Source organism: Peromyscus leucopus, chromosome 19, assembly GCF_004664715.2.
Source record: "Peromyscus leucopus breed LL Stock chromosome 19, UCI_PerLeu_2.1, whole genome shotgun sequence".
Classification (NCBI taxonomy): Eukaryota; Metazoa; Chordata; class Mammalia; order Rodentia; family Cricetidae; genus Peromyscus; species Peromyscus leucopus.
This window is the reverse complement of record NC_051079.1, coordinates 33955122-34099300: the sequence shown is the minus strand read 5'-3', so window position 1 is coordinate 34099300 and position 144179 is coordinate 33955122. Positions and strand designations below refer to the sequence as shown.

Sequence of the window (144179 nt, the reverse complement as noted above, 5' to 3'; positions counted from 1 at the left end):
GTTCTTCTGGCTCTAGTCAAGTGACGGGAAAACTCGGTCTCATTGCAGCACCAGGGTAGCCACCAACACGGCCACAGCAGAATTGCTCGGCTCAGGGGACCTTTAATGGACACAATACTGTTAACCTAGTTCGCACTGACCACATCCAAACTCTCCCACTTCTTCTAATTAAAGCCTTTAGAGCTGGCATTTTGCTCAAGATCCAAACAAGAATAGGTTATATGTTGGGTTTTTTTTCTACATTGTGTCTCACTCTAAGCATTCCTTTCTTTTTGTCTTTACCTGAAAATCTTGGTTGTTTTGCATATCAGCTTTGACTAAGGCTTGCTGTCTCACAACCAAATCTATCTATTCACATTGTTTTCATCCAATGTATTTTGATCATACTCTTTCCCCTCCGCTCCCCCCAGATCATCCCCATCTCCCTACCCACCCATCTTCATGATTTTGATCTCTTTCCTTCTCAAAAAACAAAATAAAACCCCATAGGTAAAACAGCAACGACAAAATTAAAATTAAAACAAACAAACACAAAACCATGATCATTGGTAAGCCAAAAAAAAAAAAAAAAAAAAAAAAAAAAAAAAAAAAAAAAAAAAACCCTGAAACAAAACAAAAATCACATGAAATAAAACATGTTTTGTGTTGGCGAAGTACTCCTGGGCATGGTACCTGCTCTGAAGTGTGGATGATATACCCAGTGACACTCCATTGGAGAGAACTGATTTTTTCTCTTCCAGCAAACAGCTTCTTAGTTAGGCATGGAACTTTATGTCCATGTCCCCTTCTCAGGGCTGGGATTTTTTTTTAAATATTTATTTATTTATTTATTTATTTATTTATTTATTTATTTATTTATTTATTATGTTGTTTATTTATTATGTTTACAGTGTTCTGCTTGCATGTATTCCTGCAAGCCAGAAGAGGACACCAGACCTCATTACAGATGGTTGTGAGCCACCATGTGGTTGCTGGGAATTGAACTCAGGACCTCTGGAAGAACAGTCAGTGCTCTTAACCTCTGAGCCATCTCTCCAGCCCATTCAGATTGAGAAATTTAGCCAGGACACTGTGCATGAGCATCTTGGCAGGGGACATATAATGACAGGCCCCACATCAATGATACTACGTTTGCTCATTGGCTAGGTGGATGGTACTGTAGCCATGGGTGTGTGGGCAACATTAATTGGACTCAGAGGCTTATGGGAGGAAAAGTAGAAAAAGAGGAGGAGAAGGAAGAGAAGGGGATGAGAAAGGAGAGAAAGAGGAGGAGGAGATGAAGGTGAGAGGGGAAAGTATTAAAGGAAGTGGGAGGAATGATTTGGATTGGATATGGTCAAGATACATTGTATGCATGTATGAAATTGTCAAAGAACAAAAAGGTATTGTAAAAAACCACCCCCTTTATGAGTCCCCCCACCCCCGCCTTGGTTTTGGCTTTCGTATTACCATGAAATACACCCTGTTTTTTCTCTTCAACACAATCATATCCTTTTACCCTAGTCCTTCCTTGTTTTACTCTCCAGTGCTGGGAATGCCTTTCTGTATGCTGTGAATGTGTTGCTTTGATTGATTGATAAATAAAATGTGGATTGGCCCGTAGCCAGGCAAGAAGTATAGTGTAGGTGGGATAAGCAGAAAGGAGAATTCTGGGAAGTGGAAGGCTGAGTCAGAAGATGCTGCCAGCCGCCACCACCATGAGAAGTAAGATGTAAGTACTGGTAAGTCATGAGCCACATGGCAAGGTAGAGATTTATAGAAATGGGTTAATTTAAGATATGAGAACTAGATAGCAAGAAGCCTGCCACGGCCATATCGTTTATAAGTAATCTAAGTCTGTGTGTTTACTTGGGTCAGAGTTGCTGCAGGCCTCAGTAGGACTGGAGATAACTCCAGCTACACTCCATTACCTCGTAGCCATGCTAAGATAAGCTGAGAGCTAAGTGGAAGTGTTAGCCCTTGTAAATTCAATGTCATCCTCTTTTAAAAGTCAGAACAGCCTACAACTATGTTAGAACTTTTTTTCTTGAGAAAAGTGAATCTAGGTATCCTAAACATATGAGGCACAGGATGATAACAGCTGTCGTTGGCCAGGGCTCTCTCTCTTCTTTTTGTTCTATGCAGCACTCCAGCCTGCAGAGGCTCATGTAGGGGCGGATTGAAAGCCACATGTGTGTGATGGTTGGTGCCAAGCAGTGCTGTAGAGAATGCTGAGGTCTTTTATCTCCCTGGGGCACTAGGACAAAGAACTTAGTCACCTGGAAATATTTTTGGTATTTCTAGATAGGCTTATATAACAACTGGCAGGAAAAAAAAAATGAGGAAAAAAATATCAAGCCAACTTTGTCATGGAAGTAAGCCCATTTCTCCAGTGAGAAGGGTACTGGTGAAGCCACTGATAACTGCCGGGCTGCAGCCTCTGTGAGAAGCCAGATGCCCCCATGCACCTCTGAATGCAGGATCAACAGGCTTTTGAGTGTCAGCTGAAATCCAGTAGGTCACACAGCTCAAGGCCCAGCCGGGTCCCAAGGAAGTCACTCAGTACTTGGTAGTTTTGACACTTGTCCCTCAAGGGTGATACCTAACGTTGAGGAGGTCTGGGAACACTGAAGCTACCATTTGTTACCACTACCATAAACACCACCACACCCCCCTGGACTTTTGTTTTTTTTTTTCATGGGAGCCAAAAAAGGCAAAAAAAAATTTATCAAAGACAGTTGTCCAGATAGAAAAACAGGAAGAAGTTGGGGTCTAGAGTCTTGCATGGGAATCAGTCCCTCCACTCCTCAAGAGTGGTCCCTAGACCTGCCAGCAGGCAGAGTAGGCTCAGGGCAGGGAGTTACACTGCCTGCAGCCTGACCCTACCCTTCCACTGCCTTCTGTAGAGCCTTGGGCTCCTGTGCTCCAGCCTCTTCCAAGGGTAAAATGGCTCCTTAGGCATTGAATACATGGAGAGCTGCTGTCAATGAGGGAACCAAAGAAAAACCAAAGCAACCTGGATTTCCAAGGGCTCAGAGGAGAAGGGAGCCCCCCTATGAGGGATGAAGGGGAAGGGGAAGCCTTTAACATTCTTAGGACCAGCCTGATTCTTTCCCAAACTGTAAGAGCAAAGCTGCAGTTGAGGAGAAAAGTCAGACCTCCAACCTCAGGGAAGAGGTCAAGGATGTGGCCCAAAGTCTTGAGACTCAAGTGTTCCTTCTGCTCCAGTCCTCAGCCCTATCCTCTTTCCCATCATCACAGCAGGCTAAGGCCATCTCTGATGAATGGGAATGTGAAGCCTTTGGGAGAAAAAAACTACATGGTGAGGCCATACGCTGGGAAAGAAATCTCGGAGATTACGCCCAGATCCCAGAGGCGAAAATCTCCTTTGTTCCATCCAAAATGTCGAGGCTTCCCTTTCTTTCTTTCTATACTTGGAGATCCTCTGCTGTCCTGCAAGATAGTAGTTCTCTCCTTGAGACCAGCCTCCTACACATCGTTCTCATCCAGGCAGCCATCACCCACTCATCTGGAGGAGGCTATTTTTGTGCCGAATTTGCTTGCTAGAAACTGCTATGCTTTAGTGTGTAGAGTTCAGCTGGAAAGAAACACAAAACAAAACAAAGCACTCAGTCCCCTGACTCGGTGATAAGGATAGAGAAATGACCGTAGGATATATACAGCTAACAAGCATCCATGATGAGATACAAGGAGGAGGAGAGGACAGACTTGATGCCCCCAAAGCTACGATGTGTTCCTCCAATGCAGAATTTGGTCTTATCGTGTTCCCACATATTTCATCCTATCTTCTAGAAATAACTGGTGGCCAGCGTTTGAAAAGTAGAATAAACAAATGGGGTATCTCTTTAATGAGCCATAAATGTTGCCTTTGTGGTCAATTATAGTCAGGGTAATCTTTGGAGAAGGCTTTACAAAAACAAAGTAAAGGAGATGGTGTTAAAAGGCCAATTTTCATTGACAAGGAAATTGCAGTGCTTCCAATATATGACGGGAAATAGGCAATGTTATCTCTAACTGTAAGGCCATGTGGCCCTAAGATTCTCTGTACATTCATGGCATGGATAAAGTAGAAATTATCCTGAGGATGAATGGCAGACAGCTATTAATTACCACTGTTGTAGTGAGCACTGTGAGCTTACCCATTCTCCTCTCAGTAATACTGCCCATCATCTTGGAACATTCAAAGCAATACCGAGGGTAAGTTCAGAATGAGCTAGAAAGCTACCTTCCAAAAGAGGCGCTCTCCATCCTCAAACACTCCCACTGCCCTGAGATGATTGACACCAACTCCCTCACATTTCACTTAGCTACTAAGGCAGGAAAAGGAAAAGAGGCTGACAGGGGTGAGGAAATCGTATCTGATTCAGCCTGTACTAGCTGTCTAGGATGCAACAGCCCAGCCCGAGATATCACCAGTGATGAACACAGGAGACAAAGGTTGAGGGGAAATTGTACAAGTGGGATCACAACAGTCACCAGATCTGGCTCTTATCATTCAACCACACCCCCACTCCCTCCCGTGGGGACTCTAGGGCAGGTGCCTGAACTCACCCAGGGAACTCAACACTCCCAAGATCAGAACAACCAGCAATGGAGCTCTTGGTATGGTGCAGTGCCAGCTATCAGGTATTCTTGCAAAAAACCCTGCTCAACTTTAGTTTAGTTGATCCCAAGGTCCAGCCGGCAGCTCACGGGAAATACACTGGCAAGGCACAAACTTTAATTCCTCCGGGAAGCAAGCAGTCAAAACCAGATCTTAGCACCTTTAACAAGGTGGAGGGCTTTGGCTTTGCAACACTGCATTGAGATTTTTTAATCACAATTTTTAATTAAAAAAATTTTAATTCATTTTACATACCAATCACAGATCCCTCTCTCATCCCTCCTCCTATTCCCCTTAGCCTCCCCTCTGACCCAACCCTCATCCCTTCCTCCAAAAGGGTAAGGCCCCCTATGGGGAGTCAGCAAAGCCTGGTACATTCAGTTGAGGAAGACCAGGCCCCTCCCCGCTGTATCAAGGCTGAGCAAGGCGTCCCACCATCGGTAATGGGCTCCAAAAAGCCAACCTATGCACCAGATCCTGATCCCACTGTCAGGGGCCCCTCAAACAGACCCAGCCACACAACTGTCTCACATATGCAAGGGCCCAGTCTGGTCCCATGCGGGTTCCATGGCTGTTGGTCTAAAGTTTGTGAGTTCCTACAAGCTTGGTTCAGTTGTCTCTGTAGGTTTCCCTATCATGATTTTGATCCCCCTTGCTCATATAAACCCTCTTCCTTCTCTTCGACTGGACTCCCAGAGCTCAGCTTGGTTGAGGATCCCTGCTAGGATTTTTTCTTTTAATGAAAGAGAAGATAGAAGAGGAAGAAGGAGGAGGAGGCAGAGGAGGCGGAGGAGAATCTACTCTAATTGAAAGACAGTATTAACACAAACCACAAATGATCAATGTGCAGAGAATAAGTGACTTCCAAATGCTCATCCCTAAATAGGACATCTATATTACTTCCCTTTAAGGCCCAGAAGTCTGCATAGAAGAAGCCACAGAAAGATTGTAGGAGCCAGAGGTGGTGGATGACTTCAAGGAAACTGTTTTCTGGCCATAGCATGGCAAGCACATATATGAACTCACAGTGATTATCATAGTATGCAAAAAAAAAAAAAAAATGTGTAGGCGCAAACCCGACAAATCTTCAGCACGGAGTAGTGGAGATGGACAGGAAGTCCCCCCACCAACCACCCCTGCCCACCTCCCGGGCTGAGGGCTGTGGGGAGAGGAAAAGTCAGTTTTCTTTAATGTTGTGACATCTGATGTGCTGATCACACCCCAGGGCGGGCCCCACACCCAGAGGTAGCCGAACACAAACTGGACTCAATGAGTGAGAGAGAAAGGTGGGGGAGAATCAGAGAGACAGAGAAATTGAAGTTGGGTGGCTAGAGAGGAAGAAATAGGTGAGGATCTGGAAGGGGAATGGGAGGGAAAGAGTATCATTAAAATGCATTGTAAAAATTCTCAAAGAATTAATAAAAAGCACTATTTAAAGAAAACAACACCAAAAGAAATAAATGCTTTGACCATATGTGGAGACTGCTTGTTACAAAAAGACGGGGATGAGATTGAGTCAGTGAGAAACATGGGCAGAGTTTACTATTAATGTGTAGTGATGTTGTGCTCCCCAATATATTGTGCACCTTAATAAACTTATCTGGGGTCAGAGAACAGAACAGCCACTACATAGACATAGAGGCCAGAAAATGGTGGCACACACACCTTTAATCCTAGCATTCCGGAGGCAGAGATCCATCCAGATCTCTGTGAGTTCAAAGCCACACTGGAAACAACCAGGCATGCTTACACACGCCTTTAATCTCAGGAAGTGATGGCAGGAAGCAGAAAGGTATATAAGGCCTGAGGACCAGGAACTAGATCCTGGTTAAGCTTTTAGGCTTTTGAGCAGCAGTTCAGCTGAGATCCATTCGAATGAAGACACAAAGGCATCCAGTTTGATGAAACGAGATCAGCTGAGGAATTGGTGAGGTGAGGTTAGCTGTGTTCTGCTTCTTTGATTTTTCAGCATTCACCCCATTCACCCCAATACCTGGCTCCAGGTTTGTTTTTATTAATAAGACCTTTTAAGATTCATGCTACATTAATGACACCATGGAAGTGGTCAGCATTGTTGGTTATGAGACTGGCGTGGTCATGATAGAAAAACTGGAGAGGAAGAAACAGAGGTGGGGGGAGGTGGAAAATTTAAAATAGGAAAGAAAAAGTTCTTTTTTAAAAAGAGCACATGCTGAGGTTTGCAGGGGTGAGGTAAGATACCTGAGATTCGCTTCAAAAACATTGTGGAAAAACATGGCAGATAAAGCAAGAATTCTGTCCAGAAGTTTTGCAAGTAGTTGTTGTTTTGTTTTATGTTGTGGGCCCTGGGGATCGAACCTAACACTTTGCAAATACTAGGATGGGCTCTATCAGGAAATAACATCCCTACCCTTATTAAAAGTTGTTACTGGTAATTTTAGACACATGAATAGTACATTGAGAACCAATAAACAAATGCGCTCTGAGAAACACACACGCACATACACACAGACATGCACATATGCACACTCACACACACATGCACACTCACACACACATGCTCGCATGCAGATAGAAACAAAGAGGTCAGCCTATTAGCATTCACTTAAGGCAAGCAGAGTGTTTCTCTGAGCAACTGAGAATAGCTGTTTTCCCTCTATACTTCAAAATAATCTAACCTAAAGAACTTTAGGACAGGCAGTTCACACAGGGTTTTTGAAAAACATCATTTCTTTGAAAATCCACTGATTTTGATGAGGGTTGAGGACTGTTGGCCTTGGATTTGCCACATAGGACAAGTGGGGCTGCCTTCTCTCAGGTAATGTGGGGACCCCAGCAGAGCATGTGCAGAAATGCAAATTCCTCACATCTACCCTAGACTTGTAGAATCAAGAGACTCCTGGCCCAGCAATCGTGTTCCAGGAAGCTCGGCCACCGAGTCTGTGTGCACACGGTGAGAGCCACTCTTTAGTGTCCAGGCAAGTTCAGTTCAGAGGATGTAGCAACTCTGCAGGTCCCTGGGTGGGCCATTTAGTGCCATGCTGAAGGAATACATGGGTTTGTCCAGTGGTGATGCCTCCCTCTGATCATGTTTCATGACTTGGTTGGGAAAGTATGGTTAGCAATTATCCTTTACTACAGACCTGGGCAGGACTTAATGTTCTCAAGGGGTTTAAATCTGGTTGCCAACCTGTGTGCGTTTAACGTGGAGCTCATTCATGCAACCAAATGCAGTCCCTGCCTTGACTGGCTGAGTGGGGAACACCATCCCCTGGGTGTTACGTGTTTAAGCGTTAGCTATAGAGTACGTGGCAGAGTCTCCTGGTCTCAAGAGATTGGATTTCATCCATTCCTTGGCAGGCCCCCACCCAGGCATTTTTGTTTGTTTGACTAATTGGTCTATGCATAATTTGAGATCACAGGCAATGAAATTAGCAGAAGTCTGTACTTCAAAGGGAAAATTGTTCTCTCCTGGTCTCAGTGAGAAGTGGGAAGTTTTGCTCTGCAAGAAAAATACCATATTCTCTAAAGAAATCAGAAACTCCCTTTGGAAATAAAATTCGCCTAATATAATTAATTGATCACTAACTGCCAAGTGAACAAGAAAAGAAGAAAGTCACACCTGACCATTTCATAGATTTAGGAAGGCAGCTCTGACTGGGCTGAGCTGGGCCACTGGAGGTCCATGGAATCAAGTCTCTGCTTTGGAGAAAAACCAGACCAGACCAGCCTTTACCCCTAGAGACATGGCCAACTGCTTAAGCCTACATTTGTGTCTGCTTACCAAGATGGAGTTGGGGTTCTAACATTTTCCATGTGGAAGTTGGTTTCTTAGTGAATAACATTTCATTAGAAAGGGTGAAGAGCGTTGTTCTGGTAGCCTGACAGTACTAGTCGAACCCCAACTTTTTTTTCCTCTGTTTGACCTTTTTTAGCATTCTTTTAGTTTCCATGTCCTCATTTCCAAAACAAGACTAACATCCAGATTGCAGAGGCTGCATGAAGTTACACACATAGACAGATGAAACTCTGCTCATGTAAACATTGCCTGGCATATATTGAATACCTGGAAAATATCAAAATAATGCTAACATAACATGGAAATCCTGTTTGACTTCACTAGCCTGCTAATGTGCGAACTCCATGATCACAGTAGGCCTTCCCAAGGGCAACCCCATTTTCAGTATCAACTTCTGTATTCATTACTTTGTTCTGTAATAAACACCATAACCAAAGGCAGATTAAGGAATAATGAGTTTATTTGGACTTACGGTTCCAGTGGGAAAGTCCATAATAGTGGCAAAGGCCATGACAGCAAGTGGCAGGCCAGGGGACAGGAGACGGAAGCTAAGAGGCCACATCTCAGGCTGCATATACAGGAAACAGAGAGAGCAAGGGGGTGAAGCTAAAAACTCTGAATGCCTCCCACCTCGGTGATATACTTCCTCCACTGAGGTTCCACATCACCAGAGTTCCATGTCCTCTCCCACATGGGACCACAAACTGGTGATCAAGTGTTCAAACACATGAGCCTTTGGGAGACATTGTTCTTTCAAAACACCACAACCTTCATGGATGGTCATGATGAACACAGAATTAGGACACTGTCGAGGAGGCCACCCATCATCCACTGTTGCAGTTTTTTTTTTCAAGACAGGGTTTCTCTGTGTAGTTTTGGTGCCTGTCCTGGATCTTGGTCTGTAGACCAGGCTGGCCTCAAACTCACAAAGATCCACCTGGTTCTGCCTCCCGAGTGCTGGGATTAAAGGCAAGCGCCACCACTGCCCGGCTGCAGAATATTATTTTAAAGTGTGTTATGTTTGTTTATGTTGCATTTGTTTAACTCTATGAAGCTGTTTACTTTGCCTGTCTAAAACACCGATGGTCTAATAAAGAACTGGCTGATAAAGGCAGGAGAAAGGATAGGTGAGGTTGGCAGGCAGAGAGAATATATAGAAGGAGAAATCTGGAAGGAAGAAGGAACAAGAGAACAAGGAGAGGAGGACTTCAGGGGTCAGCCACCCAGTCACCCAGCCAGCCATGGAGTAAGAGCAAAAGTAAGATATACAGAAGTAAGAAAAGGGAAAGGCCCAGAGGCATAAGGAAGATGGGATAATTTAAAGTTAAGAAAAGCTGGCAAGAAACAAGCCAAGCTGAGGCCAGGCATATATAATTAAGAATAAGCCTTTCATGTGTGATTTATTTGGGAGCTGGATGGTGGGTCCCCCAAAAGAGCAAAAACAACCAACAACAATCCTCCACATATTTTTATTCTCAGCTCACTGTGACTCACTTCTTTGTCCTGAAAGTGTTTACCATGTGGTTCCCCCAAACATTACATCACTTACTCTTACCACCCTCACTCACCACCTTCTGTATTCCTTTCCTCCCTGTCCATCAAGGTGCATTCACTTTGTTTAAAAAAAAGGTTTATTTTAGTATTTCTTTCCATTACAAATTTAACTTGCCTTTGCAGTGCTAATATTTTCACTGTGACTATTAATATTTGTGTTATGTCCTACTTATAAATCTGCAGAGATTTTTATGAAGATACAGCACTTCATATCTTGCCTGTAAGCCCTATTAATTTGAATATGGATGACAAATTTAATGTTATTTTTTTTAGAATGCTGTATTCATTGCAAAGGGGTTGCAATAATATAGAAATGGCCCGATATGAAATAAATACCCTTTTCTTGATATGCATGTGGTTGCATAAGCTTATAGTAAGGCTTCACTTCCTAGTGGCAGTGATATACATTTTGGCTTCTGACTTTAATGTTCTGTCTTTGGAGGAATCACTCTTATTCCTTATGGAGTTGATAAGTACAACAAATATTCCTGAAGGCAAAATCCAAAATATTGACAACTTATTTCTCCAGCCTCCCTCATAGCCAGGATGGAAGCCTATGCCACCCAGCTATGCCTATCAGAGGTATGAATAGACTATTGATGCCAAAACAAAGGGACTTGGAGTGCCCTGTCATCCCTATGACAGTGGGTCAGTGCCTTCTTCTCCAGAAGGATTTGGGGGCCATAGCTTTGAGTGTTTCTTCTTGCTTATCCACAGATCAATTTTCAGGCCTTATTATGATTCATGAACTATTCTCTATCCTTCCAAAAGCTTTTCTCCACTCAGCCACAAATGGCCTCAACTGGTTGTGTGTGTGTGTGTGTGAAGAACCCTGATGAATATGGTACATGCTATTATATGAAATTCAATATTTTAAAAACAGCTACCACATCCACTAAATTTTAAGGGGCAGTTAGATTGGTAAATTATCTGTCTGTTCCAAGTGGCCATTACTGCTTCTAACAAAACCTCCCTAGGTCTTAGTGGCTTTAAACAATAATTGATTATATTTCATTGTCTTGAGGTGGGTCCAGCCATATGGCTTCCTCTTTGGATTTCACAGAGGTGTAGACAGGTAGTGTTTGTTTCTGGAATCACCTGGAACCTGGCCCGGGCATATCATCCAAGGAGATTCCTTGAGTTCTGTGCCCAGTTCTTTGTCCTCTCTCTTCCCACAGAATGTCTCATCTCTTCTCATCTCTTGAGGCTTCTCACAGTAGTCACACAGGACACCTGGATTTCAACAGACACAATATACCCGGGCCTGACACAGCATTCCTTCCGCATTCTTTTGGTCAAAGCAGCCATGAAACATGCCTGGGTTCCAAGGGGGTGAGCTAGAAAAACAAACTTTAGTTCTTGAAATGGGAGTGTCATGGTCACACAGCCACTGCCGGAGAGAGTTCTGTAGCCATCTTCTGGAAACACAGTCTTACTCTCTGAATGAATGGGTGGCATTCGGGGATTTATAGAGAAAACATTCAGTGACATGAGTTTTTAACAGCGCAGTGACCATCCTTTGGCATCCACAGGACGTTATATGCTGAAGTGTTCAGTGGCCTGGCTGGTAAAGGTAGGCCCTAGAGTCTCAAGGGAGCCACCCCCTCTGCCTACACATTGAGTCCCAATCTCACTTTTCAGCTGTCTGGGGACCCAAAGAGTTTTGGAGCCTGAGAGCACAGTCATTCTCTCTCTCTCTCTCTCTCTCTCTCTCTCTCTCTCTCTCTCTCTCTCTCTGTCTGTCTGTCTCTCTGTGTGTGTGTGTGTGTGTGTGTATCATTGGTTTTGGTTTTGGTTTTTCCTGACTTTGAAAAATCAACCAAGGAAAGGAAGTCGGCAGTCAGTCCCCTAGCCAGCCACACTTCAGGAGCTGGGCATGGTGGTGCACGCTTTTAATCTCAGCCCTCTGGATGCAGAGGCAAGCAGATCTCCGTGAATTTGAGGCCAGACCGATCTACACAGTGAGTTTCAGGACAGTCAGAGCTACATAGTGAGACCATGTCTCAAAAATAAATGAACAAACTAAGGAAATAAAGAGGGTGATCACTAGACTGTTGAACTTCAGCAGGTTCCCCAGTGATGTATACACTGGGGGGGGGCTGTCTAGGAAAACGATAGCCTCTCATTTTGGTTAGAGAACAAGAGTATGTCTAACACAGCTTGACTGAGCACAGAGGCTGCTCAGGTAAATGTTCTATTTACTTCCCACCAGGCAGTCCTTTCTTCGGCTCTACTTTAGGGATGCGGCACATGTAACTATGCATCTGGCAGCTAATATCTGAGGACTGGAGACTGTCTTTTGCTTTTGTTAAGATTTATTTTTTGGGGGGGGTGGACGGGAGGGAGGGGGGAGAACAAGGGAACCCGTGGCTGATAAGTAAAATTAAATTAAATTATAAAATAAAAAAGATTTATTTTTGCTTTTGTTGATGTCCACGTGTGTGTGAGTACATGTGTGTGTGTGAGTACATGTGCTCGTGTGTGAGGGTGCCAGTGGAGGTCAGAGGAGGGTGTCGGATGCCCTGGAGCTGGAGTTACAGGTGTTTGGGAGTCTCTTGTTGTGAGCACAGGGAACTGCACGCCCGTCATCTTTCCACTGCTGAATCATCTCTCCAGCCTCCAGACCGTCTTGCTTGTTTTGTTATTTTGACTCGTTGCTTTAAGGCACTGTGGACTCCCCTAGAGCAGGTACCCGACTGCGATGCTGTACCAGCTAATCTGGATAGAGCTCCTATCAGTCTGTTCTCCCTGGTGTCTCTCCAAGTTGGAGCAGAAATGTGTCCTATCCTAAAGCCAGAGGGGCTGAGAGGTTTAATGTCTCATGCGGGTTTTGTCTGGTGGGCCCCCCTGCCAAAAAGGTAACTGGTTTCGGTTGATAGAGTAAGTTGAGTTAGTAGAGGGTGCTCCATAGTCTTGGTTCAGTTGTTACAGCCTGCATCTTGTCAAGGCAGGGCTCCTATGAAATCTTTATGGTCTTTGTACCTAATAGCAGTTCCCTCCTCACAAAAGCCCATTGTCTTAATGCAACACACAGGCATTGATTAGTTCTTCCATAGCTTTCAATGGTTAAAAAACCCAAATCAGATCAGCTTATGGCAAACAGCAAATTTATGGGCTCAGAAAGCTGAAAGGCCCGGGGCTGGGCTGGCTTCCAGCTTGGATAGATTTAGCAGCTTAGACTGTTGTTAGCAATCAATTGCCTCCTCCATTTGCTGCAGACTGCTTGGGTTCTAGCCTTAGGCACCCCCAGGCTGGCCCTTCTCCGAGGCTGTAGTTGAGCTCAAGAGGGAGAAGTATTGTCAACTGTCTGATTGGATCTCTGAACCACTCACTATGGACAGAGGAATACACAGCACCTTTAATAGCTCAGGCCTGAATCCTGCCTTCTTCCAGGACCAGGGAAAGACTCCAGTAGGCAGAGGGGTCCTGAGGGACAGGAGCTGCCACTGGGGTCGGGGGAGAGGCTGTGTGATGGCAAGAACAACCATCCACGCTATTGTTATCACCGTCAGAGTTATTTTTAAACTACCACATTATATGTGCTTCCGTTTAATCCCTGGTTATACCTGGCACGTGGAAACTGTGTGATACACGTGGAGGCAGTGGGGTTTTTCTTAATGACAAACATTAGTTCAGTCTTGTAAACTGCCAGCCAGCCAGGGTTGCCAAGAGTCAAGTGCTTAAGAGAAAGGAAGCATTACTCCCTCGAAGCATAAATAATGCATCCTATCTTTGCGCAGTTCCTCAAGCCTTTATTATTACATTGTTTTGATCACCTAGGCAGTGTTTGCACATGCTATGAAGTGGAGTACATTTTATATCGCTATACACGTGACGAGTCTCTCCCTAGGAGAACAAACCAGTCTCACGTCACTCCCAGCCGAGTTGGAATGCATCCAAAGTGCCCTTTCAGACGCCGTGGATCCACCTCCATGCTGGTTCCTCATGTCTAAGGAGGAGGCTCTCCTGCCCTCTGGGGGTGAGGGCAGAGGGGAGAGGTTGGAGGGGAAAGGCGAGAAGAAGCTGGCAGTTGTGCAGAGGTGATGTGTTTTCTCCTTAGTGTCTTTCCATCCCTGACTTACCTTTTCTAACTTCTAAATAAGGGGAGATGTCCAAGGCCATTTACAGAAGACAAGAAGACATGCAGAGAGAATTATGCAAGTGGACATTTTGTCCAGAGATAGTGCTGAAAATGGCAGGTAGCTGGGACCATTCTGGGCACTCAGACCCAAGTTAATTCATAACCAGTATCGTTGTGGATGCATAGACCAGAGAACTCATTACATGCATTCTTGGGAAATAATTCTCACACAGCCTCAGCTGAGAAAGGCTGAGTTGGACATCTGTGCACTGGGACTTGTCTGCTGCAGAAAAAAAGTTAGTGATTTATCTGGAAATGTACACACACAAATGTATACACTATGCTCAATGTATATAGAATACATAGCATCTGGGTATATGTCAGTATATAAAAATACGTGTTCTATATCTTTCAGTGTATGTGTGTGTGTACATGATACATGTATAGGGCTATCCACACATATGGGCAGTATTTTAACTTTGGGAAGAATGAGCAGTGGCAGCCTCCCTAACATGAAGGAAAGAAGGGAACCCTTTTCTCGGTATTCTGGCTTCTCCCTTGCTGCTGAAAGAGTACCACAAGAGCCCAGTGTGAGCAGAGAATGGCCGTGTGATCAGCTTCGGCCTCCAGCCTCTCTCCTCTTGGGCTCTCCTCACAGTCAAGGGCAGGTGCTTTCTCTTCAGACGCATCTTTGGGTGCCTCTGCCCTGCAGCTGTGACTGAGTCTCCAAGCTTTGTGGAGGTAAGCCAGTAAATCTGTGGAGAAGGCACCGTCCCTGTCACCTCCTCCCTGCCCAAGATGGCAGCCCCTCTGGCTGGGGAGAGGCACCCATGTTCTGTGAGAGGTTGAATATGAACAATTACTTCCTTATTGCTACTCTCTTTCTCGTTGACCATGGGTCACTGGAAGAATTCTTTGTATGCAATATCTGCGATGCCTGGGGATGAGATCTCTGGAAGCCAGGATAGAGCCAGTGGGGCCTCTGACCCTTCCAAGAGGTGCGAGAGCCTCTAACGGTGCCTGGTCTGCACTGGACCGTGGCCGCCCGCAGCAGAGGATGTAGACTATGCCCAAGTTACATATCCCATTACGTCACAGTCAGATATACAGGTGAGGTGGGGTTAGAAGGCTCCTCTTCTCAGTTCCATGCATCTATAGCCTAATCCTTCTGTTCCCCTATGCATAGGCCAGAGATGAGTTGGACACTTTGACTTAACAGTGTTCCCTTGGGGCTGGAGAGATGGTTCAGCATTTAAGAGTGCATCCTGCTCTTGCAGAGGACCCAAGTTTGGCTCCCAGCATCCACATCTGGCAGCTCTCACCAGCTCCTATAACTCCAGCTACACTGATACCCTCTTCTTGCCTACACACACACACACACACACACACACACACACACACACACACACACACACACACACACACAGATGCACATAATTTTAAAACAAAACAAAATACATCTTAAATAAAACAAAACCATAATGCTTTCTCTCTAGATACATCAAAATACTCTCCTGAAGACAATTTCTTAAAAGAAGAGTCAGAGAGAAGACTAGCAAGATGGCTCAGTGGCAGAGACTCTGCCTAGTATGTAGAAGGCCCTGGGTTCAAACCCTAGCAACACACACACACAGACACACAGAGATACATACACACATGCACTCGAGCACGCGCACGCATATACGCATGCCCTTGCGCACATCGGTCACAGAGCTGGGAAGCCATCCAAAGCTTGATTTTATAATGCGCCGAGAAGAAGTGATCTATTGCGCCAGTTAATATCCGTGAGCATTTTTCCTTCCTCTCTCTGCTGCCTGCTTCCTAGAGGTCATTTAGCAAAATCCAGCTCTGAGAAAATGTAATCATCAGGGCTACACTGTGAGATGTTTCTCTGAGATGGCAGTATGGCGAGCAAGTTTTCAAAGATGATTTTTATTTTCATTAGAAAGAAGATGGGATTTGGGAATCAAGTGGGAACACACGGACTGACAAGGAGATATATCAACACTGCTAGAGCAGACAATGAGTCGCTGGGTCTCCACCGCCCGCCGCCCTCCCCCGAGGAAGCTGCTCCTGGACCTTGCAACATTTTGTGTTTGTGAACAGCAGATAGGTTTAGAAATATTATTTCAATAAACAGTGGATTTGCTTTATTCCTGTTTCGAGTCCTAAGGTCTGGCCTCCAGGCTCGGCTTGGGAATGGATTTTATTAATAAAAGCTGTCCAAATAGTCTACAGTTAAAATATTTGCTCAATTCTTCTCTTTCCTTTTAAATTAAAAGTGAAGTGGTCTATTTCATCACACAGGCCTGCCTGACCAAGGAGAAGATAAAATTTACCTTCTGCTCTTTGGTTCTAGCGAGAAATATTTGCTTTCTCATGAAATGAACTCAGATGGCTATTTAAAATCAGAGCAAATAACATCACCATTCAGATGGGAAAGAGTTCCTTCCCCTACCCTTAGATCTTTCTTCTCTATCCCTAGTTTTTTTTTTTTAATTGAAAAAAAAATCAGCAAAAAAGCAAAAGAAGAAAATATAAGAAAAAAGAACAACATGAAAATATGTCCAGTTTTTTTTGACTGGAAACTTGCTGCTGGTGAGAAACGTATGTGTGCGACCCCGAACCCCGATTCCTTTCCTGATTCAGTTGGCATTTGTTAAGTACACACGGTAGTGGCTACATGACAGGCAGAGGAAGGTTCAGGGAGCCATGGTGGATCCAAAGTTCAAAGGACTGCAGGACCCAAGCGAGTGTCATGAGTATGTCCACATGACCAAAACAACCCAGTGACCGTGGTCGGCTGACAACTGCCTGCCCTGTCTAAAGCCTCCACCTGCGATTTTGAGAACTAGCAAAGCCTGCTGCGGGTTTCGACTTCCCTTTCTGAAGCAGGGAAGAGAAAGTCAGCTCTTAGGGAAGAGGAAGCCTGGAAGACTGAGCAGGAGGAATTCAATACCAAGGGAAAAGATGGTGTAAACTGAGGAAGTGTCGGGGATACAAGCAGGATGAGGTGTGGGGACCACTGTGCAGAGGCAAATCTTCCCAGATGTGTGTAGCTCTTCATGAAGCTTCATGCTTCCCTAGGGTGTCATGGCCCTGAAATGGCCCTGCCTGTCCCGGTGCTGCTCTGGCCCAAACCTAGAAAGCATTATTCCGGACTTCCTTTTTCTCTTTGATCTCAGGGAAAGATTCAGATTTTGTGGCAACTGAGTCATGTACAGAGATGGGAATGCGGGGCTTCTTTTGAAAGGGAGGTGGGCTGCAAAATTGGGTTGAAAAATGTATTTCTTTTGGATGAGCAAGTACAAGTGGCATTCCCTCCAGAGTAAGATTGTTATATGCTGCTCTGTAGACCACACTTCAGAACTACTGTTGTGCTACATTTAAAAATGTCCCCCAAGCCAACCGTTCCTCCCGGCCGTCACCACTACCCCTCTGGATGGGAAGGACAGTGTGATCTGATTTTAGATCTGCTTGTAGCAGATCACAGCGTGAGAGAGTGTCAGAACCCAGGACTCCATGTAAGCAAGTCTGAAAGGCATTTTCTTGATTGACAATTGATATGGGAGGGCCCAGCTCACTGTGGGCAGTGCCACCCCTGGGCACGAGGTCCTGGATAGTATCAGAAGAAAGACTAATCAAGCCCAGGGGAGAAAATCATTAAGTGACATTCCTCCCTGGTCTCTGCATCAGTCGTGACTCCAGGTTCTTGCCTGGAGTTCCTGTCCCGACTTCCCTGGATGATGGATTATAGAACGAAAAAAACCCATTCCTCCCCAAGTTGCTTTCGATCATGGTGTTTTTATCACATCTATAGAAATCCCAACTGAGACGTTGTTGTTGTTGTTGTTGTTGTTGTGTTAGCATGGCAGCTCAGGGAGGATGTGGAGATCTCAACAAAGAACAACCCCTTGCAGAACACGCCTATCTGCAGAGGGCAGATAACCAACAAGGCCGGGCCAGAAATGGTGGGTCTTGAAGCAGGACCTGTGTCTCTGGTCCTTCAGAGTTAGAGCAATGGGAGCCCACGCAGCTTCCCCTGCCCGTGGCAAGGTCTGTCTCTGGAATAGTCTTCCCTTCCTAGCAAGTGTCTAAGACCCATCCCCTGGCCAGAGCTGGATCTGACTGAGTCTTTAAGCTTCTTCCTCTCAAGAGAGTGGGAGCATCTGGGAGTCCGGCCCCAGGTTAGTGCTGAAGCCTCAGAGAGCCAGACTCCCATCAGGAATCTCTGCAGGGAGCGACCTTTTCCTTCTCTGGCACCAACTAGCAACCTGATACTCCTGTCTCTCCAGGGCCTGGAGAACCTGGGGCCTCTGATTGGATGCATGTGCAGCCAAATGAGGTGTGAAATGGGACCAACCAGGAGAGAGCTGTCACACCAAAAGAAGAAAGAGCCCAATCAGGTCCTCAGCTCTATCCCTTTCCCCCAGTCCCTGGGAGGGGACTCCTGAAGCTTTGGCCAGTGCCATGCTAGCCAGGTATTTGTTTTTGGCTGTTGGCTATCAAGGACTTCATCTCAGGTTACCCTGACTAAAGCTCTAATTTCCACCCAGAGCTGTCCCAACTTTTACTATAGGCTTTCAAACACAGTGTGCTGTATTGGAAGTTCTTACATGCGTCTGCAAAACCTGGTGTGTGTGTGTGTGTGTGTGTGTGTGTGTGTGGTGTGTGTGTGTGTGTGTGTCATTCCCTTGATTCCAGGATGCCTGGCTTTCAGAAGGCTGTCAACTCTGGTATCACTGCCTGTCCAGTCAATTGTGCTCATGGGCTGTCAAACTGGTTACAGAAGCTGTGTGTTATGTGGTTTCTGCTTGAAGATCTGACAGCCTTTGTACCCAGGGGTCTCAGTCATGGCTGCTGCTGCAGATCTCAGACCGATATTGGGAGCCTTCCTAGTGCTCTGGTCTGCTAGGATCACTACTGGGGGCCTCTCGTGACCACTACAGTTAGGAGGCAGGACCTTCTGTGGTGACTAGGTCATAAAGACAAAATCCTTACGATTGGAAAAATTCCCCTATTACCCCTCCACCCTGGCATGGGGTTAGAAAGATGGCTCAGCAGTTAAGATCACTGACTGCTCTTCCAAAGGACCTCGGGGTTGATCACTAGCACCCACATGGTGGCTAACAGTTAATAACTCATGTCGCCCTCTTCTGGCCTATGTGGGTACTGCATCCAAGTGGTGCAGGCAAAATATCCATACACATAAAATAAAAATTACTCTCAAAACAGATTTTTAAAAACCACTCCCAAAGCTCCTTCCCTGCTTCTGTAAAGGTATTGTGAAACAGCATGTGTGTAGGAAGTAGCTCCTGCCAGACAACAAGTTGCCAGTACCTTCAGTTTTAGACTTCCCAGACCCAAGAGCTATGAAAATCATTTTCTGTTGTTTGTCCACACATTTTGCTATTAAGAACCCGTGTGAAATTCGGTTGCAGGTGGGTTTATGTTTCTCCCTTGGAGCATTTGGCTAATACCTGTGTTGCTGTATGACTTACCGTCTGTTTGATGTGGGGTTACATCCTGGGCCCCCATCTATCTGTAGTCACGATGAGTAGTCATTTCCCAGGCTCCGCCCACACTGAGGTGCTCCTGATAACTGGGCAGTGCTGATTGGAACACCAGAGGAGTGTGGTTCCCAGAACCTCTCTCTCTCTTCTCGGCGGCAACAGGTTGCCTTCTCATTCAATGTGCATTTGAAGCTTAAAAGAATAAAGAGAAATGTGGGTCGGGGGACCCGTGCAGGAAGAAAGAGAATATATAACAGCCACCTCTGGAAGGTTTTTTGTAGTTGTGTAACTGCACCGACTTTCTGTAATGCTCAGGTATTAGCATCGGTGCTTTACCTCATCGAACCCAGCGTGTGGGCCTCAGGGGTTTTAGAGTGAGCAACCTCAGCTGCTCACTGCCCCTGCTGCATGTGGAAGTTTCATGGTACGTTCTTCCTTAAAACAGATACTGACACCTCCCACTCAGGGTCTATGTGAAGAGAAAATGCTAAAAGGGAGCTCCCAGGATGTCCGATGAGGATTGCAATAGGAGGTAGCTGATAGACTAGTTTAGAGAGCTGTGATAGTCTTGGTGATTAGCATGTGACCAGCTTACTGCTCGCCAGAATGCTGGAGGGTTCTAGCCACCAAGTGCCACGACGAGGTCTCTCTGAATAATGTGTCTGTCTGTCTGTCTATCCCCTGGACTCTGCAGAGCTGGGCGTTCCCAGCTGGGGGAGATGCTTCCTGGCGCAATTATCTGATTATAGAGATGGAATACTCACCCTGGTTCTTTTTATAACCTTAACTCTCCATCTCATTAACATCTCAACAAAGAGATGTAATATTTAAGTAAGATTCCCAGTTATCCCTGTACTCAGCACATGCCACACACCTATTAACTCTGCCTCCTTCCCATCTCTTCTGTATTTATTAATGGAGAACTCAGGTTTGGTCCAAGTGATTGTTAAAGTTGTCACTTGGGAGGAGGAGGCTGAAGAGGAACAACTGTTTCAACAGAGTTTACTCTCTTTAAGTTTCCTTGAACATAAGAACCAGGCAGGAAGCTTGTCCCTAGGGTCCCCAAGGTCAGCAAGATGGTTCAGCAAGAAAAGGCACCTGCCCTCCGGCCCACAGGTTGTCTTCTGAGTTCCCCATGCCCAATGTGGTGTGTACTTCTCTCCAGCCCCTCCCTTCACACATTCACACACACACACACACACACACACACAGTAAAACCATAACAAACATTTTTAAAGGAAACGTAGGGTTTCCAAGCTCGTGCCACAAAATCTCTGAGTGACTTAACCTGGGGCGGTGCCTGGTAATCTCCCTTGTTAAAGAACTCTCCATGAAGCTTCCTGACAGAGGACACAGTGACAACATTTTGAGGAGTGCCGTTTTAATGTACCAGAGTCTTTGGGTGCCAATGATCTAACATCACTTATTTCTATTTCTTGTTTATCTTTTCACATGCCAAAATTTTTCTTTTCAAAATGAGATGGAGGACAATGGCCAAAGGATCACAGCTCTGTGTGTGTGTGTGTGTGTGTGTGTGTGTGTGTTGTGTGTGTGTGTGTGTGTGTGTGTGTGTGGTGTGTGTGTGTGGTGTGTGTGTGTGGTGTGTGTGTGGTGTGGTGTGTGTGGGGGGGGGGGGGGGGGGGGGGGGGGGGGGGGGGGGGGGGGGGGGGGGGGGGGGGGGGGGGGGGGGGGGGGGGGGGGGGGGGGGGGGGGGGGGGGGGGGGGGGGGGGGGGGGGGGGGGGGGGGTGTGGGTGTGTGTGTGTGTGGTGTGTGTGTGTGTGGTTTTTTTTGTTGTGTGTGTGTGTGTTTGTGTGGTTGTGTGTGTGTGTGTGTGTGGTGTGTGTGTGTGTATGTGTGTGTGTGTGTGTGTGTGGTGTGTGTGGTGTGTGTGGTGTGTGTGGTGTGTGTGTGGTGTGTGTGTGTGTATGTGTGTGTGTGTGTGTATGTGGTGTGTGGTGTGTGTGTGTGGGGGGGTGAGGAGAGCAGCAACTCTCCTTAAATATCAGAATTCTTACTTAGGAACCAGGTATGTGCAGAACAGACACAGCCAGTTAAAGATGCTCCCCCAGCGATTAAGAGTTTCTAGCTTGGTTTGAGAGAAGGCGGGGGGGGGGGGGGGGGGATTTTTCTGACTCAAAGTTTCCAGGAAAAAGAAAATCAAAAGCTTGCCAAAAATAATGATTAAGACTTTTTTTTTTTTTTTACCAAATCACAACAACTACAATAAAAAAACCAACAAAAAACCTAAAACAAACAATAACAACACTCATCTATGATGTTGTCTATGAGATTTTACTTATCAGAAGTGGTTCTTAATCTGAACGAAAATTGACATTCTGGTTCTAATTATGGTAACTAATCAGTATTTTTGAATCCACAGTGTTAGGTTTCTCCACCAAGGCAATAAGCCAAATTAAACCGAACTAAGAGTCCAGTTTTAACGAGCAAAGCATTCCTGGGTGATCTTGGGGGAAGGAGAAATCACATGTCAGGTCTATGGAGCAGAGCTTAAATACCCTGTAGGGTGGTCTTGAGCAGCTCCAGGGGAGGGGCCATCACTAGGTGGGCTTTTTGAAAGGGGCAGGGTGTGGAGAGGATGGGGGCTGCTGAGGCAGAGCGTCCAAAGGAACAGTAATTACAGTATCAGTACCTCTTGGACTGGAGCAGAGAAACCTCCTATGCAGAGGAAACTGATAACTCTTCACTCTCTTCATGGGCTCACATTGCACACAGCAGTGCCTGGTGAAGGATGTTCAGAAACCACTCAGTCTTTTCTGCCGAGCTTGCCCACACATCGAATTTCCTCTGTCCCTCTGTCCGAAGTCATCAGCTGAAAGTGATGGAATTCAGAAAGCCGTGGCCATGTCCTCAAGATGCACTGCAATCGCTGTGTGTCTCGGAAAGCAGTGGGTTTCGGGAGAGCTCCGCTACAGCACCTCATGAGCTCACACCTTGTGGGTGCCTGTCGTGAAGTTTCACTCTCCATCAGGTATAGGTCTCCCGATGAATGGGCTCCTGCGACCTAGTCCCACCAGCTACTGCTAAGAAGGGAAGGATTTCTCCGCTAGAGTCTTTGTGTTCTTATGGGAAGTTCCCTATTCAGTATGCAAATCCATGAACATCCCTGGAATAGGCTCAGCAACAGACGTTGCCATGCTTCAGGATGGTGGGGTAGAAATAGCTTTGGAAGGCTGAATGCTCATATATCTCATAATATTGAGAGTGTTGGAAAGGAGCTGTGATTCAGGTTCCAAGCTGTTGTACCATTTATTGAAGACGAGAACAGCAGCCTTCTTTAACTCGTGCGTCTCTCAAAGGTTTAATGAGTGTAATTTGAGCCTATTTTCAGCCCGGCTTCAAACGATCGAGAGTGCAATTAACCCGGCTCTGTTTAAAGGTGGGGGAAATTACCAAATCTGATAAGAAGGCAACATTCGGAACACAGGACTGAAAAAAAAAAAGTGTTGGTTCTTTCTAGAGTCTGCTTTTGAGAGAAATGATCAGAAAGCCTGAAGTCTCCAGAGCGTCCTAATTGGAAGATGAGCATGGGTACAGGGACATGGAATGGAAGACGTCCTGAACCAGGAAGATCGCCGGTCTACAGTCAGAGACAGGAAACAATGCCCGTCCAGCTGATGCTGTATAGACAGTTTTATATTCCCCTGGATCCTCTGAGGTGACAAAAAAGCCTTCCTCCATAGCTTATGGCACTTCCATCACTGAAGACGGTTTATGTGAGATGTTGATTGACAGCATTCTACAATATTTTTAAATAGAGAAAGCACAGCTCACTAGCTGTCAGTGTCTATGCATGCCTCTTCTTTGTCTTTTGGAGACATACCTGCCCGGTCATCTGTCCATGACTCCTTCGTTATCAAGAAACCATGCTGCGAACCCGTCTTACACAGGTTACTTACACATCTGACTGTCCATCTCCTTTATCCAAACTAAGCAAAGGAGGGCAGGGAATCCAGACAGCTGTGGTGGTGGCTCCGAGATGCACTATGACTCCTCTGTGACTTGATGAAAAGCACTGGCTTTAGAAACCCCGGATGTGAAGCAGTTGCTATTTTAGGAGTGTCTGGCCTCGTTCTCAATCCCTTAACCTTCATTCACATCAAGCCTGTATCTGCCATGCCCATTTTACAGAGAAAGAAGTGGAGGAGGAAGGCTAACTTACTCAAATCACTCAAGGTCACAGCTGCAAGACTCAAGATCACAGCTGCAAGCCAGGACTGGAATTCAAGCCTTGAGTATAAAGTCTCTAGCACTGCCTAATCCAGATTAACTGAGCGCACATACCGGACTCCTTCATCCCAACAAGACCCTAGGTGGACCTGTTGTGCCTGCGCCTCAAGACCCCCAAGCAAGACCACCACAGAGCCAATATCTGATACAAAACACAAAGAGGTTTATTACAAGCTTGGGCTTGGTCTGCATCCGACACACTGGCTAGCCAGGTGAAGGAGGACCGCCTTGAGCTCTCAGGGTGAGGGGTTTTTAAAGAGAAAAACCACAAACAGGTGGTACAAGCCTTGGTGTCATATGATTGGGTGAGGGTGTGTAACCTTTGAATTTACTGGTTGGGGCTTACAGTTGTCATTTTTGGGCAAGCCTGGACAAGTCCCAGGCTCTGTCCTTGAACTGCCATGGGGGCTGGCTGGCCTTGCACATATCGACTGTGGGGGCTGACTCAGTGGCCCAGGCTCTGTCTTTGAGCTGCCCTGGAGCCTAACTGGCTTCACATGTTCACACTGACCCATGCACATAGCTCTAAGTTGGTGAGGGGTCCCAGATAGTAAACAACCGGCTGAACCTTGAGCAGTCAGAGTATGCGCAGAAAGGGAGCTACTGCAAGGACTATGTCTTTTCTCAGCTTGCTCAAGTCTCAGGAAACTGAAATTGAAGCCTGATCCTGGGAGAAAACTGAGCAGCCTGTTATGGCGTCTGCTTGGTACTTTCAGTGAGATGGGGAGAGTCTCCTCCTATCCTCAAGGGTGGGCAATGGTGTACAACACACTGAAAGCAGACACTACCACGGGCTATCCACATGGCTCTTGAACGCTCACCCACTCACACTCACTTTCTTAGTTAGGGTTACTATTGCTGTGAAGAGAAAATATGACCAAGACAACGTATTGTCTTGGTCATTTAAGCATTTAATTGGGGGCTTGCTTACTGTTTCAGAGCACTAGTCAGTGAGCATCGTGTTGGGGAACGTGGCAGCAGGCAGGCTCGAAGCATGTTAGAGCAATACCTGACAGCTCACATCTGACCCAAAACTTGCAGGCAGAGCAGAGCAGAGAGAGAGTAAGACTGGACCTGGCATGGTATTTTGAAACCTCAAAGCTCACCTCAGTGACACACTTCCTCCAACAAAGCCACACCTCCCAATCCTTCCCAAACAGTTCACCAACTGGGAACAATGGGGATTTGTTTTTGAGTGAGTTTGAATTATCCACAGCAAAGTTGCTTCAAAAGGCAATTACAGTTCTGCTTGAGACAAATAAAAACTTAGCCCTGGGAAAGAAATATTCATATTTTAAAATGACAAGTGGAAATTTGAGGACGAAGAAGTAAAAGTTAATTTTAAATCCCACTAATTGGCTTTAAGAGCAGAATGGAGGGAAGGAAGAATCTGTCAGCTAGAAAGAAGAACAGTGGAAAGCAGCAAATTCAAGAAGAAAAGAGACTTGAAAAATTTAAAAAATCTCTTCTCTTGATTTTTCTGAATTATATTTGAGGATTGAAGCAAAAAAAATATGTCTGGTATTATCCTAAAAATATATGGGAAAATGTTTTTAATAATTACATTACAGAGGAAGAGAGTACGATGTCTATATACCACTGAACCGGGTGAAATGATAGCATCCATAGACTGATAAATAACTGTTAATGCCAAAAGCAACCACTGAAAAACTATACAACAGTGTACTTGTGAATGCTACACATACATTGAAATGTTGTGTTAGATGTTGAAAAATGGTCAAATAACCTATGAGAAGAAAAAAAATAAAACATAAGCAAATCATAGCAAACAAAAATTCAGAAAACAGAAAAGAAACAAAACAAAATGACAGTTATGCCTCAACATCTCAACAGTTGCATTAAGTGTAAACAGCCTAGACACATTAATTAAAAGAGATTGACTATAATTTAGGAGGCCAATGAGAGCCTGGTATACATGGCATGATCTTGTCTTGAAAATAAATAAACAAATTGGCAGAACAGAATTAAAAACATGACCCAACTATACATCATTGATAAGGAGCTTACTCCAAATTTAACAATAAAGAAAAAGGACAAACTATTGAAAATGGGCTATCATTTAAAGATTCATCCAAATAAGGTAAAAAAAAATTACCATGTTCATGCCAGATGAAGTAGACTTTAGGACGAAGAAAATGATCAGAAACAGAAAGAGAAAGCACACTAAGAAGGTGCATTAAGTCCTAAATGTGTGCATCAAAAATGCAGAGCTGAAAAACATATGAAGCAAAATAATAGAGATAAGAGAGACAAAGAAAAACTCAGAACCACTGTGGAAACCGCATCGTCCTCCTTGAACATCTGATAAAACAGGTAAGATAGAAAACCAGAGAGGAGACTCAGCTCCTTGAACTAATAGGGTTAGTCAGCACTTACAGAATCCTCTAACAACAGCAGAATGTTTGTTTTAGCTAAAATATATCCTGGGTCCCACAGCAGACTTCAAGAAATTTAAAGCAATTAGAACAACAATACATAATGAATTCTTTGTCCATGGTGGCATCAAAATGGAAATTAATACGGAAGAGAACTAATACAGACCTCCAAATATTCGGAAACTAAATCCATCTGGGAAACAGCATCGGGCTTTCAGACAATCCACGGCTCAAAGAGGAAGTTTCAAAAGTAACTGTGTGTGTGTGTGTGTGTGTGTGTGTGTGTGTGTGTGTGTGTGTGTGTGTGTATCTTAAGCCAGGCATAGCGGCATGCACCAGTAGCCCCAGTAATTTGAGTCCAGGAAGTAAGAGACTAGCCTGGGCAGCACTATCCCAGGAATTAGAGACTAACCTATCACAAGACTAACAAGTCAGAAGAAGAAAGGAAGGAAAAAAGGAAGGAAGGAAGGAAGGAAGGAAAGAAGGAAGAGAAGGAAGAAGAAGGAAGGAAGGAGAGAAGGAAGAAAGGAGAGAAGGAGAAAGGAAAAAGAAATAAAAAAGGAAGAAAGGGAAAAAAGGACAAAAAAATCCAGATAATTAAAAGGATTTGAAGAGAGGCATGTATGTTCAGTCTAACATCTTGTTCTGATCTCTTTCAGCTCGATGAAAAGGGAAGGTAAATGACTCAGAAGACGCCAAAGAAAGACACTTGCTAAGAATCTTTATATAGAGACGCTCTAGGAAATGGTCCTCTTCAGGAATCTCTGACCCCGATGTCCACCATTGGGCCCCGTGAAACATCGTCTGTGCTGCTGGCTTTCCCCAGCTGTGGGTCACGGGGCAGAGCACACAGATATTTTTATATCATTTGAATGGATTAGCGGCTCAAAATCAAATCCTGGCAGGATATCAAAGATTCACATCAGAGACACAAGGGCGAAAGTTCCCTTCCATGAAATATAGAGCTTTAAGTGTTTGGCCTTTTTTTTTTTTTTAAATGTTAAAAATATTCATCATATTCTTTTAACCTAAGAATCCAAAATAAAATCCACATGGTGCCAAAGTACAAAAGCCTCCAAAGAACAGAGAACAACTTTGGAAGCAATAAAATCTATTTTTTTTTTTTTTTTTTTTTTTAAAAGCGGTGGATGTCCTTGCGTTCCCTGTCACATGCTGGGAGCTGAGCACACACTCGGTGTTTTCTATTTAAGGTTCTGAGTGCCAGTTCAGGCAAAGTCCTTCTCTATCTGCTTTGTGCTCTGCTCTGACTGGAATTTGCCTGCTTAGGGGCTCTGCCACAAACCCCACACCAGAGGCTGCATCTTGGTGGCATTGTGATCCTGGAATGTTATCTTTCATTTATTTGCTTTACTCCCTTCCCTACTGGGAAAATATTTGCTTCTTCCCACATTTTTTTTTTTTTTTTTTTTTTTTTTACTTTCTTTTCCCCAGTTGTTCGAATCTTTTACATTCTTTGTTTCAACTCAAGTGTGAATGATTAACAACAGCTTGAACTTTAAGCCTTTAAAGCATGCTTGTGTTTGGGCTGAGCACAGTGGTGCACCGTTGTAACCCTAAAATTCAGGAAGATGAGGCAAGAGGATTTTGAGTTCGAGGCCGGCTTAGGCTACAGAATGAGACCCTTTCTCACAAAACCCAAGTCTGGGAGCTGAAACGATGACGTAGCAGTTCATGGCACTTGCTGCTCTTGCAGAGGACCTGAGTTAGGTTCGCAGCACTCATCAGGCAATTCACAATCGCCTGTGAACTCCAGTTCCAAGGAATCAGACACCCTTTCTGACCTCCAAGGACTCCCGCGTGTGCGCGCTCACACGTGTATGTACACGTACACGTAACATAAAATATTTTTCAAAATCCGCAAAGACTCAGATAAGCACAGCTGCTGTGAGATCATAATGACAATAGCTATACAGCCATGTCATGTCCGGAAGACAGACTTCCACAGCCCTCCTCCCCATCCACCTGCTCTAGCGTGCATTCTTTCCATTCCCCTTTCCCACGTTCCCTGAGCCTATGGTGAGGAGGCTTACACACGCCCCTTCAGGGCTATAGAGCTCCAGTTTCTTCCAGCGCAATCCCCTTGTCTCTCAGCTGGCCAGTAAACGCTGGGAAGACATCCCATTTCTCATCCTAAATTGCCTACCTCCCACAGCACCCGCTACGGTGTCTAGCACACCGTGAGTTCGCAGGTTATAAATATTGCCACTATGGATCCTTTCCCTCTGACACGTTGAAAATGTGTCACCCCTGTCCTCATTTTTATTTGCTTGTTATAGAGAGAACGCTTGCTGTGCTTAAAAGCACTTAAAAAAAAAGGAAGTTCCTGCAATCTGGTCTTTTTATCTCTCTCTATACAAACATGAAGGAGAAGAGGGCAGAGAAACCAAGTTCTTCTGTGGTTTTTCAGACATGCTTTTGATAATCCAATTAAGAGCCCGCATCCTCTGCTCTCAAGCTATAAAATGTTGGAGGAATCTCTTGGTTTCAGATTACGTCTTTTATTTACGAAAGGAGGAGAAACACAGTATGGACACCCCTGGAGGGCAATGGGGACCATTTTGCTCTCTTAAAAATAAAGGGGTGAACATCTGTAAAGATCAACCACGTGATGCATGTGCAGTGGGGGAAGAACGTGGAAAGACTCACGTTGTCTTTAATCAAGGGGTTGGTTCTAAGCTTACATTGTTTCTTGGCATGGCTATTAACATATTCATGGTCTTAGAGAAAGAAAACAATAGCACATATTTCTCACATACGCATACTCTGTTACAGGATTTCTGTTATCCCCCAGCTTCTTATTTCTCCATACTTCTCTGTATTTCTTTCCCTTCCATTTGCCTCTCAAAATAACTGCAGGGACATATAGAAGAAAAACAGAAGAAAAAAAATCTTAGGCTAATAGTTTCACTTCTATAATGGCTAAAGCCATCCCAAGCCAGCTCATAGGCGTCTCCAGTAGCCCCAAGACTCCAGGCATCCAAAGGACTGAAAAGCATGGAATGACAGATGAGACAGTTCCTCCAGGGTGTTGGTTCTGAAGCCAGCACGGTGCTCTTGGTTCATTTCTCCAACATCCATCCTGTGAGTAGGCATTTTTACAGATAAAGAAATCAGGTAAGTCATAAAATGGTCACCGCAGTCTACAGAGCCGCAAGCAAGGTCTGATCCCGGCCCAGCTCCTGGAGCCGCGGTGTGGGCAGCCAAATAATCCTTTCACAGGGGCTAAATATCAGATATCCTGTATATCGGATATTTACGTAACAGTAGCAAATCACAGTTAGGAAGTAGCAACAAAATTAATTTTAGGGCTGGAGAGATGGCTCAGAGGTTAAGAGCACTGACTGCTCTTCCAGAGGTTCTGAGTTCAATTCCCAGCAACCACATGGTGGCTCACAACCATCTGTAATGAGGTCTGGTGCCTTCTTCTGGCCTGCAGTCATACACACTGTATACATAATAAATAAATAAATCTTAAAAAAAATTATAGTTTTGGGTCACCACAACAAGAAGCACTGTATTAAAAGGTGGCAGCATTAGGAAGGTTGAGAACTACTGGACGACACAGTAAGTGCTGACTATTGTTACCGTTAATCTTAAGGTTCACTTTCACATCTTGAAGAACAGACATTCCCATCTATTAATACAGTTCATACTTAATAGTCTATCCTTCAGCCATAATTCTGAAGCCTCTGACTTGAACACAAAACAAACACACAGTTGGTCATTGGACATCTGTGTCATGAGGTCATCAGCCTGATAGGAAAGGGTTCCTTCTTTGAAAGAAAACTATATGGCCACCGTGATGAGCCATGTAGAGCTGACTTATCAGAAACTTTTGGTACTTGGCGTGGTTGAAGGAGGCTTTTCCAAGCCAGACAACAACAGTGTTTCCTAGCAAAGTAGGAGTCAAGGGACCCATTGTCCCTCTAGCCTAGGTCACGGTGAGCATGTTCTCCAGGCATAGGAAAGGCCTTGTTATTTCTAGATGTCAAACCTAAAAATGAAGAAAAATAACATCATATTTTTAAAATGAGACATCATACGCTAATCTGGGTTTGCAAATGAAAATGAAAATAATAATCCTTTCACTGACCCAGGAAGATAAATTAACGGGGACCCAAACCATTGGAGTAAAATGGATTTGTTCCGTGCACAGCATGGGGAGTGACCTTTGAAAACAAATCAGATCATGTTCGCTGATAAAACTGCACAAACCCCAAGTTCCATGGTCCTGCTCTGTCTACACCACTGACCTCAAATCTTCCAATTCTCTCGCTCCCTCGGTGGCCAACCACAGAAGACATCGTTTGCTTCCAGGGTACCCTGAGTGTGGGCCTGTCCTAGAGAATCTGCATTCTTCCTGGAATGGTGTGTCCTCTTGTCCTGGAATGGTGTGTCCTCACATCTTCACAGGGCTGCTTCCTGCTCTGTGCTGGATCTCAAACTACAAGGCAGGTCCCCAACCTGGCTTTTCTCAAGGTCACACCTACTATAGTCCCAATCACATCATCCTATTTTATCTTGTTTACAGCCTCAGAACAAATAAAAAAAAATCTTGTTTATTATTTTGCTTGCTTTGTAATTGTCTGCTTCTTTATTAACTAGTATATAAGTTCTGCGAAGGGCTGGAATTTCTAACCAGACATAATAGATACTTAATAAATAGTTGTTCAATAAAATGAGTGAGCCAGCAAGATTTTACCCTACAACTAAAAGAAACTGTTGCTTGAAAGTCTGAAGAAGGAAATAGTAAATCTTTGGGGAAAACCAATTTAGGTCAAGGAGGAGTGTAGCGTGTAGCTGGGGTTCAGTAAGGTGGCAGGTAGGGACAGATGTGCTAAGGATGAGCTTTCTATATCCATTTTCATAAATAGATCTAAGCCTGTGCCATTTAGACAGCCTACTTGGAAAGCCTGTAGAGGTGCATGTTAATTAGGAATACCATTCTTCCTCACTGGTTTTCACAAACGGCCCTAAGGACAGCAGCCAGGGGCCCTCCCCAAACACCGAGGCTACCTAAAGCCTCGGGACAATTACTCTCCTCAGTATCTCAAAGGTCACGGTCAAAAGAGAACCTTTCAAGCCAGAAGTGGCGGCACATACCAGCAATTCCAATGCTCTAGAGGCCCATGGATCAATTGATAGTTCAAGGCCAGCGGGGCTATATAGTGTGGCCTTGTCTCAACAACCCAAACACACCCACAAGAAGTCAACGTCCTCTTTCAGAAAACAATACTCTGAACTTTTGATTCGCTCTTTGAAACATATGGAAAGTTAGTAACATACAAAAGCCCAATAAGGAAACTAGCCCCACCGCTGAGAGCAGCTTTCCAATAGTCTCACAAACACCAAAGCACAGTTACCAGTTGCCCTCGGGATAGCCTAGACCGGAAGTTCTGTGGGCTGAAGATGCGGCTCTGTGAGAAAGTGCTTGCCTAGTATGGGTGAGGTCCTGTGTTTTATTCCTTGCACTGAAATTCATAAAAAAAAAAAAAAAAAAAAAAAAAAAAGTTAAATTAAAATTTCCTTTTTCGCCAGGCGGTGGTGGTGCACGCTTTTAATCCCAGCACTAGGGAGGCAGAAGCAGGCGGATCTCTGTGAGTTCGAGGCCAGCCTGGTCTCCAAAGCGAGTTCCAGGAAAGGCGCAAAGCTACACAGAGAAACCCTGTTTCGAAAAACCAAAAAAAAAAAAAAAAAAAAAAAAAAAAAATTTCCTTTTTCACTGGGAATCAAATAAATATCCCACAACAGAATCACAAATCTAAACAGCCCTTGAGTTAGCTACACAGGTAAGTAAGAGCAGCAGTGACGGAAGACGTAGGAGTCTTCGAGATTCTTCCCTAGGATATAACGTATCTATTTATTGGGTAATCACATATATCTATTGTACTTGAAATATGGTCATATTTAGACAAAATAGACACACTTCATGCATGTGAAAGGTATTAGACTACTTTAAACAGAGGAGCATTTATCGAGTTGTGAGGCAAACTGCGTGTGATACACAATGTGGTTCCATGAAAGCCTTGTTCGCTAACCATTTGTCGGGCTCTGCCAGGTGCAGCCTTACAAATGACCTGGCCAGACAAGTAAGACAATCACTGGAAAGAGCAAGTTCAGAAACTCACCGAAGGCTCGTCCAGTTAGCCGGCCAGCGGGGGAGACTTGGCGAGGCGCAGATGCACTCACCCGCTTCACTAAGGCCTCTTCCAGTTGAGAAATGTCATTTAAACTTGAATGTGACTCAGGAGGGTGTTATGGTCCATTTGGCTCCTTCCCTAGAGGAAAGTGGCCTGCTTTGGACGCACTCCCGGGCATGGGAAGTGTTCATTTTGACCATACACAGCAAAGATGTTCAGCCTTAGTGATGTTACTTTTCCAGTGAGTCTCAGGGAGAATGGAGCATTGTCACCGAAGAACGCGTTCTTCACCAACATGAAAGACACCTTTATGAATTAATTTAATTTGCGAATGAATTAAAAATGAAGTTAAAACAGTCAAAACACGAGTCAAAGTTATTTTATAATTAAAGCCTCCACCAATCTCATCCTCAGATCATTTTCCTTTTTTTCTTCCTAGTGGTAACCTGTGCTCAAATACCATTCTCGTGGATATGTTGGTAATCTTACTATATGGCTATCTATCTATACAAATATTTTGTTTCAAGTATTTGAATTTTTTCAAATCCTATGCACACCCTTTTATGACCCACCTGTTCTACTCTATTCTAAGGATACGTCCACATTAATACATACAGTTTTTAACGGCAGTGTAGTATTTCATTACTCATCTATACTAATAAAACCAAGGGAAGCCCAGAAAGACTATTGACCTTCACTGACCTCATCCACAGAGCTACTCTACCTGTGGAAGGGGAGCCTAATTTTGATGGACAACTGACTCTCTCTGCCACTCCCCTGAACTGGCATTGCCAGTTCTCTCAGAGAAGAGCCATTTGCCGCTGAAGAGTTTTGTTCTCGGGGCCCTTCCCTGTGCTGTGGATGATGATACAGTTGGGAGCGGCTCGGTAGCAGCAGAAATACTAGACTCACGCCTAGCTTCTGCTTGTCGTCATATCTGTGCTCAATGAAAGAACCATTGGGGTGCTCATGGCTGGTGGATGGGGCTGAGCTGGGGACAACACAGAGACTTCACCATCATTCACCATTCACCATCACTTCCCAGACTCTGAGAGAGACCTCGATGGCTGCAACTAGACACCAAATAACCTTGCTAGTGCCAACTTCAAAGACATGGATTAGAAGAACAGGCTTGTTCAGCCATATGTCATGCCAACAGAAATGCCAGAGGCAGACTTTATACAGCCACTGTCTTCCAGGTGTAAACAGGCCTCTTACTCTACCCTTCTAGAAACTAGACTAACTTCAGACACTCTTATCACCTGGTTGCTTAACCCTGACTGAAAATGAGGAAGAATGTAAAACGAACCATGTACAAACTGATTTCAAATAAGCATCAGTAAGTATCAGGGGAGGAAAAGGGCTGGGGAAAGAGTTTTAGATCTGCCTTTTAAAAAGAGGCTTTAAGAGCCCAGGCGGCAGTGGCGCACACCTTTAATCCCAGCACTTGGGAGGCAGAAGCAGGCTGATCTCTGTGAGTTCAAGGCCAGCCTGGTCTACAGAGTGAGTTCCGGGACAACCAGGGCTACACAGGGAAACCCTGACTCAAAAACCAAAACAAAAATAAACAGGCTTTAAAATAAGGGGGAAGTACTAACACAGCTAAAATACTTCACTTTCAGCAAAGTACCTATCAGTCGCCTCAGTGGAACTTTCTGTAGAAAGTTAATGATGTTTGGATAATATCATGGGTTACCATGATATTTTTATATCTCTATAATTACTTGATAGTTTATAATTATATGAGATCAATGAAAGGTATAGTAAGGACAGTTGAGATATTATCAGCTTTCCTATTATGGTTATACACTATACATCCAATCAAAAAGAATATCCATATGTGTTATGTAATATGTCTAAGATATTTGTTAAATGTAAAATTGAATATGTATATGTAAAACAAACATTTGTATGAGAGGATATACACACACATGCATAGCACATATAGGGAAGGGTGTCTCTAGAATTATAAACAAGAAATATTAATAATATTAACAACAGCTGTTTCAGCAGAGGAAGTCTGAAGGTTAGAGGGACACAAACTATTCATTATTCTGCAACTTAGAGTGTTTGGATTTGCTGCATGAAGGTGCGTGCACGTGCGTGCGTGCGTGCGTGCGTGTGTGTGTGTGTGTGTGTGGTGGTGTGTGTGTAAGTGTGAGAAAGAGTATGGTACCGTAGGCGATTTCACCATCACGAAGTGTGCAGTCTCAAACCCAAGACTGAACTTTAGTAAGAATGGACTTAGTAATTATCCTTTAAGATGACAGGAGGGCTGGGGAGATGGCTCAGCAGTGAAGAGAACCCGCTGCTCTGCCAGAGGACCCACGGTTGAGTCTTAGCCACCTATGTGATTGCTCACAACTGTCTGTAATTCCAGTTTCAAGGGATCTGACGCCCTCTTCTGGCCTCTGTGGGTACCAGGCACACATGTGGCACACAGACATACATGCAGGCAAAACACCCATACACATAAAATAAGAAAATAAATAAAAAATTTAAAAAGGAGAGGAAAGCCAGATTTCACAAGACATAGCCTCTCTTTCTTTAGAGTATTGATAGGTCCACCACACGAAGGGCTATGATCTAGACAGGAAAGAACAGCGATGCTTCCATAAGTGGCTTTTCGTTGCAGGGCCATGCCCCTATAGCATCAGGACAAACAGATTTGACCTTATTCAAGGGGTTATTGACAAAGAAGAGCAGGAGGAACAGCAGATGGAGCGAAACAGCCTCAGACGTGTGATCACAGAATGACCAGATCTAAGGGAGCATGCGTAAAACCGCTAAACACACCTTTACAGATACGATCGGCTCATGTTCCTCTGTTGGGAAGAATTGATTATTTGCATTTTTATTATATTTTACTTAATTTAATTATTTTGTTTGCTTTTTGAGACAGGGACTCACTGTGTAGCTCTGGCTACCCTAGAACTCACTGTGTAGATCACAATGGCCTCAAAGTCACAGAAATTCACCTGTCTCTGCCTCTTTAGTGCTAGAATTAAAGGCACGTGCTGCTACACTTGGCTTGATTATTTTTAAAATGTTTATTTCAATGTGTTCTATTTAGGACAGGATTCTTTGGACTGCCTAGGGTCATGTTGCCAGCTAACACATTTTGCATTAAAATATTTCTGATCTATCTCACTTAAACTCAGTAAATACATAAGGGAAATCTCTCTCTCTCTCTCTCTCTCTCTCTCTCTCTCTCTCTCTCTCTCACACACACACACACACACACACACACACACACACACATGAATATATTCATCCATGGGCTGGAGAGATGGCTCAGCAGTTAAGAGCACTGGCTGGTCTTCCAAAGAACCTGGGTTCTATGCCCAGCACCCACATGGCAGCTTACTGTGACCCCAGTTCCAGGAGATCTGACACCTTCACACCAATGCACATAAAATAAATTTAAATAAATTATAAAAAGAATATATTCATCATAAAGAAGAATGCAACTGTCATTTACAAGAAAATGGGTGCCATCGTATTAACCAAAGTAAGCCAGTCTCAAGAGGAAAATATAACAAAAACAAGGAAACCAAACTAAAACAAACCAAAACAAATCCAGTTTACCAGCTAAGGTAAACGAAAGAAAGGAAAGGAGGGGGGAAGTGAGGGAGAGGGAGGGAGGGAGGAAGAAAAGACAGCTGATGAAAAATAGGGTCCATTTTGGAGAGAAATACAAGAGAGCATGGAAACAGGACTATGATGGAAAGACATTGTATACATGTATGAAAATGCCATGGTGCTATTATTTTGCACAAATCATAAACAATAATAGCATTTTTTAAAAATGCAGAGCTCATTAAAAACCCTTGAAAATAAGGGATTCCTCTAAGAGCATCCAAAGACCCTTAAATGACAGTGGTGCTAGCTGATGCCACTACAATTCATAACCAGCTACTACTTCATAGCTTATACTGAAGAGTTAATTCATGCTTATTTGTTCCTTTAAAAAATACTCTCTGGAAACCATCGTTACTCCTGGAGACACATACTCTAGCCATCTCTCTTCTTGTAAAAATAAAGGCATAATCATACTCATCTTTAGCTCTTTGCTAAGTTCTACTACCCCACACATTCACTAGTCTGACCACCTTACCAGCCGACTCATGACCTCACAGCATTCTACACACTCCCCCAGCGTCCATTCAGCAGGAAAGTGTGAGCAGGTTTTGTAAGAATGATCCTGTAGGTAACGTTTAGTCTGGTCTTCATTGTGTTCATTACAAACGAGAACTCAAGTACCCACCCTTGCATCCCAAACTGAGGCAAAGGCAAAAGGAAGGCCCGCCTCTAAAGCTCACTCCTGCTCAGGGACGGCCCAACATAAATCCGTCCTAGGGGGAGTGAGGCCAAAGTGTATAGAAGGCAAAAGAGCACCTCTAGGCTTGACCCACAAGAACACTGCACCACCTCAAACACCTACAGGTTGCCCCAACCAGAATTTAAACTATTTGTGAAACATAAACTACCAGTCATGTATTCTAAATGCATATGTTCAAGGCTACCATTTAAAAAATAAACCGAGGAGGGGAGCCTTAGATACATTCTGCTATCACACTACCATAGACATTATAAGTGTGTGTACATATGTAGAAAGGAGATAACCAAGATTTAAATAGAACAGTAAAAAGCCAGGAAATATAGATTTCCCCTACAAAAAGAACAATAATTGCCTACCTCAAGCTACACCTATAAACAACTTTGCTGATTTGCCTACATTTCAACAACAAAACCAAACCCTTGAGCTGACTTTGGGGGACCTGAGCACCCTTCCCTGAAATATAGCCTTGATGTCCTTGTGTCCGTCCTGATGTAAAAGTGGCTAATGCTTCCTGGCTGTAGTGAGTAGCATGCGAATAAGAATTTAATTGGTTATTCTTGAATTTCTTTTACAATAAACACATTTTTATAATCTTAAAAAAAAAAATGCGCCTGGGCGGTGGTGGCGCATGTCTTTAATCCCAGCACTTGGGAAACAGAGCCAGGTGGATCTCTATGAGTTCGAGGCCAGCCTGGCCTAGAAAGCGAGTTTCAGGAAAGACGCAAAGCTACACAGAGAAACCCTGTCTCGAAAAACAAAAAAAAAAAAAAAAAAAAAAAAAATTGCAGAGCTCTGTTTCTTTGCCGCCCTCACCTGGAAACAGCATTTGAGAATCTTGCAAAAGGAGAGCAGTAACATGGTCCTTGCTGATGGCAAACTTCACTCACTGTCCACATTCTCTGACTCACAGGCTGTTCATTCAGCTTTCCTTAAAGAGTCAAAGATCAAACTGGTGGCAACACAGGGGGCCACTGTGACCTTCCATCCCCTCAGGACGGAAACTGTTCCAATTCAGAGACAATCTTCATCTGATTCTTTTTTTTAGAATGGTAAGGGAAGAAAGATAACCATTATAGCTTAGTAAATTGTGATCTTAGTATAATACAGCCGTGACATTCTAGGAGCGTTAAGTGGGCCCTTCTGGGGTGACGCCTTCCAAATATGTCTCTGAGTTATGACTAAGTTTCTATTTTTTTCTGCAGATTGGCCAATCAGCCTTATCAAAAGGAGATTGGTGACATAGTTTGGGGTTAAGAGATCAGGGAACAAAACAGGGCTAGAAATAGTGACCTGGTTTCCCTGGAAACGGAAGAAAGTCCAGGTTTATAGGTCACTGCTTGTTTTGTAGCAGAGGCCTCTGATTAAAGTAGATTATAGCCTGCAGGTCCTTCACCTGTCTTTCACATAAATAAAATTTCCCAAGAGTGCCCTTTCAGCCCTACTCACCAAATGAATAATTGACAGAAAGTCATTCCGGCCCATTTAAATGACTTTTTTCCTGTGTTCAGTAGAAACTTGGTTTTCTCAAATGTTGTAATATGAAAATTTTTTCAAAGGCAAAAGACAGATGATAAAAGAGGCGCTGAGATTCTAAAACTCTGTGATTCTAGAATATAATATAGGAATTCATGAGCTTTGCCTCACATAACTTTAGGCTTATAATTTGACATTATCAAAGGTCTATTTTTTTTTTTTTTAATTTCAGAAAATAAGCCTTCTCTAGCTACTTTAGGAACACAACTTCGGGAAAGATTTTGAACAGATCTCGGAGCCTCAGAGAGGGGCCAGAGAACAACAAATGGACATAGAGTCACACAGCAGGGGGGCAGCAGGGAAATCTGGGAGCTGCTGTCCGGGACATGGGCAGCCCAGCTGCCAGCTGTGTGCACCAGGGACTCCTGCAGCGATCTCTGCCCATGGTGTACAGAACACTGAATCTCCATCTGTCTGCCATGATGGATGGTGACATCACGTCCCTCCTCCTGAGGTTTCAATCAGATGACAGTGACTGGTAGGGTCTGGCCTCTAGATCCTGAAGTCGAAGATGTCAAGGGATTTTTTTTTTTCTTCACCTTTGGAGCACGAACTCTGAGAATTTAGAACATTCTCCAAATACAAAATGGCCTCAAAGGTAGCGAGCGATGGTATTAATTACTTTCTGCTGCCGTGATAAAACACCAGGACCCAAAGTAACTTGCAGACGGTTTTATTTGGCTTATGGCTCCAGAGGCAGAGTCCATACTGTCAGGGGGTGAGGTGCTGGCAGCAGGCGGCTGGGTCAGAAGCTGAGAAATCACATCTTCAACCGCCTGCAGAAAACAGAGTGAACTAGGAGTATAGTGAAGCTGTACTAAAAACCTCAAAGTCTGTCTGCCTTGATGTATTTCCTCCAGCAAGGCTACACCAACCCCAAAGGTTCTATGAACTTCCCAGACAGCACATTGCCAACTGGGACAATGTGTTTACATTTATGAGCCTTTGGGGGACATTTCTCATTCAAACCACGTGTGTCCTAAAAGACCAATGACTTCAGTGAAATGATATGACCTCAGTAACACTAGATGCCCTGGAAAGTCTGAGTCACATTCATGCAATTGCCTTTATCATATGGTCATTACATTCAGCACTTAAGGCCAAGCCAAAGACTGTTGAGGAATCTTCCCGCCATGTGGGGAATGCAGGCCAATAGTCCCAGCAGCTGGAGGCCAAGGCAGCTCATATAAATATGATGTGCAATGTAATTATAGGAATATTGATGGGATAACTGACTGAACCGTTCTTGTCTTGGTCCTGGGCAATGTTGAGACAACACTTGGAAGTATTCTCTATTCAAGTGCTTCCCCAGGGGTGGGGGTGGGTGATAGAAAGGCTCTAGGACATCCTGTACTATATTGCAAGACACTGATTCAAAGAAATTATTGTAAAGGTTTTCACAAACAAAGAATTCAAATATTTAATATAAAATTTTGGAAACTGGGTTTGTTTTAGAGACTAGATGTCAGTTGGCTCCATTTGAGAGTCTGGATCCGAGAGTAAGTGTGTTTATTTGCCTAAGAGTTCTAACTAGAATGCTTCCTCCTCTTGCCACTGACAGATCACAACAAGAACATTCCAATTTTCACACATGAAAGATGAAAAATGTTTTCTCATTTGCAAAGAATCAAATGCCGACTGTTCTTTTAAAAACTGTCTCTCTGCTGACATCTGGTGGTTAAAATAAAAAATGCAGTCTTATAAAGGAAAGACGGGTTCTCAGATGCCACAGATTGAAAACCATTCAAGACTTACAGTCAAGCTGACTGAAAGCTAATTTCGCTTATATTGCTGGCATTGAGTTATTCCTAAATAGACATGACGGTGTGAAGTTTGATGGAGGAAACTCTCCCGTGCTGTAACATATCTGGCAGGCCGTAAATCCTGCTCAAACTTGTGGCCATGGTTAGATAACATAGGTAAATTTAATTCTTCAAAGAGCTTCCAAAGTGAAGAAACACATTAGCTATATAAAGGTACAAATGAATTCCTATTGGACTTCTTGGTGGCAATACAATATATAAAAAATGAACAACATCTCTATTCTTTCCTATGTGAAATTTTGAGGGGTGGGGGAAAGCATGAACATGGAAGAGGATGTCCTGGTTAGGCTTTTTGTCAGCTTGACACAAACCTGGGTCATCTGGGGAAAGGGAATTTCAATTGAGAAAATGCCTTCATTGGATTGGCCTGTAGGAAAGGCCATGAGGGCACTTTCTTGATTAATGATGGATGTGGGAAGGTCCAGCCCATTGTGGGCAATGCCATCCCTGGCCAGGTGGTTCTGGGGTGTAGAAGAGAGCAAAGGAGGCCAGGAGGAGCCAGGAGGAGCCAGGAAGAGCCAGGAGGAGCCAGGAAGTGCCAGGAAGAGCCAGGAAGAGCCAGGAAGAGCCAGGAAGAGCCAGGAAGAGCCAGGAAGTAGTGTTCTTTTATGGTTTCTGCTTCAATTTCTGCCTCCAAGTTCCTGCCTTAAGTTCCTGTCTCAGTTTCCCTTCATGATGGACTGTGAGCTCTACGACAAAATAAACCCTTTCCTCCTGAAGTTGCTTTTGGTCATGGTGTTTATCATAACAATTTTAAAAAGCCTAACTAAATCATGTGGTTATTAAGAAAGATGAATGGAGTTAGGAGGAACATGATAAGAGAAGGTAGTGGAAGGGCAGATATGATCAAAGTACATTGCGTATATGTATGAAAATATTAGTGAAACCCATTATTTCACAGAATTGGTACATACTAACAATATGGTCAGTGTTCTGAAGGCAATTTTATTTCTGCCTTATTCACTCTTTCTACTGAGCACTTTCTTTCAAGTCTGAGTAAAAAATAACATATTTTCAGTGTATGAATGTTAACCTTGTGTGATTCTTCTCTAAAGCAGTAACTAATTTAAAATGTTGTCTTTATTGAACTCAAATCTATCACATTTCTGTTTATAGAGTGTGTGTGTGTGTTCCAAAAAATACTTGTGATAGCTACTCAAAATTACTGCATAGTAGCCCAGTGTGATGGTGCACGCCTTTAACCCTAACACTCTGGAGGCAGAGGCAGGAGGATCTCTGTGAGCTCCAGGTCAGCCTGGTCTACATAATGAGTACCAGGACAGCCAAAGGTAAGTAGAGAAGACCTGTCTCAAAAAAACAAAAACAAAAAAAACAAAAACCCACAACTTTTTAAAAATACTGCATTGTCTTATGAAAATTACTGAATATTTTTGTTTGAATATGTTTTTTTTATAAGCTGTAGACCAACTTGTCTATTTTGTTTTCTGTTTGGACCTGGGACCATAGCTTAGTGGCACAGAACTTGCACAGTATGTGCGAAGCCCTTGGTTTGATCCCCAACACTGCAAACTATAAATAAATATAAATAAACATATTCTGCTTTGATAGCTTCATTTTATTCTTTTACGATATAAATATAATATATTTACATATATCTTTTACATATTACATATAAATATAATGGTGAACAAGTAGACAATGTCCTTCTAGAATGGAGATTTTTGCTTCAATTTATTCTTAAGTATCTTCTTTTTAGATATATCAAATTGGATCTTTATTCCAATTATGTCTTATTACTGTGGCAATTGATTTTTTTTTCTTTTTCTTTCTCTTTTTTCTCCTTTGAGATGGGGGCCTCAGCATATTACCCAGGATGGTTTCAAACTCATGACCCTCCTGTCTCAGCCTCCCAAGTAGCTGAAATTACAGACACATTGACTTCCACAGGCAAATTTTGTCTCCATTGATACCATATGTTCTTGCATTGTTTGCAATAGATTTATATTGACATTACTGAATTGTCCAGGTATACAGCTATTCACAAACAGTGATCACTGCACCAACTCCTAGTGTTTACGATCTTTTCTTATATTATTCCATTGGTTAAATTTTGAGAAGTTTGCTAAGTGAAAGTGCACACTGTAGAGGTAGATGTTTCTTCACTGAGCAGAATGATGGCCTTTGACAAATATTGATCTTTCCTACTTTATCAAGATTGTTATAAAATCAAGTATGTCAAAAGTCACTGAATGCTTTTTTTTTTTTTGGACTTATTTGGAGAAAATTATCTCCCACTCTTCAGTGACTTTTACCAGGCAGGTTCAATTGCAGAGAACAGAAAGGGATTTACAGACTTAAGAAGGATTTAAGAATTTAAGCAGGGACTCGATTGTTCTTGAATTACAAGTGAGCAGAAGTTGGCTGATTACACTGTAGAATGGGCCCACCAGGGCCTTATGTTCCTGTCAGAATGGGAAAGCTGTGCTCCTAACCAATACTTACTGAGTGTGCCATCTTTGTATCATCTAAAATGAGAACTGAAAAAGTCTTCTTGGCGCATAATAATCAAAACACTGAATGTACAGAACAAAGAAAGAATATTAAAAGCTGTAAGAGAAAAAGACCAAGTAACATATAAAGACAGACCTACTAGAATTACACCTTACTTCTCACTGGAGGCCCTAAAAGCCAGAAGGGCCTGAACTTTTGTTCTACAGTCTCTCATAGACCACAGATGCCAGCCCAGACTACTATACCCAGTAAAATTTTCAATCACAATAGATGGGGAAAATAAGACATTTTATGATAAAAAAACAAATTTAAGCAGTATCTATCTCAAAGTCCATCCCTATAGAAGGTGCTGGAAGAAAAACTCCAACCTGAAGAGGGTAGCCACACCCAAGAAAACACAAAGGATAAATATCCCAGACCAGCAAATCAAAAGAGGGGAAACACACACACACACACACACACACACACACACACACACACACACACCACTATTGCTGTGGGATGTTCTGTATGGCAAATGTGTTGCTCTGATTGGTCAATAAATAAAACACTGATTGGCCTGTGGCTAGGCAGGAAGTATAGGCAGGACTAACAGAGAGGAGAAAAGAAAGAACAGGAAGGCAGAAGGAGTCACTGCCAGCCACTGCCAGGACAAGCAGAATGTGAAGATGAGGTAAGCCACGAGCCACGTGGCAAGGTATAGATTTGTGGAAAATGGATTAATTTAAGCTATAAGAACAGTTAGCAAGAAGCCTTTCATGGCCATACAGTTTGTAAGCAATATAGGCCTCTGTTTACTTGGTTGGGTCTGAGCGGCTGTGGGACTGGCGAGAGACGGATTTTTCCTGACTGTGGGCCAGACAGGAAAACTCTAGCTACACACTATAACAAAACAGCAGAAGCCAACAAACACTGACCATAGATATCTTTCAACATCAATGGTCTCAATTCTCCAATAAAAAGACATAGACTAACCAAAAGGATGTTGTAATAGGATCCACCCTTCTGCATCCAAGAAACACACCTTGTCATCAAGGATAGACATCAACTCAGAATAAAAGAATGGAAAGCAATATTTCCAAGCAAATGTATTTAAGAAGCAAGCTGGTGTGGCCATTTTAATATCTGACAAAATAGACTTCAAACCAAAACGAATTAGAAGAGATAGTGAAAAACACTATATATTCATTTAAAAAAATCCACCAAGAGGACATTACAATTCTTAACATCTATGCACTAAATACAAGAGCAACCATATTTGTAAAAGACACACTACTACAGCTTAAATCACACATTGACCCTCACACACTGACTGTGGGAGATTTTAATATCTCACTCTTGCCAATATGTCATTCAGACAAAAACCAATTGGCCTAACAGAGCATTTCATCTAAACACAAAAGTATATATCTTCATAGAACTTTCCCCTAAATTGACTACATACTCAGAAACAAGTCTCAACAGATACAAGAAAATTGAAATAACATCCTGCATCCTATCGGACCACCAGGGATTAAAGCTGGATATCATCAACAACAGAAACAACAGAAAGCTTACAAACTCATGGAAACGCAACAACTCACTACTGAGTGAAAAAAAAAAAGGGGTCAAGACAGAAATTAAAGAAATGAAAGACTATCTGGAGTTGAATGAAAATGAAAACACAACATACCCCAAACCTATGGGACACAATGAAGGTGAGTCTCAGAGGCAAGTTCACAGCACTAAGTGCTAACATAAAAGAATTGGAGAGATCTCATCCTAGTAACTTGACAACATACCTGGAGCCTCTAGAACAGAAAGAAGAGATCACAACCAAAGGAGTAGATGGCAAGAAATAATAATCAAATGTAAGGCTGAAATCAATGAAATAGAAAAAAAACAACAAAAATAATATAAAGAATCAATGAAACAAAGAGTTAGTTCTTTAAGAAAAATCAATAAGATTGACAAATCCTTATCCAAACTTACTAAAATGCAGAAAGGCTATCCAAATTAACAAAATTAAACATGAAAGGGGGGACACATCACAACAGACTGAGGCAATCCAGAGAATCATAAGACATACTTTCAAAACTTATATTTCACCGAATTGGAAAAATCTAAAAGAAATAATTTTCTTGATACACACCACTCATCACACTTGAATCAAGATCAGATAGGCAATTTAAATAGACCTATAACCCTTAGTGAAACAGAAGCAGTTATTAAAGATCTGCCTACTAAAAAAGCCCAGCCAGATGGTTTTAGCACAGAATTCTACCAGACTTCCAAAGAAGTTAATGCCAACTCCTCAAATTATTTCATGAAATAAAAACCAAAGGAACATTTCCCACTGCATTTTATGAGGCCACAATTGCTGTGACTGATACTGAAGTCACATAAAGACCCAGAAAAAAAAGAAAATTACAAACCAATTTCCCTTATAAACATAGATGCAAAAGTTCTCAATAGCTAGGCAGTGGTGGCACATGCCTTTAATGCCAGCACTTGGGAGGCAGAGCCAGGCAGATCTCTGTGAGTTCCAGGCCAGCCTGGGCTACCAAGTGAGTTCCGGGAAAAGGCGCAAAGCTACACAGAGAAACCCTGTCTCGAAAAAAAAAAAAATGTTCTCAATAAAATACTTGCAAACTGAATCCAAGAACACATCAAAAGATCATTCTCCATGATGATCAAGTAGGTTTCATCCCAGAGATGCAAGGATGATTCAACATCTGTAAATTGATAAATATAATCTACCATAAACACAGAAAAGGCCTTTGACAAAATTCAACACCCCTTCATCATAAAAGTCTTAGAGAGATTAGGGATACAAGAGACATATATCAACACATAAAGGCAGTTTATAGCAAGCCCATAGCCAACATAACTTAAATAGAGAGAGACTCAAAGCAATTCCACTAAAATCAGGAACAAGACAAGGTTTCCCACTCTCTCCATACCTATTCAATATAATACTTCAAGTGAAAGACTTGTATGATAAAAACTCTAAGACATCAAAGAAAGAAATTAAAGATATCAGAAGATAGAAAGGTCACCTGTGCTCATGAATCAGTAGGATTAATATAGGAAAAATGACCACTCTACCAAAAATAATCTACAGATTAAATGCTATCGCAAACAAAATTCCAACACAATTCCTCACAGATCTTGAAAAGATAGTTCTCAACTTCATATGGAAACACACAAAAATCCAGGATAGATTAAACAATCCTAGATAATAAAAGAACTGTAGGAAGTATTACCACCCTGATTTCAAGTTGTATTACAGAGCTATAGTAATAAAAACAGTATGCTATAGGCATAAACACAGACACATAGAACTGAATTTAAGACCCAGACATAAATCTACATACCTTATTTTTGATAAAGAAGCCAAAAACACACACTGGAAAGAAGACAGCATCTTCAACAAATGGTGCTGGTCAAACTGGATGGATGCATGTAGAAGAATCAAAATAGATCCATATCTATCTCCCTGTACAAAACTCAACTCCAAATGGATCAAAGACCTCAACATAAAACTGGATACACTGAACTTGATGCAAGAGAAAGTGGGGAATAGCCTTGAATTCATTGGCACAGGAAAGGACTTTCTGAACAGAGCCAGTACAGACTTTCTGAATAAACTAGAACTTAGTGCCATTAGCACAGGCACTAAAACCAACAATTAATAAATATGACCTTATGAAACTGAGAAGCTTCTGTACAGCAAAGGACACTGTCACAAGGACAAAGCGACAGGCTATAGAATGGGAAAAGATTTTTACCAACTACACATCTGATAGAGAGCTAATGTCCAAAATATATAAAGAACTCAAAAACCTGATATCAAGGAAACAAATAACCCAATTAAAATATGAAGTATATCTATAAACAGAAAATTATCAAAAGAGGAATCTGAAATGGCTGAGCAACACTTTAAGAATTATGTTTAACATTCTTAGTCATCAGGAATGGAACATATAAATCGAAATCACTTTGAGATTCCTCTTACACCCATTAGAATGGCTACAACCAATAAAACAAGTGACAGCTCATGCTGGGAAGGATGTGGAGTAAGGGGAACACTGATCCATTGCTGATGGGAGGGTGGATTTGTATAGCCACTAAGGAAAACAGTGTGGTGGCTCCTCAGAAAGATGGAAATTGATCTACCTCAAGATCCAGCTATATCACTCTTGGGCTGATGTAGGGATGCTTCATCCTACTATAGAGACCTTGGTCAGCTGTGGTCATTGCTGCTCTGTTCATAATAGTCAGATATTGGAAACAACCTAGATGTCTCTCAACAGAAGACTGGATAAAGAAAATATTGTATACTTACACAATGGAGTATTACTCACCCATTAAAAGAAATGAAATCATGAAATTTGCAGGTAAATGGATGGAACAAGAAAAAAATCATCCTGATTGAGGGAATCCAGATTCAGAAAGACCAGTCTGGCATGTATTTTCTTGTACATAGATCTTAGCTGTTAAACCAATGATAACCAAACTGCAATCCATAGTAACACAGAGGTTATTAGGTATAGAATAAGGGACCTAGTGGCAGATAGATCTTGTTAGGAAAGGTAAATTAAATAGACAGTTATGGATGAATGGAGGGGACTGGTGTAGCTGTTTGTTTTTGTTCTTTTGGGGGGGCACTACCCAGCTCCCAAATAAATCACACATGGAGGCTTATTATAACTTATAAATGCTGACCTTAGCTTGGCTTTTTTCTTGCCAGCTTTTTTTAACTTAAATTATCCCTTCTACCTTTTGCCTCTGGGCTTTTATCTTTCTCTATTTCTGTATACTTTACTTTCACTCTTACTCCATGGCTGGCCGTGTGGCTGGGTTGCTACCCCCTGGCATCCTCCTCTTCTTGTTCTTGCTGCTTCTTCTTCTTCTTCTTCTTCTTCTTCTTCTTCTTCTTCTTCTTCTTCTTCTTCTTCTTCTTCTTCTTGTTCTTGCTTCTTCTTCTTGTTCTTCTTGTTCTTGTTCTTCTTCTTCTTCTTCTTCTTCTTCTTCTTCTTCTTCTTCTTCCAGATTTCTCCTTCTCTCTGCCTGCCAGTCCTGTCTATTTCTCTCTCTCCTGACTCACCATTGGCCATTCAGTTCTTTATTAGACCTTCAGGTATTTTAGACAGGCAAAGTAACAGCTTCATAGAGTTAAACAAATGCAACATAAACAAAAGTAACACACCTTAAAATGATATTCTACAACATTTACCCCTTTTTGTCTAAATAAAAAGAAAGGTTTTAACATAGTAAAACTATATACAACCAAAACGTTATCAAGTAAAAATTACATTTACAATGTTTTGTCCATTTATAGTTAGCATATTCAGGGAAAATAATGCATTATCTATCCTATCGTAGTGAATCCAAAGTTTTACAACTAATTCACTTTCTATCATAACTAAAGAAAACTGCAACTATAACTATCTAGTCTTCAACTCCATCAAAGACCCAGAAGGACATAATACTAACTAACAACAGAGACATTTGGCTGCCTGGACCATCACCCAAAGTTCCTCTGCAATGTTGGGGCATCTATCTTCAGCCTACAGGCACAGAATATCTGGCAAACTTTTCAGTGAAGCAGGAAATTTGAAGGACTGTCCTGCTTTGTTTTGGCAAAGTTCATCTGTCTTTTTCCTGTGTGTCCTGCACGTCCAGTCTGCACAGCACATTGTCAGCAACCAAAGGCAAGAACAGATTTTTGCCCAGTGGCTAATCTTACCACAATGAAAGCAAACTCCATAAGGAGTTTCTTCAATGCTCATCATCTCTGAAGCAAATTGGTGCTGCCAGGAGCAGATGTGTCTTATTGTCATGAAAAATCTTAGGTTAACAAAAAATTTTAAATGCCATAATCTGTAGGTCTTTGAAATGTTTGAAAATCACTTATTTATTGAAAATATACCTATTTAACCTATAAAACATATCTAATGTGACTACAAGTTTGATTATTATAGATTTACTACTACCCTCATTTTTACTTATACATTGCATTTTTAAATGGACTGCATGAGCACAATACCCCAACAAGAGTAGAAATATATATATATATATATATATATATATATATATATATCATAACAATATTAACTTTAAATTTGTATCAATATACCCAAATCCTTTAAACAAGAGTAGAAACATATATGCAGTGTGTTGTAACAAAAATTACCCTAAATTTGTATCAATTTACACAATTCCTTACATATACAAAAATAGTTGTGTTTTTCAGTTTACAGTAGATTCAATAATCTACCCTTTTATCTTATCATCCTTACATTCCTCTAAATGATAACAAACATCCATAGCCCACCAAATAACCAAAAAACTCCCATAACTCAACTCTTGGGAATATGGACGTCGTTTTCTCTTGACTGCTTCCTGTGGTCTGTGGGAAAAGGAATTTTTCTGGATCTCTGAGAAAATTTGAGATAATGACTAAGTCCTGGGAAGATCAGCAGTAACCTTTGTTGATAGATATCACCTGTCAAGATTCAGGAGGTCTCCCCTAATCAAACCTGATCAATATCATTCTTGAAGGAATCCGCAGTCTCTTGTCTTCTGTAGAAACAAAAGCAAAAACTCTTCTCCAAAGCACTTTTGACTTTTTTTTTTAAGTTAAGGCATTCCTAAAGTATCTAGATTGGTTCGATTTTGCAGTCCTGTTCACAATCCCATGCCTCTTAGCAGCTATTGCTTGCTTATCAACAATCAAAAAATTCAAAATTAACACAAAAACATTCAGGATCCAGACTCCCTGTGTATTACCCATCTCTATATGGCTTACTCTTTTTTTATTATTTTACTTCTCTCTTTAAAGACTTTATTGTTTTTAAACTATTTCTTTCTTTCTATGACTGTCCATACCCTTTTTCTTTCTTTCTTAAGCCTATGCACATTGTAAAACACCCTGGAACCTATTTGGAGGTTTTTTCTGTCTGGACCTCTTTTGCTGCATCTCTCTGGTCTTTTTTGACCACACGAGCAAACTTCAGACTGCTCAGCTACACCTGGATCCTCCACACCATTCTCTTGGCTGGCTTTACCCACTTTTAGGTTCGTGAGAGCCAGGCCTAAAGCTTGAGGCCCCGGTGGAGGTTTGTTTCACCTGGAACCACATTCCACCACTAGCTATGGAATGACAGTGCCCTGCACCATGGCAGGCACTTTTTACTTAGTTTTTATTTTTATTTAGTGTGGAAAAAGCTCTTTATGTGCTCTGCTGTATTGCAGAACTTCCTAAAGGAGCCATATCTTTTTTTTTTTTTCCTTTCTTTTCTTTTCAAACTTTCTCAGGCTCTATGGAAATTCGAGTCCCACATTGGGCACCAAAATGTTGTTGGTTGTTTTTACTCTTTTGGAGGACCCACTTCCCAGCTCTCAAATCACACACAGAGACTTATTTTTAATTGTAAGTGCCCAGCCTTAGCTTTGCTGGTTGCTAGCCGGCTTTTCTTAAATTTCAAAAATTTCAATGTAAGTTTCAAAATTGAACTTTAAATTATCTCATCTATCTTTTGCCTCTGGGTTCCCCAACCTTACTTCTGCAATCTTACTTTCACTCTTACTCTGTCCCTGACTTTGTGGCTGGATAGTTGGCCCCTGCATCCTCCTCTCCTTGTTATCTTGCTCTTTCTTCTTTTTTCCTTCCAGATTTCTTCTTCTAGCTATTCTCTCTGCCTGCTAGCCCCGCCTATTTCTGTCTCCTGTCTTGCTATTGGCCATTCAGCTCTTTATTAGGTGTTTTAGACAGGCAAAGTACCACAGCTTCACAGAATTAAACAAATGCAACATAAACAAAATAACACACCTTAAAATAATAGTCTACAACAGACTGGAACAGGTGGATCAAGTGTGAAAGGGGAGGAAAAAGGGGAATTATAGAGGGAATATGGATAGAGATAACTAAAACTAAGGGCCATTTGAGGGGTGGTAGGTATAGAACCCTAATAAGTAGAAGCTTCATAAAATATATAACACATAATGAAGGCAAACTAAATGAAATCACCAAATAACAGGGAGACAGAACCTCAACTGGACATCTCTTGTCACCAAATGAAGCTTCCGGTACCAGGATTGTGTTACATCTAATTGAGTTGTTGGCCAAATGGGTCCTATGGTAATTCCCAAACAACCCAGGCTGTAGCCAAGACTATAGTGTGAAAGATTGGGGTCAAAGAGACCACAGACACTGAAATGAGGAACAGGAAAGAACTCAGCTTATTTGGGAAGCAGAGAGCAGAATCTTTATTCTTAGCCCTATTATACCGTTGTAGCTCAGATTACAAAATACATAGCGCCATAAGATACCAATCTGTAATGTTTGTATTTTTCTTACTGGACAAAGATTAGCTCCTTATATGTTAATAATTGTACTTTTTCCCAGAAGATAAATGCAAAGACCATGACACCTGACCAAGGAAATTCTTGTTGGAGGATGAAGGCAATATTCTGTTAGAACTCTGCAGTTATCCTCTTGTTTCCAAGGGACATCTGGCAAGTGCTTTGTCCTGGCCTCACACTAGTTCCGTAAATCTCCTTCAATTCCTACTTTTTATTTAGCCATGTTTTGTAACATAAAGTTGAATACAGCTGCTCAGTGCTGAGTCGTTTTTGATGTTGGGAGGTTTTCTTTTTTCTCCAGACTATTAAAAAACAACAAAACAAGCAAAAAATCAATATAAACATTCGAGCATAGGAGGAACTTGCAGTCTTAAGTTGATTAGATGGATTTAACTTCCCCAAGCTATCAGCAATACCTTTTAATAATCCATCCCCAGATAGTCCATGCAACTGTTCTGCAAATGTGTGATTAATATCAGACTGCAATTTCAGTATTTCCTGAGTCACATTACCACAATTTAATAAATGTTTTCTAACCTTATCCCAAGGGATCAGGGTCTCATTCTAATACACAGGAGTAACGTGGAATTGAACCATATCCTAATCACATCTTAATGATAATTGTCTTTGTAAGCTAACAACTTGATTACCTAACATACCACAGCCCATCCTAAATTAGCGATTTCAGCATGCAGCATACTATTTATACGTCTTTGAGCATTCCATAATTTTCCAGAATCAAAATGCCATTTTTTAATTACAATGTATATTTTGAATGCTTTGATGTAGGGTTACTCCAGCAGCAGCAGCAGTGGTGGTGGTAACAGCAGTAATTCCTAATGCAACAACAATAATAAGTTCAACCATTCTTTTAGTATTTTCTTCATTTGATCCAGTATATGATATAAAGCATAGATGTGGACGGAGATTATTTCCTAGCTTGATCCATCTGTACAGGCATCCAAACATCGATCCAAGCTCAAAGTACATAAATGCTCTGGGAGCCTCAAATCAACAGGAGTGCTAGAATTTACACATGTATAAAAAGAGTAACTGGAACAAGACACATACCATTCAGATGAATTCTAAGTAGTTTCTCCAATCATAAACAAGTAAGGAAGAGGAACACATGCCATGCTACTATGAGATACATTTTTTAAAAAGAGATCACAGTCTTATTGCTAGAAGTATTTTCCCATATATTCCCTTTCCAGGCCCAAATGCTACCCAATGATGATAATTTCCAAAAATGTTCTTGAGTAGCTCTTCTCTCTATATGAGAACAGAGGGGACAGCCTGTCCTGTGCCATACTAACCACTTAGACCCATTGCCATGGATGGTGATAGTATTATTATTACAGAACCATCTTATATCTTTGCCTTTCTGGCTGGTATGGGCAGAACCCACAGGGTTCCAAATATTCTGTTGTTTATCAGTCAAAAGGACAGCTATTTGAGCAGGGTCTTTTCCTTAACAGAGAATGGCATTGTAGCCTATCTATTAGTATTAAGAAATTTTTATCAGTATAAGGGACTAAGTTTTTTGACTGTTTTATTAGGTAAAAATAGCCATTCAATGGTTATATCATAATTTTGGTAAAATATACCTGTTGGAGGATGATGAGATGGAAAAGTCATGTATTCTGATCCTTGTAGATAGTCATTTGTAAATGTTTTATCTCTTGATCTATTGACCCACTATTACTAGAAAATATTTTTTGCTGTCTCTAGTAACATTTTTGCCATAAAATCTAAAGACTATTTTTCTGAAATTAATGTATCCATTTCAGCCTTGTTATGGCTGCTATTTGTATGGTAATCCTTTTCTAGCCACTTACTTTCAAGCTATTTTGCATCCTGTAAGCAAATGCTCATGTCTTACAGAAAGTACACATTTAGGTATTGCTTTTTTTGTCTCATCTGACAATCTTGGTCTTTCTACATAATTATTAAAATAGCTGGACTTGAATCTGTCATTTATTATTTACCCTCTATGTCTCATTCTTATTTGTTTTTCTGTTCTTTTTTTTTTAATTCAAGTTTTTTTTTTTTGTTTTTTTTTTTTTTTTTTTTTTGGTTTTTCAAGACAGGGTTTCTCTGTGTAGCTTTGCGCCTTTCCTGGAACTCACTCTGTAGACCAGGCTGGCCTTGAACTCACAGAGATCCGCCTGCCTCTGCCTCCTGAGTGCTGGGATTAAAGGCGTGCACCACCACTGCCCGGCTTCTGTTCTCTTTTTTACTGACTTCCCTTGCCTTATTTATTAATTTTTGGTTGTCTTAGTTAAGAATACTATTGTTGGTGAAACACCATGACCAAAAGCAATTTGGGGAGGAAAAGGCTTATTTGGCTTTATACTTCCACATCGCTATTCATTATCAAAGGAAGTCAGGACAGGAACTTAGACAGGGTGGGGACCAGGAGGCAGGAGCTGATGCAGAAGCCCTGGAAGGGTACAGCTTAATGGCTTGTCCCCATAGCTTACTCAGACTGCTTTCTTATTGAATTTAGGATCATCAGTCCAGGGATGGAACCACCCACAATGGGCTGGTCCTGACCCATCAATTACTAATTAAGAAAATGACTTATAGCCGGATCTTATGGAAGCATTTTCTCAGTTGAGATTCCCTCCTTTTAGATGCCTCTAGTTTGTGTCAAGTTGACATAAGACTAGCTAGCACAGCCCCATTGCTGAAGACAACACCTACACAACTTCCCGAACATGGAGAAGTCAAGCTGGTGCCTACCTAGAGCCTTCACCCCTACATTGTCTCATTTATGGAACAGGAAAGTACTCTGCAGGCTTTGAAAAGAAAAACGGAAACACCAATCCAGCCACAGACTCTTTGCTTTGCAATGGTGTCCTGCCTTCAAGATATGTTAGTGCAACAGAGGCACAAAGCTTATAGGAGTAACCAACCAATGTTGGGTCTGAGATGGAACCCATACATTACAGTGCAGAGTCACCAAGAACCAAGACAGCTCAAGGACCCAGGACTACTGTTCTAAAGAAAAAACAACAACAACAAACATAGCAATAAAATGACATTCTGCTACATTCATAGGTCAGTGCCTTGGAAAGCCGTCATCAGAGGAGCTTCCTCCTGCAGGAGATGGAAACAAATACAAAGACCCACAGACAGACATTGTGCAGAGAATGGGAGACTTTGGAACACACATTCCTAAAGGGATGTCTCCATCAAATCCCTCTCTTCAGAGCTCAGGGAGGGAACCCTGTGGAAGAGGAGGCAGAAAGAATGCAAGAGCCAGAGGGGATAGAGGACATCAAGAAAACAAGACCCTCTAAATCAACCTGCACAAAGCACATTTGAACTCACAGAGACTGAGGCAGCATACGGAGGGCCTGCAGGGTCTGTACCAGGTCTTTGTGTATATATCATGGCTTCTAATTTATTGAGTGTGAAAATGAGTGGGTCTCTGATTCTTCTGCCTTCTCTTGGGCTATCTTCCTTCTGTCTGTTTGTTTTGTCCAATTCCAACGTACTAGTTCTCGTTTTATCTTATTTTTTTTTAAAGATTTACTTATTTCTTATGCATAGTGTTCTGTCTGCATGCATGCCTGCATGCCAGAAGAGGACATCAGATCTCATTACAGATGGGTGTGAGCCACCATGTAGTTGCTGGGAATTGAACTCAGGACCTCTGGAAGAGCAGCCAGTGATCTTAACTGTTGAGCCATCTCTCCAGCCCCCACTTACATTTTTTTATTTTATTACTGTCCCTACGAAGTCTGTTTGTTTTCTACTGAGAGTGGATATGGATGAGAGGGGAGGTTGGGAGGAACTGAAAGCTGAGGAGGGAAGAGAAATCGTAATCAGGATACACTATATGAGGAGGAAAATCTATTTTCAATAAGAGGAACAAAAATGAGAACCTGCCACCACAACTCTCAGAAGAACACACCTTCTTATCTGTTACCTCTGGATCAGGAAGGAGATACAATACCTGTTGGTCCCAGAGCCTCACTGGGCATGCTACTAGCTATCCCAGAATGGATGCTTCAGGTACCACCTCTTACCTTAGTTAGTTGTTCTGAAATTAAAATTTGCACAAGTGTGTTTATCCATCCCACAAACAATCTACTTTGAGAACCCCAGCTGCAAAGGATCCTTGGAGGTAAAGATTCTAAACATTCTACTTCTGTCCTAATGGAGACTAAAATAGCCGGGTGGTGGTGGCACTTGCCTTTAATCCCAGCACTCAGGAGGCAGAGCCAAGCAGATCTCTGTGAGTTCAAGGCCAGCCTGGTCTACAGAGAGAGATCCAGGACAGGCACCAAAACTACACAGAGGAAACCCTGTCTCAGAAAAACCAAAAAAAAACAAAAAAAAAAAACAAAAAAAAAACCACTAAAATAGGCACTGCGTGAGGAGCTGTCTCTACCAACCACTCATTGACATAGTAGATACTACTAGATTTATACCCAAAGAAAACAAGTCTTTATACCAAAAGATACTTGTACCTTAGCAGCATTCATAATAGCCAGAACCAATCTAGATGCCCTTCATTGGATGGGTGGAACAACAAAGCATGGTATATTTATGGAATGGAAAAATACTGCATCAGATAAAAGAACGAAATCCTATTATTTGCACCAACATGGATAGAATTGGAGAACAATATGTTGAGTGAAACATGCCAAACACAGAAAGACAAATGACATATGTTCTCACTTATGTAACAGAAACCTGTAAGTCAGTCTTGTAGAAGTATGAGATGCAACAGCAGATACAAGAGACAAGGAGAGGGGAAGAAAAAGGGAAGAGACAAAGAAATTAAGACAACTTTCAGCAAGAGGAAGAGAAGGAGAAAGAAGAGGAGCGGGAGATAAGCAATAGCTTCTGAGAGGGTAGCCAGTCCAGTTGTTCATATTAATATGTAACAGTTAAAAATTTCCAACATTGTTGGACCCCTGACACCCTTGCCTTTCCGTTTTTGCTTTTTCTTTAAACAAGTCTTGCTATATTAGCTCAAGTTGTCTTGGAATTTATTATCCTTTTGCCGCAGTATGTCAACTACAGTGGTTACTGGCTTGCACGAGCAAACATGGATATCATTTTCTCAGTGTACAAGTTCTTAACTTGTGCATTTATATAAAGGACGTGGGGTCGATTTAAAATTCTCAGACAAGAGTATTTTAGTGGAAAGGGGTTTTGTTTTGTTTTACCTAGGAGCTGATGTTTCTGAGTAGTTTTCTGTATGTCTAATAGAACATGTAGATGATATTCAGGCTTATTGTTCTATCTAACCGTAAAAATCAAGAACTCTCAGATTACTGTCTGAAACTCCTTTGGAAGCGATAGACTCAAGTTCATAATTTTTGATGGAACTATTAAGTGGTATGGTCACAAAATTTCAATCCACACCAAAGATGTGTCCTAGTTAGCTTTGACTGTCAACTTGACACAGCCTAAGGTCATCCGAGAGAGGAAGTGTCTAGATCAGATTGGTCTGTAGGTGTGTGTCTGAGGGGGATTCTTGACTTTTAATTAATGTGGGAGGCCCCATTTCACTGTGGGCAGCACTATCCCCTGGGCAGGTGGTCCTGGGTCATACATGAAACTAGTCAAGCATGGGTCTGTGAGTCAGCCTTGCCTGTGTCCTGGGCTCCATCCCTGTGCCCTGGGCCCCACCCCTGTGCCCTGGGCTCCACCCCTATGCCCTGGGCTCCACCCCTGTGCCCTGGGCTCCATCCCTGTGCCCTGGGCTCCACCTCTGTGCCCTGGGCTCCATCCCTTTTGCTTTCCCATGGTTTTGGTTGCTGTTCTTTTCTGCAGCACCAAACTTCTGCTCTTTATTGGGTCATTTGCAGCAGTATACAAATGCTAGTCTCTTAGTCCTTACCGAAAAACCCAGCGAAGTCTCTCCCACGGCTACCACATCAACCCTGGGATCATCTGTACTCCCAAATCTTCGACTCACTCAGACAGGCTTTGTTCTCCACCACCCACTGGTTCTGCTTTTGTTCCGATGGCCCCCAGCCTCCTTTTTTGACAAACCCAACTGTCATTTCTCTGTCTTGTCACTACACTGCCAGCCTGCAGCTCTCAGTGCTGAGATACATCTCCTTCTATGAACTCCCCAAATCAGACTGTTTCTTCTGTCCCCAGGCTGTTTCCTGTCTGCAGCAGCCGACTTAGAAGGTTCTAGACCCAGTCATCAGACTTCAGTTTATGTCCTTTCCAGAAATATCATCAAATCTTACTCAAAATAATCTTTTTTCTATGTTATAATCGTCTTTGTAATGTAGATGAAGGCTAAATCCACACCTTTGGAGATGCACACGCATCTCATGGACAGCCCGTTTAACATCTCATGGACAGCCCGTTTAACGGTTCTTCCTATAGTCTCTGGAGTCAGGGACCTGAGTTTGTATCCTTGTCTCTTCCTATGCAGACTAGTCTTCCTTAACTTTCTCTATGAAATGGAGACAAAACTTGCACTACACAGCTAAACCTAGCTATTTGTGGGGATGAAATAGAAATGAATAGGCAAAGCACCCACAACAGGACTGTCACGGTACTCGCTCTTAAATGCAGGGCTTGTTTACTTGTTTATATTCCCTCCTAGAAGTCATGAGAGGAAGAATCGTGCATATGGAATTCAATCAAGAATTCCCCGGATCCAGAACCGCTCCTGGCATACAACAGGATCTAGAATGGCGAATGCATTCACTTAAATGAGGAACAGAAGTATGTATAAAAGCTAGCTCCGTTGCCACTGGTTGCTTCTGAGGGGAAGACTGATTTTTCTCAACTTCCCACACAGGGTCTTAGGAATCTTTCCTCTTACGAGTAAGTCCTAGGAAGCAGCCATGGTGTTCCTGGCTCTGACACCTGCTTCTGCGGGGTATGATTTTTCTTTGAAAATGTAGAATAACATGTATCCCTAGAATTCCACCACATGCTTTATCGTTTACTAAGTTTCATCGGCACTTACAGAAATAGAAAACAGTTCTATCGTATGAAAAACACATATGTTCGTATAACACGAATACAATTTAAAGGAAGACAATGCATTTCTCAGCAGTTACGGGCGTGGGCGAACAGAACAGACCACCAGCACAAGGAAAGCTCATATAAATACAAAACTGCGCCACACCACCCCAAGTCCACCTTGGCGCCCAAGCCAAGTCCAGTAGTCCTCATCTCCATCCCACAAGCCGGCGTCGGCCCCGCCCCTTCCGAGCTCCGCCTTTAACTCTGTCCTGCCCTGCGCTTCCACCGGCGTTCTCAGCAGCCACGCCCCGGCACAGCCCCGCCCTCGAGCTGCCCGTCCCCACCTAACCACGCCCACTCAAGCCACGCCCCCGGGCTGGGCGGGGCCGGCTTCGTGCCCCGCCCGAGTGGTCCAGCAGTTGGGAGCCGTCGGCGGAGCGTGGGTGAGCGCCCACTGGAGCGGATCTCGCGCGGAGGTGCGGGAGTCTCGGCGAGGGAACATGGCGGCCCTGACGACCGTGGTGGTGGCGGCGGCGGCCACGGCAGTTGCCGGGGCGGTGGCGGGGGCAGGCACGGCTGCGGGGACCGGCGTGGGAGCGGCGCCGACGCCGCAACAGGTAACGGCGGAGGCTCGGGCCTTGCTCTCGGGCGAGCCTGGCGTTTGATGGCACTGAAGAGCCAGGGCCGTGCATTGGGTTCTGGGGTCGGGCCTCAGTGGACGCCCCGGCCGTCGCTAAGGGACTCCCTTTCTTCAAAAATGGGAGCCAGTGATGGGAGCTCTGGATATTAAGTCGGCAGTGACCCAGGGCTCCAAGCAAGTTGGCTTGGAGAGAGTCTGAGCACCAAGAGATTGGGTCTGTTGATTGCATCGGTGCAAGAAGGGACTTGATAGGTGTTTGCCAAGATGGGGGTCTTAAGGACCCCATCTCTGCAGGGTGGCATGGGAATCTTCCGTTCAGATGACCAGACCCCTTTTTCTGCATGGGAATCTTCCGTTCAGATGATCAGACCCTTTTTTCCTGCTTCAGTCTTTCTCTATAGCACTTAATACCACAGGCTATGTTCCATATTTTATTCCTGTTTTAACATTATCTTTCCGCCTCCATGGAAATGAAGGGTAGGCATTTTTGGAAGCTTTAGTCTATTGTATTACTAGCTCCAAGGACTGTGCCTATTGTGTGCCCAAGACGGTGCCTTCGCGATAGTAGGCACTTACTAAATATTTGTGGTTCAGTCGAGATGTGAAGGAAAGCTACCGTGAGCCAAGGACTGGCTCCATCTTCCTTTTCTAAGGGAATATGGTGTTCTTTCTAGTATGAAGTTAAGGAAATCCCATGTAGTGGAAGATTTTCTTGCACATCCTTTGTTTTTCTCCTCATTCTCTCTGTATCTATATAACCCCCAAAATAACATATTTTAAGATGAGGTATAAAATAAAAATTTAAAATCGGTTATGTAAAATGCTTTAAGTATGTATTTTAAAAACGCATGACCATTGGTTGTGGTTCATCCCTGTAATCCCAGCATTCAGAGGCAGGGGTGGGAATGTCAGGAGTTAGAGGCAGTACCAGCTACACAATGGGAACTTTTCTAAAAAAACAAAGCAACACAAACAAACAAAATACCAAAAATAAAAGATGGTCTGATACCAGTGGTTTAATCATGTTAAATGTCTTGTCCCTGAAAACTTTCTGCCACATTGTAATTCAACATGATTTCCCCACCTATGTCTATATAGCCATGTTATACATGCTGATGTACCTTTCTTACCAACTTCCTAATGCTCTTATTGCCATACACTATCGTGATTATGCTTCGGTGATTCCCAAATGTTGTATTTCCCTTTACAGGTGGTTGGATCAGAATGTCCTGTGGATCTATTTCACTGTATGACATTTAGTAATTCCTGGATACATCTTTGGTTGTCACAGTGGGCAGGATGTGCTACTAACTACTAACTACTATTACTACTAAAAGGTGCTATTAACACCTAGTAGAGACTGGAAGACAGTCCCCCAGTGAAAAAATATCTGTTTGGTAATGTCAATATATTGAGATTGAAAAACTCTAAAATATATACCTCATAGCTGAGAGTCACAGCAGTGATGCGGTAGAATTTCTCGAGAACATTAAGGGTTTTGTTTTTGTTTTTTTGGTTTGTTTTTCTTAGTTAAAATAGGGGCTTGGAAGATGGCTCCATTGGTGAAGTGCTTGCTGCATACCTTTGAAGACCTGAGTTTGTGGCTGGGTGCTCCAGCATGCACCTGCAGTCCCAGTGCTGGAGAGTTGGAGGCAGATCCCTGGGGCTTGCTGGCCAGCCAGCCTCGCCAAATCAGTGAGCTCCGTTCAGTGAGAGACTTATGAAAATAAATAAATAAATAGATAAACGAACAAATAAGGTGGAGAGCAATTAAGGAAGACAGCTGATGTCAACCTCTGACCTCCTCATGTATGCAACACATGCAGCACATACATGTGAAAGAGTTAGGATCATTGATGTCCTATGTTGTGATGTTTTGGACAAGCTTATGTGTTGTTTGTCCTTCATACTCCTCCTAATGTCTCTGCCACCACACGCACACACTTACACATACTAAACCTGCACCCTAACACTGAACTTCAGTATTTGTCAGATGATTTATGAATATCTGTACTAACCCTAAAACCATGAATGTTTTCTGGAGAAGAGATAATTTTTATCATGATAGTCTGATGATACTAGGAATCTCTACCAAAAGGTCTCAAGTTCCTGTCACTAGAGTTCCCTTAACAAAGTACCACAGATGGGTGACTTAACAGGAATTAATTTCCCCACTCCTCTAGAGGCTTGATGTCTAAAATCTAGGTGCTGTGAGGATTAGTTTCCTGTGAGGTTTTCCTTCTTGTCTTCTTGCTGCTTCATCTGTTCTTTGCTCTATGTTCATGCAGGGAGAGAGATCTCTGGTGTCTCATAGAATACTTTGTGCATGGTCCATAGGATATGGAATGTTATACATTTCTCACCTATTATGAAAAGTAAAATTATCTGTGATTTTTTTTTTTTTTTTTTCGAGACAGGGTTTCTCTGTGTAGCTTTGCGCCTTTCCTGGGACTCACTTGGTAGTCCAGGCTGGCCTCGAACTCACAGAGATCCACCTGGCTCTGCCTCCCGAGTGCTGGGATTAAAGGCGTGCGCCACCATCGCCCGGCATGATTTTTAATATTTCTGTATTATATGTTCCTATTCTCTCTGAGCCTTAAGTTATATAGTAGTTTCCTCTAAAATAAAACACTCCTTCCTAGAGAGAAACTCATTAAGTCCCAGATGTTCTAAAGGAAGGTAACATGGAAGATTTTTAAGATTTCAGATATGGGCTGGAAAGATGGCTCAAAGGTTAAGAGCACTTGTTCTTTAAGAGGAAGGTTGGGTTTGATTTCCAATATTTCCATATACTGACTCAAAACCATCTGTAACTGCAGTTCTGGGAGATCCAAATTCTTCTGGCCTCTGCAGATACCAGTCATATACGTGGTACACAGACATACATATAAAATAAAAGTAAATCTTAGAAAAAAGAAGACTCCAGATGTTCTAAAGAAAGGTTCCCTAAGAAGGAGGAAGTAGACAACTCAGAAGCTTCAAGAAGTTCCTGAAATTGATCAAATGCACTAGGGTCCTCCCTCCCTAAGCTTATATAAGCAGGAAAGACTGCTGAGAGGCACTCTCAGACTAGCCCAGGTTCCTAGAAGAGGTAGATAAGAGAAGTACCTTGAAAGAAGCAGAGACCAGCTGTACCGCCTGGAAAAGTTACCGTCCAGTTGAGCTGCCTGCAGGCTGTGCAGTGAGCACCAGGTTTCCACTTTTGTGAGCTGTCACTCATGCTGGGGTGGGCTTTGGTGATGCAGCTGTCTTTGAGTCATTTCTTCTGTAAGTCACCCCTCACCCTTACTCTTGTAAGTAACCCCGATAAAACTCATTGGTTCACTGAGTTGGACTCTGGCAGTTGCCCCTTACTTTGGTCTATTAGACTAAGCAGACCTTTGCTCACCGCTCTTCAGAATAGTGTCACCAGCTCCTTTCAAGGCTGACTACTATTCCCAGATTTCCTATTTGTTCCTAGCAGCTGTTCTTTCAGACATTTTAGTTATTGAATTATGACTTTAAAACATTGTAAAACTTTATTATTGTTATTATGAGAGAGAAAGGGAATATTCTTGAGTACCAGAAGGTGTGCATAGATAGATAGATAGATAGGTAGATAGATGGATATTCTTGAGTACCACAAGGAGTGCATGTGGCATGGCACGTACTTCACCTGCTGAACCACCTTGGCAGCCCCCATTTTTGAAGAATAACACTATCACACTATCTATAATAACATTCTATCTATAATATCTATAATAACACTATAACACTATCACACCTGGTTTTGAACCAGGTGTTAGACCACACACAGGGCTCCGTGTCCTTTGTTTTGGTTCTAGTGGACTTCCCTCTAATGACCTGAATGTTATGTCTCTTGGCTGGCTGGAATAGTCCCTCAATAATAACTACATTCCATGGGACCTAAGAGATGGCTCAGTGGTGCAGAGTTAGTTCTCTGGAGGCCCAGAGTTTGGCTGCTAGCACCTACATTGGTGGTGTACAACCACCTCTAACTTCAGCTCCAGGGGATCTGATGCCCTCTTCTGGCCTCTGAGGGTACCTGCATACAAATCTCTCTCACACACAGGCACACACAATTTTAAAATGTTTAAAAGTTAAAAACAGCCGGGTGGTGGTGGCGCACGCCTTTAATCCCAGCACTCGGGAGGCAGAGGCAGGCGGATCTCTGTGAGTTTGAGGCCAGCCTGGTCTACCAAGTGAGTTCCAGGAAAGGCGCAAAGTTACACAAAGAAACCCTGTCTTGAAAAAAACCAAAAAAAAAAAAAGTTAAAAACAAAATGTACATTCCAGATTTCTCTGATTTTAAATGTCTTCAAAGTGAATTTCCTGTAAAAGTCATGTACATGTACAGGGCTGTATATATGTCCAGGTGTGCAAGGCTGAGTAATGATCTCCAAGGCTCTGTACATCCTAATTTCCAGTACCTGTGAGTATATAACTTTATATCATAAAAGAGACTTGGCAGATGTGATTAAAGACCTTAAACTGGAAAGATGAGCCTGGATTATCTGAGTGTACCCAGTGTCACCCCAAAGGTCCTTTTAAGGTAGGCAGGGAAACCGGAGTTTGTAGGAAGCACTATGACAGAGCAAGAGAGCAGTTGTGTGAGGAAAGGGTCCTGAGCCAATGAATGAATGAAGGCAACTTCTCAAACTGGAAAATGGAAATGGATTCTCCCTGGAAGCCTCTAGAAGGAACAAAGCCCTGCAAGATACCTTAAGTTAATTAATATTTTAGTGAACAAATTATATACTTATGTGCCTCAGTTGATAAATGTATATAGTATATAATTATTAAATCAAGTTAATTAATGTATCCATTCCATCTTTTTTTTTTTAGTTAGACATTTGGAAATTTATCTTTTATTTTGAGTCAACTTACTGTACCAAACTCCAAACTTCCTCCATGTACTAGGTACCTCTCATTGCTGTGACAGAATACCCAGGACAAGTTGAGAGATGTTTATTTGGACTCATGGTTTGAGGGGTTACTATCTACTGAGGAGGGAAAACAAGCCGGTGGGGGTGTGAGGCAGCTGGTCCCATTGTGTCCATGGCCAGGAAGCAGAGAAAGATGAATGCTGGACTGGGCCCCTTGTCTTTTTCGTCAGTCCAGACACCAGCCCCTAGAACGATGCTGCTACCCACATACTGACTAGTACAGTTGACCAGCAGCTGCTCATTCCCTTCCTCTCCTCCCTCCGGTCTCTGGTAACCATCTCTCTACTGTCTTTTTCTATGAAATCAGCTTTGTTAAAGAATCTCCATATGATAAGATCACGTGGTATTTGTCCCTCTGTGTTTGGTGTGTTATACTTACTATAGTGTTCTTTAGGTTCACACCGTGACTTAGACCTGATTTGCAGAACTCTCAGAGGTTAGGTTGGTTGTGGTTCAGTCACTACTGTGTGCAATTTCTGGTTAGTTTGTTATAGTGGTAACCGAAAGCAGGAAGAAAGACTTGAGAAGGCCTTCATCTTTGTCTGACTGGAGTGCCATGCCGGCAGAGGGAAAAGCTGAGATGGAGTGTAAGCCGCTGGCCTTAGTGTTGAATGTGTGCTGATACAGGGTACTGATATCTTCCCGTCCCCAACAGGATAGAAGAACTCATTGGCTCAAAGTAGCCAGGAGAGTTTCTGATCACATTAGCAGACAGCTAAGCTAGCCAAGCAGAGCTTAGAGTGCCACATGAGACAAAGATAAAGACTTCACAAAATTAGTTCACAAATTGAATAAACATACAGCAACAAGACAAACTCCAGAAGCCTCACTTTCGGCTTTTGGCTTTGCCCCAGTGTATTGTGTCCATTTCTTAACAGAAACAAATTATGAACTGTAAAGAAACAAAGTACAATTCACATCTAGGGAGGAATAAAGCAGTAGATGAAGGCTAGCTATTGGATTGCTGGACAGGCTTTATTTTCATTATGCTGGGTTTTTTGTTTACTTGTTTGTGTACTTTGAGATGGATACTTGCTGTGTTGCTCAAGCTGATTGAAAACTCATGAGTTCAAGTATCCTTCTGGGATGGCCTCCAGAGCTGCTGGGACTGCAGATGCCCTGCCATGCACAGCCTTCATCATCTCTATTCAAAGGACTGAAGGGAATCCTACCTAACGAAGTTAAAAAAAAAATGTGAGAATGCTATCTCACTAAATAGAACACACACACACACACACACACACACACACACACACACACACAGAGAGAGAGACAGAGAGAGAGACAGAGACAGAGACAGACAGACAGAGAATCAAATTTGGGGGGTTGAAAAGTGCAAGAACTCACAACTTCACCAGAGAGACCCAGCCCATGCCGGGTTTAGCTGAAAGAAAAAGAAATCAGCAGACTTGAACATAGGTCAGACAGATTACACTGTCTGGAAAACTCGATGATGAGGAGGACAGTGAATGCAACACTGTTGGGTGGCTCAGTTCGTGGCGATGAAGACATGATCGGAACCATTCCCACTGCGGAAGACCAAGAAGCACTGTGTGAAGTAGCAACTAGGGGCCAGGCTGTGATCTTCAGATACCTGCCCTAGTGACCCACTTCCACCAGTTAGTTCCCACATCCTAAAGGCCCCACAGCCTCTCAAAGTAGCATCACCAGCTAGTGAACAAGCATTCAAAGCATGAGCCTGTTGGAGCCATTTCAGATTCAAACTGTAACATCCACTCCTGGCCCTCAAAATTCACATCCATCTCATAATGCAAAATGCATTTAGTTCAACTTCAAGAGTTCCAATCCTGTTCAAAAGTTGAACTCCATAGTCTGTTGAAACTCAGGGCAATCTGTTAGCTTGGAGCTTATGAAGTTAAAAATAAAGTTTCTTTTAGCATACAGTGACACAGAGTAGACATTCCCATTCCAAAAGGGAATAATGGTGGATCAACTGAGGAATAGGACCAAAGCTAGACTGAAAGCCAGAGGGCCAAATGTTAAATATTTTGGCTCCATGGCCAGCATCTGGGGCATGGGGCACCATGATTTGAGGTTCAGTGGGGTTGGGTAGCACTACCTCTCCACTCTGGCCTCTTTCTTAGCATCTAGCTTTCTTTGGTGGATATTCCACATTCCTATTGTCTACAGCATCTTTGTGTCTCTCTTATAGCTTAGGCTTCAATCTCAACGCTTCATACATTTCTCTCCATGGACTCCTGGAAGGGAATCTGACTCTGTTACATATTGCCTGTCCTCCTAGGCTTTTCTCTGGAATCTTGTTGACCTTGTAACTCTTGTAGTCTCTATACTTGCAGATAGCATCCTGTAGATGATGCCAAGTACTGCCAGTAGTTCAAGCATTTGCCAGATCCCCCTGGACTGTGACTGCAGTGGTATCATAAATTTTGTCAGCTTGACACAATCCTAGACATACCCAGGAAGAATTGCTTTCATCAGATTGGCCTGTGGGCATGTCTGTGAGGGCATTTTCTTGATTGCTAATTGATGGAGAGTCCAGACCACTGTGGGCAGTGCCATCCCTAGGCAAATAGAAGAAAGGTAGCTGAACCTGAGTCAGGGGTAAGCTAGTAAGCAGCGTTCCTCCATGGTCTCTACTTGAGTTTCTAACTTGACTTTCCACTGTAAATATTCAAGAATCCCTGAACACTGTTTCAGTCCTTTTGTTGTTGGTTGCTGTAATAAGATTCTTGAGGCTGAGGCTAAGAAGAGATGGCTTGACCTGCTCAGCATTTTATGAAGGCCCAGAGCTTTCTAACAACTTGATTGATAGTAACATTTGTGGGAGGAAGGGAGCATTCAGTCACATGGTGAATAAATATATAGAGACAAACACTAAGTACAATAGCTGTACTAGAAAAGCTCTACAGAGGCAGGGGAGATGGCTCAGTAGGTAAGAATTTTGCTGCCCAAGCATGAGGATCTGAGTTCAAATCCCCAGCACTCATATAAAAAGCTGGGTGTAGCTATATGCACTTACAACCCCAGCACTATAAAGGGCAGAGACAGCATTGCTGGGGATTTCTAACCACTAGTCTAAATCCACACTCAGTGGGAGATCCTCTCTCAAAGAAATAAGGTGGTGAATGATAGAGCAGGGCATCTGATCTTCTCTGGCCTCTGTACACATGATGGGCACACATCACACCACACACACACACACACACACACACACCAACAAACACCAAATAAACAAACAAAACCAGTTAATTAAAAGTCAACAACATTGAAAATTCATGTGGAGAAATGTAAGAGACCTAAAACAATATTTTTTAAGGAATGGTATTGAGTTGCTCATAATTGTTAATTTCAAATTGCTACAAAACTACTATAACTATAGCCATAACCAAATGTGGTACTGGCTTAAAGCTAGAGTTGAAAACCAGATCTACTTGTGACTTTCAGCAAATGCACTAAAGACAATAAGAAAAGAGCTCTTTTAATAGTTGATATTTGGCCAGTTGGAGAATCACACAGCAGTTCAGTTTCTACCCGTGCTGTGTGCCTGAATTATCGAAGATTAGATCAGAGACCTTGGTGTTAGAAGTTAGACCAGGCACAAGTCTTTATGGCATTCAGTTGGACGAATGTTCCTTCTGTGTGACACACAAAGCCTGAGCAACCAAAGCTCAAGGAAGATCAGGTAGACTCTGTCAGGGTTAGCGGTTGTTCTTCAGTGGACATTGTCAAGAAAGTGAAGGGGCTGAGGGCTAACTCAGTGGTTAAGAATGTGCTTAGCATGTGCAAGGACATGGCTTCAATTCCTAGTATCAGAAGTGTGTGTGTGTGTGTGTGTGTGTGTGTGTGTGTGTGTGTGTGTGTGTGTGTTTTGTGTGTGAAAAGAATGACTAGACTAGTCAGAATGGGAGAAAAATATGGAAATTATGTATTGATCAAGAGCAAAACTGCAACTTTAGCTTAGATGTTGAATTGGCTTTTATTTACAATTCATGAATTGGGGGCTGTTTCCTATGCTATTAAGTAAAAATAGAATAGGAAAACACATTGTTTAACATCAGGTTAAACATCAGGTTTTTCTTGTATGGCCTCTTAATAATGCTGTTGTTTACAACTTAATTAGAAAACCATGCATTTTCTGCCAAAAACTAAAGTAAGAAGAATAGTAGTGACTAGACTGCCTTTAAAAGGTGATGAAAAGATAGCCAACGTTATTGGCCATCACAGTATAATCAAAACCATTCTGAGAGGAACTGTGATGTGTAACTCTTGCTGTGGGATAATGCCCTTGTACACTGGTTTAATAAAATGCTAATTGGCCAGTAGCCTGGCAGGAAGTATAGGTGGGGCCAGCAGAAGAGGTGAATGCTGGGAAGAGGAGAGCAGAATCAGGAGTCACCAGCCAGACACAGAGGAAGTAAGATGACAAGGCAGAACTGAGAAAAAGTATCAAGCCACGTGGCTGAACATAGATAATTATGCGTTAATTTAAGTGTAAGAGCTAGTCAGTAATAAGCTTGAGCTAATGGCCAAGCAGTTTTAATTAATATAAGCCTCTGTGTGTTTACTTGGGTCTGAGCAGTTATGGACTGGGCAGAACACAGGAAAACTTCTGACTACAAACTCTGTGATAGAGTGTTTGCCTCACACACCCAGTGCCCTGAGTTTGATCTCCAGGAACCAAATACAAAACACTGTGAGGTACTAGTTTATACCCACTAAGATGGCTGTAATGAAAAGGACGAGCAATAATAAGTGTTGGTGAGGATACAGAGAAATTAGAACCAGCACATATTAATAAAATAGTTTATTAATACCTCAGTGTTTTGAATCATTGGCACTATCAAGAAAAGGAATAGAGGACTCAGAGTGGGGGAAACTGTCAGTCATATATGAATATAAAATAAGGGATTATATTCAGAATGCTTTAAGAATGATTCCAAATCTACAATAAAGAGGCTATTTAAGTTTGATAATAAGAAAGTAAAAAAAAATTACCATATGGTCCCATATTCTATAGCTAAATGTATAACAAGATTTAAAACATTTTTACATTAAAACTTGTATGAAATATTTATAGTAGCATTATTCCTATTGGCCAAATAGTAGTAATTACCCAGTTGTTCATCAGTTGATGAGTGATGAGTAGGCAAATGAAAGGTAAGTCCATATAATACAAAGTTAATTAAAGGTATAGGGTGGGCTAGGAAGATGGCTCAGTGGGAAAGTGCTTGTAGCATAAGTATGACAACCTGAATTTGGATTCTCCAGCACCCATGTGAAAGTCAGGCATAACAGTGGATGTCTAACTGTAGGGCTGGTAGGGCAGAGACAGGAGGATCCCAGGGGCCGGCCATCCAGCCAGTGAGTTAAAGTCAATGAGTGACCTTGACCCAGAACTTAAGGTGGAAACCAGTAAAAGACACCAGGTACTTACCTCTGGTCTCCACACGTATGATTGCATTCAGACATGTGAACATGTATACACTGCATGCATACCCACACAAAAGGAATGAGATATAGATCCATAGACTAATATGAGAAAGTCTTAAAACGTGGTAAGTGAAATAAGCCATTCAGAAAAGACTATGTTATATAAGCCTATTGATCGAAAATAGTCAAATTTGTAGAGTTAGAAAACCAGGAGCTGAGAGAAGGCCTCATGAGAGAGAGACTGCTAATGCTGTGAGTTTATTTTGGTGTGCTGAAAATATTCTAGAGCAACACAGTGTTGTTGTTGTATAACTTCATGAATATCTAGAAAAATCACTAGATTGCCAGCACTCTTAATCAGTAATGTTTTATGGTATATGAGCTCTCATTTTAAACCTCTGTTCCTGGGCCTAGAATTGTAAAGCCTTGTTTGCTTTTTCCTCTTCTCCCACACCCCATTTCTCAGCAGCTCCTCCTGGTCATAATTACCTTGGAGATACACTTTCTTCCTTTTCCTGTTTCCTCTTCCCAGCCCACGTAGTTGTCACACTCTCACACCTGGCCTGTACTACTCTGTTAGCTTCTTTATGGCTCTTCCTGCTTCTTGTTGTGCTTCGCCCCATCACCACACTTCCTACCAATTTATTATGTCCAAACAACAGCCAGACACAGTCTCTTAAAGAACTAAGTATGGCAGAACATCCTAAGCATTTTCTCTGCATCAACCCCACTGCCTGAGAAGTTTTTGTCAAGATTTATTTTAAAGTATGTGCATGTGGGGTGGGGTATGGGTGTAGGTACATGCACATGAGTGCAGGTGTCCACAGAGGCCAGAAGCCTAGGGTCCCCTGGAGCTGGAGTTACAGATGGCTGTATGCCTCCCTTAGTGGGTGCTGGGAATTGAATTTAGGTCTTCTGCTGGAGCAGTATGCACTCTCTCAACTGCTAAGCCATCTCTCTAATCCCTTCGTGAGAAATTTTATGTGACGTGGGGTGTGTAGGTATATAAAACAGGCCTCCAAATCACTTACTGATAGTAAATCATAAAGAAATTTATTTTAAAACAGTTATTTGATATATACATAATTTTACCATTTATTAATGATGAAAGCAAATTTGTATACTAATAAGGTTGTAAAAAGCTGCATTTCTCCTTTGTTTTGGAGATAGGTTTAAAACACCTCAGGAGGAATTCTGGGACCACTGCTTTGAAGGCTGTTCTCCCAAGGGGCACCTCTCCCCCTCCCCAAGTTCTCAAGGCGGCCCTCTCTCACTCTCACCCACCCTTCGAGACCCCATCCTGTTTAATCTCCATTTGTGTGTCAGCTTCCTTTCCTGACGGACTGAAGCCCAGCTGTTACCGTCTCTCTTACACTGAACAGCACAGATACACTCTTCAGTAAAATCCCCTGTGACCTAAAACATCTGTGTGTCTGGCACATGCCAACCTATGCCTACCTATCTACTCTCATCTCTAACCACCTTTGCTAATCTTTTGCCAAAATTGTCTTTTCTCTGCCAGCCAGTCTTTCTGGCCTCAGAATTTGTAAAGCTTGTCCCTTGACTTAAGCACGTTCCCTTCTGATTGTACAATGCTTGTCTCTCTTGCTCCTTTGATGTAAGCCTTTCAAACAGACCTTGGGGGTGTTCTAACAGAAAATACAAGCGTCTCCACCTCAGCCTCTCTTTCCTTTCTATTTATTCCAGTTTCTGGTGTTTTGTTTTGTTTTTGCCTGCTTTTTATTGTTTTTCTTTTCTTTTTTCTTTAAATCTGTTTTCCCTCAAGAGACTTGAAGACACTGGGTCATGCTGGTGTAGAACCATGCTTCCCTGCTGGTACCTGTCAGATTAGTGTTCAGTTTATGATGATAAGTGACTTGTGAATAAATTACATCTCTCTTTTTTTTTTTTTAAACAAGCCCTGGATACAACATTTCACGCTCAATTTAGCATTTTAGGATAGACTTTGTTTTGTCTATAGAGTATATTTTTATCTGTATGAATATTTGCCTGTGAGTGTGTGTGTGCATACCACGTGCATGTCTTGTCCCTGCAGAGGCCAGAAGAGGATATCAGAACTGGAGTTACAGACAGTTACAAGATGTCATGTGGGTGCTAGGAACTGAACCCCAATCCTCTGTAAGAGCATTAAGTGCTCTTAACCACTAAGCTATCTCTCTAGCCCCCAAAATATGTTTTTAAAAAATCTGGATTGGCCCCATGCTTATCTCCAGAAAACTGTTAATGCTTTATTACTCTAGACATCCCCTGCCACTTTTATCCCTATGATACTTTTGTTTCTTATGCAGAATGATGGCGGCTTTAGTACTTCAGGCGGAAGTCGTCAAAACTGGAAGCAGAAAGTTAGTCGGATGAAGAAAGCAGAATTCATACGCACAGCAGAAAAATTAAAGAATCAGTGAGTATAAGAATTTTGTCTTCCAATAACATCAGTAGCTGTTTTATAATGAGCAATCTAAAATCAATATAACTGCACCTTCGCCAGACTCACATTGCTAGGAAACTTCTGTTCAGTAGCCTGACAAAAGAAGGAGGGGAGCTGTGAAATGCACAAATAGCCTATTTAATATAAATTAACTAGACGTGAAAAAGTTTCACTTTTTTTTCATATTTTATCTTATTATTTTTATTTTTTTTTGGTTTTTCGAGACAGGGTTTCTCTGTGTAGCTTTGCGCCTTTCCTGGAACTCAATTTGGAGACCAGGCTGGCCTCGAACTCACAGAGATCCGCCTGCCTCTGCTTCCCGAGTGCTGGGATTAAAGGCATGCACCACCACTGCCCGGCTCATATTTTATTTTTATTGTTTTATTTTTTTACCATTTTATATTGGTATATTTTAAGGAAAACAAAATAATAATGTCTATATTTTATATATCAAATAACAGATTGAATACACTTTATTCTACAATTTAGATAGGCACTTTATGAATATTTTTGAGTGAGGATTATAGAGAATAAGCATCTAAGTATCTTCTCATAGTTTATGAAGTTGGGAAATGATTGATGTAGGGCTAGGCCCTTCCCTTTCATTCCTGCTTCCCCACCATTTTCCCTCCTTACAACATTGATTCTTGCTTTCTTTTTTCAACCCACTGAGTTCATATAGTACTGCCTCTATAAGCATGGGTACAGGTTCATCTGTTGAAGCTTAGGTAACTTTTCAGGACCTACATGCTGGGAGAAAACTTCGTCTCTCTCCTCCAGGGGCCATTAGTTGCCAATAGCTTTCCAGCCAGAGATGGGACATCATTTGTGACAGACTGGGATTTTGGCTGGCTTGGTCTTATACAAGTATTGTGTAAGCAGTCAGAGCTCCCATGAGTTCATGTGTGCAATATTTGTGTCATGCCCAGCAAATAATGTTTCACTGAAGACATCTACTTCTAGTGCTTATAATCCCTCCCTTACATCTTCCTCAGTGATCTCCCAGCCTTGGGGACAAGGTTGTTAAATTGATGTCCCATTTACATCTGAGCATTCTGCAGTCTCTTAATCTCTGCATGCTGATCACTTGTGGGTCTCTGTGTCAATCTCTACCTACTGAAAAAACAAAAAGGCTTCTCTGGTAAGGGTTGAAAGATACACTGACCTATGAGTATGAAGATAAGAACTTGGCAGAGACAGTTTAATACTATGTTCATTTAGCAGAATTATAGCATTAGGTCCTCCTATAAGTCCTCTGATGTAGCTAGTCATGGGTTTTGACCTAGAGTACCTCGCATGAGTTCTGTCTTATGTAGAAGGCTTTAAATACCATCAGAAAGTTAGTTGGTTACTCCCATAAAATTGATCCCACTATTGTATCATGCCAGGCCAATTCTTATTGTAGATCACAGGATTCATAACTGAGAAAGATTACTAAATACTTTTTTATCTCCCAGTGATTAGCATGCTGTCTGTCCTAGTTAGGGTTGCTATTGCTGTGATGAAACACCATGACCAAAAGTAACTTGAGGAGGAAAGGGTTTATTTGGCTTATACTTCCACATCACTGTTCATCATCGAAGGAAGTCAGGAGAAGGAACTCAAGCAGGGCTAGAGCTTGAAGGCACGAGCTGATGCAGAGGCCATAGAGGAGTGCTACTTACTGGCTTGTTCCCTCTGACTTGCTCAGCCTGCTTTCTTATAAACCCAGGACCACCAGCTCAGAGGTGGCCCCATCCACAATAGACTGGGCCCCCTCACATTAATCTCTAAGAGAATGTCCTGTAGGCTTTTCTGCAGCACAGGCCTATGGAGGCATTTTCTCTATTGAGATTGCCTTCTCTCAGATGATTAGCTTGTGTTAAGTTGACATGAAACTAGTCAGCACACTGTCTTAGTTATTTTTTATTGCTTTGATAAGACACCATGACCAAGGCAGCTTATGGTTTCAGAGGATTATAGTCTGATCATCATCTTGAGGAACATGGCAACAGGCAGGCAGGTATGGCACTGGAACAGTAGCTGAGAACTCACATCTTGTAGAAAGCAGAGAGAGAGAGCACTCTTTTAATGGCATGAATCCTTTGAAACCTCAAAGCCTGCCACTAGTAACACACCTCTTCCAAAGAGGCCACACCTTCTAATCCTTCTCAAATAGTTCCACCAACTGAACCCAGTATTCAAATATATGAACATGGGGTGCATTCTTATTCAGATCACTACCTTCCACTCCATGGCCCCCATGGGCTTGTGGTCATATCATAATGCAAAATACATTTAGTCCAATATCAAAAGTCTCCATGGTCTTTCACAGTATCAACACTGTTTAAAAGTTCCGAGTCTCTTCTGAGACTCAAGACAATCTCTTAATTATAACACCCTGGCTTTAAAGTTCCTGATAAATGATTAGGTATTATTCTAATAGGTCTACCTTTGTAAGTGACTTGACCTTTTCCTGTTGCAGCTTTTAATACCTTTTCATTTTTCTGTGGTTTTTGTTTTATTATAACATGCACAAGGAGTTTCATTTCTAGTCTTGTCTGAGTTTTTCAGTCTCTTGTATGTAGTAGGCCTCTTTTTCTCCAGGTTTGGGAAATTTTCTCCTGTGATTTTATTGAAAATGTTCTCTAGGCCTTCTCCTTTTCTATGCCCATAATACAAAAGTTAGGTCTTTTCATGGTGTCTTAGAGCTCTTCCTCCATTTTATTTATTTAAAAAAAAAATTGATCATTTCACCTTCATTGAGTGATCCAATTTCTGCATCTTGTCTTCTAGCCCAGATTTTCTGTGTTCTACATGATCCATTCTACTGGCTGGTCTTTCCACTGAAGTTGTTATTTGGCTTATGAGCTTTTTATTTAAAGCATTTTTTCCAGTTTGTGTTTTCTTCAGTAATTCTCTTTGTTGAATTACATTTTTGTGTCTTGGAATGACGTTCAGCTCTCTGTTTTTGCCCTCGTGGGCACAGTCATGTCTTCTCGGAGTTGTTGGAGCATACTCATTCTTCTGAATGCTTTGTCTGGAAGTTCTTTCCAGATGTTTGCAGTAGGTACCATTATTGGGGGACTAGTGATTTGTGGAGGAGGCATGATGTCTTCAGTTTTCAGGCTGTTTCTGTTTCATGTGCATTTGGCGTTAGTTTGTTGGTTGAGTCTTTCCTTTTGTCTGTCTCTATGTCTTTCTCCCTTTCTTTCTCCTAGAATTTTTTCTTTTTAAAATTCCAGTCCCCCTTTTTTCTTTCAGTGGTGGCATTTGCAATGTTCAGTGGAGAGAAACTGAGTCATAGAAGGGTTGAGGTGCTGTTTCCCTCTGTGGGACTGGTATACGGGGCTGGCGGCTCCATCTCAACTCTTCTTCGGAGGGTCAGGTGTTGTTCTGTGTCTGTGTGGGCCTCTTGCCTGGATCTATAGCTTTTGCTGTGGGTTGTGGAACTCTCCACATGCCTGGGGGCCTCACCCCGAGTCAAGTCTGGTCCTGACCCTGGGTCCACAGCTTCTGCCAGGAGATGTGGAGTTTCTTGAGTGAGAGCCTATGGGTCTAACCTGGAGTCAGATCAGGTTCCCACACAAGATCCACAGCTTGCACTGAAGCTGCTGGACATAGGATGTAGGGCTCTTACCTGCCATCCTCAGCTACTTAAAAGCTGTTGTTTCTCTAGAGCAGTGCTACTCTGGAGTAAAAACCACTGGAACATGTGGATTTGATCCCACTGAAGAAGGCAGTGAGTGGTTTGGTGAGGATACTGTGCCCTTGAGCTATTTTTTAATGATCTTTTAATTAATTATCCCCTGGTTTCTGTTTCTCTCAGATCTGTTCTGTACATTGTAAGATTTACTTACACTTATTTCAAATTGTTTATCATACAGTCCACGTCTTTTCCCTTAAACAGCGGTATTTACTGAACATTCATTGTTGTCTGCAACATCAAAATATTAATAGTACATTTTGAAAATCTTTCTGTAATGTTTCTAGTCCATGAATAGCAAAATGTAACTATCATTGCATATCCTGTATCCACAGCAGACATTTCTGTTTGGTTACAGTAGTGTCTCTGATGCCCAATCAGACCTCGCTAGGATTCCCAGCTTTAACAGGGCTTTGGGAGCAATTCTCTGTCTGTTAGAGTTGCTATTTGGATGAAATCCTTTCAGCTTCTCTGTTACCTTACCTCTTCTCACAAACAACAAAGGCCCCGGAACACGTGCACAGAGACAGTCCCCAGCCCACAGAGCCTGCTGCAGTTTCATCCATTTCTCCCAGTGTGGTTGTCAATATAAACCTTTTCTCTGTGCTGCAAGATGGAAAACTAGGAAACTACGGAGAGCATGCCTCTCAGGTTGTGTGCAGCGATGCTGCTGGCTAGAGACATCCTGCTACATACTCGATTCAAGAGTAGAGGGTAAATATTCATATTTAGCTTATGGGAGAAGGAAACAAACATTGAGAAAATTGATTTCTTTGCCAACTTAAAAAAATAAAGCCTCCTCGATAGTATATTTTATTTTGTTTTGTTTTAATTGAGGGTGGTAACTCACAAGTAGAACCTCATAGCCAGAGGCTTCTGTATTTTCAAAGGAAATATGTAACAGTTCAAATTACAGTTGGTTCAAATTGAACTTAACTAGTGAGTCCAATTTTAGCTAATATTAGCTAATATTTTGACCCCTTAACCTTATTACTCTAAGTAATCACACTTTTCTTTTTTAAATGAATTGAATGTAAGGTACTAATTGTTTTGAACATCTTCATATATTAAACAACTAAAATATATTTAAATTGTATTTATACCATTTGTTTCTTTTCCTAAAGAGTTATTGTCATTGAAAAAGATAAACACAGCCATTTCTACAACCAAAGAGGCGACTTCAGAACTGAGCATAGCATGCTGGAAGAATTGGAAAATAAACTGATAAACAGCAGGAAGACAGAAAGTAAGTTGGGTTCATGACAAATTACAAACTGTTGAGTGATGTAGAGTATAGTTTTGTCCTGTGTTGCACTTGTGCATCAACTGTGTTGTGGTTCTTGGAGATTCATGGCCGGTGACAAATCTGTCTCTTAAGGACATGTATTTATTTTATTTTGACATTACTGTTCAGTCAATGTAACTGAATTGTTTTCTAAGTCTATTTCTTCCATATTAATAGGAAAGACTTGATTTTGAGTTGATAATCAGCAAATGCCATTGATATTGAAAAGACCAACAATACTTCATTTCCTGTGCTGTCTGGTCCTGGCTCATCACCCTGGCACTGTTGACTGAGCACTAGACCCAGTAAATGTCAGCAGAATCGGAGCCCACACCACTAGCCGTACAGAGTGCTAACACTGAGTCATGCCCAGGCCGGAGTTTCCACAGTTTCTACCTCAGGAGACCCGTGTCTGATCCTGAGATGAAATACAGGAGAAGCGAATATGTTGTTGTTTGTTATGCAGATTACTCATTGTCATAGCGTGGGAGAATACAGTTAGATTCTGCATGTTGCAAAAATCCTTATAAAACAAAAGCTGCTTAGCATTGCTTACAGAAAGAAATAATGGCCTTTACTAAGCTTTGTAACATTGATTTTCTGGGTAGAGATTAAACTGCTCCTGATACTGTCTTATCACAGTTTAAAACGTTTCTAGTGATTTTCCCCTTCTAAATTTAAGGTCATACCATTTTAAAAAGTCCTCTTCTGTCATGTAGTAGCAAGACTCACTCTCCCCCTTCTGCTGGAATGAGAATAGGAAGAGAATAGAAATGCCACCTATCAAGTTTCCATTCTTGACCTCACAGAAATCTAGATGGTGGTGTCTTAATTACTGCTGCTTTCCCTTCTGTAGGCACGGGCAGGCTGATCTTTCATTTCTTGCCTGTGTCCTTAAACAGGATCTAAACTTTTGTATTTTTAGGGACTTGTTTTGCCCTTTCTTTTACTTCTTTGAAACAAAGTCCTGTGGACCAGACTGACTTTGAGCTCCCTATTGTGGTGATATATTGTGTCCCCCAATATATTGTGCACCCTAATAAACTTATCTGGGGTCAGAGAACAGAACAGCCACTAGATACAGAGGCCAGAAAATGGTGGCACACACACACCTTTAATCCTATCACTTGGGAGGCAGAGATCCATCCAGATCTCTGTGAGTTCAAAGCCACACTGGAAACAGAACCAGGCATGGTGACTCACGCCTTTAATCCCAGGAAGTAATGACAGGAAGCAGAAAGATAAATAAGGCGTGAAAACCAGGAACTAAAGTTAGTTAAGTTTTTCAGTTTTTAGTAGCAGTTCAGCTGAGATCCATTCAGATGAGGACTCAGAGGTTTCCAGTCTGAGGAAACAGGATCAGCTGATTAATTGGCAAGGCAAGGTTAGCTGTGGCTGGTTCAGTCTCTCTGATCTTTCAGCGTTCACCCAGTACCTGGCTCGGGTTTGTGTTTATTAATAAGACCTTAAGATTCTGCTGCAGCTTATATTCCCAGTGCTGACCTCAAACTCTTGAGCCTCCTGCCCACTTCCCAAATCCTGGCATTGCAGACACATGCCACCATGTCCAACTCATTTTTCTCCCTTTTCCATGCAGCTTTAACTTTCTTTACTATTTCCTGTTCTTCAGTTTGCCATTCATTATTAATACTGAGTACCTATCTAAGAAAGGAGGGAACCTTGGTCTCCATGCGAAGAGATACACTCTTCTTCATGGATCACAGCTCTGAAGAAGTAAATAACTATTCCTTACCTCAGGGGTCATACCTGGGTTTTTGATAAATACCTGCATTTTTATTGCCTGTGGATGGCTGTACAGTGTTTCATTTCCAAATGACAAAATAAGATTGCATAAGGTAATTGTGTAACTGATGAGCTGTGGCAAAAATCAGCCACTTGCTAATTATTTAACTTTGCTCACAAGTTCCCTCCTTTCCTTCCTTCACCGGCTTCCACCCCTGTCCATCGCCCACCCTGTCCGTGCTGCCTCCCGAGGGCTACAGTGTACCCGCCAGCACTACCACCTTCTGCCCCATGAGACTTTCTGACTTAAAACCCCAAAAGAGGACCAAGCTTTTCTAATAAAGGGATGCTGTTTCTATGTCCTGTTGAACTTGGTAATTTCATAGGGTGGAACTTTAGAAGTGGAACTAAGGGGCTGGAGAGATGGTTGGGCACACGCTGCTTTTGCAGAAGACCCATCCTGGGAGGCTCCCGACCCCCTGCAAGTTCAGCTCCAGGGGATTCGCGCCTTTGTCTGGCCTCCACTGGGACCTACACACACACACACACACACACACACACACACACACACACACACACACACACACACACAGAGATACATAAAAATCAAGATAAATGGGGACCTACACACATGTGAGTGCACACACACTCACAGATACATATAAATCAAGATAAAAAGAGCTTTAAAATAAAGAATTTGCTTTAAATTTTGTTTGTTTGTTTTAAAATGGAACCATACCAAAGTCAAATATTCATATTTGGAGGCTTAATCTGGATCTTAGCCCTGGCTCCAAACCTATTGATAAATAAAAAACAAAAACTACTCCCTCGGTGATCTAGCACTTGTCAGCCCTGAAAAAAAGTTGCCTTTAAGGATTTTTGTAAGGAAGCCTTTGGTGTTTTACATTGTGACAAGTTGCAAAAACAAAACAAAACAAAAGAGCCAAGGAAGCCGCACAAACTCCTAGATTATGACAGAATGGTCCTGTTATTTGCATAGATGTGAATGGGTGCGAGTGTTATACCATAGGTCTGCTAATCTAAATAAACACATTAGCATGGTTACTTCAGAAAATGAGGAAGGAGTAAGCAGCACTTCCGGTGCTAAGCATCTGAACATGTCCCAGGTCATTATTTTGTTCTTATGCTTTTTATTATTCACCTACCCTTTTACTTCTGGGTGGTTCTTTGCTTATTCTTGGCAACTTGCGGCATAGAAACCAGTAGGTACCACACATACCTTTAAGAACATGTGTTTAGGTGAAATTAATACATAATGAGAAGTTTGTCATTCTCCATAGAATTAATACTAGTTATGGGTTGAAAAGAAAACTCGAGGAGCTGAGTTCGCCTCGTTAATTGCCTCATAAAAATCAAGTGGGTAGGTGTGTCTCTGCAACGTCAGCACTGTGGGAGTGCACACAGCGGATCCCAGTGTGTACAGTGTCAGGGCTGTGGGAGTGCACACAGGGGATCCTAGTGTGTACAGTGTCAGTGCTGTGGGAGTGCACACAGGGGATCCCAGTGTGTACAGTGTCAGCGCTGTGGGAGTGCACACAGCGGATCCCAGTGTGTACAGTGTCAGCGCTGTGGGAGTGCGTGGCAGGTAGAGGTGCTCGTCTTCTGACTGGAGTGTGCTATCCAGGACCCACATGGTGGAAGGAGAAAGCCAACTCCATACATGCACTGTGACATGTGACACATACATAAATACATGTAATACATTTTTTTGAAAAGAAGATGTAGGTCTACCCTCTTACTAAAAAGTTAGTAAGTTACAGAACAGTAGAGTAAGACACCTGACATTGGCCCCTGGCCTCCACACACATGCCCACACATGTGCATGCACATGTGCACAGATAAGATTACGTACACCACACACACGCACACATACCCTCCCCCACACACACATGTGCACACACAGGCACACAAAGAATTAGTGTTGGTTAGACAGTTTAATATTTCCAAAATCAAGTTAAAATCAATTTCTGTTTCCAGAAATTATAACAAGTTAAAAAGAAAGATGCATTTTAAAGAGCAAAACGTGAGCCGAGTGGTGGTGGCACATGTCTCTAATCCCAGCACTCAGGAAGCAGAGGCAGGAGCATCTCTGTGAGTTCAAGCCCAGCCTTGTCTACAGAATGAGTTCTAGGACAGCCAGGGCTACACAGAGAAACCCTGTCATGAAAAACCAAAAACCAACCAAACAAAGAAGAAAACAACAACAAAAAAGATAGCAAAACATGTTAAGCTTAAGTTACTTGGCATGCTTTTAAAACAATAGTCAGTAAGTCTCTCTCCACAGAAGGAAAAAAGATACATCTTCACGTCACATTTCCAGTAAGTGGAACCAATGATCTTTTCAAATATTTGGGAAACTGAGATGCTTTATCTAGAGCAGCGATACCTCATGTTCAGATGGTTCGGACATAAATGGTTGCTATTGAGTTGTTCCTGGCTGTCTTTCACCAAAGGACTATATGGCGTTTATCTGCAGGGGCCTAATTGTAGCCACACTTGTCACAGAATTAACTGTGGACTTTTCCTTACAGGAGCAAAAATCCAGCAACAGTTGGCCAAAATACATAACAATGTGAAGAAACTTCAGCACCAGCTGAAAGATGTGAAGCCTACACCTGATTGTAAGAAGAATTCAGTATAAGATTCTCTTTTATGTGTCGCTGTTTTCTGTTGGTGCATTAGAAAAATGTATGCCTTTCTAGTGAATGTCTCTTCTTTCCATTTGACATAGTGGACCCAGCCCTACTTCATTCAAAGTAAGGGTAGAGTGGAGAAGTGTAGTATCAGAGCTTATATAGGATTTTCAGCCTTTGAACTGCCATTCAGTCCTTAACATTGTCAAATAGGCAGGAGAGACACTGTAAGGTGGGAACACTGTGGCCCAGGAAGGTTCAGATTTAGCCAGCCAAGTGAAAAAAGATTGGTTTCCCAAATCCTAGCCCTTATCCTGCATATCCTGTCATTGGCTTTTGGGGGAAAACAAAAAACAAGAAACAAAAAAACCTTTCGGAAGTATTTCAAATATGTAAGGAATGGTTTGACTCTACTAGGACAAATGCTAGTTTGGGGGAGGGAGAAAAAAAATCCCATTCCCACCTTCTGTTTCAAAATTCTTTCCTGATTGCTGCTGAAGATGTGTGGACTCAGAATATACTGGATCAAAACCTTAGTCTGTCATTTATTAGTTAGGGCACTTAGGCAAAAACTCGATCTCTCTGAGCTTTCATGCCTTAGTCTGTGCAGTGGAGATCATGGACCTTCTGGTGGGGTTTGGACAGGATGGGATGGAACAGAGCTCTAGAGTATAGGTGCAGTGCTTGGAGTATGGCAATCACTAGAACTGGCAAATGGGAGAAGAATGAATGGCATTCATTAAATTAAATGAGGCCGTAGTGTGCTAGAGGGCACATGCAACAACTTTTTGATAATATTCTGTTATATAAGAAAAGAACAAAAATCTAAAGAAAAAAATGACTGTAATTACTTTAAAAACACTTATATCCATAAATATTGTTGAAAGACAAATTAGAAAAGTATATCTATATATGTAATTTAATAAATGAATATTCGTAAGATATATAGAATTTCTACAAATTAGGGCAACCAAGATAAACAGTAATAGGAAAAAGGACTGAGATTATAAGGCACACAGTGTATCAAAAGATATACAAAACTCAGATGAAACAAATGTCCATGCTTATTAATAATCACAAAAATGTCAGCTAGATTGATGATAGTTCCTTACCTTCTTTTGGAAGTGATTTAAAATACATGGGGAGAAGGTATATATATATATATACACAAGGATTTTTACTGTACTGTTGTGCGTATTTAAAGGTTCATCAACAGGAAAATTAAGTGAATCAGATAGTTTTAGATAATGAAATACCATATGTAGCCATAGAAAAAGAGACGCAGTAGTATATATACTTATATGCAAAGTTAAGCATAACTGTTTTTGGTTGTTTGTTTAGGTCTCAATATGTAGTTCTGGTTGCCCTCCAACTCACAGATTCACCTGCCTCCATGTCCCAAGTGCTGGGATTAAAGGTGTGCACCACATTACCTGGGTGTCCACATTTTTTAACCAAAATATTTTCTTAAATAAAAATTTGTGAGTCAAACAATAGTATGTGTAGTATGAAATAATTTTTATAAGAGTAATACTGATTATAGGATTTAATAGTATGGGCATGTAGAAAAATACCTTTAATAAGAAATTGTAATCACAAAAAATTTACTTGTTAATGGTTTTCTTAATTTCTTGTGCTAAGAAATGTTTTTAAATTAGGGACAGTCCATATTTTCTCCTAATTATTAGCTCAGCTATATTAAAATATGACATGGTGGTTTTATTTTTTTACAGTTGTTGAAAAGCTCAGAGAAATGATGGAAGAAATTGAAAATGCAATCAATACTTTTAAAGAAGAACAGAGACTGATGTATGTTTTAAAACTCATTTAACATAAAGTTTTGATCTTGATTTTCCAGTAACTCACTTATAGGTTGTCACCTGTGAATGTACTATAAGTTGTCTCTGTCATTTCTAGAATTTTGGAAGTTGCTTACAATGCACTTCCTGTTTACTTAGATACTAATATATTCGTTTGGGGTCTTTGATGGAGTTGAAAACTGGATAGTTATAATTATAGTTTTCCTTAGTTGTGATAAAAGGTAAATTAGATATAAAACTTTAGACTTACAAATATAGGATAAATGACAGAATATTTTCTTTACTTTTACCAAATACAAGTAGACTAGATATTGTAACTAATTCTACTTGATAACTGTTTTATTATACATAATTTAACTATGTTAAAGTTAAAATCTTCCTTTTTGATTAGACAGAAAAGGAGAAGTGCTATGGGATGTCTTTCTGTATGCTGTGAATATGTGTTGCTCTCATTGGTTGATAAATAAAGCTGTTTGGCCAATGGCAAGGCAGAATAGGTTTGGCAGCACATTCAAACTGAAGACAGAGAGGAAGAAGGGTAGAGTCAGAGGGGAGATGCCAGCCTGCCGCCCAAGGAGCAACAAGATGCCAGCAGACCGGTAATACCATGGCAATGTGGTAACATATAGATTAATAAAAATGGGTTAATTTAAGATGAAAGAGCTAGCTAGCAAGAAGCCTGAGCTATAGGCCATACAGTTTGTAATTAATATAAGCCTCTCTGTGTTTACTTGGGACCGAGCAGCTGTGGGACTGAGCAGGACACAGGAAAACTTCTGGCAACAATAAGTTTACTAGTCTATCTTCTGTCCTAGAGTTTAGACAGCCTTTCATACTTAAACTAAATTTTCATTTATCTTGGACACCAGAAGATCACAAATGAAAGTGTGAAAGATTGTGTAAGTTTGAGAAAACAAACTTCTTTTAAGACTCAGATAAGAATATTATTAATATTAGAAATGTCAACAAGTGGAGTCAGAGATGATTAAACTTGCAGGAAAGTGAAGGGTTAATATGGATTCGTTGAATTCAAACTTCATTTTTCTTCATTTTAGATACGAAGAGCTAATTCAAGAAGAGAAAACGACTAATAATGAGTTGAGTGCCGTCTCTAGGAAAATTGACTCTTGGGCTTTGGGTAACTCAGAAACAGAGAAAGCTTTCCGAGCGATCTCAAGCAAAGTTCCTGTAGACAAAGTGACACCCAGTACTCTTCCAGAAGAAGTGGTCGAATTTGAAAAATTCCTTCAGCAAACAGGAGGGCGCCAGGGGGGCTGGGATGACTTTGACCACCAGAACTTCGTGAGAGTGAGAAGCAAACATAAGGGGAAGCCGGCATTCATGAAGGAGGTTGTAGAACACCTTCCAGGAAGAACACTGGATGAAGTTCAGCAACATGAGAAGTGGTATCAGAAGTTCCTGGCTCTAGAAGAAAGGAAGAAAGAGGTAATAGTGGTTCTAACAGCTGTTGTGCATCGTGTGTGTCTGTGTGCCAGGTGCTGTGCAAAACTCTTCACCGTCTCATGAACGTTTCCCAGACAGCATAAAGTCAGCCATGGTCTCTTAGAGCAGAAACCAAGACATTGAGTAATTGGGGAACTTTCTCTCAGTGGTACACCTGCAGTTGAACTTCTATCACAAGACATTACACAATGTACCATCCACATCCATACAGACTGCAGGAAGAGGTCATCTTAGCAGAGGCTACAGTCGTTTCTGGGGGAAAACACTGTTTAAAGACTCAAGTTTTAGCTACCCTAAGAGGATTGTAGCAAATATACCAAAGGTTCGTTTTCAAATAAATACTAGCCTGGCTTTTACCTAGGTCAAGGTTTCTCAGCCTCGGCTAGCAGCATCTGGTGAGTAATTGTGGTGGCGGCTGTCTTGTCTGTGGTGGAGTGGTTAGCAGTGTCACTGGGCTCCAGCAACCAACGTGTCCTTCCTTATAATCAACAGACGAGTCTCTGTTGTCGGGGGAGCAGCTCACCTTTGGTTGAGAACCACTCATTTAGAGAAAATGGGTGATCCGTTGACAAGTCTGAGGGGTTTGTGGTAGAGCATGTGTGTTTGCTGCTGTGGTTTGAGGTCGGCTGTGTGACCTTTAACTTGTTTGGGTTAGCAGGAATACATGATCTTTCCTACAGATGACATACCCGCAGAGCCCTAAAAAATAATGATCTCCTGTGTGATCTGAAGTTTAGAGAAGGCCATGGACTTTCTGTTTTCGATCTCATTGTTTTATCCCATCTAAAATAAGATGAATGTGAGGAGATTGACTTTGGGAGTCTTAAGAAATTTTTAGTATAAAGATACAGATAATTTTTAAAGACTCAAAATCTAAGAAATGTGTAGGCCTTTCTTCTACCAATGCTCGGAACTCTAGATTTTCAAAGTGATCCCCAGCACAGAGTCAGCATTGCTCTGGAACCTGTTAGAACTTGGAAGACCTCAACCCTTGACCCTGCTGGAACTCTGGGCCTAACAACCTAGTTTTTAGCCAGTTTAGGTTACTTGCCAGCTTTGTGTAATACCCTATCTCAGAAAGGAACAGACACTGTGCTCCTTAGAATAGAAGCAAGCCTCTCCAGTCCCACATGACTCTTACGCCCAATCAGTCTATCTCCTCTGTTTCATAGATACGATGTCAGGCTCAGGAAGAAGGCAGTGTGACCACAGAGAAGTAGGTTACATGTTAGAGGAGAGGGAAGTTGGGACAAGTGTTAAATATACTGAGTTGTAAGATTCTGAGTAGAGCATTTACCATCCCTCCTACCCCTAATTCCTTTAATATAGCCTGTGTTTTGGATAAATGATACTTACATTTTCAGACATGCTCTGGAGTACCCTTGAGTACCTTCTCTTTTTATGTATATCTACTTTCTCCTATCCATTCCCTGACTGACAAAATATTCCTAGATCAAAGGCTACCATCTTCTTGTCAACCCAAAAATAAGTGGTCCCCTGGAGCATTCACTAACAGTGTTTCCACCATGCCCTATAGAATGCCTATGCTGTGTCTCCCCCACAACTGTGCCACTCAGAGCTGACCCATGGACTGGATTTCAGTCTGTAAACCTTGATCACTCTGCCATGAGAGAAGGCGACTGTGTGACAGTTGGTTGTCCAGTAAGGAAGAAGTACGTTCTGTCACAATTCCTGGTATGTTTGAGGACTGCCGTATTGAGTGGCACTGTCTAGAGAGTACTTGGTATCGCTAATCAGCTCTCAATCCTATAGCTTTGCTTTTCATATTATCTCACTATGTAGAATTTATTGAATGAATGGATGAATGATGCACTGTAAGGAAAGATGAGGAAGTAGATTCCTGACCTGGATGGGGGCTGAGAAATACAGTAGGTAGCATACTATGTGGCATAAAGGTTGCTAGAATATTAAATAATCTTTACATATTCATATAAGAGATGGAACTTTTAAATTTTTGTCCTGCAATTATGAAGCATCATGTATCAGGTACCAACTCATTTAATTGTCACAATAACCCTCTGTAAGAATTACTTCCTATCGTTTTATAGATGCCTTAGTTACTTTTCTATTGCCATGACAAAACACCATGACCAAGACAACTTATAAAAGAAAGCATTTGATTTGGGGTGTGTTGCTCCAGGGGGTTAGAGTCCATGACCATCATGGCAGGAGACAGAGCGAGAGGCATGGTGCAGAACAGTAGCTGAGAGCTTACATCTTGATTCACAAGCATGAGACAGAGAGCAGGGCTAACTAGGAATGGTGTGTGCAATTGAAACCTCAGCCCATGACCAGTAACACATACCACAACAAGACTACACCTTCCAATCCTTCTGGGACTGCTCCACCAGCTGGGACTAAGCATTCAAATGTATGAGCCTATGGCCAGCCATTCTCATTCAAACCACCAAGTAGATAGGGGAGCATAGACTAGTGACTCTTTCAGACTCACACCTAATAAATGGCAAAGCCAAAATCGATTCCCAAATAATATGGCTTCAGGGCTCACGCCCTTCACTGTCCCGCTTTTAATGCATCTTCTGATACTGACTGGTAGGAGAAAGGTCTCCTAGAAAACATTCCATGCCTAGAAAGAGAATTTGAAAGCAAAATGAATCAGAGGAAAGTGTCAGGACCCAAGAGTTAGAGGAGATGGAGGAGCATTTCTGCATGCAGGGGAAGGCCAAATAACCCAGGGTCCAGAGGTTTACAGGATACAGGAATTTTTAAAAATGTGAGTAGAAAAAATTGTACTGATTTAAAATAAAACCTAAAAACCTAAACATCCAGCATCCACAAATTAATATATTTTCTAGGAAGCTAGAACTGCAGTTGTATTAAATGCCACGGACTGATTTAAAAAAGAAAAGCATGTTTGTTTTTGTTTTGATTCCCTTTGATCCTTTTAGTCTATTCAAAATTGGAAAACCAAAAAGCAGCAAAAGAAAGAGGAAATGCTCAAGTTAAAAGAGAAGGCAGACACCACAGCTGTGCCTTCTCAGAGCAAACCAGAAGATAATCAAAAGCAGAAAGAGGAACAGAGAAAGAAGCAGAAATTGGCGGTGGAAGCTTGGAAGAAGCAGAAAAGTATCGAGATGTCAATGAAGCATGCTTCCCAGCTCAAGGAAGAAGAGGAGAGAGAGAGGAAGCAGCAGAAAGAGCGGCAGCGGCAGTTCAAGTTGAAACTACTCCTGGAAAGTTACACCCAGCAGAAGAAAGAGCAGGAGGAGTTCCTGCGGCTCGAGAGGGAGATAAAGGAAAAGACAGAAAAGGCGGAAAAAAGGAAGACTGCTGCTGATGAGATTTCCAGGTTTCAAGAAAGAGTGAGTAAACATCCTTCTTAAGTAGTTTATGGGTGTGGTTCGTGAATGCTTTATTTCCAGGTTTGCTTACACAGGCATTGAGTTCATCCCATCATCTTACACAGCACACCTGCGCTGGCATCCCTATAACTGAGCACATTTCACTCCCTAACTTCTAGTAAGTTATAATGTAGTGGAAAAGATATGCAGGTCAAGTGATAGTGTCCTGGTTAGATTTTTCGTTAAGTTGACCCAAGCAAAGGTCATCTGGGAAGAGGGGACCTCAGCTGAGAAAGTGCCTCCATTAGATTGGCCTGTAGGCACATCTGTCGGGGCCGTCTTCTTTATGCTGACTGATATGGGAGGGTGCAGCCCACTGTGCGCTGTGCCACCTCTGCACAGATGGTCCTGGGTTGTATAAGAAAGCAGGCTGAGCAAGCCTCAGGGAACCATCCCGAAAGCAGAGCTCTTCCATGGCCTCTGCTTCAGTTCCAGCCTCCAGGTTCCTGCCCTAATTTCCCGCAGTGATGAACCACACCTGTCGGCTGAAATAAACACTTTCCTCCCTCAAGCTGCTTTTGGTCATGGTGTTTAGCACACCACTAGAAACCTACTTAGGATAGATGGTGAGGAAGTTAAGGTACAGACGGAGTGCTTCAGGGGGTAGATAATACAGAGGTGCTTACAGAGCTCTGATTGATAGAGAGAAGGTGATGCTGGAATCGAGTCTTCTCTAACAGGAGGGAGAGCATGACTCGGTGCTTGGAGAAGTGTCAACTGTTGTTTGTGGGGAAGCTAGGAACACTTGAGTATACTGCTGGGATGTAGTTCAGTGGAAGATGGCTTGCCTAGCGTGTTGGAGGCTCTAGGTTCAATTCCTAGACACACACACACACACACACACACACACACACGAATTATACTTCAGTATCTTGGAACGCCAAGGAACACATGGGAACCAACAGGCGAGGAGGCTATGAGCCAGGCTGAATGTGTTGTGTAAGCAAGACAGGGAAGGTTATTCTAAGATACACAAAGCATAAACAAAGTAGCTGTCAGTGAGTAAAAATGTTATGAATTGCTAATGTGCATAGCAGCGACATTCATAAAGGGAGGTACAAAGAAAAGTAGATAAAATACATGAGTGGTGTATACTTCAGTGCATTTCTTCTTCTTTTTTTTTTTTTTTTTTTTTTGGTTTTTTTTTTTTCGAGACAGGGTTTCTCTGTGTAGCTTTGCGCCTTTCCTGGAGCTCACTTGGTAGCCCAGGCTGGCCTCAAACTCACAGAGATCCGCCTGGCTCTGCCTCCCGAGTGCTGGGATTAAAGGCGTGCGCCACCACTGCCCGGCAAGTGCATTTCTTTTAGTTTATATATAAAAATGATATTGAGTAACAAAAGATCTCATGCTTACTCATTCCCCCGACAAAGTAAGCAGGCTCCATGAAAAAAGAAAGATTGAGAAAAAGAAAATAAAATTGAAGCTAGGAAAGTATATGAGAGACCCCAGACTAGACATACCTGTGTTAGTAAGTGAAACATGGTTTAGACTGAACCTTTGAGTGGAATAAATGAGGTCTAAACGCAAGTGATGCAGAAAGGGTCTGCATGGCTGCAGTCAGGGACCAGCTCTTAGCCTGCGTTCGAAACATCACCTTCGAAGGAGTGTTGGCAGCTGAGGTCATTTAAATTGTAACACTTACGGAAGCAAATTTGAGTTAATTTTGTTTTCTTAATGTCGTCTTTTTGTTGGTCCCTTTTTAGGATTTACAGAAGCTTGAACTGAAAATTCTAGATAGACAGTCAAAGGAAGAGGAAAAGGCAGAAAAACACAGGCGACTGGCAAAATTGAAAGAAAAGGTACTCTCTTCTGTTGTGTTTGTTTCTGAGACAGCTTGCTGTGTAGGCCAGGCTAGCTTTGAATGCACCGCTGTGGGCTAGCATGCTCTGCTTTAATTTATCTTTGCTTCTTAAACTGACTTTCTCAACCAACTATAACCATCAATTTTTCACACTAATGAAGTATAGATTTCCTCACTTATATATGTGTGTAATTATATGATACTTCAGTCAGATTAAGCATAGTCATCTCTTCAGATATTTACCATTTCTTTATGACAAAACTGGTCAAAATTGTTTCTCTTAGCTCTGAAATCTACAGTAGAGAATATCTGTAATCAGGCCAGCAGCATAGCACACCAGAACTTACCTTTCCCTGGCTCCCTCCTCGTGTCCTGACTGCTTGACTTTAAGGAGACTGGCAGATCTACTCCCATTCTATCTCATTGTTCTCTCTGCTTTACATTGCACACGTACATTCCACAGAGCACAACGTAGTACAGTCTTAGCAATTATTATTGGAGCTCTGCCATTGACTTTAGAAGCACTCTTTTCTTTGACCCTGAATTTTCTGTCTTGTCCCCGTCATCATCCTTTCTGAAGCTCCCTTCTGCGTCAGTGTGGCTGTGGGCATTGCTTAGTCTCACCACTAACTGCTCAGAACCTATGTGGTGCCGCATGGGTCAAGTAGACGACTTTATGGGTGTTATTTATACTACATTTATTGTCTGATTATATTGCTCTTATACTAAGCTGTAGTCTATTTCCCATAATTAAAATAGAAATGAAATAACAGAACTGGGGAAGGATAAATTAGCAGTTTATTAATTGATGTTAGTGGTATAAGCACAATGAAAGCTTATTTTGGACATATTAGTTAGTTCATGTTTGGGTAATAGCCAAGTGTAATTTTTAAAACTGCTTTGTGTTACTAAAGATTTTACTTAGTACACATTTAGTTCATATTAATTGATACTATTCTACTTCTGATCACAGGTTGAAAATAATGTCAGTAGAGATCCCTCTAGGCTTTATAAACCTACGAAAGGCTGGGAAGAACGAACCAAAAAGATAGGCCCATCAGGCTCTGGGCCACTTCTCCATATCCCGCACAGGTGAGAAGGTAGTAGAAGGTGATCATTTATAAAGATTTATAATGTTTTTATCTCATGCAGTGTTATGCATGTTTGTATTTTATACAGTTTCTGAATATAATTTTTCATATAGCAGATTGACAAAGCATATCTATATTTTTAACTTTTTATTATATATGTATTGTGTGTGTATGGTTGTGTGAGTGCTATGGTTGCTGTGGTGTACATGTTTGTGTCTCTTTTTCCATCATGTGGGTCTCAGAAGTCCAACTTGAGCTGTCAGGCTTGGTTGGAAATGCCTTAACCCACTTTACCCACAGAGCTACCTCACCAATACTGTATATACTTTAAGTTGCCATTACAGACTTGAAAAAAGTACTGTCAGTCTACGGTGTGTTTCCCAGCTGCCTATTTCCTTAAAGGGGCACCTCTCTTTTAATCAGTTGTTTTTTATTGTTTTGATCTTCCTGCATATTTATAATTGCTTTTCTCTTTTTCTCTTTAGGGCCATTCCAAGTTGGCGACAAGGAATCTAGAGGGACTATGAGATAATGCAATTGCTAGTCACTTGATGAATGTCAGGAGAAGGTGGTTAACTTTGCTATTTAAATGTTACTAGCTTAGTCAGGTTGGTTATTGTGCTGTGTATGAATTGAGAAGTTTTAAGTGTCATGGAGCATTGTCAATATTTTCATTCTACAAAGATGGCGTATGTTGGCCTAGTGTTGATATGAATGTTATTTAAATAGGTTTGTGTTACGAACATTATTCCATTTTAATACTCAAAATATTTCAAAAATAGTTTGTTTTTATCATGGCTTAGTAAAATAATTTGGGAGAATCCGTCTTTTTTAAGTCAAAATTTTGTAACTTTTATAACTTGGAAGTAACTAAGCTTGAGTAACAAAGACATAAGTGTCTTTTTAAAAGAGTTGTTCAATAACAGTACATTTTCTAGTTTAACAAAATGGTAATTTGTCAGTTGTTTCATTTTTGTGTAATGAATATTTTGTATTTGATTAAAGCATGCTTTATTTTATATGGAGACTATTTTAAATAACCTCCCTTGCTACATGTACCTTCTTCATATATTATGATGTCATTCTCCAGGTTTCCTGCAACTATGTCAAATTTCTTTCAGGCTTTCTGGAGCCACAGATTTATAAAATCTTTGTATCTTACTGGGTGGTACAGTTTTCTTCTGCTTGCCCCAAATTAGGAACAGTTTTTCTTCTGAAATAAGCTGGTTTTAAACAGTACACTGACGGTTTTGGATTGAAAAGTAGAAAATTTTTTAACACAACTCAATTCAGTTTTTTTGTATTAAAACATTTTATGTCATTCTAACTTTGGTTAGGTTTCAACTTATAAAGAAAGTACTATATACATAAAATATAAGAAATTTTACTTCTTACAATTTTATCTTCAAATGCCTTTAATTTTATATATGTATACACACACACACACACACACACATACACACAATTAGAGACATACAGACTGAATATCCCAGAAATTAGTAGGATTAGTGATCTAAATCTTTCCTTACATAACAGTTTAATAGTTACATAAGTATATAGATTCAAAGTATATAGATTTCAAATTTTAGAAAGTAAATTCTGATTGTATAGTTAATGGTGCACAATGAGAAAGTATCCTTAACTGGAAATGCCCATTTTATTTGATTGTTTTCCATGACTCTTTTAAATAATCTGGAACTATTGAGGAATATACAAGATGAAGGAATTCAACAAAACTGAACTGCTACCTAAGATACAGGAAAGTAAAGCTAGTATTGCACAAAAATGCACCTTTCAACTGCCTGCATCAAAGCTAAGCATGCTGGTTGATGGATTCTTACTGTTTTAGTCTTCATTATCTTTGGTACCAGTGTTGGGATTGAACCTAGAGCCCTAAGCATGCCAGCTACATGCTCCATGTGCTTTACTTCCAGCCTTGTTTGTAATTTTGTGTGTGTGTGTGTGTGTGTGTGTGTGTGTGTGTGTGTGTGTGTGTGTGTGTGTAAGCATGATATGTTGGGGGCAGACGTACATGTACCACAATATGCTGGGATATATCAAAGACACCTTGGTGGAATTGGTTCTCTCCTCCCACCTTTATGTTGAGCCCTAGGATTGAATTCAGGTTTCCAAGCTTGTGCAACTGCTGAGTACCAAATATTACCCAGGGTGCTTTGGAGTTGAGTGTTAAATATATATAGTGTTATATATATAAAACACTAACTCACAGGGCACATTTTGTAAGAAACTCATTTTCTACAGTTATAAGTACATCCAAATTTCTACTTACTTCCTTTTTGAAGAATCTTGTTAGGCTTAATCTTTCATGGACTCCTTCCTCATGAGTGCTTTGTAAACTTAAAGGAAATAGTACATGGCCAAGGCAACTTAAATTCTATTTTTGCATGAATAAGGTTTTATTGACATAGTTTTGCCCATTGGTTATACATTGTCTGTGGCTAATTATAAGTTACAGTGAAATTGCAACTGAAGGCATGAATAGTTGTGACAGACTATCTTATCCATAAAGCCTAACATTTTTATGGTATGGTGTGGGAGCTCCAAGCTCAGGACTTTTGGAATCTTCTGGTTCCACTTCTGGGAAAAAAGTCAACCCATGAATGAATATGTATTATCTGTAAGCATAAACTCACTTCACTATTTTGTTATACTTAATTTTTAAGAGGAAACCTGTGTCAGTATTTCTAAACTATCAACAATGAGGAAATGAAGTATAAGCAGAAATAATTTGTATGTTGTTGAGCTGCCTTTATATAATCAATGTTTAATATTTAAACAAAGTTCAAACCTTATTAAGCAAACACTTTTATATATACCGCCTCCTTATCTTTGTATCTTTTGTTGTTTTTGTTTGATTTTCATAAATTCTGCTTGGATAACTTTATCTTCTGCTCCTATTGCCTCAGCTTTCTTCAGATGAGCCGATGTTTGATCATACTCTTTTCATCCTACTGTTCTTGAGTTCTGCCATACAATGGTTTGGTATTTGATGGGTCCATTTCAAGGACCTTCAGTTAACTGAACTGCTCTCTGCAATATGACATCTTCACTTTTAAAGCACCAATACTCAATACACAGCATAGATCCAAACGTTATAAAATGAGGACCATCTGTGCATGCAATTTCAAATAATTCCAGATACTCTAAAGAGGATTAGGACAAACGTCTGAATTTTCATAGTGTTTATAATTGTCTAGTAAAACGTTTGTCTCCAGTTTCCACCTGTAAGTTTAGCTTGCCTATTCATTCAGCTTAAAACTGTGGCCCTCCAAAAAAGCGCCTGCAAAGTTAGACTTTCAGACCACACGTCCTTATGCTGTTTAGGGCCAGGATTTAAATTGTTTTGGTTAGCACATGAAGAAATGGGTTCATTCTGTCATTTTCACAAACGAAATCTGACGAAGGGATTTACGAACTGATTTTACGAGATGCGAGAAGGGTTTCTAAAACGTTGGGACGGAATAGAAAAGATTGCCCAACCGAGGGAGGGAGAAGAGAGACGAAGTGCTTGCTCTGCTGAGCCTTTCAGTGGTCCAAGGTGTGCGGCTTCCACTGTCGCCCCAACCAGACACCTGTGGGAGCGCCGCCCGCGTTGACTTCGCGCCTCCCGCCAACTGCTTCCGGGTCGCGGAGAGTGTCGCTTCCGGAGCAGCATGGCGGCCACGGAGGACGAGAAGCTGGTGGGGAGCGGAGAGGGAGAGCGGCTGGATTTCCTGCGGGACCGGCACGTGCGCTTCTTCCAGCGCTGCCTCCAGGTCTTGCCGGAGCGGTATTCTTCTCTGGAGACCAGCAGGTAACTCGAGGCCGCCGCGGAGGGGCTGGCGATGGCGGCCCTCGGGATGCGCGCCGCGGACCGGCCACAGAGCCGGGACCCGCGGGGCTGCGCTGCCGCCGGGCCGGCCTTAACCCCGAACCTGGCTTGACCTGCCTGCCCTGGGCCCCGGGCTCCCCTCCACTCTGCACTTCCTAGGGCCTCTCCTGACATCGCCACCGGCTGCGGGCACCTACTCCTGGCGCCCAGGGAGATGTGTGGAGCTCCAAGCTCAGGACTTTTGGAATCTCCTGGTTCCGCCTCTTTTCACTTCCCAGTCGTTTTCTGTGAGCTTCCTTTTTCCACTCCCTTAGCATCCTGTTAGTCACTTTGGTTTCTCTACTTTTACAAAAACCGAGTCCAAAGCGTTTATCCATCATCGCTTCTGTAAACATCCCCCCCACCCAATTAACTCTCAGTTGGAAGGCAGGGAAACACTCTACTAAGATGTGATTAGAAGTTTACTCGTGAGGAATTGTAAATCAAATGGTAGGGCTAAAGGGTTCAGTGTTGCATGAAGCACGCACGCTAAGGCTGGAACTGGCAAATGTTTGACAGCTGGCCGAGGTTAAGGAACTATTATAGTTCCTTATATAGAAGGAACTTATATATAAGGTTCCTTATATAGTTCCTTCCTGTTATAGAAGTTGATCTGAGAAAACAAAAGGAAGACATGTTTGCTGTGCACTGCGGTGTTTGGAGCGAGGCTTCAGGGCTACCTAGGGTTGGATGATAAGAAACACTGGTTTTTGTTTTATTTTAGACAAGATCTCGCCATGTAGGCCTAGCTGGTTTGGAACTCACTGTGTAGACCAGACTGGTCAGAGGTCCTCCTGTCTCTGCCTCCCAAGTGCTGGTATTAAAGACTTGAGCCACCACACCCAGCACCGCAGTTTGGCCCTGGTATCCCCACGTTTTCTTAATTAGGAGCTCCCAGTGTATTTTGAACACTAGATGACTGGTTCAGTTTGGAGACTTTTGTGGATGACTTTTACAAATGTGATCAAGAAATACTTAACTGGTAGATGCGAAAATACAGCCGAAGAAGGCAGGCGAGCACTTTGAGTAGACTTCAGTGCTGTCTATTAATGCAGGCTCTCTGAGGTAGATAAATAGCAGGCACATGCACTGTAATCCAGGTTTCTGTAGAGAAGCCTTCCTTGACTACCACCTGTATGTATTGGTTTGTTTAATAACTTTTTGTCACATGGAATTCTGTCTCGTGTATAGCATTGGAGCTGTCTTGTTTGGTTTGATTGTCAATAATCAACATTTGGCTATTTTAATCTGAAGTAATTAGATCTGATTTAAAATTCAGCTCTTCTTTTACGATAGCCAACACGTTTTAAGTTCTTGACCACATTTTAGCCACAGACTGTTGTTGCTCTTCACATTTGGGTCATTTTACCATTGCACTAGGACCTTAAGCGGCAGCTGGCATATAGAAGGCATAACAATATTGGCATAACAGATATTTGTCAGACAGTGGGAACTGAGTCTTAAAGGATGAACAGAATTTTTTAAAGCATTTAAATTTTTAAATTTTATGTGTCTTGAGTATTTTGTCTGCATTGTGCCATGTACCTATGGACACCAGAAAAGGTCCTGGAACTGGAGTTAGAGATGTGAACCACCATGTGGGTGCTGTGTCTTGAATCCTAGTCCTCTGGAAGAGCAGCTCCAAGATAAACAGACTCTTTAAAAAGAAACAGTGAAATATTGTTTATTCTCTTTCCTTTATCCATGGATATTGATTCACCAACATGAGTTGCTACTCTTCATGTATACATGCCTACACTTCAAAGTATTATTTCCAGGGATAGTAATGTGGCTCAGTGGTAGAGCAACTTCCTAGCATGCTGCAGGCCATACGTTAATTCCAGCATTAAAAAAAAAAGTCCAAAATTTGCACCATTGATAAAGTGAAGAAATGTTTAACCTGGCTATCAGTAAACATTTATGATTGCATTTTCAAAATCCCATTGTATATGATGTGTAAAATTAAAGTAGTGCATGTTGGCACTACAAAATATGATTTCTGCTCATAACCTAACAGTAAAAATTCTCTAAACTCATAATTCACTAAATAATTCTAATATAATCATAGCCTTCCACACCAACCATTATACATTAGAACACATGTAACTTCTCAGTATATTGGTTGAGAGATGCTGTCTTCACCCCTAGGTCTAGTGTATTGCACTTGTATAGAACTTTTGAAGATGTATTATTTATGTGTGTATATTTGTGTCTATGTAAATATATATGCATGTGTATGCAAGTGCCTGTGGAGGCCAGAAGAGGGTATGAGAGCCCCTGGAGCTGGAGTTACAGGTGGTTGAGAGCTGCCCAGTGTGAGTACTGGGAACTGAACTCAGGTCCAATGCAAGAACAGCCAGTGTGCTTAGCTGTTGAGCCATCTCTCCAGCCCTTCCTATAGAACTTTTACAAAATAATTTTTAGTTTTCGTGTGGTTCATTAATTACCTCATTTAAAAGATAACAATGCATTGGGTCTGTAGTGTTTTCCTTTTCCTTTTTTTTTTTGGGTCTCTATTTCACTTTGGTTTTGAGTTTATTTTTTGTGATTCATATTGATTTTAAGTTGCTTATGTTCTTCTTACTGACAAATACAAAGCAGCCGAGGTTACTTATTTATAGAAGCAAAATCTCACTGTGTAGTCCATGATGGCCTTAAGCTCACAAGCTGCTTTTTCCTCCTGAGTACTGAGATTACAGGTGTGTGCAACCACACTGGTCAAAACAGCTAACTGTTGGGCTAATGTTAGATTGTATATTTAGACACCTAGTAATAGTTTTTGACCTACCGTTTTTATAAAATCACCCCATTTCTGTTTCTTGTACTGCAATAATTAGGGATTGTGAAGCAAAGTTCTTAGAAACAACCACACCTGCCACTGAACCTTCCCTGAGGCTGGCTAACTTCTATGTGTGTGTGTGGGGGGGGGAGGGGGGGTTAGAATGTTGCAGGTCTAGAACCAGTTGCAATATATCTTGGGCTGTCCTCAGTCCCTAATGGGCCACCTCTGTATCTGACCTAACATCTTTGTTATTAATAGGTAAAAAACAACATTAGAAATGTATTAACAGACTTCCGCCAACCAAAAGACCAAGAATTTCAGAAAATAAATGAGAGGCCTGTAGCAGAGACTCCACCCTTTTGCCTTAATCTTTAACATCTACCTAATACTTCCACCATTTATTGAAAAGTGATTTAATATATGACTTTCTTTGTTCTATTGCTTTAAAAACTTTAAACTCGATAACTACATTGGAATACAGAATTTGGGGTAACCTAAATCTCTGTTCCTGGGCCATGATCACTCACACTTGGCTCTAGAATAAACTAGAATAAACTATATCTTAACCCCTGTAAGGTGAGAGTTCACAGAATAAATCATTTTTTCTTTTTCAAATGGCACTGACATCATGAAAATAAGTGTATTATTTACTGTTTTACCAAAGAGCTGTGTTTTTATAACAAAAACAGAATTTTCAAAAACCGTTTTTGGCGGTGATAAAGAGAATTTGGTTATACTGATGTGAGACAAGTGAGTAGTTGTTGGGAGGGAAGTAGTAACGGTCTGACAGTATTTTGGAAACTGCTCTGTGTGAGCTGACCAGGTTCCGAGGCTTTGAGACCCTTGCTTTGCACCTTTCTAGAATAAGCACTTCCGACCCAGACTTCCAAGTGTCTTCAACAATGAAGACATCTTTGTGTAGATTTTAGGTAGGGCTCTCTATAAATCAAGTTGCCTTCTTCTAAAATGTTAAGCCAGCAGTTGCAGGAAGAACTAGATGGCACTGGAGAGATGGACCCACAGTTCAGAGTGTGTACCGTTCAGTTCCCAGCATCCTCAGTGGTTCACTTACGACTGCCTGCAACCCCACCTTCATGGAATCTAATAACTTCGGCCTCCCTGCCCAGGCACCCACCCTCCTGTGCACAAACCCACATACCCACATATACACACACACATAACCCTTGTTCACCTCTAGCTGGTGGTGGGACCTGAGATAGTGGAGCCCATAAATGAGGCAGACTAAAGTTTTATGCAATAACCAACTTTGTTCAGAGCATCAAACAATTTCTACTCTGAAGGTTAAGATGAGTAAAGTATCCAATCACAAGAGGAAGCTGCTTGGGACAGGCAGCTGCAAGTGAGAACATGTTTTTCCATAGAGGCATATAAACAGTAACACTAGCCAGTTGTAATGGATGATCTGAAGTCAACTCACTCCTGTCCACTATACCTTGGAAGGACATAAAACATAATCTAAAAACAATTCTGTGTTTTTGAAGAAACTGAGATCACAAGACTCTTAACCTTGTTTTCTTGGAGTTTTCTCACAAGCACTCAGAACTCTCCTCACATGACTCTATTCTTGGACCCCTAATTAAACATAAAAACCTCTTAATTCTAACACCCCTAATTAAAAATAAGAAAGTAAATCTAACAGTATATATATATATGTGTGCACAGGCACACACACACACACACACACACACATAGAGACATGAACACACAACAAACACATACGTGCTTTCAGCCTTCAAGTGGCTCCCATGCAATTTTCAGTGTGTTCTTGTACCCCACAGGTGAGTAGGGTACATGATTCCGAAAGTCCCTTTCTTCACAATTAAAACAAGGGGTTGATTCACTTACTAAGAATAAATTGTGAGGTTTTTCTTTTGTGTGTTTTCTTATTTGACAAGGTAGAGGGATGACATTTAAATTATTTTAAAAGTAGAATGAAGTTTTTAGTTGGTTTGGTTTTTGTTATTTTTCCCTTTGGTGTTTTGTTTTGGGTTTAAGCCAGAAATAGTTCACTGGTTTGATAGTTAAGGTGATATTTTACTTTTTTTTTCCCTTTAGGTTGACAATTGCGTTCTTTGCACTCTCGGGGCTGGATATGTTGGATTCCTTAGATGTGGTGAACAAAGATGATATAATAGAGTGGATTTATTCCTTGCAGGTCCTTCCCACAGAAGACAGTGAGTGAGTTTTTAGCATTTTATTTTTAGTACGATTAGCTGTTCTTGGCATGGCATGCATGGGATTAGCAAATTAGAATTTATTTGTACTCTTGGCATACTTTACATATCTTTATTTTTCTTGTAGTTGAACACCTCTTTCTGTCCAGATACAACACATAACTGTATTGGCGTTAATTTCTCTCGAGGAAACAACGCAGAGTCATGGGAATTACATTGAGACTCACAAATATAGCAGCACACTGTGTTGTATGTGCCTACATTAATGACTCATTATTTGTGTTTGATGTTTATATATGACGAGTCCTTTAGCGTTTGGTCTGTTTTTATTCTCAGCCATTGTTTTTCCATCTTCAGAAAATTTCTCTTGGTCAATTGCTGTATTTCTTAACGCTTAGGTTTTTTTTTTTTTAATTAAATCTCCAAAATTCATAGCTTCATGATTGACATATTTTGAGGGAAAGAAGTACACAATGTATCTTCAATTTATACAAAACATAAATGTAGTTCAGATGACCTGAAGTTGTGGTGTGTTACTCGGCAGGTACTTGCTACCAAGCCCAGTGACCTGAGTTTTATTCCCAGGACTCAATATGAATAGATAGAAGGGAAGAACCAGCCAGGCGGTGATGGCGCACGCCTTTAATCCCAGCACTGGGAGGCAGAGGCAGGTGGATCTCTGTGAGTTCGAAGCCAGCCTGGTCTCCAAAGCGAGTTCCAGGAAAGGCGCAAAGCTACACAGAGAAACCCTGTCTTGAAAAACAAAAAAAAAACAAAACAAAAAAAAAAAAAAAAAAAAAAAAAAAAAGAAGGGAAGAACCAGATTTGGCAAGTTGTCTTCTGACCTTCACACATGTGCTGTGGCATGCGTGTGGCCCTCCCTGCACACACTTACACACAAATACATAAATGTGAATCACCACAATTGTGGTAATTAGTAACTCACTTCAGAAAATGAACTAAAAATGTTTTGTTATAGTAACACATTAGAAACAAAATAGGTGCTCATCAAAACTAAAATATTTAAGTAAACTATGACACAGTAACAAATGTTATGTGGTGAAATGATAAAAGGAGACCTGTATATGTACTGACTGAAAGTCTGCCTGTCATATATGGTTAGATAATAAATTGTAAACGTGCAGTCAGCATGGTGGTGTGCACCTGTAGTTCCAGCTTCTTAGGAACTTGAGGCAGGAGGATTGCTAGAGGAGTAGTTCTAGACCAGCTTAGGAAATTAATGAGATCCTTTCATCTGGCCTCAAAAACAAATAAGCAAATAAAACACAGATGTTTTAACAGTTAAGTCTGTAAATGTAAATGTATAGAGAAAGCCCTTGAGAGGATATATAGAATATCTTTGTGGAGGGAGAAGTAGATGGAGCAGAGGTAGGAGATAGCAGGATAAGATCATTTTTTTCTAGGTATCTACTGCGTTTGAATCTAATAAAAATGTTTCTGTTTTTAAATTAGAAAAAAAACTCTTCAAACAATGAAAATAAACAATTTAAAACTGAAATCTATATTCAAATATTAATTTAATAGCAGACATAATGTATATTATTTGATATTTTATAATTTTTCAAAGCACAGCCAGATAATTATCAGATTTATTCTTCATCTAACCCAGAAGAAACCGAGAGACCGAGTAGTTTTCTTGTCGGATTCTGGATTTTAGGCCCATTTCACAGGAGGAAATGCATGCCTGGCACGTAGATCTGGCCAGAGCCCGTGGTGGAGCAGCTCACAGGCCCCAGAGATGAATTGTTGCTGTTATCCTGCTACAATGACATAATAGCAGACTGCCCTTTAAGTCTGTGCTTTTCTTCTCTCCTTGTTAATTGATGCAGCTTCAGACCTCACCAGAGGAGCTTCTTTATGCAGTAGAGTGTGCTTAAAACAAAAACTCAAAATATGGTCAAAGTGCAGAGACCCCCCCCCCCTCCACACACACACACACACACACAGAGAGAGAGAGAGGGAGCCCAGGAAATCCTGGGCATAGCAGGACTGCTTCACTCACAAACTCACAGCGGCTCTGGTTGTCTGAACAAGACCTACACAAGGTGAAGCCAGTTGACATTCTAGCATGAGGGAGGAGGGGCTCATAAGCTCTCACCCCTAACTGAGGAGCTGTGAACAGTTGGTAACTTCTGGAAGAAAGACAGAACAGTGTTCTTTGTAAAACTTTCTTTTGTGGATGGCCCCACACTCAAGGCTATCGGCATCACAAATTTCAGTCCAGGGGTTATTTAAAAAACAACAACAACAAACCAACCAGGTGGTGGTGGTGACTGGGAAGGCAGAGGCAGGGAGATCTCTAGTTCGAGGCCAGCCTGGTCTACAGAGGTAGTTCCAGGACTACACAGAAACCCTGTCTCAGAAAAAGGAGAAAAAAAAAAAAAAGAGGAACTGGAATTTGGGGGTTGATAAGGAGGGAGGAGTGGGCGCAAAACTACACAGAGAAACCCTGTCTCCAAAACTACACAGAGAAACCCTGTCTCGAAAAACAAAAAAACAAACAAACAAAAAGGCAGGAGGAGTGGATCTGAGAGGAGTCAGGGAAAAGACAGTCAAATCTATGATCAAATCCATTGTAAAATTATCTGATGAGGTGAGAATTATGACTACGTAAGCAGCATTGTGTCTGAGTCCTTGCGCAGACGTTAAAAGAGAGTTGGACGGGCTGACAGGCTTTGGGGTCTCAGTGCTGCCTCACTGCCCAAGTGCCATGCGGACCGTTTAAAGACACGGTAAAGATTAGTCAGCCATCCACGCTGGGAGTGTAAACACCCTGCTGGCGTCTCATCAGTGTGTGCTTAGACACTTGCAGCATTGGGCCCTTCTTGTCAGAGGTCAGGCTGTGAATTGTATACTCCCTTCCCTGGTCACCAGTGAGAAGTTACATCTCATCGTTCTGTAGATAAAGATAACGAGGTCCAGAGGCTTCATAATTTGTTCATAGTAACACACAGTAATGATGCTGGAGGAAGCACTAGGGTAGACTTTTCTGTTCTCCATTGACTCAGTGCACTAGATGCTGTAACTCTGAGGCCATATGACAGTAAGTGGATTGACGTTTTCCTTAGAACCTATAAGATAGCAGATGGGTGGGGTAGTGTGAAACATCAATACCCTACTGAGGTAGATCATTGAATCTATTCTGAGAAAAAAGATAAAGGAATAATAGGATAAGTGGGTAGATCACCAAATCTACACTAAAAAGAAAAGGGGGAAGATATAAAAATGACAAAAGGTAGATTACTGAATCTATTATGAAAAGAAAAAATACTTTTAAAAAGGAACTACTTGTTTTAAATAAGATAAGTAATGAAAATTTTTTGTCTGAGTTGATCAAATGTTACTGGACTGGACATTGTTAATATATATAATGGAGTTTTTTGTCTGAATCTGTCAAATGTTAATGGACTAGACATTGTTAATGTAATTTTTGACTGTATATATTGTATATACTTATTGGATAGTTTTTCTTGTATTAGTTATAAGCTTTTTTAAGTTTTAGACAAAAAAGGGGAAATGTGATATTGTGTTCCCCAAAATGTTGTGCACCCTAATAAACTTATCTGGGGTCAGAGACAGAACAGCCACTAGATACAGAGGCTAGAAAATGGTGGCACACACGCCTTTAATCCTAGCATTCCAGAGACAGAAATCTCTCTGGATCTCTGTGAGTTCAAGGCCACATTGGAAACAGCCAGGCATGGTGACACACACCTTTAATCCCAAGAAGTGAGTCTTTAATCCCAGGAAGTGATGGCAGAAACATGAAGATATATAAGACGTGAAGACCAGAAACTAGAAGCTTTTAGCTGGTTAAGGTTTCGGGCTTTGGAGCAGCAAGCAGTTCAGTTGAGGTTCATTCTGGATGAGGACTCAGAGGTTTCCAGTTTGAGGAAACAGGATCAGCTGAGGAACTGGCGAGGTGAGGTGGCTGTGGCTTGTTCTGCTTCTCTGATCTTTCAGCGTTCACCCCAATAACTGGCCTCAGGTTTGATTTTATTAATAAGACCTTCTAACAATTCGTGCTACATCCTACTGCCTCCTTCCTTCCTTCCTTCCTTCCTTCCTTCCTTCCTTCCTTCCTTCCTTCCTTCCTTCCTTCCTTCCTCCTCCCTCCTCCTCTCCTCCCTCCTCCCTCTCTCCTTCCTCCTCCCTCCCTTCCCCCTCCCCCCTTTTCTTTTTTGAAGTAGATTTTTTTTTTCAGATTGCTCCTCCCTCTCTGCTGTCTTTGTCTTTCCCCCCCCTCCGAGACAAGCTCTCACTGTAACACAAGATACTAGAAGTTGCCAGTTAGCCTGAGGTAGTCTCAAACTTTCGGTCTTTCTGCCTCAACTTTCTGGAATTTTCAGGCTACCACTATACTTCAGTTGCTACTTTAAAAACAAGAAATATAGCAACAACAATAACAAAAAACAGTATTCTTCCAATTGTAGTAAGTGTGGTTTCATGTGGGCTAAGTTAGACATACTCTGTAGTTAGGAAATGACAGTTTGAAAAGCATGGTGATTCAACCCATTCCAGTCTGTCTGTAGGACCACCAGTCTCTGATGGCTCAGATCAGATCTAAATCTCCAATCTCCTAAGAAATCTCTGCTAGTTCTTTAATTGGTCTTAGTCTTGTCCTAAAACTAATTTTGGAAATTTGGAAAATAGACATTAAACTACCTTCTAGCTGTGGATTGGTTTGTTTCACACGGTTTTTTTTTTTTTTTTGGTTGGAGCTGTGGGTTGAACCGAGGCCTGGAGCATGCTAGACAAGTGCTCTCCCATGACCTACATTCCCAGCCTAACACTTCAACTTGCAGTTCCTTTGGGTCTTTCTTGACATCTTTAAAACAAGGAATTGGGAACAATGCATACTCCTAATAAGAAAGCCTTGTGTTTCTTGAGACCTGTGAAAAGTTATTTCTGTATTTGTAAAAGTGCACATTTTAAAATAAAATTACCGCATTCCTCACTGGAATTTTATCTGCTCAGTACAGAAACCTAACTTTTAAAGTGGAATTCAAAACCATGACTTACATTAGCAGCCTGAGCTCACGGTGAGGGTGCTACTGTAACCTAAGCATAGCCTTTTGCTGCATGTGTCTAAATATAATTTGGATTGTATTTACCTTGTGCAATACAGTTGTCTCTTAGAAGAGGGAAATGAAAAGCTTCTTATGAAATCAGCTCCCTTTGTTGAAGTCAGTCTTTTTGATTGTTTTGTTCTGTGTATCCCAGCTTTAACACAAACTCACAGGTCTCCTGCCTTAGCCTCCCAAGAGCTGGGACTAGAGCTGTTTTTTAAATTCTAAAATGTTTTTTGAAATTCTCATCAAACTTACACATTTTGTAAGTTTGTGTGATATGCGTGTGTGAGTGAACATGCACATGCTGTAGCACCTATGGAGGTCAGGGACAGGATCATGCAGTGGACTCTCCTTCCACCTCCACAGGGTTCCGGGGCTCGAACTCAGGTCACAGGCCTTGCCTGGCAAGTGCCTGTACCCAGTGAGTCGCCTTCCCTGCCAGCAGTGGTTGAAGACCACAGATAAGTCCTCTTACCACCTCAGTACTGTCTTAAAACTGTCTGAATGCACTGCCTTCTAATGCGTGTCATAGAATTGGCCTTCATTTTGAACTTACTAGCAAACCACAGCCTTTAAAGTGAGATAGTACCCAATCATCAGGCAAAAGTCAGTTTTATTTTTCAAGCCGACATTGTAAACATTTTTCTCTGATAATACAACCCCAATACTTTATCATAAAGTATGCATATGCATATTCCATGAACAAATTCTTATGCTTGTTGCATTCCCGTCTACTCAGTTTTCGTTTTTCTTATGAACTTGGACTTTTCTGCTCTTTTTTCTATTTATTTCCATTGTAACATAGACTTCCTGACTTTGAAGTTGGTGCCACAAAAGTAGAGGGTTCATTAGCCAAAATGTTTTAACTTGAAATATGACTACCTAGGCTTCATATTCATAGTTTTCATGTCAGCTTCAGATAGGACCAAGATATTTCTACGTCTTACCAAGTTCTATGTACAACCGGGAACCGTGTGAGTAGACTGTATGCAGGGAACTTTCTTTTGTTTTGCTGATGCTAAGTATGAACACTAGATGGTGCTCTTGAGTAAAGCGTCAACCTCATCTAGAGTATATGTGCAGTGTTAAGCTTGGAGCGAATTGCAATTATCCTTGAATATAATGAAATGGTAAGTTTCTAGAATTATGAAGAAAAAGCCAGTAGAAAACAAGCTTGACAAGAAAGAGAAGAGAATGCCCAATGAACTTAAAAATGGTAAATATGTTCTCTTATTGAGCATCATTTTCACAACCTTGGTACTTAAGTATATGACTGATAAACCAATTTGATAAATAAATCATCTTTCTTGGGCACTAAGTTTAATGTTAGTAAATGTGCCATGAGAAATAGGATCTTCCTTTGAGCTATTGTTTACATTGAAACTATTTTTTTCAATCCAATTTCATAGTCCACAAGCAGTTCAGAAGAGGGAAAAAATGATACATTGTCTTCCCTGTGTTCTGATTGTCTCCAAAGACTAAATAGATTTTCATTGGTATGCTCCTATTTGGAAAAGAAGAAAGGACACTTTTGATGATATTTTTCTTTAAAAAATTGCAAAGGGGTTAGGGGCTCTTCATTTCTTCTTGTTTTATTTTTGATAATATTTAATTGGTCAATTTTAAATAGTTACTGTTGATTAAGCCATGGACCCTGCTGTAACCTGAACATGCCCTCTACCCCTTAAGACCCCTGCAGCATACTACTTGTAGTATGTTACTGTCCAGTTAGGAAGTGGAAGACACTTCAGCTGGACATGCTGCTGCATGCTTGTGGTCTCATCACTGGGGAGCAGAGACAGAATCTGCAGCTTGGGGCCTTGGCTGTATAACAGTTTGAAGGCCATCCTGAACTACATGAGACTCTGTCTCAGACAGACGTACAAGAGAACCAACTTAAACAGGTTGTTAGGTGCATGTAGAGCACAAGTACTAGAAGAAGAAGGTCATGAGTTTGAATTGGGTTTCCTGTGTCCATGCCGAAGCCTCCAATCGATACAGAGTTTTTGAGCATCAGTTTTCTTGCGGCTGCTTCTCAGAAAAGTTAGGGATTTAACCCACTGAAACTAAGAAGCAGACATGTACTCACTTGTCTCTAGGTGATACTTTACTCTGAAGCATTTTCTTTGAACCCAGACTGTATGTAAAAACCCCTGACTGGATTGTCCTAAGTTATCAGGGGACTCAGGAACTTCCTAATGAGATATAGACCTCAGAATGTGCATAGAGCTTTCTTTCAAGCAGACGTGGGGGTGTGATCAGAGTTGTACAGCAAAGTATCAACAAGTTAGTAGCTTGGAAGGAGATCTTTACAAGGGTTAGTAAAAGAGGAAACTGACGTTCAATTCAGATCATACAGGGAGAGACACTTTGATTCTGTTTACCCACCTTGAAGTAAATAAAGCAAAGTCACGATGAAAGGATAAAGATGGAGGGGTGTGTGGAATTTTACTGAACTGTCCCAAAGATTCTTGTTTATTCATTTTTCAGTCAGACATTGGTTACTTCTGCAGGACTTTGTGGATGATAGTTAAGGTTATACTATCACCTGATCTTAAAATACAGCATATCCATAGGTCTCTTCCACATACACATCATCTCTCTGTGTGTCTGTGTGTGTATATACATATATGTGCGCGCGCGCGCGCGTGTGTGTGTGTGTGTGTGTGTGTGTGTGTGTGTGTATACATACACAGTACAGTTACATGAACAGCAGGTCAGTCAGAATATGTCATGAAAGAGCAGAAGAGAAGCCATAGAGACACGAATCTTGCAAAGAATTTGAGTGATAGCTGCTCTCTGGTAAGAGTCTCGTGTGTAAGAGATGGTAAGCGAGGCTTTAGGAGCCAAGGGGAGCTCCTAACTGATAGCCAGCAGTGAGACTAGATTAGCCGCACAGTAACGGGAAACTCATATGCTGACTATGTGACCGAGCTGGAGGCAGACTGTTCCTCTAGAGCCTCCAGTAAGAAAGGTAGTGCTGTGAAGGCTTTGATTGAAGCTTGGGAGACTTGGGCTGGACTTCTGATCCTCTGACATAGTAAGATGGTGAATATGCTTGTCCACAGTGACTCAGGATGGAAGTCTCCCTGGTCCTGCCTTCCCACACAGCTGCTGTTTTCCTTATTCCCTCCAGGCTGTTAAGAATGTACCATTTGTCTAATTATAAACATCATACACATGCTTTGTAGCTTTGTTTTCTCTTGTTCAGATACAGATTTCCTTGTTGTTGTTTAGTTTTACTACTAATTACTTTCAAATTAGCATAATGCACCCTTAGTAGACACAGCGTGGTATCTTAGGCCTGTTAGACGGTCTGTCACTTGAACCTTCACCACCACACTGCACTGGATACTTCTGTGCATATGACCTTGCTCATGAGGGTCTTGATGTACATTCTGGGGTGTAGTGTCACTTAGAGGGTATGGTTTGGTTGCTCGTTAGCAGAGCTTAAGTGACTTACAACTTTAGTCTTACCAAAAACGTGCCATGCTCACTGGATTTACTGCCACCCAGTAGTACTGCCAACAGAGAGAACTGATTGCCGGGAAGTGTTCAGTTTAGTAGTTTCTCATCTCTGCAAAGACTTATAAGCTGCCACTGAGAGTTTCAGGGAAGCGAAAGCTGAACTAGGCGATTGCCTGGTTTGGAGAAGCAGAATGTGGGGGGACGTTATGATTTAGCCCTCCACCCGTCATAGAGATGGGAGTTCATGGCATCAAAGCCCATTTTTAAACCATCTTGAGTTTTCATTAACTGGCAGTTCTGGTGTGCTAATATATTCTTGCCTTTTACATCTAGCTTACTGATTTTTTTTTTTTTAATTTTACAATACCATTCAGTTCTACATATCAGCCACGGGTTCCCCTATTCTTCCCCCTCCCACACCCTCTCCTTACCCCCAGCCCACCCCCCATTCCCACCTCCTCCAGGGCAAATCCTCCCCCCCCCCCAGAACTGCAATCAACCTGGTAGACTCAGTCCAGGCAGGTCTAGTAGCTTACTGATTTTCTAACAGTCATTAAGCCCATAGTAGATGCGCTTGTAAGTTCTCAACTTATATCCTATATATCTGGAAAAAGGAAAAGTTAGAGCTAGAAAAACAAAATGATAAGTATACTTTGAGTAGAGACCAAATGTGAACTGAAGTCTTGTACAAACTTCAAAGCCAGGCACCCAGAACACAGGTTTAAGACTGGAGTACGAATGTGCGTTTTCTCTAGGGCGATGGAACAGTGTGTCAGGAAGCAGTGAGTCAGGGTGGACTCTAGAGCCTGCTGTGAGGGCTGTTACCTCCAGCATGTCACTTAGCCTCGGGCTGGGTTCTGATGAGCCTTCAACATCATCTCACAGAAATGGAGACAAGGGGCCTACATGTGTAAGAGGACCCACGGGGAACCCAAGGGGACCTGAGTTCAACCCCAGCACCTACATGAAAGCCAGACATGGCTGTGCATGCCTGTCACCCCAGCTGTCGGAGGTGAGGGGCTAGCCAGCCTAGCTGGCACAGTGAGCTTCTGGTTCAGTGAGACCCTGTCTCTAAATACAAGGTGAACCGCAGTAGAGGAAGACTCCTAGTATCCTCTCCTGGTCTGCATGTGCACCCAGCCATGTACACCCTCCCTGTGTGCACCATATGTACATGCAGAAGGAAATGGAGCTTTGGTACTAAAATACTGTTACGGAACAATTCTCAGGTTAAACTGCTTTGGGTTCTGTACAGAAACTGTATTTTCACACATGCTTTGTTTTCTAGGGTCAAATCTAAGTCGCTGTGGTTTCCGAGGCTCTTCATACCTGGGTATTCCATTCAATCCATCAAAGGTTAGTTCTGTTTAGGTTGGAATGTGGGAAAAGGACATAAAGAGATTTAGTAGATGAAGACATTTAGAAAAAACTAAGCTTCTAGGTTCAGTATGCTAAATAGAAAAAGAAATGTCTTAAGTGAAGCCTTTAGCCCCTTTCCTAGTTTTTTTGGCACATATATATGTTGAAATTTATGTTGTTACCAAAACTTACCTCTTATTATTATGTGTGTGTAGAAGTTATTAGTGATTTCCTGGAGAACCTGGAAATACTTCTGTGAAGCCGGTGAACTTCCTGTGCCACAGGACTTAGTGCTGGGCTCGTGTTTCTCCAGAGAGTGGGAGCTGCTCTCCAGGAAGTGACTGGGGACCCGGGCTAATGACTTTTCTAGCAGGAAGCTGGGCTTCCCCAGCATTTTGGGCCGAGGCTTTTGGACCAGCCCATGCCAGTGTACAGGGAAGAAGTGGAGGAGCAGGCCCAGAGCGAGCACTGGCTGTTCTGCTGTGACCGAGTCACCAAGGTCCCACTCACAGTGGGACGTGGAGAAAAGTTGGTTTTCCTTCCTTCCTTCCTTTCACTATGATGTACAGTGTGGAACTCAGGGTCTCAAGCAATGCCAGGCTCTGGCTCTCTCAACTGAGCCATATCCCTGCCCCCTTGCACCTCTTTTTTTTTTTTTTTTTTTTTTGAGACAGGGTTTCTCTGTGTAGCTATGCGCCTTTCCTGGATCTCGCTCTGTAGCCCAGGCTGGCCTTGAACTCACAAAGATCTGCCTGCCTCTGCCTCCTGAGTGCTGGGATTAAAGGTGTGTGCCACCACCGCCTGGCCCCCTTTCACCTCTTTATAAAGAGGTCTCGCAAGCTCATGCCTGTGGAAGCCTGAGCTAGGAGGCCTATAATGAGTTTGAGGCTGGCCTGCATTCTATAAGCAGTTCCATGCCAACCTGGGCTACAAAGTAAAAATGTGCCTCAGAAACAAAGAACAAACCAAAAAGAGGCTTTTCCACAATGAGTTCGTCTGCTTATAGAATGATTATCAGTCAGTATGGGATTACTCTTGAGAATTGCAAGAATCGTGTAGTTGCAAGGGAGAGTGAGAAACTCGCAGTTATTTATACTTTGATTCAAGATTGTGGAATAGTAGCAGTGATTGTAGTGATGACAGGATTTGGTTGAAATTCTTTGAGCTTTATTCTTTTCACTTAAACTGTAGACAAGTGTAGGGCGTTTACCTACCACCCCCACAGCTTCCCAGAGTTTTCTTGAGTGCGAGCAGCAGGAAATATTAGATAGAAGATTTATAGGGAGAATCTTGCGAGATAAACAGATAGAAAATAAAGGATAGCTCGAGAGGCTGGAACTATTCCAACGGCCCGACTGTCTCTGCCAGTTTTTATAGAGACGCAAGGGTGAGCAAAGACTCTCCCAGCACAGCAAGTGCAGAGCATCTCAGACACTGCACTCAGGCCGTGTCCTGATCATCCTCTATTCGGACCTGCTGGGTAAAGCCACAAGGAACCCGAGAACGGGCTCCCACAGACAAGCTTATCTGAGTCATGTCAGATGACATCAGTAAGGTGTCTCCGTTGAGTGCCTTGGCAGCAGCAGGGAATATGATAACAAAGGAGTCATAAATGTGTTCTTTCTGTTTTATACATGAATTTGCCAACTTAAGTGAACCCTGAATAAAGGGAGGCTCTCTGGTTAATCATATGAGCAGAATTATGTGTCTTGACGTAGGGAATGATGTTTATTGTGTAATACAAGATCATGTGCAGATGTAAGCTGTACTTGTTGGTATAAAACAGTGATATATTTCATCTTCCCAAGATAATCTTTACCTCAAAGGCATCTTATAGCATATTTTTAAAATTTATTTTGAGATAGGGTCTTGCAATATTGCCCAAGTTGATACTAAAATCCTGGGCTTAAGCGTCCCAATTAGTTGTACTGTAGATGTGCACCATTGCGTTTGAATCTCTGCACTGTTTAGAAATAATCTCCCTTAATGAAATGTTTGCCGCTGGTTCACAAGTTCTTGTGAAACCCAATTTTGGCCCTCAGTGTACCTGGCCTGTCCTCTCTGAGGAGCCAGGTCTCATGTATATGGCCTTCGACTGAATCTCTGTGGTAACAGGAGCTAGAGACGTATATGAAATCACATAGGCCTACAAAAAGCTGTCATAGAGGATGGGAATGTAGAGTCTGTGAGACATACTAACCTGAGGAACTGGAAAGAGATTTTTCCAGTACCATCTATAAAGAAAACAGCTTCATCGTTTCTTTTTAGAAACCACTGGACCACCTGTGCACCTTTGACATTCTCATACATGTATAGAATTTGACAGGCCAAAGACACTCATAGATCCACCCAACTTAACCTTTCCACTTATTTTGCATCATAAATCCTATACTCTGTTAAATTATGTAATGCTTTTAATGCCCCATGATTTTCCTTCCCTGCTTCACTTTTATTTTCTTGTCCTATCTGTACCATCCCTCTCTCTGCAGGAAGAATCCCTGTTTAAATCTGTGTAGTACCGCATCTCCTCATGACCACTTGAATGACCGACTCTGGATTGTAGTTATATGCTCTCTTAAAGGTCACAGTTCACATTTAATTCACATTCGGATTCCCTGTCACTCTTTTAAAATAGCAGGTGTTTGGTTTAAATACCGAAAAATGAGACCTGCTTTGGGCATTCCAAGAAGGCCATTATAGCTGTGAAATAGAATAGTGAAGAAAATTAGGGCTTGAGTTCTGAGGAGGGACTTAAAAGGTGTTAAGATGAAAATTGGTTGGGTGTTAGTGAGACCATATAAAAGAATTGTATGTCAGGGTGGATCAGTGGGTGGCTTCAGGCTTCAAGGGTATTGAATATCATGCAGATTTGCTCTGTGAAGAACACAGGTCATTGTGCAAGAAAAGTGTGGGGTTAAGTTGCTAACCCTTTTTAACACACATACACAAACCTTATTGGCTAGATTCCTTATATGAAGCTTAAATGTGCTTTATTTCTGAGATTGTGTGACCTTGCTTCTTCTTATACAGTTGAAGTCCTTACATTTACTTCTTATATTCTGAATACTAATGTTTATTAGAGGTTGAAATGATTAAACTTCATGACAGTAGAATGATAAGGTTATATGGTGAATAATAATGTATTTAATTTAGATTTGTACCATATACCATAGCTTTTACTTTATTTTTTTTACAGTTCTGGGAATTTTAAACCTACATAGCAGGCAAGCACTTTACCCCTGAGCTATATTCCAAGCCCAAATTTTGCTTCTTTTTATAAATTTTTTGGTTTTAAATATTGAATGAGTTTTTAGCTTTATAAGACATAATTTTTTATAAATATAGGCTTGAACTAAGTAGAAAGTTTCAAATATATGATTTATTCAAATGTCTTAACTATTTTCATAAAGTTGGAGGAGTATAAGATTTTGAAAATTATGTAGCTTTGTAAGAAGACATATTGAGACATGTAAAAATTGAGGCTTTTTTTCCTCAGGTAGATATCTATACAAATTGGTATAAGAAACATTTACTAAAACCTCATGTCAAACCTCATTTATGAAATAAAATTTAAAATTTCAATTAATTTAACATACTATTAATTTTGAATTTAGAACCCTGGAACAGCTCATCCTTATGACAGTGGACACATAGCGATGACCTACACTGGCCTTTCATGTCTAATTATTCTTGGAGATGATTTAAGCCGAGTAGATAAAGAAGCGTGCTTAGCAGGCTTGAGAGCACTTCAGCTTGAAGATGGGAGGTAGGAGCTGTTCGTTATTATCTTATGTTTACATAAAAACTATTTGGAACTAGAATATATACTGGATATAATACTATAGTAGATCTTTAGAGGATCATATTCTCTTTATAGCACCATCCAGGACTGGAATACAACTCAAGTTAGTGCATAGTGTGTGAAGAAGGCCCTGGATTAGATCCCCAGTCACACAATGGAAAAGTGCTTAATGAAAAAAGTACCTCATTTTATATGAACAAAAATAAAGCTCACTTTCTAGTAGAACTCCTTTTTCTTTTTAATTTGCCTTCTGGATGAAACAAATATTTTGAAATAAGCTATTTAGTTTGAGTATCCTTGAAAGTACTGATGGGAAAGAAAGGAATGCACATTAAAAACTATGTTCAAAGTGAGGTGGCTTGCTCTCCAGCTCATTGAGGGACACATTTACATGATACAGAAGTGAATGCTCACGACACTTGGTGGTTTATGTAAGAGTTTAGGTCACAGCAGTTGTAAGTTGTCAATGTGATGAAGTAGGTAGCCATAGCCTCCAGTCAGAGGACTCTGCGGACCAGTCTGCTGTTGTGTTCCGTCCCTGCCCTGTGCACTGTGGTCCTTGTTCCTTGTCAGTGTTTCCAGAACATGTTCTTGACTAGGGAAAATGACTGTAGACATAATAAACAGACATTTGAGAATCTGCTGTTGTTCTGGATTACTGCCATCAAGAGGACAGGAACACAGTAGTGCCTCTTCAAAACTAAATGGAATGAAACTCAATATAATAGATCAGTTAGTAGTTATCTATATATACATTAGGAGAAATTTCACATAATAAAATTTGGGTTTAGCAGTTTCTTACTACCAAATAATATGTGTGAGGTTTTACTTGCTACTTTTTCTGCTGCCCTTACTGGGAGTAAATTCTTAGTCTGAATAGTAGTATCTGGGCAGTGACAACTCATGAGGATAAGTGATTTCGGGTCATTTTATACTGTGGAGTGTGGTGGGAGGAAAGCCAGCAGTTTCTGTGAGTAAAGACACATGGCATATGTTCCTGGCTTGAGCTAAAGGATCTTAATGCAGCTTCACGTCCTTGTTTTCAGTTTTTGTGCTGTTCCTGAAGGCAGTGAAAATGACATGAGGTTTGTGTACTGTGCCTCCTGCATTTGCTATATGCTCAACAACTGGTCAGGCATGGATATGAAGAAAGCCATCAGCTACATTAGAAGAAGTATGGTGAGTTATATTGTTACCCCTGGACCAGTTGAGGTTATTGCTGGGATTGAGGGCTGCAGTATAATTTCTCAATCATCAAGATTGAGAAATAAGAGTCATAAGATGAGGTTTTTGGTGGATTGTTTCTCAGAATATCATATGGAAATAATCTCAAAGAGCATATTGGTTTCTTGCCCATTAAAATTTGTGCTTACCTGTGTTTTCTAATCTAATTTTAAAGATGATAACTAGAAATGTTCCTCTCACACAATACGATTTATTCTAGCAGTGATAAGGAGGGCTTAGCCACAGCCAGGGTCACCTTTTGTTCCCACATCTTCTGGATAAATTAGAGGTGGCAGAGCTGCTCTCCAGGCTTATCACTTCCCAACTTTGAGGGTTCACAGTTTACAGATGAGAGTTCTTAAGCCGATTAAGGTAATTAATTCAACCTCTAGCAGATCTGTTACTACCTCACACTGGAATGTCTGAGCTCTTAGAGGAGTGGAATTGGTTTGACTATGCATCAGATGGTTTGTTTTGATTCTGAGATAGGTCTCACTATGTAGCCCTGGCTGACATTTAGCTCACAGAGATCCTCCTGTGAGGATCTGAGTCTTCTGCCTCCTGAGTGCCTTATGCATGGATTTTATTGAATGTATAATATACAGAGTTTAAAAGCTTGTGACTGCAAAAAGAAAAGACTTTGAAGAGTTTTAAGAGCAAAGAGCCATGAGCTGAGCTTATTTCTATAATCTGAGCTGTTTGAAGGCTGAGGCAGGAGGATGGCTGAGAATTTGAGGGAGGGGAGGAAGAATTGAGAGTGGGGGTGTAGAACGAAGGGAGAAGGAAAGTAACATGTTAGGGGTGGGTGATAAACGTTTATTTGTCCTATTTCTGCTCACTTGGGTAAGGTGGTAGTTTTCTCTGTAAAACTAGTGTTTTTCTTTTTGTGATTAAGCATTTCATGGTAAAATATGTGGAGAATAAGTAGCCTGTATTTCATAACCTTTTATTCATTCATGTTGTATTGTAGTGTGCATGGTTTCCTACCCTAGTACCTATCCTATAGTAAGTGGAAATTCCATTATAAAAAGCCTTCATTTCTTTATTTGCACTGTAAAGATTTATACTGTGGACTGTATTCTTATTTTAGTCAGTGGAATATGGTCTTTCAGTATCACGTTATCCTAGTTAGTGTTAACTGTTAACTTGACAAAGGAGTCTCAAGTGAGGGATTGCTTAGATCAGATTGGCCTGTGGGCATGTCTGTGGGAGATCATCTTGATTGTTAATTGATGGAGGAGGACCCAGCCCACTGTGGGCAGCCCCACACCCTGGTCAGATGGTCCTGAGCTATATAAGAAAACTAGAAACTTGAACCTCTGAGCCAGCAAGCAGCATTCCTCCATAGTTTCTGCTTCAAGTTCCTGCTTGAGTTCCTGCCCTGACTTCCTCAGTGATGAACTGTAAGCTGAAATAAACCCCTATGTTACTTTTGGTGAAAGTGTTTTATCATAGTTGGAACGAGAAACACATTATATTTTGATGCTCGGGTTGTTCCAGATTTGGTCAGTGAGAACTTTTTCAGGCAGGGTCAGTACCTTTTGACATGCTCCCTTCACTCCTTGATGACTTCCTTGCTTTCTGGGACAAGATACTTCAGTTTCCACTTGTCCTTTTTTTAGCCTTGGGCCTGCAGCCATGCATTTCATAAAGAAGCCCTGGCCCTTATTGAAGGACACTGTTGAGAAACAGGGATCTGGGTTCTAAGTGTGCTTATTAACATGGGATATTATTGCTTCTAGGCCTTTCTCATCAAGCAGACTAGGAAAGTTATATATGTATGTATACATAGACACATATGTATGTATGTATGTATACATAGAACATTAAAGGAAAATTCTGAGAGGTGTAACTTCTTACTCCCCTTTATTTACCACCCTTTCCTAACCTCCAAATCTACAATCTTGTTCCTATTCACTCTGTACGTAACATTATTTTCTCACTTAACTTTCCTGTACTTGATGAGAAGATCCATATGCTTTTTACTTCTCCTTATTAAAACGACAACCCACTTCTGGTACCCTAATCTGTATTAGACATATATGTATGTCAAACGGGAGTTTATTAGAGTGGCTTACATAGGCTGTGTTCTGGCTAGTTCAACAATGGGTGTCTCCTGATGGGAAGGCCATGAATCTGGTAGTTGTTCAGTGGCTGTGAAGCTGGATGTCTCAGGCAGCCGTCAGTGTACTCTGGAATCCCAAAGTAGATTTAATACTGGTGAAGGAAGGAATGCCTTAGCAACAGGATAACTTGTCAGTGAGAGTAAGAGCAAGGAGGCAAGACACAAGAGCTTCCTCCTTTCGTGTCTTCTTATGTGGGCAGAAGATGTGGTGATTTAGGATGGGTCTTCTCACCTCAAATAATCCAACCAAGAAAAATCCTCACAGGGGCGCTGAGCTATGTGGGCTTTAGTTAATTGTAGATTGGTCAAGTTGACAAAACTATCCCACATAAAAGCAAATACATTATTTATTTAAGCAGGTCATAACATACTGCAGTTACCTTTTCTGGTAATATGCTTTTTAACTTTTTCTTTCTGGGTTGTGTTTTGTTTTTTTTGTTGTTGTTGTTTGTTTTTTTTTTGTTAACTTGGTAATTTGAATAATATGCCTTGAAAATCACAGTTTTCCTCATTTTTTTTCTTATACTTTTACATTACTTAAATATGTGGTTATAACATAGTCTCTTCTAAAATTCTCTATTTACAACTATTCTGTATAGAGAGTATATTTTTTTACTTACAAACAGCGCTGTTATTGATAACCTTCTGCATATCTTTTTATATATTACAGATACATCTTTAGGTAAATTGTTTTGTCAAAAGCTAAATGCGTATGCAATTTTATTGGCTGTGCTTTGCTTTCTACCCATGCAAAGATGGACCACATGGACCAGGCTTGAGCAGTACTCTTGTTGCTGCTCAGCTCACTGCCCTTGAAATGTTTTCAGTAAGCCTGTTTCTTCTTTAGGAAAAAAGGAACAAACTTAAAAAGAGGAGCCAGTTTGCATTCCAACCCCCCCAGGAGAGTGCCTTTTTCCACACAGTCTTGCCAGTAGAACTTACACGTGTTTAAGAGCCCCTTGTCTTTGTCCTGTCCTGTCCTGCCTGCCTGCCCTCCTCCCATGCTGGGACCTCTGTCTCTGCATGGTGGGGAAGCACTCCCCAGGAACTGTCACCCGCCCTGTTTTGTTTCGGGTTCTCTGTATTTCAGTTTTCTATGTGTCCTTTGCTTGTCTTTCATTTCAACCACTTTCTTTCTGGCATTTTTACTTCTTTTGGTGGTGATCAAAATAGTGTTTAAGATCCAGCCCGGGGCCAGGTGCATGCTAAGCACTCTACCACTGCGCTCCATCTCGGCGCCATTTCTACCTCCGTAGATCAGATTTATATTCGTGGTTGCTTTCTGACTTTATTTGGTTTCCCTTCTCCTTTAGAAAGAGGTTTATTATTTGTAATTTTGTGTGTGCCGGGGCAGGGAGGGGGCTATGCACAGGAGTGCAAGGTGAGTGTAGGAAGGAGTTAGACCCCTGGAACTGGAGTTGCAGATGGTTGTGAGCCTCTCCAGTGTGGGTGCTGGGGACTGAACTTGAGTGTTGTCTCCAAGCAGTCTATGCTCTTAAGCACTGAGCCATCTCTCCAGCCTCTCGGTTTCCCTTTTTGTGTTTTCATTTTAAAGAATTGCACCCTAGGAGTCCTATAATGTAGTCCTTGTTTTGTTTGAGTTTTTGTTTGTCTTTTTGAGACAGAGGATTTCTGTAACCCTGACTGTCCTGGAACTTATTGTGTAGACCAGACTGGCCTGGAACTCACAGAGATACACCTGCCCCTGTCTCCTTAGTACTGGGATTAAAGGTGTGCACCACCACAACTGGCTAATCTCTCTACACCTTGCAAATCGTTTGTTTGTTTGTTTTTCTTCAAACCATTTAACACATTATTTCTTTCTACTGTTAGTCCATTTCTTCTTTGTGTGTGTGTGTGTGTGTGTGTGTGTGTGTGTGTGTGTGTGTATGTATGTATGTACTTGCTCGTGTGGGTATGTGTGCATGTGTGGAGGCTGGAGTAGATACTGGATGTTCTTCCTCGGTTGCTCTCTACCTTTGTCATGTGATACAGTCTGTCACTGAACCTGCAGCTCATTGGTATCATCTGTCTAGGCATTAGCTACTCCAGGGTTGGGATTACAGGCATCTGCCACTGAGCCTGGCTTTTATGTGGATTCTGGGTCCAGACTCAGGTTCTGGCACACAGGTACTTTATAGACTGAGCTATTTCCCCAGCTCTCTATTTTTAATGTGTAATTTCTTTTTCATATTTTTAGTGTTTGTTTGGGTATGTGCAGTTGAGTTTTGGGTGCTGGGTTAAATTTCCTACTTTCCTTCTGTCTCTGTGGCTGTTTCTTGTCTATACAGACTGGCTTTCATACACTGAGAGTTGTGTTTTCATTAACAGTAACTAAATAGATTTTGTTTAGTAGATTTTTCTTCTCTTAAAAGTATTGAGAGCTCAAGGTTGCCCATTTTCTTTTCTTAAAAAAATATTTTATTTTGTGTGTGTATATGTATACCATGTGTGTCCAGGACCCCACAGAGGTCAGAAGAACCAACAAATCCCCCAAGACTGGAGTTACAGATGGTTGTGAACCACTATGTGGGTGCTAGGAACCGAACCCCAGTCTTCTCCAAGAGCAGTAAGTGCTCTTAACCATAGGGCTATCTCTCCAGCCCCAGGCTGTCCTTTTTTCATTGCAGCAAAGTATGATTTCTTTGAGTGATTTGGTGGGGAGGGAGGGGACTGTAACATGAAATCTAATAGGTCTTTTAATAAAAAAACAAAACAAAAAAAAACAACAACCTGGAGCCAGATACTGGGATAAATGCTGAAAGATCAGAGAGACAAAGGAACAAGCTACTGCTACATCTCACCTTGCCAACTCCATGAATCCTCTGACTGAACACCTCTGAGTCCTCAGCCAAAAGCTCTCCAGCCGAAAAGCTTTAGTTCAGGAACTCCTCACACCTTATATACCTTTCTTCGCCCAGCTGTATCACTTCCTTCTTAGTGCTAGGATTAAAGATGTTGTGCTTCCCAAGCAAAGGTATAAGATCTTAAGTGCTGGGATTAAAGATGTGTGGCATCACTGCCTGGCTCTGTTTCTCTCTTAGATTGAGTAGTCGTCCAGGGTGGCTTTGAACCCACAGAGGTCCAGACAGATCCCTGCCTCCCAAGTGCTAGAATTAAAGGTGTGTGCCACCACTGCCTGGCATCTATGTTTTAATCTAGTGTCTTGAAGAGTACACAATATATCACCACAGGAAACATGATCTATTCTGTGATTTTTTTTTTTTTTTCTGACAGAAAGGAAATCTTCCTTTTTCTCAGGCCTCTAAATTTTTCTCTTGAGTTATCCTTTATTACCTGATGCTTCAATGGCCCATTTCTTCCGTGTTTACTTTTCTTGTCCAGAAGTCATGGCCTTTGAACACTGCTTACTTCACTTGCACTCCTTCTCAGGCTGCTAGTATAGCCTGTCTTTATTTGCACAGCGCTAAAAGCCCACAGGGATAATAAAGAGCCTTGTTAACTGAAGGGAGGCAGCAACTACTATTAACCAAGTTTGAAAAAGATGGTATAATTGGTCATGATCATGCTGCATAGTTTTTATATATATATATATATATATATATATATATATATATACATACATATATATGTATATATATGTATATATATAAAGATTTGTGGACTAAAGAGCTTGTATATTATGCAGTTAGTGTGTTTACAAAGATTTGAATCTTTATTATTTAAACTCTGGTAACTGGGATTAATATGTCCTGGGGCTGAGCAGAGTCTAGATTGTGTATTTTCACTCTTAGAATGATCTTCTTAGGCAGAGATTTTAGATCAGTCTTAACGATTCTCCCCTCCTTCTCCCTCATAATTCTTCACAAATTACCACTGGTCTTTGTAAATGTTGATAAGAGCTGGTTGGCTGAGATTGGGTACTGTTTCTATAGGCAAGTAATCTGAAGCTTCGGAATGTCTGCAAAGTTTGAGTTGTAGAAATTTTATTGTTCTTATTGTTTTGATATTGGAAGATACATGAAGTCCTTGAAATTGAGGTAGGTGGCTGTCATCCATCCTCAGTAAGCCAAAAGTGTCTCATAATAGGTTTATTTAATGACTGAAGTTGAGTTGGCATGAAGTCCTTGTGTTTTTGTTCACTGTCTGCTCACATGGAAGAGTGTGAGTTGGGAGTTGTTATTGACAGAAGCTGAGTATGCGGTCCCCCACCCACCCTCCCCACACACTCTCAGATGTCCCCCTGTGAAAGCAGGTCATGGTTCGGCCCGCTGAACAAGAGAACAATGGAGACTGCAAATGTCCACTTTTTCTGCTCTGGAGAAAGTACTTACTTTAAAAGATAAAAGAGATCAGAACAGTTAGCTTATTGGCAACTGATCTACTATTAGAATTATTATTCTCCATTAAACTAACTAGTGTTTTTCTTTTTCAGTCCTATGACAATGGGCTGGCACAGGGAGCGGGCCTTGAATCTCACGGTAAGACTTCTTAAATGGTGTGTGCTTTTAAAATAGCGTGTGGTATCTTTAACACAAAAAAGTCTCAGACTGTCGTCTTTGTCATTTTCCCACATCTGTCTTTGACACTGTGGTACTTAACTTGTCTGGAGCCTCTTAGATCACTAATCAGTAAGAGATTATTGAGGCCAGAGAGATTTCTAGTAATATGTTAAAATTAAAATGTTGGCTGCACGAATGTATCTTGGTATATTGTTTCTTAGGCTATCATTAGAAAACAGCAGGTTATTTTCTTTGTCATAACAATTGAAAGACTAAACCAAAAAAGAAATATTGAATGTGAAAAACTTTATTTCCCTTCCATAATATAATTATCTTTAGTGATAATCACAATACACTTTCTGTTGAACTAGTCTGCTTGCTCACATTTTCCCTCATTTTGGACAGGACTAGAATAGTGAGGTGGTAGCCATTAAGTTTGTTAGCGCATCAAAACTATGTGCCCTCTCAGATCACAGTCTCTGTTCAGAAGTCATCTGGCCTCCATTCCTGTCTTTGAAGAAGTAAGCCCAGAAGCTGGAGACTGAGATGAACTTGAGGTTCCTCATCACTGGCTGTGCTGTGCTGTGCTGTGCTGTGCTGTGCCCACTTGCTGCCTCCATCCCTCTGCTAGCATGATTGTCCCCTCATGTCACAATGTGTAATCGCAGAGCTGTGCACTCAGGTTGAAGTTATTTGTAATTTAGCTGCTGCTCTGTGCTAGCTATCATTTGATGACTTACATATTATTTAATTGGGATACCAGCACTCTGTTACTAGGCTTCTTTGTAAGTGACAGGTTCAGTCAGAAAGGCCAAACCACTGTGAGGATTAAAAGGAAAAGGACCTATTACAGGAACATGCCTTTACCTACCTGTACTTAGTTGATTATTATTGGGACAAAATACCTGACAAACAGCTGTGGAAGGAGGGCTTTATTTTGACTCACAGTAAAGGGCGTAGTCCTCCTGGAGGAGAAGTGGTTGTAGGAGATTGAGACATCTAGTCACACCTGCAGGTAGGAAGCAGGGAGATGAATGCTACTGTGGAATGGTGGTCTCACTAGGGTGGGTCTTCCCACCTCAGCTAACATAGTGTAGAAACTTCCATAGTCAATCAAATCCTGTCAGATCGTTGACAGTCAGAGTTAACTATTACACTCCTTACGAATGAACATAGAATAGGGTCTCAGAATGGAGTAGAGTGGCTGTGCCCATGGTCAGGCCCCATAGCCCTCCAGCAGCCCTCACTCTGAGCTGTGGAGGGATTGCCACACTTACTCACTGCCTGCAGCCTCTCCACTGGTTCTCTTTTTCCTTTAGGGCCAGTGGTCCTCTGCGTCTGCTTCTGCTTGTGTTCTTTGTTTGAGTTTGACCTTTCCATTTGTTATTCAGTGTCACTTCATGGTGAGACTCATTTGTCCCCACCCAGCCCCGAACAAGCTCTCTGATTTCTGTAATGCTGGCTTCATTTTGCTTTTGTTTGTCACTGTTTATCTGTTAGGCTATAAATGAGTCTTTGCATCTTCTTTCCTGAGCTCACCTACATTATTCTTGTGTCGCTAATGTATGTTGTATTGATTGTCTTCTGTGGCACTATGTGTCCCTGGCATGGAAAGTTGAGTTTGAACTGTCTGTTTCAGCTTAATGATTGTAGATGTAACAGTCTTATTAAATAAGAAACACAGAGCCAAATGCAGAGTTAAAAGCCCAAGAGGTCAGAGCAGCAGCTAAGAGCTGATACTAAAAACCCTTTCTTACCCTTCACTGCCGCTGCTGTCCTTCCCCTTGTTGGAAAAGGCCAATATGCTTCAGTACAAACACAGTGTTTATATGATAACCAAACCCTAATTCTATGTCGAATGGCAGCCTTGAATGCATGGGACAGAGTTGAGGAACCAGGAAAGAAAACTGAGTCATTTACAAAGGTTATACAGGGCCCAAAAGAATCCTTCACGGATTTCTTACAAAGACTGACTTCAGCAGTAAAGAGAATGGTATGGAATTCAGAAGCTAGCAAGATAATAATCGATTCTTTGGCTTTTGAGAATGTGAATACAGCATGCAAGAGAATAATCAGGCCGTTAAAGGCAAGATCTGCACCCTTGGAAGATTGGATTAGAGATACGTTTAATGTTGAGGTTCATGACCATGATGATATGTGGATAGGAGAAGCAATTTCAAGAGGTTTGAGGAATGTCAGATGTTTTGGATGTGGAAAGCAAGGACATTTGAAAAGGGACTATAATCAGGTCATTCCTAGAAACAATGTTTCTTCAAGGAACAATGGCAACAGAGTGCCCCTTCCTTCTGGAGTATGCAGAAGGTGTGGTAAGGGAAAACATTGGACCAACAAATGTAGGTGAACAAGGGACAGGCAGGGTAATACTTTGCCTCTTCAAGAAACTCCCAGAGGGGCCTCAGGCAGGCCCCCCACAGCAAATCCAGTTCAGACCTTTCCTGCAGTCATAGAGGAAACCCCTACTCAGAGCAATTAAATAACCAAATGCCTATTGGAATAAACCAGGCTACTTGGGATGATGAAACAGAGAGAACAGAAAATTCAGGAGAAAACATAAAGAAAATTTTTTGGCAAACTTCTATTAATGAACAAAGACCAAAATTAATAATAAGAATAAATGGTGTTTTGTTGTCTGGTCTGGTAGACACAGGTGCTGATATGACCATAATTGCACCAGAATTTTGGCATCCAACTTGGCCTTTCTAGGAGGTAAACTTTCAGCTGTTAGGAATTGGAACATTATCTCAAGTGAAACAGAGTGCAAGATGGCTCGAATGTATAGGTCCAGAAGGACAGAGAGGAAAATTAAAACCATATGTGGCTAACATAGCTATGAACCTGTGGGGTCAAGACCTGTTACAACAATGGAATACTCAGATTAACATCCCTCCTACCTCAGAAACAAATCATAAACTAGCATGTTTCTGAGAGAAATATTAGAAGATACTATTCTAATGTAATTATGGCCTTATCATGTGCTCCTTCTTACTCCTTACTCCCCAGTCTAAATATGTAATATATTGGGTTGGGGTCGGGGAGTTTTCTTTTCCTCCTTTTTCTACGTCTGTTGTTTCATTTCTGTCTTTTGCTTGGTCTGTATATGGAATCAGAGAGACTGAGCAGGCAAACAGTGACCTCCTTGGCCTTGATTGTCAAGTGTGTTGCTCACTTTATCTCATTAGTTTACCAGGAGCAGACCACTTTGGGGTATAGTTTTAATGTGTTCTGCAAGGATTGAGCTGTTTGAGTTTGCTATGGATAAAATTATTTTTGTCTCTCAAGATTCATAGTAGGAAGCTCAGATAAATGAATTTGATTCTATGGTTCTTTTTAAATATCTCTACTTCTTAATCCAGAACAAAAATGTTAAGTCCCTTTGGCCTTAATTTTCTTTGAACATTGAATTCCCATGAACTTACTTCTCCTTATCTTTTTAGTATGGTGCTTAAGTATAAAATGTACCTGTTTATATGTGTGTGTTTAGTTTCTTGCTTTACTTCTGACTATATGCTTATTAACTACCTTAAGTTACACATTTCAGAGGATGGAGATTCTTCCCAATAACTACCAAACATGAATGCTAACAGAATCCATAAAATTGAGTAAGAAAGCCATTCTGGGATAGTGAGTTTGATCTGTATAGCCCCTGTCTTTATGGCTCTTGGGTAATAATGCCTAGCTCCTACAGTAAAAAATGCTGTTTTACTGTATTGGGCAGGGAGTGACAAGAAGAAAGTCTGTGAGGAAACCATTTGCTTTTCAAATGCCTTTGATTCTCAGCTGCCTCCCTGAATACAGACCCCATGGACATAAAGGAACTGAAAAGCAGACTTGGGGGTTAGTTCTGGTATAAATTGTATAATCTGGAACAGAGTCCTTGATTTTGGTCCAAGCCCAAAAGTATAATGTCTCTTATAGCTTTAAATTATTTTAAATTTTATTCTGTTTTGTCAATTGACATGGGAGGCTTCATTGTTTAGTGTTTTGAGTTATTAAATTTTATTTCACTGTTCTGTAGACTAACAGGACCATTCCCCTTCTCCCAATATTTTGTATACTGCTTTCATAGGCCCATAGACATCTGAGCAGAAATTTACAGTTTGTGTTTTATCATCAGGAGGGTCCACCTTTTGTGGCATTGCGTCACTGTGCCTGATGGGTAAATTGGAAGAAGTCTTTTCAGAAAAAGAACTAAACAGGATAAAGAGGTGGTGTATAATGAGGCAGCAGAATGGATACCATGGAAGACCCAATAAGCCTGTTGACACCTGTTACTCATTTTGGGTGGGAGCGACTCTAAAGGTAAGAGAAGCCATGGAAATGAGGCACCCAAGCCACTTGGTATTTGTACCCTCTTAAAACTTATGTAGTAGGGCTTGTTACATACCCATAATAAGGCTAACTAGAGCATGTAGAACAGGGATTGATCTGGAAGTCATAACTGGAAGCAGAAAGTTAAATTAAAAAGATAACCATAGGCCATTTGCTAGAAATTCATTTAAAATTTTTCTTTCTTCTTTATTGTTTGTTTTGCCTAAAACTTCCAGAACTCGTTGATTGGATTTGTTACATAAAGTCACTGAGCTGTTATCTGCATCATTTGCATCTTGAAATGCCTTCACCCTTAAGAAGCACCTTTGTGCAGTTCTTGTGACTAGAGCAAGAGTTTGTGTTCATCTTATATATAATAGCCTGTGTGTGGTTGAAAGGACTCTGGAAATGACTGGTTTACAGTGAAGGTCATAGCCTATCTGTTTACTTCTAACGCCATTTTAAAATTAGGTTGTACTTTTGTAGTCAAAAATTTTGGACATACTTAAAATAGAGTGGATAGTGTAGTGAACTCCCACGCATCCCTCATGCATCAGTAGTGGTCCTCCCAGAGCAGCTGTCCTTTACACCCGTTTCAGATACACTCCTCTCAATAACTGTGTGGTCTTCAAGACAGTCATTTGTTGGGTTTGGTTTTCTGGACATTCTTCAATGTTTTCTAAATGAAATAACTTAGGAAAACAGCATCCCTAGTATCATACCACATCTAAAAATGAGCCATAATTGCTTTCCACACTAAGTGTCACTTAGTGATGAGGTTGTTTCCTATTGTATCACACCCAGAAGCTCCTAATGCCAAACTCTCTCCTTTTGATCAGAAGGCTCTGAGATGTCAAGTTGGTTATAAAATTCTATAAACTTCTCTTTCATTGTGGTGAGCTGTAGCTTAGTATGTTTAGTACTTTTTATACACTTGTATGTAATCCAGTAGTCAAATCATATCCAGAATACTATCTACCCAGCACTGCCATTGGATCCCTGGCCTCTGATCCTGTCAGGCGTGTCCCCCTGTCCTCTCCCCAGCCTCCTGTACTCACTGTGTGTGTGCTGTCTTCATGTCATTTCTGGGAATCTCATCGAGTTATTAACATAACTGACAAAAGCAACTGAAGGAAGGAGGCTTTGGTTAGACTTAGAGTTCTGCGGGGAGCGGAGGGAGGTCTGGCCGCAGGAGCAGGGAGCAGCTGACCATTTTGTTCTCCATCGGAGCAGAGAGCAGTGAGTACTGGCGCTTACTTAGCTTTCTTCTGTTTACGCAGTCCAAGATCTTAGCCTGGGGAAGTAGTGTGCCCACACTTGGGGAGGGGGCTTCCCAACTCAGTCAGCCTAATCTTGATAGTCCCTCACAGACACAGACACACATTGTAAACCATCACATCACACTCATATAAGTGCAATCATACAATATTTGTTCTTCTGTTTCTGCCTTATTTCCCTCTGCATAATGTTAGGAACCATCCATCCATTTTGTAGTATATGTGAAATTTTCCTTTTTATGTCTGAGGAATGTTCCTCTGTCTCCCCCACCCCCGTGTAATCTTAGAAGATATTTACTGAATCTGTAGGTGGGCATGGGTAGAAGTCATATCTTGACAATATTAAACCTTCTTACTAATGAGCTTGGTAAGAACATAAAAAATACTGTAGTTGGCTAATTTAAGTGCTCAAGTCCCCAGAGATTTGATCTGAGAGACTAAGCTAGGGAAAAGCCTATCCAAATGATCAGTAGCTGAAATGTGAGTCACAAGCCAATAAGTTTTGTGCCTGTTCATTTTTGTCGTTTTGTTTTTAGCTTCTGAAAATTTTCCAGTACACTAACTTTGAGAAGAACAGGAATTACATCTTATCAACTCAAGATCGCCTTGTGGGGGGATTTGCCAAATGGCCAGACAGTCATCCAGGTAATTACATTTGGTATGAATCTAAAGCAGTATATGTTTTACTTCTTGAGTAGACCTGGTAAGTGTATGTTTTCTTCAGAAATTTTTACGATAGAAAATATTGCCACAGTTCTAACGTTACAATAAATAATACATTTTGTAAAAGATTATGTCTGAAGGCTGATGAAATGGCTTGGTGGATAAATACACCTGCTGCCAGACCTAGTGACCTGGGTTCAATCCCCAGGACCAACATGGTAGGAAGGGGGAGCCAACCCCACACGTTGTCCTTTGACCTCTACAGTGTGCAGCCATAAACCTACCCGTACACACACACAAAGTAGAAGTCGTGAAGATATTCAAGACAGAGTTAAAGTATGGGTAGTATAAAGGAAGGGCAAATTGTGTGTGTGTGTGTGTGTGTGTATATATATATATATATATATATTAGTATAGTATACGTCCCCTACCTCCCTAATACTTACAAATGTTGTATTGCAGGTGTGAAAGTAAGGCAGGTGGTCTGAATGGTTCCTATCCAAAACAAGGAGTTACTTGGCTCATCTGCACCATCAGGATCATTAGCTGTGACTTCAGCTAATGGTGTTCTAGTTTGCTTTTCTGTTGCTGTAATAAAGCTTTGACAAAAGCAACTTGAGGAAGAAACGGTTAATTTGACTTATTCAACTAGGTTACAATCTATCATTGGGAGAAATCACTTAAGGGACACTTGCGTACTGGCTCCTTCTCTGCCTTGCAGTGTCTTGTGTTCAAGCTAGCTAGCTTGCTTGCTTGTTTGCTTCATTTTTTGACATAGGCTTTCACTTTGTAGCCCTGGCTGTCTTGGAATTCACTCTGTAGACCAGGCTGCCTTGAACTCACCACCTGTCTCTTCCTCCCAAGTGCTAGGATTAAAGGTATGCACCAACCCCTCCCAACCAAGTGAGCTTTCTTATACAGCCCAGGATCATATGCCTAGGGCTACTACTTACCACAGCAGGCTGGGCCCTCCTACATTTGTCAACAATCAAGTCAATTACCCACAAATGTGGCTACAAACATGGCAACAGGTCAGATTGAACTGGACAATTCTTCAGTTGAGGTTCCCTCTTCACAAGTGATTCTAGATTATTTCAAGTTGATAAAGCTAACTGAGTCCTGAGAGAAACAAGAATGACTTCTAAGTTTAAAAAAACAAATTCTCAAAACCAGATTCAACAACACATTAACAAATATTACTCAAGGGCTTGGGTATAGCTAGTTACTAGAATGCTTGTCTAGCATGTATACAACCCTGGATTTGATCTCTAGCACAATGTAAACAAGATGTGATGATGCATGCTTGAAATTCCACCTCATAGAAAGTGAAAGCAGGAGAATTGGAAGTTCAAGGTCATCTGTGGATACACAATGAGTTTGAGGCCAGCCCGTCATACATGAGACCCTGCTTTAAACAATGTTCATTTACCACGAGCAAGTAGACTACATTCTAGGAATGTAAGGATAGTTCAACACATGTCACTAAATATATAACATCACATAATTAAGGCTCAAAGATAGATATCACATGATCATCTCAATACATGCAGAAAAGACTGACAATCTAACATTGCTTCAAGATAAAAGCCCTGAAGAAACGGAGTAAAAGAGATGTAACTCAACATAATAAAGGCTATGCAGGGCACAGCTTTAACCAACATTGAAAACTCAAAGCATTGCTACTAAAATCAGGGACTTTCTTTACTCTTAGTAAAGTTTTAAATTGTTACCTAGAGCAAGGAAATAATGCCAGCAATTGACAAGATCCGGTGAAATTAAAATCTTTCTAGGCAACAGAGGAATCAGTTAATATAGTGAAGAGAGCCTACAGAATGCGAAAATATCTTCACTAGCCATATCTCTGAAAGAGGATTAATATCTAGCATACATAAAAACTTAGAAACCTAAATACCCAAATTCCAAACAACCCAGCCCATGAATAGAATGATGAAATGAACAGACAGTTCTCAAAAGATGGAAGTTCAAATGGCCAATAAAAATATGAAAAAATAAAAGATTCAGCATTGTTAGTCATCAGGGAAATATAAAACGACATTCAGATACCTTCTCACTCTAGTCAGAATGGCTGCCATTAAAACAAATAACAAGAATGCCAGGCAAGGGACTCCTTAAACACTGCCAGTGATAACAAATTATTCCAGCCACTATGGAGATCAGATTGTAGGTTCCTCAGAAGATTAAAAATGGATCTGTCATATAATCCAGATGTACCAGTTCTGGGTGTATACCCCAAAGAACTGTAAAGTAACATACTACAGAGAGACTTCAGTAGCCATGTGTCCTCAATAGTCAAGTTATAGACCCAGCCTAGGTGTCAATCAACAGATGAATGGGTAAAGAAAGTGTGGTATATGTACCAAATGGAGTTTATTCAGAATGAGATTATGTTATTGACAGAAAATGGATGCAACTGGAGATTCTCAGAGTAAGCAGAGTGCAACATGCTCAGACAGATACCTGTCTGTTTACCCTCATTTGGGATCCTTGACTTTATATAGACATAGATGATCATTTATACACATATGATATAAAGAAGAAGAGACTGTCAGGTTGGGGAGAAAAGAGGGTACATATGATATACATCAATGAAAATATCTAATGAAACTCACTATGTACAGTGAACATATACTAACTTAGTAAACTTTCTCAAATTCTGAATACAGGTATCCCTCGCTGCCTATACTGTCCTCCAAATTTTGGTGTTTCCGTTAGCTTTTTTTTTAAAAGTCAGAGTCTTACTGTGTAGTCCCAGATGGCCTGGAATTCACTGAGAATGTGCTCAAACATGCAGAGATCTAGCTACCTCTGCCTCCCAAGTGCCAGGATGAAAGGCCACTACTCTGGGTTTAGATGAGTACCTTAATTTCTGATTCCTCATGCTTCTTGCCTAAAATGCAGGAACCAAATAGCTACAGACCGTATGACTGGCACTCAAAAAATAGCACCCCTCTCTAGCATCCTTCTCAGCCTTTACTCACACCGTTAGGTTTTACTCCAGCAAAATGAACCTGTTTGTAGCTTGTCTAGAAAAGTCATTGCTAAAGTAATTGAGAGCAGGCATGTTTGATTAGCATATTATTGGAGGATTAACTATAGACATACACAGCTAGCTCTAAGGCATGGCATTGTTGCATTGTAATAGAATTGTGGTCTCGGTTATCATAGCATCAGCAAGTGCTTTCTGCTCATTTCTAGAACTTCTGTGCTCGGAGTATGTACTTGAGTCAAACTAAAGAAGAGGCTCATGAATTCATATTTTTGTGCTAAAGTAAAAGGAATAATTACACCTGCCCTTTTTTAAAAAATGTAAACCATGCTTTCTTAGAGAAAATGTGGGATGCTACAAAGGTATACCCCAGCATATGTTTTCACAAATCAATTTCCAAAGCAAAATATTTGTTTTGAGATTTTTGGTATATATAACACATAGAAATAAATATGTTTGATGTCTTAAGAAATTTGGTGATTATTTTGGTCCTGATGCCAGTTTTTTTTTTTCTGTCAGTCTGGCAGTGTTTTGACAAATAACAGATATAAGAAACACAATCATTTGGAAAGCATCTCATATATTTGAAATAGCAATTATTTCTGGTATCATGGAATTTTATTTTTGTGGGCTTTTTGTTCAGTTGGCTTTAGGTTTTTGAGACAGGATCTTATAATGTGCCCGAGTTCCTCTTGAACCCACTACATAGCCAGAGATGGTCTTGAGTCTTCCTCCTGCCTTTGCCATCCAAGTGCTGGCTTCCAGGTGTGGACCACCATCGGGCGCAGCTTTCCAGTCTGTTTAGAAGGAAATTCGTGGAGCTGTTTTCTAGCGAGATCAGTTGCTAAGTTTAGCGTTGGTATCCACATGTGGGTGTGTTGACGACTTAGAGACACGGTGTCCCTGGAGCCTGCACACCATCACACAGACGGTCTGAGGGGCAAGTCTGCTTGCCGAGCCTTTAGGAGAACCATCTGAGCAACAGTTTTCCAAATGAGTGCCCTGACTTGGATTTAGTAAGATTTGTAGCAGATTTGGCACCAGGACCTTTATTATTTTTGTGAAGAATACTTCTGTTTTACTAAAGGAAGTATATCACTGTCTGCAGATGAAGGGTTTGGGTTTTGGATTGTTTGAGTATTTTGTTGTGTTTTAAGTTTGAAATTAAGTACTGATTTCTGACTTTCACAAAACTTCTTTTGAGAACAAAACCTCAATATGGAGAGATTTAGATTTTAAACAAGATACAATTTATTTTATTCTCAATTGGCGTTATACTCCTTGCTTTTCACTTTTTTCTTTCAACCTTTATGTGTATGAATATTTTGCCTGTATTTATGTCTGTGCAGCACATGCATGCAGCACCTGCAGATGCCAGGAAAGGGCGTCGGAGCCCTGGAATTGGAGGCACAGATGGTTAGGAGCTGTGGGTGCTGCAGCTCCGAAAGAGCAGCCAGTGCTCTTGGACTGCTGAGCTAATTCCCCAGCCCTCTACCTTTGTTTCCTGGAAGGTTTTCCGATTCCTAAACTAGGTTAATACTGCTGTGTTCACCTTGTAATTTTAGAGTAACTTTAAGGAACAGGGAAAATTTTATTTTTTACTCTGAAAATTAGATGAAATTGAGCCATTTAGCTTGTGACAAAGTTAGACCTGGTAAGGTATTCTGAACTTTAATAGCTCTTAGGATCTTAAATGCTGGCCATTTCAAAAATAGGAAAGTATTCTTGGTTGCTATGAAACTTTTTTTGTAGTGTTTCTGCAACTGCAGAGATCTAAGCATTTCTGAAGTCTATATAAGGTTCTCAGGCAAGCAGAGGCCATGTGTTTTCATGACTGCTCAGCAGAGGGTTGTGGCTTCCTGGAAATGGGGGACTAATGAGGCTAGGGCAGAGGAGTCGTTACTACACCACGTAGAAAGTGGGTCTGTGTGGACTGTCAGGGAAGAAATGGCACGTCTCTCCAGGTAGACTCTCCGTTCCGTCTACTCCACTCAGTGTCGGCATTTGCTTAGGAGTTCCATCCACTCCACACAGTGTTGGCTTATACTTAGGAGTTTCATCCACTCCATACAGTGTTGGCTTATACTTAGGAGTTTCATTCATTCCATACAGTGTTGTCTTATACTTAGGAGTTCCATCCACTCCACACAGTGTTGGCTTATACTTAGGAGTTTCATCCATTCCATACAGTGTTGGCTTATACTTAGGAGTTTCATCCATTCCATACAGTGTTGGCTTATACTTAGGAGTTCCATCCACTCCACACAGTGTTGACTTATGAGCTTTTGAGACAAAGGGTGGGAGGGCAGGTGTTGCTGCTTGGTTTCAAAGGCTGTTTTTACTTTCATTTTTAGAGAACTTTCTAGGGCTCTGGTTACAACTCAGTGGTGAAGTGTGCTGAGAATCTGGAAGGCCCTCGGTGCACTTAGCACCATGAAGACAAAATTGAAAATGAAAAAATTCTTTTATAATATAAATTCTTTTTTTCTCAATATTTTGGAGTCTGCAGAAGGCATTGTTATTCTGATCCTTAGAGAACATAGGCAAAACAATCATGTGATGTGTTCCTCTAATAGTAATTTCAGTAGTACAGTACATAATTTTGATTGACTTTTTAAAATAGTGCTGGAAATTGAGGCTAATTCATTCAAAAGCTAGCATTTTTTCTAATTCTTTTAATGTAGTGATTGGCTGTAGGTGCTCTGCAGTGTGTACAAGTGAGGACGCTGACCATGGCTTGAAATGCCTTTTCAGATGCTTTGCATGCATACTTCGGGATCTGTGGCCTGTCCCTAATGGAGGAGAGTGGGATCTGCAAGGTCCATCCTGCTCTGAATGTAAGCACACGAACTTCTGAGCGCCTTCGAGATCTCCATCAAAGCTGGAAGACCAAGGACTCTAAAGAGTGCTCAGAGAATGTCCATATTTCCACTTGACTGACCTTGGGGTAATGGGTTTGTAGCATAACTGTAGCTCAAGGTTAAAAGCCATGTGTAACCAAGTGTGCTCTTTTTTACAGGGGTAGTCTTAAGTCAAAGCTTGTACTGCTAACACTTCCACTGTACTGGATTTAAAGAAAATTCTTGTTGAAGTTGGGAACCTCAGCAGGACTCTGTTGTGGTTCTTAAATGTTTATAGTGTGTTTCTGAGAGGTTTCTTGGGATAGATTTACCAAATGTATGTAGGTTATCTTCTTAAAACCCTTCAGTACAAGTTCTGGCTTACAAAATGGATACAAATCTTCAAGTTTACACTTCATATGGCATTGATAATCTTCAGGTGAGCATTTAGTGATCACTTAAAAAATCTCTACTGCTGATGGGAAGAAATTTTCTTTATTGAATTAAGTATCTGGGATTTTTCTTTAAAAATCGATGGTCTCATAATTTTCTTCAAGAATAACATATTTTGTGTTATTCTTAAGATGTGCCAACTAGACTTGTGTAAGCTATACAGATGAAATTAAAAGTTCATAGTAAGAAAAAATAGGCTTAACTAATGCTATAGTTTTCTAAAGAGAGAGTACTGCATAACTGAGGGAGAAGGTCATGTAATTATGAATGAGAAGGGTCTGGGTTGTGTCTTTACTATAGGTTCTTTGGGTGAGTACCTGATGTCTTTTGTTTTAATCCCAAATCATTGGCTACCTTTTGTTGGGGGCAAGGGAAGAAATAATCTTTGTTGTCCAGAAAAAAGATATTCAGTGTTCTATTCTTCTGAGGTTCATGACACTGTAAGTTATACTTGTATGATTATAACTGAGTTCTTTTTAGTTGCTTCTGTTTTTTTTTTCCTTTTTAGTATTTTGTAGCCACTGTAGTTATCTGCTTTATCTCCCACCAGGTTGAGCATCCTTAATCCAAAATTTAATATCTGGGCCAGGCATAGTGGCACATGCCTTTAATCTCAGCTCTTGGGAGGCAGAGGCAGGCAGATCTCTGTGAATTCAAGGCCATCCTGGTCTGCATAGTAAGTACCAGACCAGACACAGCTGCATAGTGAGACCCCATCCTGAACTGAAAAAACAAAACAGCAACAAAAATAATAAAATCCATTATCTGAAATGCTCCAGAATCTGAATTTGTTGACTGTCAGCATGACATAATTGGAAAATTCCACCACTTCATGCAACAGGTCACAGATGAATTTCAGGGACACTGTAAATAGTATATAAAACTACTTGAAATTACTGAGTAAAGTGTATGAAATAAATGCATTCCATGTTCAGACTCGGGTCACATCCACAAGGTAAAGTGCATATGTAAATATTCGAAAAATCTGAAAACAGAATTGAAAATCTGAAACATTATGTTTGGTTCCAAGCATTTTGGATAGTGATACTCAACCTGTAAATAATTTTCTAATGTTTTCAAGTTTGATAAATCTTTAAATATAAACAGAACCACTGAGGTATACATAGTCATTTATATTTTTATATTTTTGGCTACGTGGGAGGGAAATATATCCATCTAGAGGGGATAAATTATGGTTTCACTTATTCATTGTCTTGTTTTATTGTCTTAATTCTATGAACTAACAACCAAAAGAAACTGGTGTAAAAATCTTTGTTAGCAATCAGCTTGTCAATAAATCACATCCATGACTTGGTGACAAGAAGGAAATTTCTTCATTAGAGGAAATGAGTGTGTTAGTCTTGCTAGTAATAAAAGTTGTATTATTAATCTACAGACATCATTGTAAAAGCTAAATTATCAGTGTCACTGGGTAGATAATAGCATTTTCATTATTTCCTAAACTAAAGAGACATTTCCTAAATAAAACATACTTCTAAAGGGTGATACTTTATGGAGCAGTGAATGTAGGTGTTTCATAGAAACATATCAACCAAAAAATGCTGAGTTGTTTTGAAGTGTGGGAAAACTATTTTTAGCTTTTCCTAAATAGATGTGTCTAAGGAAATATTTATTAATAAAGTAAATTAAAAGCAACGTTTCACATATAATCTGTTCTCCCGCAGTAGGGGCACAATAAGAGGAGAAGCATGAAGTTCAGATGTGCCAAGCCGTGCCCTCCTAGCCAGCCTCTCTCCATCTCCTCTCTCATTGAACTTTGGAAGAGTAGTAGCAAGGACATTTATTTGTCACCTACAGTTTTAGGTTTGACCTGCAATTCTTGTTTTTATTAGATTTTTTAATAGGTATAAGTAATGAAGTTCAAATATAAATTTTGCTGACAATGGTCATAATTTGAAGTGCCAGACCTGATAGTATTTGATAAACAGAGTGATGGGGTCATCTAAAGCAAGATGACTTGAAGTTTAAATTGCATATCTGCCCATTGAGCAGCGTGATCTGGGATCCAATTCCCCTATGGTACAATGAAGTGAGAAATAGAATTTCATTCACTAGGCTGATTCATGTTTAAACGAGATCGTATATAAAAAGCACTTTGCATACAGCGAATTTCTAGTTATGGTTTCATATGACCATAGAAGTGTTTTTAAAATCTCTTGTACATGGAAATCTTAACAGGGTTTAGACTGAAGGAAGATGCTGCCAACAGAGCAGTTTCTAAACTTTCCCAGTGAGTGACAGAGGAAGATCAGGTATCGCCACAGGCGCTGCAACATTGGGGACAGGTGGTCCCCATGAGCCTCAGAGCACAGGTGAAAGAACAAAGGTGCCCTACCTGCATAGTTTCACCTCCTGTGCAGAGGGTAGAGGAGGAAAGTACCCGGGTTCTGAAGCCCTGCAAATTGGAGAACGGTGGTATTGCCATGTTCTCACTACAGAGGAAATGGACCTATATGAAAATAAAGGCTGAAACTCAGAAGAGCTCTCCAGATCCTGTCAGCAGTCTGGTGAGTGTGGGGCAGGGGAAGGTGTGTTGATTATAGTAGATAGAACAGCCTGGCCTGATGCCATGTACCTTTTGAAATTAATGAGGTAAAGCACAGCACTGGAAAGAAACTGCTAGAATTAGAATCAGTTGGACAGGATAGGCCTAGGACATAAAGCAGAGATAGCTAAAATAAATGTTGGGAGGAAAGGCCTGTAGACATAGATGCAGAATTATAGGCATACATAATCATTTAAATGACAGAAAATGGAAGGGTGCTGGGAAGATGGAGCCATTTCCTAGAGCAACCCTTCCTTCTGAACAATGACTTAACTTAAAAAGCAGGTGAGTATTCGGTCCCCAGAGTTGGAGCAGTGCCCTCCCAGGTGAGAGCACACCGGAGCAATGAAACCTAACACTGAAAAGGCGGTGACAGCAGCTGTAGTGTTTGCAGTGACACGCACGGCCTCAGAATTGCAGCAAGGAGCAAAACGAGACCAAGCAAGGAAGGAGGCAGGAAGAAAAGCAAAGGCAGTTAATCTAAAGCCAAGAAGTGCAAAAGCTCCGGCCTTGGCATGGTAAGGATGCTCAGGGAAACAACCCATCAGCTAACCTCAAAGACACACAGGAGGAGCACGTAGGAGAACTTAAATGACAAGGGAAGGGCCATTAAACACAACTGATTTCAAGTTGTCTTAGGAACCTCACACAAATTCAAAGGTGAAGTTTTTAGAGAAAAATGCAAATTGATAAAATTTAATACAGAGACTATAACTGCCATAGGGAAATGCAAATAAAGACCATTGTACAATCTCGTAAGATTGAAGAATCTCAACATTGCTTTAATAATTCCAGAGGCTAGAAGAAGAATCTTGAATCTTAAATTACTACATAAAAGAAATTTTCCCATGTTTACTTTGTAAAGTTGGCACAATCACATTAATTTTAAAACATAACAAAGATTATGCCAAAAAAGGAAATCCTAAGTCATTCAGGCTTGCTAGTATCTCCAGACTGGGACAGTAGCTCTTCTAGTAGTGTTTGCCACTCAACCATGAAGACCTGAGTTCGATCCCCAGCACCCAAGGCAAAAACTGGGCTTGGTGTTGAACACTTGTTCCCAGTGCCAAGAAAGCAGGAATAGGCAGATCACTGTACTTTGTTGGCTAGCCAGCCCAGCCTAATCAATGAGCCCAAAATTCCCCTGACAGCCCTGCTGAGAAAATAAGGTGAGGCAGGTGAGCTGTTTCAGTTGGTAGAGGCTCTCGCTACACAAGCCTGACAACTTGAATTAGATTTCCTATAACCCATGTAAAGGCGAAGGCAGAAAACCAACTCCACGGAGTTGTCCTATAACCTCATGTGTGCCATGACACATGTGCCCACATACACAAATAACACATTTTAAAACCTAACATGAAAAGCTGAAGAACAGCTGAGGTTGACTTCAGGCCTCCACACCTGCAGACACAAACAAATATCAATAAAAATCATTCAGCAAATTGTTAGGCCTGCAACCCAGTAGCACTTGAAAGAGAGAATAAAATTATGGCTCAGTAGCATTTGTATTAGGAATGCAAGTATAATTCAGCTTTAGACCATCTTAATAGAGTGTTAAAGAAAAGACATTTGATCTGATAGAATTAAGTACTCATATCAGAAAATGATAAAGAATTCACTAACATTGCACCTCTACCCTAGAGGCAAGCATCCTACCATTGAATCCAAAGAGTCTTTCTGACGAAGCCAGAACAGGAACATGCTCACTCTCTCCTTTACTAAACACCACATGAGAACTTTAGCCGAGGAAGTCAGAGCAAAGACATGAGTCAGGAAGATTCAAATTTGGCAAATAGGATCATCTACTTGAAAAACCCAAAGGAATTTGTTGAGACACCAAACCGTTAAAGAACCCAAATAGCAGCAGTAGTCAAGGTGCAGGCAGCCTGAGGACTGCCTTTCCACGTTCCCACCAGATATTGTCAGAAATGGCCACTCCCTCCCTCCGCGAAGTAATGCTCTCAGGACTGGCTTGGTCACCCGCTAGGTTCCCTGTGTGTGAGCTCTCTGTAAGTGCGACCATCTGCTGTACACTGTGTTTTACTTGGCTTCTCTGCCCTACAAGAGACTAAAGGGCGCCCTGGTGCTGGTTACAGAGGTGCGTTCATTTTATGAGTGTTTACCAGGCTGTGCCATCAGTCATGCTCTGTGCACTGTTCTCTGTGTGTAAATTTATTTACAATTCAATAAAAGTATTTAGTAAAAGTAAAGACTTCATATCTATATCTACATGAACCTAAACCGTTTAGAAGATATACCTCAAGATCTCTGTGATTGCTGAAACAGACTCATGTAAGAACTCCATCAGACATGTTTGAAACACCTATATGAGAAAATCCTGCTTTGGAAAAAGAAAACTCTTAGAAGACAATAGACTCAAGGCTGTGCCTTATTGTTAATAGGAAGACACCACGAAAACAGTTTTCTTGGGTTACTTTGTAAATTTAATGCCACTGCAATAAATACTATGCTCGTTTTCATTTGAGAGAATGTATTAGACTAGCCATTAAAACTGAGAAAGCAAGAAGAAACCAGCCCTGCCAGACACGAAGTATGCTGGCAAAAGCTATCGCAATTAAATATGTACATGCTTTGCTCAGGCAATTGCATATCTACAAATTTAGATTAAGCACACGAATAGATGATGATGTGCTTCAAGGATCTTCCAATGTATTTTAAGTCATAGGAGAAAAGGCGCTGTTTATAATACATTCATACAGTGCGATACTATACAAGTGTTAAGAAAGACAATGGTGTTTGTAATATATTGCTAATTGAACCAAAAGTTTAGTATTAAAAAATAGTTCAATAAACAAGGGAAATGAAATGTTAGAATTAGTCCCAGCAGCACATTAGAATAAATGCAGCATCTGAAATCAGTGAGAAAGAGAACTTGTAAGTACCTAGTTCCCTAAGTAACTCTGTGTAATTGTTCACATATTTACAAATCCTTGAAGGATGTATAGTGTCATCCATCTCAAACCTTTGCATGTTGCACTGTATACCAAGGTACTGTATGTTCTGTGTTGTCAGTCATTCAGTGATAGGGATGTCTTTTAATATGTAGATTTTATCAGTTGCTGAGTATTGCCTAAGTTGTCATTATGGGTGACTTGTTTTTCACAGTTACAAATGTGTTGCTGTAAGATTCTTTTTTTTGTTTTTTTGTTTTTTTGTTTTTTTGTTTTTTTTCGAGACAGGGTTTCTCTGTGTAGCTTTGCACCTTTCCTGGAACTCACTTGGTAGCCCAGGCTGGCCTTGAACTCACAGAGATCCGCCTGGCTCTGCCTCCCGAGTGCTGGGATTAAAGGTGTGCGCCACCACCACCCGGCTAAGATTCTTGAGAATGTATTTTTACACTCCCTATTTGTGTGTTTCTTTTAGGTACATTTATGGATATGGAATTGTTGGGATAAACTTTTGTACATTTTCAATTCTAGTAGCTTTTGGCAAATTGCTTCCTACAAAAGTCATGCTTTGTGGGAGCCCGTTCTGGGGTTCCTAGTGGCTTTACTCTGCATGTCTGCATAAAGAGGATGACTGGACCACGGGCCTGAGTGCAGGTGTCTGTGCCTGCACTTGGCTGTGCTGGGGGAGGAAGTCTTTTGCTCCACCCCTTGACGTCTCTATAAAAACCCTGGGGCAGAGACAGTCGGGGCCCGTTGGAATAGGTTCCAGGCCCTCTTGAGGCTATCCTTTATTTTCTATCTGTTTATCTCTGCAAGATTCTCTGCAATAAATCCTTCTATCTAATATTTCCTGCTGCTCACACTCAAGAAAACTCTGGGGAGCTGTGGGGGTGGTGGGTAAACGCCCCGCAATGCTGGAAAATAATCCGCTGGTTGCTTCCTCTGTGGCATTGGGAAAGAGTGGTGGCTTAATTCCTTGTCCTCATCTTGCAACTTGATCTAGGCTCCCGCTTCAGAGTGACTGACGTTAGGTCTGTATTCCCAGTAATGAGGCCCACACTGGAGCCCATGCCTTCCATTGTCTGCTCTTTAACTAGAGGGTTTGTCCACCACCCTCTGGATTCTTTCCACATTTCTCCTGATGTTCTGCTCACTTGTCATTAGAGCTCTACTTGAATTAAGGACTGTTGTTAAAAGTGTATGTGGGATTTCCTGAAGTAATTGAAGATAATAGTCTGTGCATACATGGTGTCTTCATTTTGGAAGGCGGTGTATGGTTCTATAGGACTATATAATACAAAATTCAGGGTTTTTTTTAAGTGTGTGTAAAGGTTAGGGATGTAGGTCAGCAATAGAGCATGTGCTTAGGATGCACCATGCTCTGGATTCCATCCCCAGCACCATCAAACAAATATATTATGTGGGAACATAAAAGGCATGTAAAACTGAAATGAAGTGAAAGATTTATTAATGGCTAAGATTCATGGCTGGTCTTCCCCTCATTCCATCGTTTTTTAACACGTCAGGGGAATTTGATAGACCATGTATTCTCTAAGGAGTGAAGACAATAGTGGCTGAGATCATCAATTTGATAAGTGCACCAGTATAGCTTCCTAGAACATTAATAGAAGTTTGTCTTATAATTTAAATTTCAGTAGTTGAATACCACAGTAGACTATTTAAAAGCTATTTGGTTGCAGATTTTTTTAACCAATCATGTTATGAAAACTATAGTTAGACTACAGAAATACTTCATACAATATCTTTTGTGACTCATTTTATTAGTTCTCTTTTCCCTTCCTGTATTCCAGGCTGTTCTCAAACTCTCTGTATAGCTGAAGACGACCTTGAACTTCTAATCTTCCTGCATCTGGTTCTGTGCAGCTGGAATTACAGGCCTGCACCACCATGCCCAGTTTACTTAGTGCTAGGTATTGAGTTTAGGGCTTCATGCATGCTAGACCAGCATTCTACTAAGGGGTACTTAGTTTGTTTCTAACTTAAGTATGTTAGAATGTTCCTATAAACATTGATTGATTTCTGTAGGGGTCCCACAAAATACATTTCTGGGCCAAAGGATAGGTGTTTGAAAAATACTGGTACTTACTCTTTATTGTCCTGTACGAGCAGTGCACATTAACTTAGCCACCAGGTATTATGTTTGCCCATAGCCTCCGCTGCATTGGAATCTGTCAGTTTAAGAGTTTGTTCTGGTGGGGGAAATGGCAGGCCCTTGTTACAAATAAGCAGAAACACATCCTGATAAGTTGGTGTAGTATTGAGCGATGAGTTTATATGCCTGTAAGTTAGATCAGAAAATTGTCTCTCCATTAACAGGACTTAGAACACTAGTTTGCAATGTGTGGTTTCCAGACAGAAGCATTGGCATCACCTGGAACAAAAATAACAGCGAAAGCAACAACTGCTACTGCCTCCCCCCACTCCTTCTCCTAATAAATAAACATGTAAAGAATGTATTAAGTTAGCTTATGTTGGAATAGCAACAGGAGACGTCTCACACTGGAGGGGCTGAGACTCAGTAGTTGCTCAGTTTAAGAGGCTGGTGTCTCAATCATCTGGATCTGGGGCCAGAAGCCTGGAAGCTTCCTGGAGAGCCATTGGTTCTGAGTCAGCAACTGAACTCTAGAAACACTGTTCTAACACCAGTGAGGGAATCAGCAGCACCAACAGGGTGAGTCAGCTTGGGGTCAAGAGGGAAGGCCAAGGGAGCAAATGGTGAAGCCTCCTGGAACATCTCATAAGATCAAGTTTCCTGCTTCTGGTAAATAGGAGGCTGCAGGGTGCCAAATGTCTGTTTTCACAAGACTTCCGAATGATTCTGGTGCACATTGAAATTCAAGGTTCAGGAAAAGTAGCTTGAGTAGGACAAACAATAACTATTTGTGAGGTTTATATTTAAAAATAGGGTCGTATTCAACAGTAAACACAAATTTAATGTGATTTTTTTTTTATTTTCACAAAACTAGTACAATGAGCCTGTGGTGGTAGAATAGAAAATGTAGCAGATACTCAAATATGTAAACAAGTGAGATTTACTTCTCCAATATACCCAGTATTCGTTTACTCACATCTTTGTGGGGGGCTAAAGGGGGATCCTTTAAATGTGTTAGCTAACAATGTTAGTGTCTCGTGCTCCTTGCTGTGTTGTATGTATTATCCGGGGTAGGGCCGGGGTGCTCTGCCCAGGCTGCTGCTGGGACTCCCTGGTGCCTCCTGGGCTGGCTGCTGCTGGTTTAGCATGGCCTTTCAAGGTACGTTTCTGGCTGCTTCTAATCTCATAGTCCCAACACTCTGGTGTCTGTGCTCCAAATTAGGCCTCTTTCTTTCCAACTGATGTCAGTGACCCCTCTGTCCGGACCCCCTCCCCACAAACACATTTACTGTCCTGTTGTGTGCCCAAACTCCCAGTGTTCCTCACACTGAAAGCACTGCCCCTTTCTATATACCTAGCAACCTCTCCATTCTTAGTGCCGCTGAACAGTGACAGAACATAAGCCAAAAGTCTGCTTCCCCTAGACTTTCAGGTCTCTGCTAGAAACAGGTCACGGGACACACTACATACCACATGTCTAAATATTGAAAACCTACTACAGCATATCAGCAAATCATGTTCCATTTCCCTTGGTTGACAAACACATTTTCATGATGACAGACTTGAAAATGCAAACACCAGCAAGTCATACTAAATTGCACACACCCACAGTTAGGTTGAGTTTTCTATCCTAGGCTATGCTTTGGAAAATATTTCCCCCTGACTTGGTTTCTTGCCAGCTCTGACTTTTGGCAGTACTACAAATAACCACTTAGCCTTAGGGGTGGTGGGGGAGGGGTGAGTGTCTAACACCTGCCCAGTTTCCTCTTTGCCCACATGTATGCTCTCCCTGTGCCTCTATCCCAGCCCAATCTTTGCTATGTGCGAAGCCTCTGACACCTACCAACATCACCCTCTACTTGTCTCAAAGAACAAGGCTGGAAAGCCAGGTTTTGATGTTTTAGAAGTATCTGTGTTGGGATTCCCAGTGCATTGCCAGCCCTCCTCTTCCAGGTCTTGAGGAGCCCACTGGCCCTGGAGTAGTCCTGGCTCCTTTGCCTTAGCTCATGTCCCACACCTAGCCCCACCAGACCCCTGCTTTTTACAGGTTTGACAAAGGACTACACATTCTGAGAGCACAGCCCAGAAAGCCAGGAAGGAAGCCCAAGTAGGCCCTGGAGTGGGTTGAGGCGGGGGATTACAGAACCTGGCATCTGGGTCACGTTTGGGAAGTGGCCGGGTTCCTTGTGTAGGGAGAAGTGCTGGAATGGAGACCTTATGTAGCGTCCATCTTTGCAGATCTAGAGGCAGGCCAGCAGCCTCATGCAGTTTTCCCAATGCCTGTCTAGACAGCCGCTTCTGCCTACCTTCTGTCTTCTGCCCAGCCTTCATCCTTGCCATGCTTTCCCAGGGTCAGGACCCGTAGATTTTCCTCTCTTTACCTGTGCCGGAGCATCCCTTCTTCCTTTCCTGCATTCTATACTACCATTTTTCATGTTCCAAGGAAGATTTAAAAATCCTCTCTCAAGTGACAAGCAAGTGATTCTTGTTTCTTGACAATTCAAAACCTGTATATTTCCTCCCTTCATGTTTGCTTTAATATTCAAAACCCCAAGGTAAATTAAGGCCCTTGGTGGAATAGAAAAGCAGAAATACCTTAACATTTTCAAATATAGCATACCTGCAAAAATAATCCAATAGCTAAAATGAAAGGAGTTAAGACTAGCTTGTACTGCCGGGTGCTCGAACAGACCCAGGGAACTAGATGCTGAAAAGTCTGGTGTAGGAAGATCAGAATTAGAGGTGGACAAGGAGCTGACCATTTTTCATATTCAAATATGTAAAGAACTGGACTTTGAAAGGCTTAGATTCAGTAGGCACTCGAGGGTTTCTGTTCAGGAGGGGCTTGGAAGTGATCATCTAGAAGGTGGGCAGAATCTGCACGTCACTGCACTGTTTGCCCTGTGTTTGTCTGAGATGGCTTTCAGGAGACCGGGTGATGATTACCAGCTCATCTATTAGTAGCATATCCTTGCTTGCCCACACTTTTTGATGACACTGAAACATATTCAAAACGTTTGGCATAAACACAAGTGGTATCTGTTGAGTAAATGAATTAAGGTTTGAAAGAATATTTAGGCACTACAAAAATCTGCAACATTAGAGCTAGTATGGGAGGCAGGAATAAATCCCCTTCCTAAGTTCTGACAGCTGCTGGAGGAGAGGCCAGGCAGGCTGCAAAGCAGTACACATTACCAGATTGCAGGCTGCCAGTTGCTAGTCTAGACCTGCCTCTGGGGGGCAGTTAGGTAGAAGAAGGCAACGTTTAAATACGTACTTGTTTTTTCAGTATTAGCTCACCATCCCGCCCCGTCCCAGTCAGATGGTATCTGGTTAACAGCCTGCATCTTCAGATTAAACAAATGAGCCTAGTTGATGAGTGAAAGTTCTCTTCTTCAGGAAGTCAGTTTGGACACAGAAGCAATGCCGGTGTTAGTAACTCACAAGTACTGATGTGTT

At 41.5% G+C, this 144179-nt stretch overlaps 2 protein-coding genes across 2 annotated transcripts; both read left to right on the top strand.

The window, feature by feature from the left end:
* Window positions 1–58202: 58202 nt before the first annotated feature.
* Window positions 58203–91342, top strand: Ccdc112 (coiled-coil domain containing 112). The gene is made up of 10 exons (XM_028894125.2): window positions 58203–58428; window positions 71119–71228; window positions 76065–76186; window positions 80521–80610; window positions 82356–82431; window positions 83498–83888; window positions 86837–87250; window positions 88993–89088; window positions 90064–90182; window positions 90667–91342. The coding sequence occupies exons 1-10, from the start codon at window positions 58312–58314 to the stop codon at window positions 90695–90697; spliced, it is 1566 nt and encodes a 521-aa protein (XP_028749958.1). The 5' UTR covers window positions 58203–58311; the 3' UTR covers window positions 90698–91342.
* A 2381-nt stretch (window positions 91343–93723) lies between these two features.
* Window positions 93724–138178, top strand: Pggt1b (protein geranylgeranyltransferase type I subunit beta). The gene is made up of 9 exons (XM_028894123.2): window positions 93724–93995; window positions 98911–99029; window positions 108879–108946; window positions 112564–112715; window positions 113798–113930; window positions 120497–120542; window positions 124699–124883; window positions 126706–126814; window positions 132594–138178. Exons 1-9 carry the CDS (start codon window positions 93856–93858, stop codon window positions 132773–132775), a joined length of 1134 nt encoding a protein of 377 aa, XP_028749956.1. The 5' UTR covers window positions 93724–93855; the 3' UTR covers window positions 132776–138178.
* Window positions 138179–144179: the final 6001 nt, after the last annotated feature.

Bases quoted from the DNA above. Each gene is read 5' to 3' on its own strand.
- Ccdc112 (XM_028894125.2), top strand. From the start codon at position 58,312: ATGGCGGCCCTGACGACCGTGGTGGTGGCGGCGGCGGCCACGGCAGTT. The intron at 82,432-83,497 runs GTATGTTTTAAA...TCTTCATTTTAG, and splicing joins AAAGAAGAACAGAGACTGAT to ATACGAAGAGCTAATTCAAG. The intron at 89,089-90,063 runs GTACTCTCTTCT...TTCTGATCACAG, and splicing joins TGGCAAAATTGAAAGAAAAG to GTTGAAAATAATGTCAGTAG.
- Pggt1b (XM_028894123.2), top strand. From the start codon at position 93,856: ATGGCGGCCACGGAGGACGAGAAGCTGGTGGGGAGCGGAGAGGGAGAG. The intron at 99,030-108,878 runs GTGAGTGAGTTT...TTTGTTTTCTAG, and splicing joins GGTCCTTCCCACAGAAGACA to GGTCAAATCTAAGTCGCTGT. The intron at 126,815-132,593 runs GTAATTACATTT...ATGCCTTTTCAG, and splicing joins ATGGCCAGACAGTCATCCAG to ATGCTTTGCATGCATACTTC.